Raw genomic sequence first — 144179 nt, 5'->3', positions numbered from 1 at the left:
TGCCTGTCTTTATGTGTTTAGCTAATAAGATTTATGTTGTAGAATTTTTCAAATACTATGTTATTTTCTTTGTAAATATGTTCAGACATTATTTATTGTGTTTTGTTTTAATGCTCATGTGTGAAGTTGATGTTTCAAAAGTTATTCTGATCTTTTATGTATGTACTTACGTCGTCATTTTGTAACACTGATGTATTTGCTCTTTCGATTCTTTTGTAAAGCCTGTACTACTGCAAATGTTCTCTGTATTGTTATGTTCTTTAAAGATGTATTTTGTTCCTTTGTTATTGTATTTTCATGTTATAAAATTGTAATTGACACCAGTTCATCAAATTAAGTAACTTGTAAATTACATTCCACTGCACACGTTTCTGTTGGTCATTGTATATGGACAATATGTGAGAAGTAGGGACTGATAGTGTTTGCACGTGTGTTCATAATTCAGTAAGGGACTGGATAACAGCATTACTGGTTGTAAGGACATTTCAAAAACAATTTTTGTGAGTGCGCAAGTGGTGGTTATGGACTTGCTATATTATCTGCAAGACTCTTCAATGGTGATTGTGCGCCTGCACAGTCAAACAGATGGCTGCTGGCCATCTCTCCAAGGACTACAGTGGGTCTGCACTTTTGATGACCCACCAATACCATTATTTCTACAAGGAATGCAATGGGTCTGCACCTCTGGTGGCCCACCAATACCGTAATCTCTACCAGGACTACAGTGGGTCTGCTCTGTGATGACCTACCTACCGATAGTTTTCAACGTCGACTGACTCTGCTGTGGCCCATTTCCTGTCTGCTTGTCAAGAGTCAGCACTGCCTTTCTGTTGGAAGGACAACACTTCCTCAAGACTGCATGGAAATCCACTACTTCCGTGTGCATTTTCTTTTACTGCTCAGACTTTGAGAAAAACACTGCAATTTTACTTTGATGAATGATCAGCACTGTCTTTATGGACTGTGAGAAAATTTTAGCTTTTGACCAACATTGTATCGATAAGTGTGTGCATTTCATTTCTTTGTTATTGTAATTATGAAAAAAATTTTCAAACCTGTATTGGCCACTGCCCAAAACAATTTGTAAATTTTTTTGTGGGGAGCATGGGGGCTATGTAAGTAGGCTGTTTAGGTTTTTTTATTGGTAACGCCGCCGCCACGTAGCGCTCTGTATGAAAATCACTGGCTGTGCTGTGTGCAGTCTGTGGCTGGTTGGCATTGTTGTAATACTCGCCATTGTAGTGTTGGGCAGCTGGATGTTAACAGCACGTAGCGTTGCGCAGTTGGAGGTGAGCCGCCAGCAGTGGTGGACGTGGGGAGAGAGATGGCGGAGTTTTGTAATTTGTAAGACTGGATGTCATGAACTGCTATATATATTATGACTATTAAGGTAAATACATTGTTTGTTCTCTATCAAAATCTTTCATTTGCTAAATATGCCTGTCAGTAGTTAGGGCCTTCAGTAGTTTGAATCTTTTATTTTGCTGGCGGTAGTGGCGCTCGCTGTATTGCAGTAGTTCGAGTAACCAAGATTTTTGTGAGGTAAGCGATTTGTGAAACGTATAGGTTAATGTTAGTCAGGGCCATTTTTTTGTAGAGATTTTTGAAAGTCAGATTGCGTTGCGCTAAAAATATTGTGTGTCAGTTTAAGCACAGTCGTGTATAATTGTTTTAAGGGGACGTTTTACTTCATATCATAGACAATATTCACTGTATAATGTATCCTTGTCTATATTGTAGACAATATTCACTGAATAATATATCTTGACTCGGAGCGATGGGTCTAGCACTCGGATGGGTGACCATCCGGTCTGCTGAGCGCTGTTGTCAAGCGCGGTGCACTCAGCCCTTGTGAGGAAAACTGAGGAGGTACGATCGAGAAGTAGCGGCTCCGGTCTCGTAAACTGACATACGGCCGGAGAGCGGTGTGCTGACCACATGCCCCTCCATATCAGCATCCAGTGACGCCAGTAGGCCGATGATGACACGGGCACGCCTGGGACTTGGTCTGAAGCCTCCTTCCACTCGTGTAGCATTCTGCGGTGTGGACACGCCTTTTATCGCCCGTTCCCTCAAAGTGCTGTATCCACACTGTGGTAGCGTGTGCCGACGGCACTGGGGCATAACGTGCGAGATTGCAATAGCTAGGAAATACACTGTACACCGTCACGTAAGCTGTTGTCGTTTGTGGAAAACGAATTCGGGGTAGCGATGGAGGTTATCGCTGAAACAACTGGTCTTCGGCTATATCGTTTCTTATCTTTTTGGTTCAAATGGTTCAAATGGCTCTGAGCACTATGGGACTTAACTTCTGAGGTCATCAGTCCCCTAGAACTTAGAACTACTTAAACCTAACTAACCTAAGGACACCACACATATCCATGCCCGAGGCAGGATTCGAACCTGCGACCGCAGGGGTCGCGCAATTCCAGACTGTAGGGCCTAGAACCGCTCGGCCACTCCGGCCGGCTTCTTATCTTATTGCAAAGTCAATGTAACATGAGTGTTAAACCCGCTCAAAGTAGCTCGTTTTCTTTTTATACATTATTTCTTGTGATAAAAGCAGAAACCGACCAAAGAACGAAAAGTTTTGACTCAGTCAGTGTCAAAATGCATACATCAAAATATTAAATTAAATAGGTAAATAAAAGAGAACTTATTCCGTCCACAGTTAGTTGCTTTTTTCGAAATTGCTAAGTGGTTGAATACTAGAAATAATTCACCAGTTTTCTCCCATTGACTTTAATTTTTTGGACTCTAGTAAAGAACAAGTTGAAATCAAGGATCACTAGTGTTATCCCTGAGTATTGACCATTCCTCCTGGAGAACCGTGTGTAAGGTCTGATGGCTGTAATAAGATGTTTTTGAACGTGCCGTTGTGAGCGGCGGCCTTCCCTAATTCATTGATCCAAATTGTTTTTACCTTTCTCCAAAGATTTTAGTTTCCCCTGAAAGCCATTCGTGTGCAACCAGCGCTCGGAATTGTTCATTCCGCACATTCCAGTACTATGGCTGGATACGTCGCTTTTTTGTTTCAGAGATCGTTGGTTGGTTTGGAGAGTAAAGGGACCAGACTACAGGGTCAACGGTCTCGCTTTCATGGATGAGGCCGCGAGTACGGCAGGCACGCAGCCGCCGTGTGTGTCGGTGCAGTCCGCGGCGCCCACTATACACGTTGCGGAGGAATCTTCTCACGAAATTGCAATCACCAACAATCTCCTTCGGATGCGAAAATATTTTGTTGACGCCGGCGTACATAGGGAGAAACGATTACCACCATAAAATGAGGGAAATGAGAGCCCGCACGGAAGGCATAGATGTTCGTTTTTTCCGCGCTCTATACGATATTGGAATAATAGACAATTGTGAAGGTGGTTCGATGAACCCTCTGCCAGGCACTTAAATGAGATTATCCGAGTTTCCATGTAGATGTATATTTGGGCACTGCGAATAGTCAATTTTAAAGGGTGAAAACTGAGGTATTTATTGTTTGTTTCCAAAGGCTAAAATCAGATAATGGTATATTATGCAGAATATGAATGAACAGTTAAGTTATAAGTTTTGTCTTATGAAATCGCAAGATTGTTACGGTTCGTAATTTTATAAAACAAATGGGGCGGGAGTGCTTCATTTACTTCGTAAAATACTTCCAGAATAGGGATGGTACCATTCTGTAATACGACTAATTTCCTGCGACAACTTTGAAAGACTATCATACAAACCAGATGCGACAAGTCTCCGATACTGTATATACACCATTGACATCAGACAGGCCACGCCGCTTGGTAACAAAATGGTTCAAATGGCTCTGAGTACTATGGGACTTAACTTCTGAGGTCATCAGTCTCCTAGAACTACTTAAACCCAACTAACCTAAACACGTCACACACATCCATCCCCGCAGCAGGATTCGAACCTGCGACTGTAGCGGTGGCGCAGTCCCAGATTGTAGCGCCTAGAACCGCTCGGCCATCCCGGCCGGCGATTGATAACAAGTACATTACTCTCTCAGCAATGCTGTATTAAGTTTTATTCATGTGTTTTCGCATGTTCCTGTCGGCATTGTTATTAAATTAGCACTGATCCCTTTTCCCATTTTCTAAAATAACGCAGTGTATCGAACGAGGTTTATTTAAGAACCAAAATTTTCTGCAGAGGTCCTATGGATAATTGACATTTCGCTATTTTCCCTTGGTTATTAGGAAAAAATTACACCGAAGCGCCAAAGAAGTACAGCCATAAGTATGCAAATACAGAGATGTGTAGATAGGCACAATTCGGCGCTGGGCTCGGAAACACCTACATAAAGCAACAAGTGTCTGATGCAGTTGTTAGATCGGTTACTGGTGCTACAATGGGAGGTTATCAAGATTTAAGTGAGTTTGGACGTGGTGTTATAGTCGGCACACGAGCGAGGTAGCGTTGAAGTGGAGTACTTCCCCTACCACCAATTGACGAGTGTACCGTTAGTATAAGGAATGCGGTAAAACATCAGATTTCTGACGTGTTGCAACCGGAAAAACTTACTGCAAGAACCTCACCAACGACGACTGCAGGGAATCGTTCAGTGTGACAGAAGTGGAACCCTTCCCCAAATTGCTGCAGATTTCGATTCTGGGCCATCAACGTGTGTCAGCATAGGAACCGTTCATCGAAATTCCATCGATTTGGGCTTTCGGAACGCGAGACCCACTCATGTGCCGTTGATGACTCCACGACACAAAGCTTTATGCGTCGTCTGGGCTCGTCAACGCCGACATTGGACTGTTGATGACTGGAAACATTTCACCTGGTCGGACGAGTCTCGTTTGAAATTGTATCGAGCGGAAGGGCGTGTACGAGTGTGGAGAGGACCTCATGAATCCAAGGATTCTGCATGTCAGCAGGGGACTGTTCAAGCTGGTGGAGGCTCTGTAATGGCGAGAGGCGTGTCCAGTTGCAGTGATATGGGACTCGTGGCACGTCTAGATACGACTCTGACAGACGTCACGTACATAAGTATCCTGTCTGATCACCTCCATCCATTCAGTCCACTATGCATTCCGACGGACTTGAGCAATTCCAGCAGGACAGTGCGAAACCCCACACTTCTAGAATTCCTACGGAGTGGCTCTAGGAATACGCTTCTGAATATAAGCACTTACACTGGCCACGAAACCCTCCAGACACGAACATTATTGATCATAAGTGGTATGCCTTACAACGTTCTGTTCAGAAGAGATCTTGTGGTGTCTGTACTGTAAGGCCTTCGGTACACACACCATCAGATTTTTTGACTTGTCGCTCTAACGAAGTAGGCGAGTGTCAGCAATATGTCTCGTGATCTTATCGTGGAGTGTTTATCTTCTGCCGTTAGGTCAGACGATAGAAATGCCACTTGCACGCTTAGAGTAGCAGATTGACGGTGACCAACTTTAAACAGAACTTGATTAATTTTCACACACATTTATTAAAATAGTAACATGCATAAACCTTACGTAACTTGTTTCTGGATGCTGTTTACAACTGACAATCTGAAGTTCCTTTGGTCTTGGTACGTTAATATTATTCACCATATGTCTGATACTTGGCAAAAGCGTCTATACATTACTCTTCATGGCTATGTACAGGAATATGATAATCTTATTAGGCGCAGACTGAAACTTGACTATAGACTGGTACAGACTAATGTATACTGGTACAGACTGGTGCAGACAAATTCAGATTAATGCAGACTGACTAATCGGAGGTCTGTACACTCGTTATAAAGCTCGCGGGTTCATGTATCACTGCACGAGTGTGATCTGTGAGGAGAAAAGGTTCTACGTTAGCAGCAATCTCATTGGCTGCGTTACATATTAATACGCGGATCGGCGGAAGCAGAATTTGGTCCGTCTCTAAAGCAGCGCCATCTCGTAGTGCGGAGACGGACGGGAGCTGCGCCTGCACTGTTATGCTTAGAGGTGCGCGCTCTAGTGGGTAAGCTGTGTACGCGCTGACTATGCGGAAATATGTACACAACAGATCTCTACCGCCCCCCCCCCCCCCCCCCCGGTACTCTTTCGGATTTATGGACAGCCCTGCATCATTCATGGTGTCAGTTCCCTCCAGCACTACTTGAGACATTAGTCGAGTCCATGCCACGTCGTGTTGCGGCACTTCTGCGTGCTCGTGGGTGCTCTACACGATATTAGGCAGTTTCTTTGCCTCTTCAGTGTAAAAATACATGTTATAACCGAGACCAAACAAATACCGAAAAATCCGTTACTCAGAACTAAAATACCGGTATGCATTTTAACCTGTCGGTTTTCCCTATCCCTACTCCAGTGTAACAGTGCGCCGGTCACCTCTCGACAACGACATCTCGACTGAACGGCTAGTGACTGATGTCTACGTGGCGCCATCACGTTCTACCAGGGTTGCCAAATCGGCCATTTCACTGCCGCAACAGTTAGACGTGTTTTTGGTGCCCTGTGCTGTGTTCGAGTATAATGACTTTTCTGGAGACTAGAAATCTACTCTGTAGGAATCAGCATAGGTTTCGAAAGAGACGGTCGTGTGAAACCTAGCTATTCGTCCACGAGACTCAGAGGGCCGTAGACAAGGGTTCACAGGTAGATGCTGTGTTTCTTGACTTCCGCAAGGCGTTTGATACAGTTCCCCACAGTCGTTTAATGAACAAAGTAAGAGCATATGGAGTATGAGACCAATTGTGTGATTGGATTGAAGAGTTCCTAGATAACAGAACGCAGCATGTCATTCTCAATGGATAGAAGTCTTCCGAAGTAAGAGTGATTTCAGGTGTGCCTCAGGGGAATGTCATAGGACCGTTGCTATTCACAATATACATAAATGACCTTGTGGATAATACCGGAAAATCACAGAGGCTTTTTGCAGCACTATGGGACTTAACATCTGTGGTGAACAGTCCCCTATAACTGAGAACAACCTAACTAACTTAAGGACATCACACACATGCATGCCCGAGGCAGGATTCGAACCTGCCACCGTAGCAGTCGCGCGGTTCCGGAGTGAGCGCCTAGAACCGCTAGACCACCGCGGCTGGCTTTTCGCAGATGATGCTTTGGTATATCGAGAGGTTGCAACAATGGAAAATTGTACTGAAGTGCAGGAGGATCTGCAGCGATTTGACGCATGGTGCAGGGAATGAAAATTGAATCTCAATGTAGACAAGTTTAATGTGCTGCGAATACATAGAAAGAAAGATCCCTTATCATTTAGCTAGAATATAGCAGGTCAGCAACTGGAAGCAGTTAATGCCATAAATTATCTGTGAGTACGCATTAGAAGTTATTTAAAATGGAATGATCATATAAAGTTGATCGTCGGTGAAGCAGATGCCAGACTAAGATTCATTGGAAGAATCCGGAAACAAAGGAAGTAGGTTACAGTACGCTTGTTCGCCCGCTGCTTGAGTACTGCTCGGCAGTGTGGGATCCGTACCAGGTAGGGTTGACAGAAGAGATAGAGAAGATCCAACGGAGAGCAGCGCGCTTCGTTACAGGATCACTTAGCAATCGCGAAACGGTTGCGGAGATGATAGATAAACTCCAGTGGAAGAGTGCAGGAGAGACGCTCAGCAGCTCGGTACGGGCTTTTGTTGAAGTTTCGAGAACATACCCTTACCGAAGAGTCGAGCAGTATATCGCTCCCTCCTACGTATATCTAGCGAAGAGACCATGAGGATAAAATCAGAGATTAGAGCCCACGCAGAGGCATACCGCCAATCCTTCTTTGCACGAAAAATACGAGACTGGAATAGAACGGAGAACCGATAGTGGTACTCAAGGTGCCCTCCCCCACACACCGTGAGGTGGCTTAGGAAGTGTGGATGTAGATAGGACCTAGAAGTAGTGACGCGAAGCTAGTTTCCTGTTAGTAAACGCCAGGACAGCTAAGCACGCGCTGAGGCGGTGGGACACGCGGCAGCAGTAGGGCAGCAGGAGGAACAAGTGCTGGGTGTCCGGCAGAGCGCGCTGTCTCAGTGGGGCGTCGCGGGCAGACCGGCGGTGGTCGGCGCCTCCGCCGCCTTATCTGATGCCGTTTCCGCGGCGACGCGCCCTGCACCCTGCGCCAGTGGAGTCGAGTGGAGTGCCTCAGTCGAGCAGCAGAGGACGTCCTCCGCTATCGCGGGACAGATGGGCGGAGCACGGCGCGATCTCTATCTGTGGATGGGACGGCTGCCGGCGCGTGCAGTTCGCTTCAAGGGCCCTCCAGCACCACCGCAGAGCGAGAGACAGGGGGCTGCACGGCTGGCGAGCTGGCGAGATGGCCCGCAGATCCTGACTGCCTCCCCCTTCCCATCCGAATACACACTACCGACCGGGTTCTGCTTTCACTTTTCTCTCACGTACATAGACCGCCGCGTCGCTTCCAACTGACCTACGAGCATTTTGCACGTATTTCTCTTTTTTATCCTCCGATTTTCTAAAGTGGTTTGGGGGAAAGAGCAAACAATTAGTTGGTTCAAAAAATGCCTCTGAGCACAACATCGGAGGTTATCAGTCCCCTAGAACTTAGAACTACTTAAACCTAACTAACCTAAGGACATCGTTGGTGTTGTGGTCTTCAGTCCTGAGACTGGTTTGATGCAGCTCTCCATGCTACCCTATCCTGTGCAAGCTTCCTCATCTCCCAGTACTTACTGCAACCTACATCCTTCTGAATCTGCTTTGTGTATTAATCTCTTGGTCTCCCTCTACGATTTTTACCCTCCACGCTGCCCTCCAATTCCAAATTTGTATACGCTTGGTGCCTCAGAACATGTCCTACTAACCGGTCCCTTATTTTTGTCAAGTTGTGCCACAAACTCCTCTTCTCCCCAGTTCTATTCAATACCTCCTCATTAGTTATGTGATCCACCCATCTAATCTTCAGCATTCTTCTGTAGCACCACATGTCAAAAGCTTCTATTCTCTTCTTGACCAAACTATGTATCGTCCATGTTTCACTTCCTTACATGGCTACACTCCATACAAATACTTTCAGAAATGACTTCCTGACACTTAAATCTATACTCGATGTTAAGAAATTCCTATTCTTCAGAAACGCTTTCCTTGCCTTTGCCAGTCTACATTTTATATCCTCTCTACTTCGACCATCATCAGTTATCTTGCTTCCCAAATACTAAAACTCCTTTACTACTTTAAGTGTCTCATATCCTAATGTAATTCCCTCAGTATCACCCGACTTAATTCGATTACATTCCATTATCCTCATTTTGCTTTTGTTGATGTTCATCTTATATCCTCCTTTCAAGACTCTGTCCATTCCGTTCAAGTGTTCTTCCAAGTCCTTTTCTTTACAATGTCATCGGCGAACGTCAAAGTTTTTATTTCTTCTCCATGGATTTTAATACGTACTCCGAATTTTTCTTTTGTTTCCTTTACTGATTGCTCAATATACAGACTGAATAACATCGGGGATAGGCTACATCCCTGCCTCACTCTCTTCCCAACCACTGCTTCCCTTTCGTGTCCCTCGGCTCTTGTAACTGCCATCTGGTTTCTGTACAAATTGCAAATAGCCTTTCGCTCCCTGTATTTTACCCCTGCCACCTTCAGAATTCGAAAGAGAGTATTCCAGCCAACATTGTCAAAAGTTTTCCCTAAGTCTACATATGCTAGAAACGTAGGTTTGCCTTTCCTTATTCTTTCTTCTAAGATAAGTCGTAGGGTCAGTATTGCCTCACGGGTTACACACATCCATTCCAGAGACACGATTCCAACCGGCAACCGTAGCAGTCTAGAGGTTCCAGACTGAAGCGCCTAGAACCACTCGGCCACACCGGCCGGCTATTAGTTGGTGTGTAGAACCAATGAGACTGTACACATACCATCAGATCTTCCAGTAATTTTCGTGTTTGCAGCCAGATCTCATTAAGATTCAGCCACGTTTTGTCGGCCCAGAGAAGTCTGGCCATCCTCAGGTGAGTGGACGAGATACTGAAGAGACCTGATGCAGTCATGGTATTTAGTGAATTCCGCGCATGTGAATCGTACTGGCGATTTACGGCGCATGCTTTAGCAGGTGACAAGAGCGAGGCATCCAATTCGTGTATGCTGCCCTCAATCTGACAACCTATCAAGATGGGACTAAATATAGTGTGTATAAAAAATCGGATTTAAAAAAATACTAAATATTACGTTATTTCAGATATATTCAAAATCAAGCTTTTGACAATGTTGACTGGAATACTCTCTTTCAAATTTGAAAGGTGGCAGGGGTAAAATACAGGAAGCGAAAGGCTATTTACAATTTGTACCGAAACCAGATGGCAGTTAAGAGAGGCGAGGGGCACGGAAGGGAAGCAGTGGTTGGGAAGGGAGTGAGACAGGGTTGTAGCCTCTCCCCGATGTTATTCAATCTGTATATTAAGCAAGCAGTAAAGGAAACAAAGGAAACGTTCGGAGTAGGTATTAAAATCCATGAAGAAGAAACAAAAACTTTGACGTTCGCCGATGACATTGTAATTCTGTCAGAGACAGCAAAGGACTTGGAAGAGCACCTGAACGGAATGGGCAATATCTTGAAACGAGGGTATAAGATGAACATCAACAAAAGTAACAGGAGGATAATTGAATGTAGTCAAATTAATTCGGGTGATGCTGAGGGAATTACATTAGAAAATGAGACAAAGTAGTAAAGGATTTTGCTATTTGGGGAGCAAAATAACTGATGATGAAGTAGAGAGGATATAAAATGTAGACTGGCGATGGCAAGGAAAGCGTTTATGAACAAGAGAAATTTATTAACATCGAGTATAGATTTAAGTGTCAGGAGGTAGTTTCTGAAAGTATTTGTATGAAGTGTAGCCATGTATGGAAGTGAAACATGGACGATAAATAGTTTGGACAAGAAGAGAATAGAAGCTTTCGAAATGTGGTGCTACAGAAGAATGCTGAAGATTAGACGTGTAGATCACATAACTAATGAAGAGGTATTGAATAGAGTTGGGGAGCAGTTTGTCGATCAACTTAACAAGAAGAAAGGACCTGTTGGTAGGACATGTTCTGGGGCATCAGGGGATCACAAATTTATCATTGGAGGGCAGCGTGGAGAGTAAAAATCGTATAGGGAGACCAAGAGATGAATACACTAAGCAGATTCAGAAGAATGTTGGTTGCAGTAAGTACTGGGAGTTGAAGAAGCTTGCAAAGGACAGAGTAGCGTGGAGAGCTGCATCAAACCAGTCTCAGGACTGAAGACCACAACAACAACAATGCAAAAACAACGTACTGCTGGAAAGAGCAAACTCTCAAGTTTTTCATGGTTCCCGCTAGGTAGCAGCTGTGTGTTGCCACTTCAGTTCAAGTAAAAATTGCGTCGGTACAACAGAAAGCGTTATGTGTTCTATATTTTGCGCAGTGTGGGTCAGTAATAACTGTTCATCGTGACTTTCGTACTGGGCACGGTGTGGGTCTTCCTAGAGCACAGAGAATTAGACGATCTCATGAGAAGCAGGTTGTTTGTGTAAAGGCAGATCGCCGGGCCGTCCCCGAGTATTTCACACTGACGTCGAACACATCCGCCATAGTTTCACGCGAAGTCTTCAGAAATCCTTCGCCATGCAGCTCTGCAGCTTAGCATGTCCCTGTGTCTGTCTGGCGTCTGCTGCGTCGACCTTTAGACGTGAATCAGTTCAAAATTCATCTGCTGCAAGCTATACGTGAAGGTGACAAATAACAACGTTTGGAGTTCTGTAATTTCGTTCTTGGGAAGATGGAGAATGACAGTTTTGTTCCACGCTTAGGGTGTTTAGTGACGAGGGAACATTACATTTAAATGGAAAGGTGAACTGTCAGAACGTGAGCGTATCGGACACCGAACCACCACATCATGTTGTACATGAGAGAGACTCTCCAAAATTTAATGTATGGAACTTCAAGGAAAAAGGTGTATGGTCCATTTTTCTTTGCCGAGAACACTGTTACAGGACGCACATGTCTCGATATGTTTGAGAATTTTCTTTTCCCACAGTTGGAGACTGATTCGAACGACTTTATTTACCAATAGGGTGGGGCACTGCCACGCTGGCATCTGGAAATGCGGAAATTTTTAAGTCAAAGGATTACTGAACGATGGATCAGTCGCACTGGACCAAACGTTTCAGCCTTACATTACTGGCTTTTGAGGTCACCGGACCGGACTGTATGTGATAATTTCTTGTGGAAAATATGAGACTATGTTTATGTGCCTTCATTACCAACAACAATGAATGAACTGAGATATCGCATAGCAGCAGCTGTGGAAGCTGTAACTCAAGACATGCTCGCTGCAGTGTGGGAGGAACTTGTATACCGCGTTGACATAAGCTGTGCATCTCAAGTGGGTCATGTTGAACACCTATGAAAAAGTATTAAAAAAAACTTTTTGAGTTTCCCGTTTATCAAAACGTTTATTAGTTTCGGGAATATAGACGCGCCAAATCGGATGATTCTTTTTGATACACCCTGTATTTTCTCAGCTTCATTGAGACTGTATTCTGTTGTAGATAACTGCAGCATCTGCGAAAAGTCCGAGGCTACTATTAATACTGTCCACAATATGATTAATATATCCAGAAACCTCAAAAGTTACCCCTAATCTCTCGTCGACCGCGATTGCCTCTTTCATTATCGTATTTTGCTCCTCTACTTCGTCTCGTATCAAGATTAATAAATTTATTGAATATGTCTGTTACGTGGTCCTGATTACAGCCAGTAAATTAACATGTCCGCCCAGCCGCTCCCTTTTTTCAATCACTCTTGTAAGCTGTAGCTAATATAATTTCACCACATGCTTTCTTTTGGTTGTTCGGCGTGTTAACCTTGTAAAACCACCATGTCTGCTGTCAGTTTTTGTCAGTATTATTGATGATGTGAAGTCGCTTCAATACACTAAAGATATGACAAACTAGTATCCACCTGTAAATAATACAAAAATTTATGTATGTTTGTATTAATGTCTTACTACCTTTTGTAATTCAGGAGATATCACGTCGTAAATAATAAGATGCGTGAAAAACTGCTGCATCATACATGACCTTTAAACGTATTACTTCTGTGCTACTGAATGTATCCCCAACAAATTTCGTAGCCAATACTCACATATAGCACTAATTATACCTACATAAATGTATCTTTGTAGGGCACTTAGTTCAAGAGATATAGACGTCATAACATACAGATACGTAAAAAAAAATGCCGCATCATGCATGAATATTTAATAAACACATAAAAAAAAAGTTTTTCATCACCCCCGTTCCCAGAACTCCTGAAGACAGACGTTGACTGTAGATATTGTATCACAGACACAGTCCCTTTGACTGCTCAGAGTCCGCAGCTCGTGGTCGTGCGGTAGCGTTCTCGCTTCCCACGCCCGGGTTCCCGGGTTCGATTCCCGGCGGGGTCAGGGATTTTCTCTGCCTCGTGATGACCGGGTGTCGTTTGCTGGCCTTAGGTTAGTTAGATTTAAGTAGTTCTAAGTTCTAGAGACTGATGGCCATAGATGTTAAGTCCCATAGTGCTCAGAGCCATTGGAACCATTTGACTGTTCAGAGATGTCACTAAAACCGCCCAAAGATGTAAACAACCATGCATGAGCAGCGCCTATTACACAACCGATCAGTTGCAGTCATTCCACCAGGAAGGAGGTACACGGCTCGTGTTGTCTGTAGTTCAAACCATGCCTAGACGGTCAATGCGTCTCGGTGCGAACCAAAGCGATATTGTTCGGACATGGAGGAGATACACGACATGCCTCGCTCAGGCCGCCCAAAGGTATGTACTGCATTGGACGACTGCTATCTACGTATTATGGCTCGGAGGAACCCAGACAGCAACGGCACCACGTTGAATAATGCTTTTCGTGCAGCCACAGGACGTCGTGTTGTAGGATGCATGCATGGTGCGCAACTTCATTCCCGAAGTCCATGGCGAGGTCCATCTATGCAAGCACGTCACCATGCAGCGCGGTACAGATGGGCCCAACACCATGTAGAATGAACCGCTCAGGATTGTCATCACGTTCTCTTCACCAATGAGTGTCGCATATGCCTTCAACCAGACAATCGTCGGAGACGTGTTTGGAGGCAACCCGGTCAGGCTGAACGCCTTAGACACACTGTCCAGCGAGTGGAGCAAGGTGGAGGTTCCCTGATGTTTTGGGGTGGCATTATGTGGGGGCCGACGTACGCTGCTGGTGGTCATGGAAGGAGCCGTAATGGTTGCACGATACGTGAATGCCATCCTCCGACCGATAGTGCAACCATATCGGTAGCATATTGGCAACGCATTCGTCTTCATGGACGACAATTCGCGTCCTCATTGTGCACCTCTTGTGAATGACTTCCTTCAGGATAACCACATCTCTCGACTAGAGTGTCCAGCATGTTCTCCAAACATGAACCCTATCGAACATGCCTGGGATACAATGTAAAGGGCTGTTTATGGACGACGCGGCAGACCAAACACTCTGAGGGATCTACGCCGGATCGCCGTTGAGGAGTGGGGCAATCTGGAGCAACAGTGCCTTTATGAATGTATGCCACGACGAATAGAAGCAAGGATCAATGCAAAAGGACGTGCTACTGGGTATTAGAGGTACCGGTGTGTACAGAAATCTGGACCACCACCTCTGAAGGTCTCGCTGTATCATGGTACAACATGCAATGTGTGGTTTTCATGAGCGACAAAAAGGGCGGAAATGATGTTTATGTTGGTCTCTATTCCAATTTTCTGTGTAGGTTCCGGAACTCTTGCAACCGAGGTGGTGCAAAACTTCTTTTGATGCGTGTATATTTATTCTTTACTACTAAGACATCCCTACAGTCAAGTCAAGGAAGTCCCTGACACCTGGCAGGGCCTTTGACGGCTTTCAACTGCGAAGCGCAAAAGGCCGTAGGTGGAAACGGTAGCCGTCTATATAGCTATGAAGAGGCGTTCCCATACAGACATTTATAAAAGTGCACTGTACGCAGGCGAAGCGCCCAGCGCACAAAAATACTGTTTCTTAATCACATTTGTACATTATGCATATGTCTACTGTATATAAATATCAAAGGTGATTTCACGAATACATGTATATGAATTTTTTTTTCGATACTCAATGCAAATGCAGTTTTCGTCTAGAATCGAAAATTAAGAACATGTACACCCTAGTAATGCCAGGTTTGTCAGGTAGTTGTCAAAATGCACCGGGTTCCAAATTTCCAGTTACAAACTTCTACGGCTTTTGAATAGGAACCTATGCCAGGGAACATACCGTTCCCCTGCTACAGCCGTTTTAGTATGTTTCCTGGGTAGTTATGCAACAGGGTAGTCTAGGTGGGGGTTGGTTACGTCGGATTGGCTGATGTTATTTGACGTCTGTACCAACTCTCTGTCCTGGTTCGAGCCTCATTCACATGTTTGTGAGTGTTAGAGCAAAGTGGTATGGTAAATGGTTTCCGGGTAGTAAGAACGAATATGAATTTTGCGCTGTTTTGTCATATGACGGTTGGTACCCGTGGTTTTTTCATGTTTGTTATCTGCAATCCTTCCCATTTGTAGCCTGAGCATTGTTGTATGATGTGTACTTTCGTCATGGAGCAGAAGACAACTGAGCAACGTACCCAAGTGATAAAAAGTCATTACAAGAACAGCGAAGGTCCCACGACAATCGGTAGTGAACTGCACGCGACACTCGGACGGAATTCTGCTCCAACCGAATCATCAGTTTCGAGGTTGATCTGGAAATCTGGGACCGCAGGTTCTGTTTAAAATTGTCAGAAAGCAGAACGAGCATGTTCTGTTCAAACAGAGGAAAACATTACTGTCGTGCGTGACAATGTGACCGCAAGCCCCCTGAAAATCGGTTCGCCTTCGAGCTCAACAATTGAATTTATCACGAAGTTCACGGCATGAATTCCTTTCAAAAGATCTGAAAACGCTTGCATACAAGATTCAACTTACGCAAGAGTTGAAGCCTGCAGATCATGGAAAGAGACATCAATTTGCTCAGTGGGTCTTGGCTTGACAAGCGGAAAACGAGAACTTTTCAAAGAGAGTAATTTTCTCAGATGAGGCGCACTTCAACCTCAGTGGTGTAAGTAGGCTGTTTAGGTTTTTTTTATTGGTAACGCCGCCGCCACGTAGCGCTCTGTATAAAAATCACTGGCTGTGCCGTGTGCAGTCTGTGGCTGGTTTGCATTGTTGTCTGCCATTGTAGTGTCGGGCAGCGGCAGCTGGATGCTAACAGCGCGTAGCGTTGCTCAGTTGGAGGTGAGCCGCCAGCAGTGGTGGACATGGGGAGAGAGATGGCGGAGTTTTGAAATTTGTAAGAATTGATGTCATGAACTGATATATATATATATATATATATATATATATATATATATATATATATATATATATATATATAATGATTATAAAGGTAAATACATTGATTGTTCTCTATTAAAATCTTTCATTTGCTAACTGTGCCTATCAGTAGTTAGTGCCTTCCGTAGTTTGAATCTTTTATTTAGCTGGCAGTAGTGGTGCTCGCTGTATTGCAGTAGTTCGAGTAACGAAGATTTTTTGTGAGGTAAGTGATTTGTGAAAGGTATAGGTTAATGTTAGTGAGGGCCATTCTTTTGTAGGGATTATTGAAAGTCAGATTGCGTTGCGCTAAAAATATTGTGTGTCAGTTTAAGCACAGTCTTGTATAAATTTAACAAAGGGGACGTTTCAGTGGGTATATCAATAAGCAGAACCGCAGAATTTGGGGTAAGGAAAACCATAAGTGACTGTGGTAGATAAGGTGCATCCACAAAGCACAACTGTGTGGTGTGGCATCTGGGCCGGACGAGTGATCGGCCCGCACTTTTCTGGCGTCACTGTGTACGGTGACCGTTGGGCCGATATTATACTATCATATTTCTTTGTCAAAGTTGATACGTCAAATATTTGTGTCAAAGAAATTTGATGGTGTAATAGGAAAGTTTGTCAAATGTCGCCTGTCCTCAAATAAATACCGAGTGAGGTAGCCCAGTGGTTAGCACACTGGACTCGCATTCTGGAGGACGACGGTTCAGTCCCGCGTCCCGCCATCCTGATTTAGGTTTCCCATGCCGGGATGGTTCCTTTGAAAGGGCACTGCCGATTTCCCCGTCCTTTCCTAGCCCGATGAGACCGATGACCTCGCAGTCTGGTCTCCTCCCCCACAACAACCTCAACCTCTAATAAGTATAATCAAATCCAGGGCCTCGCTGTAGATTTCATCATAAAAGTCGCTTGCCTTCTGTTCACTGCAATGTGAAATGTTACCACTTGGAGCGCTAGCATCGCTGTAGCGTTCTGTCATCAGTTGTGTGGTTGTAAAGATGGCTGCGGAGTTTAATTCCTTAATTCGTGTGTGCCGTCAACTACAAAGGTAATAGAAATGTATGAAGCTGATGAGGCGCTTTACAACGTGAGGTAACCTCAGTATACAAATAGATTAAGATGACTGGAGAGCTACAAAAAAATTACATATTGCCGAGGCTCAAAATAATTCAAATGGCTCTGAGCACTATGAGACTTAACATCTGAGGTCATCAGTCCCTTTTTTCTTCTGTTTTTTTGCATTTTGTTCGTTGTTGATCGCTGTGTTTGGTCGTTGCGGACGTCACATTACATCCGGTCAAGTTCGTTTGTTGATCCTTCCACTCAGTTTTTTATTACAGAGGTCAACCAGCTCCCTGATTCCCTAGAACTTAGAACTACTTAAACCTAACCAACCTAAGGACATCACACACATCCATGCCCGAGGCAGGATTCGAACCTGCGACCGCAGTGGTCGCGGGGCTCCAGACTGTAGCGCCTAGAACCGCTCGGCCACCCCGGCCAGCTTTAGATTGTGATTTTTGTCTCAAGTACGGTGGGAGGCCTTCAGTCGCCTATTAATTTAGCTCTCTAGTCTTCTTAATCTATTTTTGTACTCAGGATGCCTTACAATGTAAAGCGCCTCATCAGCTTGAGAAATTTCTATTAATGTTACTGTTGTGAGACACAAAATGTAATTATTACTTTGATCTACAATAAAACTAGTTCTTAATACACATAAAGTTTATTGAGCATTTATTTACTTTCAGATATTGGTCCTTTAGTACCTTATAAATTGTTTCACACGTTTCAGGTATTATTTTAGTTACTATGCACTTCGAGTACTGTACCGTAAGCTAGAGTAGCTCTTTCCTCTAGCAAGAAATCGGAGTGTTACTGTGAGCCCATCTCCTTCCTATGTAGCAGTTCGTAAGTGAGTATTGTCCTTTGTGGTGTGACGAGAAACTTCACTGAGGAAATACTGAAATGCGTTCTCATCTATTCTTAAGTAATTTATGTACGAATTGACGTCCTCCACTACAAGCTCACGTAAAAAATTTTGTTGAATGCTTTTATGGTCGCGTTGCAGAACCCACTGATTCACTCACCCACGTAAGTGCAATTATAGTACATGCAACTGCTGCGCATAATAACAAGTTGTTGTTGTCAGCCATCTTGAACTTTAGCGAAAAATATGATGACAGTGCAATACCCCTTTTTAGCGCCACACCAAATATCTTTGTCAAACAAATGTGATGAATATTTGGTGATATCTTTGATCTAATATTTGTCAAAGAAATATGATAGTATAATATCGGCCTTAACAAAACATGGTTTCTGATCGGTTTTTCGCTCTTATAGATGAAAATGCCGATTTTTGGTTTCAACAAGATGGTGAGAGATGTCACACATTCCGTGAAACGATTGCTCTGCTGAATGAAAAATTTCCTCCAAAAATTAACTCTTTGCATGGCAACCAGGAATGGTCTACCAGACATGCGATCTTCCCCGTTGTGACTTTTTTTTAGTAGAGATTTGTGAAATCAAAAGTTTCCGTGAACAAACCACAAACAGTACACCAACTGAAGGATGACATTAAAACGGTTATGAATTGGATCCCATGGGGTGTTTGAGAACGCGTCATCCAGAACTTCAATGAACGCACCGCTCGCTGCCTTGCGGCCTTCCGTGGTCATATGGAGGATATAATTTTTAATATATAAATGGAGAGGTTATTTAATGTGTTTGTTCTATGTTGTTGTTGGTGTGGTCTTCAGTCCAGAGACTGGTTTGATGCAGCCCTCTACGTTAGTCTATCCTGCGCAAGCTTCTTCATCTCCATGTAACTACTGCAACCTACATCCTTCTGAATCTGCTTAGTGTATTCATCTCTTGGTCTCCCTCTACGATTTTCACCCTCCACGCTGCCCTCCAGTACTAAATTCGTGATCCCTCGATGCCTCAGAACATGTCCTACCAACCGATCCCTTCTTTCTGGTCAAGTTGTGACACAAACTTCTCTTCTCCCCAATCCTATTCAATACTTCCTCATTAGTTATGTGATCTACCCATCTAATCTTCAGCATTCTTCTGTAGCACCACATTTCGAAAGCTTCTATTCTCTTCTTGGTCAAGCTGTTTACTGTCTATGTTTCATTCCGTACATGGCTGCACTCCCTACAAATACTTTGAGGAAAGACATAATTCTTCAGAAACGCTTTTGATGGCATTGCCGGTCTGCAACAGTCTATAGCACTTTAATATTCGTCCATACTTCCAGACAACCTCTATAAGCTTGCAGAGTACATCATATGATGCTTCTGAGTAACAGGGAGAGCTCCTCGCCAGCTTTATCACGATCGTCTATACAACGTCCGAGTCCATCGCCCTTTTCTCCAGAATTACGCAACGGCATGGAGAAAGGTGCCTTAAGCGTCAGCTCCAAGAGACGCCGAACATCCCAACTGGAAGAGGTCGTATTGCATCACGCTGAAGAGGATCCGTCGAAGAGTAAACGATGAAGCTCTTTGGCTATTAATGAGTGAAACTGTAAAACAAGTGATGTCCTGAATCACTGCTAATCGTCTACTTGTAAAAGTGGTCGCGTAACCAACATGTTCTCAGGTGGCTGTAGCAAGGACACGGTACGTTTCTCGTCATGGATTCCACTTTAAAATATTAACTACGCACTCTCCTCTGCAAGTGCTAGAAGTCTGTAACGCGTATTACGAACACCCCACATTCTGGTCGAGTGCAGGCCCGTTGATTCAGCGGCAACAGGATGGTCTTAAAGCCTCCGGAACACTGACTGTGCAGCAGAACGTTGAGCTTTGAGCTTGCCGAGTTTCTGACGTCATAGCGTGGAATAGCACGTGCGGGAGTCTTTCCGAACGTGCAGAGCAATATCTGGCATGTCAGATATTCTGAGCGTTGACCAATGAGATGGCACAACGCCACTACGTCACACGCACGCCGTCTCCTTTCAGTACAGAGTTGTGAGGCGCCATATTGGCATTCATTTCAAGCCTATACGTATATATGCCGTTTCTGAGCACCAGAAAATTGAGAATCAATGGGAAACCCGTTGTTAACTGTGTAATTCGTTCCAATAAAATAATGAGAAGCATCATATTCGTGGCAAAAGAATTATTGTAAGCCGGCCGCGGTGGTCTCACGGTTCTAGGCGCGCAATCCGGAACCGTGCGACTGCTGCGGTCGCAGGTTCGAATCCTGCCTCGGGCATGGATGTGTTGTGATGTCCTTAGGTTAGTTAGGTGTAAGTAGTTCTAAGTTCTAGGGGACTGATGACCACAGCAGTTGAGTCCCATAGTGCTCAGAGCCATTTTGAATTATTGTAACTTGCGTATTATGAGAGTATGCTATTTGAAGGTAGCGGCACACTAAAAATCCACCCAAAACTCATTGTTCTTGGTAGAATTTGTTATATTTAAATTTCAATTAGCAACACATCTACGATTAAGGTTTTCAGCAAGAGTGTCAATAGTGAGTTGTTGATTTAGCGTGTGCACAGCAGCTCAGCGTTATCGGTCAGAGAGCTGGTTGGCCTCTGTAACAAAAAACCCGAGTGGAAATATCAACAAATGAACTTCAACGGATGTCATGTGACGTCCGCAACGACCAAAACCAACGATCAACAACGAACAAAAATGAGATGGGAAAAAAAAGTGGAGTGAGGTGCGTCAGTGATCCGTATAAGGTAGCATGTTTGGGAAGTGGTTCACGATTCGGCACGTCCAAATTTTTTTTCTTAATATTTGCGTTTTTATTAGGTATTGATACTTCATTATTAGTTCAATGTAAGTATAGACCATAACATTTGATGTTACGTAAATATAAGTTCACCTTTTTTTGGAGGGGTGACTTTGTTCGATTGGCTTAATCTATAAGACAGCGTGCGCTACTTGTATAAAGATATTTTGCTCCTTTTTCTTTTACGCTTCGTAATTCACTTGCTGCAAAGATTCTGCTACTGGATAGGAACAGTGATCAAGTAAGGCTGACCCCGGGGTTTTACTTAAATGTGAGAATGGTGAAATACGGTTTATCTTATGTGGAGAAGTATTGCAGATTTGTATCGCACTGTTTGCAATAGAACTTTTCTTTTCGTGGACGATGGACGCAATAAGGACCTTCAACATCGCAGAACGTCAGAAGTCGTTGGTTAATATATTAAAAAACTAAAAACCCGCCTCCACTGCGGTTATTCTTAGGTTTCATCTCCTATTTAGCTCGTCTCTTGCTCTATCCATTTCATTTTTTGATGCACGTTGATCCACGTTTGGGAATATATGGTCTATTCAAGTAACTTCCCTTGTCCTGCTCACGTGCATAGATAGCGGGTCAGGCTTGTAAGGGGGCGACCGTTTGTAGCTGCAGTTTATGGCGGGTCATGGCCCAGCGAACATAGGCCGGTGTGAGTTGGGGCGTACACCATTAAGTTAAGTAGTGGTTTTGTCTTTGTACATATGTACTGTTTGTGTTTTCCTTTTCTTTTTCGTTTATAAATGTACAGCTATGGTGTTCTTTTCATCATTGACAAAGGTCTCCTTAGGCACTTGTGGGTTTTATTGTTGTTCTGAAGAAGGTGTACTTATCTACGTAGAAACCTGGGTTAACACTTAACACTAGGTGCTTTTTGTCGCAATCTAGGGGGTTTTTAGTTTTTTAATATGGATGGAGGAAATGTCCGTTTTAGTAGAGCTAACGTGGGAATTTTAAGCGCGCCAGTTTCGTAAACAGAAACATCCCGCAACTGCCGCTGGAGTGCGTTCTGATCGCGTATACCACGTTGAGACCCACGTACCGTGAGCACAAGTCGCATCGTTCCTGAGCGTTCAGCAGCACGTTGAACTTGGCACGCTCAACGTTGACGTTCGACAGCACGGTCCGTGTGCCGACGGCTTACGGTAAAAATGATTAACACAGTATTAGTAGCAGCTGAGGAGTCAAAGATCAACAATATTAAAAAAAGTAAATTAGCTTCAGCTGCGTTCGAAGGCGAGGTTTCAGTTGTACGTGAATGTACGTCGTGCGTCTTCTACGTGAGTCGCCAAGACTACTGGCCTGCGCGCACACTTGTGACGTCACATACTGATGGCCGGGTCTGCTTCGCGCCGCTCCTGTTATGGACTCTGCAGCTATACGAACTTGACCAGTGTTAGACCTGAGACCGCATAGGGATTCTCGTGCTTTCCTTTTCCAAATGTCCTTGATGTGAAAGTATGGAAATTTATATCATTGCGTAAAGTAACTGAACAAAACTGCCCCATGTTAATTCAAGATGCAAAATTATTTTGACTATTTGCCTTAAATCCGCGTTTCTAGGCTCGAATACAAACTGTAATTTTTAATTCTGTATTTACCTCAGCAGCTACGCTTTCTTGCAGTAAAAAATCGGCAATATGCAACAATAAGCAGACGTTTCCGGTTTAAAATAAAGCAGCTGGAGACCCTACAGAATTTAAAAGTTTGTTTCCCTGGTTATTTTGGTAAATTTTCCGCTCCACTTCAAAATTTGCTGACCTCACACGAGAGTCAAATCATTCGACGAAATGGAATACCTCCTGGCATAATGTTTAATAAATCAAAAAATCCAAAAAAATATTTTATTTCCCTGTTCCTTCAGAACTTAAGAACCTTAAACATGAAAAGATTGTTTCTCCTATATCCTTGGTTGAAGTCCGTGTCACAGAGTGCTGTTAATTTAATCATAATGCACTCACCTCGAAATTCTGCTTTCTATACTGCTTAAGCTGTCGAAAACACAATTCATTAAAGCAATTTTCTAAGGTAGTGTACTCAAATTGGAGCTATTTCCGAATATCTGTATATGTAAAACTGAACAAAATCATTCTGTAGCTCTTCCAAATAAAAGTACTGGAAGCTCAATAATCTGGTAGGAATGATGTTTTTGTTGTGGTCTTCAGTCCTGGTTTGATGCAGCTCTCCATGCTACTCTACCCTGTGCAAGCTTCTTCATCTCCCAGTACTTACTGCAACCTACATCCTTCTGGATCTGCTTAGTGTATTCATCTCTTGGTTTCCCTCTACGAATTTTACACTCCACGCTGCCCTCCAATGCTAAATTTTTGATCCCTTAATCCCTCAGAACATGTCCTACCAGCCGGTCCCTTATTCTTGTCAAGTTGTGCCACAAACTCATCCCCAATTCTATTCAATACCTCCTCATTGGTTATGTGATCTACCCATCTAATCTTCAGCATCATTCTGTAGCACCACATTTTGAAAGCTTCTATTCTCGTCTTGTCAAAATATTTACCGTCTATGTTTCACTTCCATACATGGCTACACTCCATACAAATACTTTCAGAAACGACTTCCTGACACTTAAATATATACTCGATGTTAACAAATTTCTCTTCTTCAGAAACGCTCCCAAATGATAAGGAATACTAAACATTTTCGAGCAAACACTAATTAATATAAGTATTCTGTGTGACAATAGTTGCAAATATGAGAGACATTTCACAGCCAGCTTCGTATTAACCTCGCAGCAATGGTTCAGAATTAAGAAACAAATGATACTGGTAAATGATACATAACTGCTTTTAAAAACAATTGGCAAATGTGGTGAAATGGACTTCTAAACTTCACACATTAGGGAAATCGAAACATGTGGTATCACCGCCAGACACCACACTTGCTAGGTGGTAGCCTTTAAATCGGCCGCGGTCCGTTAGTATACGTCGGACCCGCGTGTCGCCACTATCAGTGATTGCAGACCGAGCGCCGCCACACGGCAGGTCTAGTCTAGAGAGACTTCCTAGCACTCGCCCCAGTTGTAAAGCCGACTTTGCTAGCGATGGTTCACTGGTCTACATACGCTCTCATTTGCAGAGACGACAGCTTAGCTTAGCCTTCTGCAACGTCATTTGCTACGACCTAGCAAGGCGCCCTATTCAGTTACTATAAGAATTACCTTCAAGAATGTATTCTGAACAGATAATATTGTAAATCATGTGCCGTCAAGAGCGACGTTCATCATTACTGGATTAGAGTTAAGTATGAAACTAATTACGTCCGCTTTCTGAAATCTCATTCCTTGTCATGTTCCAGACCTCACGTCAGTATAGTTCTTCCCTCCTCACGCCAGCCTGCGTGAGCTAAAACTCGTGCATTTCGGCCTCCACTCGTAAAACAGTGTTGGTTCTTCTGCTAAAACAAAAAAACACGTGAACTTTAATGCCTTTTTGGGATTTATAATTTCCCTGGCAAAAGGGAACGCAGCACTTGTATCCCATACGTCGAAGAACTGTAGACGAATACTGTATGAAATACAGAGCGTGTTACAAAAAGGTACGGCTAAACGTTCAGGAAACATTCCCCACACACAAATAAAGAAAAGATGTTTTGTCGACATGTGTGCGGAAACGCTTAATTTCCATGTTAGAACTCATTTTAGTTTCGTCAGTATGTACTGTACTTCCTCGATTCACCGCCAGTCGGCCCAATTGAAGGAAGGTAATGTTGGCTTCGGTGCTTGTGTTGATATGCGACTCATTGCTCTACAGTACTAGCATGAAGCACATCAATCAGTACGTAGCATCAACAGGTTAGTGTTAATCACGAACGCGGTTTCGCAGTCAGTGCATTGTTTACAAATGCGGAGTTGGCTGATGCCCATTTGATGAATGGATTAGCACGGGGTAATACCTGTGGCGCGGTACGTTTGTATCGAGACAGATTTCCAGAACCCAGGTGTCCCGACAGCAAGACGTTCGAAGCAATTGATCGGCGTCTTAGGGAGTAAGGAACATTCCAGCCTATGACTCGCGACTGGGGAAGACCTAGAACGACGAGGAAACCTGCAATGGACGAGGCAATTGTTCGTGCAGTTGACGATAACCCTACTGTCAGCGTCAGAGAAATTGCTGCTGTGTACAAGGTAACGTTGACCACGTCTCTGTATGGAGAGTGGTACGGGAGAACCAGTTGTTTCCGTACAATGTACAGCGTGTGCAGGCGCTGTCAGCAGCTGATTGGCCCCCACGGGTACACATCTGCGAATGGTTCATCCAACAATGTGTCACTTCTCATTTCAGTGCAAATGTTCTCTTTACAGATGAGGCTTCATTCCAACGTGATCAAATTGTAAATTATCACAATCAGCATGTGTGGGCTGACGAGAATCAGCACGCAATTGTTGAATCACGTCATCAACACAGGTTTTCTGTGAACGTTTGGGCAAGCATTGTTGGTGATGTCTTGATTGGGCCCCATGTTCTTCCACCTAAGCTCAGTGAAGCCCGTTATCATGATTTAATAAGGAATACTCTACCTGTGCTGCTAGAACATGTGCCTTTACAAGTACGACACAACATGTGGTTCATGCACTATGGAGCTCCTGCACATTTCAGTGGAGGCGTTCGTACGCTTCTCAACAACAGATTCGGTGACCGATGGATTGGTAGAGGCGGAACAATTCCATGGCCTCCACTCTCTCCTGACCTCAGCCCTCTTGACTTTCATTTATGGGGGCATTTGAAAGCTCTTGTCTACGCAACCCCAGTACCAAATGTAGAGACTCTTCGCGTTCGTATTGTGGACGGCTGTAACACAATACACCATTCTCCAGGGCTGCATCAGCGCATCAGGGATTCCATGAGACGGAGGGTTGATGCAAGTATCCTCGCTAACGGAGGACATTTTGACCATTTCCTGTAACAAAGTGTTCGAAGTCACGCTGATACGTTCTGTTGCGGTGTGTTTCCATTCCATGATTAATGTGATTTGAAGAGAAGTAATAAAATGGGTTCCAACATGGAAAGTAAGCGTTTCCGGACACTTGTCTTCATAACATATTTTCTTTCTTTGTGTGTGAGGAATGTTTCCTGAAAGTTTGGCCGTACCTTTTTGTAACACCCTGTAAATCACTTTCACGTGTCACACACTTTCAACACAACATGCACGCCAACAGGACTGCCGACTGAAGATAAGACGGCCAATAGTTTGTGACGTCACGTGCCAATATGGCCGCTGTGCGTAGGCCTTGTATGTAGAAGGCTTTGCTGCTGGTCGGTCGCAAGCTGCGCCAGCGCCGTGCCGGTCGCGGACAGACCAGTAAATTGGAAGCCAGGGAACACGCGCCGGGCCAGAAAAACCCGTCTGGTGTCCGTGTGTATGTGCGTGTGAGGCCCAGGTGGGGCAGGAAGGGTTGCGCTGCTCGGCGCGAGAACGGGGCGGTTCCAGCGACAGCGGTGCGTCCCGTAGGCAAACGGGGCAGCCAGGTGTGTGTGTGTCTAGGGTTGCAGGCAGAGCGTCCCGGGGCGGCGCGCAGCGACACACCGAGCCGGGACCTCCGCTCGCCAGGTAAGCGGCGCGCAAAGCACTCTCCGCCACTCGCTACCGCCTCGTAGCTGTTATCTTGCTAAGGAGACGCTCCACACGTCGCTGGTATACCACCGAAAAATATCTGAAATTTTGTTGCTGCAGTTGGTGTTCACGCCGTCCGGTGTCAGAAGTACTCTCCGCCACACACTGTGGGGTTGCTTAAGGAGTATGGAGGTCGTACCAAAGTGATGTTGATGAAGTACAGAGGAATAGTTTGACGTAGAACACTTGTGGTCCATCAAGTCAGTCAACATCCACAAACTGTCCTACAAAATCCCCTTAAGGGGGGTAGGACGTCAAACGCTCCGACTTGGAGCAGGAGAGGCATCACAGAAGTGTCTATACTTTTACAAATAAATTCATAAAACTTTGTCAGCATCACCAGGAAGGATTCAGACTTCACACTCGTAGCAGTGGAAGTTCTAAAACATAACGAAGTAATTTTTTTTTATATGTGGAATTTCATCATTGTTCTCACTTACTAATGGCAGCATTTGTTGCTATAGGTACACTTCTCTTCATAAGTAAGAGAGATTCTTCGATGAATTTTGCACAGCATACAAATCATACTTAGAGGTGTATGAAACTCTAGAATTTCCCAAATCTATTAAAAACTGTGGCAAAAATTGAGGTAATTAACTATAAAATATGTGTTTTTTTCTAAACATGAAGTTTAAAATATAACAGTTCATTCGTTTTTTCATAAATTAAATAAAGTCTAGAGTTTCATACACCTGTGAGTATGGTATGTGTGCTGTGCAAAATTTATCGAGGAATCTCTCTAACTTATGAAGAAAAGTGTACCTATAGCAATAAATGCAGCCATTAGTCAGTGAAAAAGTGATGAAATTTCGCACGTAAAAAAAAATATTTTGCTATGTTTTCGAACTTCCACTTCAATGGGTGTGAATTCTGAATCCTTCCTGGTGATGCTGATAAAATTTTATGAATTTATTTGTAAAATTGTAGACACTGGAAATTAAAATGTCCTGAGATGCCGCTCTTGCTTTAAGTCGGCCGTTTGACGTCATACCCCCCTTAAGCTACATTGCCCGCTCGCCACACGAGATTTTCAATAGCCGCAAGTCACCTAACGGTATGTGGCAGAGGGTACTTGTGATACCCCTAACTGATCCGCCTTCTGCGCCCCCCTCCCCCTTCTCCTTGTTCTGATCGCGAATGACACATGGGAGAAATAATAGTCGGTAAGCCTCTAAATCAGCCCAAATTTCTCCGGCTCTGAGCACTATGGGACTTAACAGCTGTGGTCATCAGTCCCCTAGAAGTTAGAACTACTTAAACCTAACTAACCTAAGCACATCACACACATCCATGCCCGAGGCAGGATTCGAACCTGCGACCGCAGCAGTCGCGCGGTTCCGGACTGCGCGCCTAGAACCGCGAGACCACCGCGGCCGGCCCAAATTTCTCAGATTTTCTCCTCTGATCATCATGCGAGATGTATGTGGTACTAGGTAATATGTTGTCCGACTCCTACCGCAAAGTACTCTCTCCAAATTTCAATAGTAAATTTTCCAGTCATGCATAACATCTACCACTAGAGTTCGTTGAGTATCTCTGTAACGCTCTGCCACCGACTACACGAACCCGTGACGAAACACGTCGCTCTTCGTCCGATCTTTCTATTGGTCGTACTTGTTAAGTACCCTCGATGGACAAGAATCGGTAAAGCACTTCCTTCGTGGACGAATTACATTTCCTTAACGTTCTTCCTATGCATCTCAGTCTGGCAATATGATTCCCCTTATGTTGCTGTATGTGCTCATTCCACTTAAGATCGCTGCGGATAGTTGCCCCCAGATATACTATTTCCAGCAGTTTGTCATCAGTAGTGTACTTGTATAGTGCGACATTTTCTTTCCTACGTATCCGCAGTTTGTTACATTTATTTACGTTCATGGTCAGCTGCCAGACACTGCACCATTCATCAGTGCTATGTAGATCATTCTGCAAGTTCATACTTTACGGCTTTGCTACTTTATTACATACATCATCTGTGAACAGTCTTAAAGAGCTTGTGGAAGTTTCCACTAAATAATTTATATACACTGTAAACAGTAATGGTCCTACCCCACTTTCATCTGGTGCTCCAAAAAAAATTTTGTTCTGTTAAGGACGACGTATTGGGTTCTATCCGCAAGAGAGTCTTCAATATAGTCGCAAATATCGTCTGATACTCGATAAGCTCGTACTTTTTTTGACTAAAGGACGGTACGTAACGGTATGAAATGCCTTCCTGAAGTCACGGAACAGGAATCAGCCCGAGCGTCGTTGTCTACGGAGCTGTGGATCTCACGGAGGAACGGAGCTAGTTGAGTTTCGCAGAATCTCTCTTCACAGAATCCATGTCGATTTTCATAGAAGATATTTCCGTTCTCCAAAAAGTCAAAATTCTTGAGCATAAAACATGTTCCATAATTCTACAACAGATCTATGTCAACGATATAGGCCTACAACAAGATGCATCTGTCCTACAACCCTCTTTACCCTACCGCGTTCGTCACATTTTCGGCTGGTCCCGGCGGAGGTTCGAGTCCTCCCTCGGGCATGGGTGTGTGTTTTTGTCTTTAGGATAATTTATGTTAAGTAGTGTGTAAGATTAGGGACTGATGACCTTAGCAGATAAGTCCCGTAAGATTTCACACACATTTGAACATTTACGTTTAACATGATTAATTTCTGTGGGGCTTTGGAAACACTGCAGTTTCACAGTAAGGGCAGATGAACAAAATTATTTAACTGTTAATCGTTTGCTGTTAAACTGAACAGTAATTTAAGGTAAAGCTCACACGAAAGTTAATATTACATTTTGTAAGTGTAAGACCCAAACGGTTTTTTTTTAATGTTCGAATACAATTTTATCCAAATTCAAATGGCTCTAAGCACTATGGGACTTAACATCTGAGGTCATCAGTCCCCTAGAACATAGAGCTACTTAAACCTAACTAACCTAAGGACATCACACACATCCATGCCCGAGGCAGGATTCGAACCTGCGACCGCAGCAGTCGCGCGGTTCCGGACTGAAGCGCCTAGAACCGCTACGCCACCGCTGCCGGCAGTTTTATCCAAAATTTCGCACTGTGTCTCGGATGTCTCTTGTACGCCAGTGTAAGGGAAGGCCTGATACGCCACAAGTGCGCTGCGTCAAATACAGGGTGTACATAAAGTCCTGCAACACTTTCAATTATTTATTGCACAAGAACTAAACACTGTACAGATGTCATACATATTGAATGTTGAAGAGAAACTCTGAAAGTTTTTTTTTCCCTAACCCTTCGATATGCGAACCGCGAGCGACCCGGCAGACGCCGATACGGTAATCGAATTCTTGCCATAAGCGTCCCAGCATGGCATTGTCGACTATGGCAGTCGCTTCCCGTATTCTCTGCAAGAGCTTTGCTGCGTCACGTTGTAGAGGCGGTACATACACCAGATGTTTAATGTGTCCCCACAGAAAAAAGTCACACGGTGTGAGATCTGGTGATTGGGAGGCCATTCCATGAAACAGCACACAGAAAGCTCGCTGCGCACCTGAACTCACCATGTTTGCGACTGGCGCTAACTATCGGCAAATTACCAAACTATGCTGTGGCGGTAAACATGAAAAATAAACTTTCACGGTTTCTCTTCAAAATGACATGTGTATGATATCTTAACAATGTTTGCTTCTTGTGTAATAAATAATTGAAAGTGTTCCCGGACTTAATGTACTTCCTTTCACTTCTCGTACAGCACTGCGGTAGATTGTAAACAACTGTGGTTTACATCTTGTAGCTGGACATGGAAGAACATAACATCGTTTAACTAAATTGCAATTCGGATCGAGCACAAACACTTCCTCTAAGCACGCGGCCGAAGAGTCTCGGAAACCATAATTTGAAAGTGAAAAAACCGCCGTGTTTCAACAGGTGTCCCAGATAAATAATAATTCATCCACAGTGGGTTTCGACTTTCGGTATTTCTTCTAGAATCTTGAAGTTATTACATGATAATATTGAACTTGTGGCGTCAGAAGAGGTAAAAAGCATCCCACGTCAGTGTCGTCAATAGTAAAATACACTCACTACAACAAAAGTGTATCGACACTGTTAGTTTCGTCTACATACTATAATCGTGTTAGACTTTTCCTGAGGTTTTTCTACGCCGACGTCTACATCCACACGATTACTCTGCAATTCACAATTAAGTGTTGCGCTGAAGGTTTATGGAACCAATTACAGTCTAATTCTCGATCATTCCACTCTCGAATCGCAGATGGGGAAAAGGAACACAACCTTTCCGTGGAGTGTCTTACCACTCTTATTTTACTATCATGGTCGTATGTCATTATGTAGATGGGAGCGAACATATTATTTTGGTTTTCGGAGGAGAATGATTGTGACTGAAATTTCGTGAAAAAAAGCTTTTGTTTTAATTTTTACTATCCCAACTCTCATATTATACCCTTTGCACTCTCTCCTCTATTTTGTGATAATACAAAAAATACAAAACGAAGTTCCCTTCTTTGAGCTTTTTGGATGTTCCCCGTCATTCTTGTCTGATAAGGGTACCATGCCGTGGAATAATACTTCCGAACAGGACAGACAAGAGTAGGCAGTCTCTTGTAGATTTGTTCCACCTTCTAACTGTCCTGCGAATAAAACCCACATTTTCTATGTGGCGGTAGCAATTTAAGCTGTTCGTAGTTGAAATTCCTGGATGTTTAGTTAACCCCACAACCTTTAAATCTGCATTATTTATCGTTGTTGTTGTGGTCTTCAGTCCTGAGACTGGTTTGATGCAGCTCTCCATGCTACTCTATCCTGTGCAAGCTTCTTCATCTCCCAGTACTTAATGCAACCTACATCCTTCATAATCTGCTTAGTATATTCATCTCTTGGTCTCCCTCTACGATTTTTACCCTTCACGCTGCTCTCCAATGCTAAGTTTGTGATCAGCTGATGCCTCAGATCATATGCTACCAACTGGTCCCTTCTTCTTGTCAAGTTGTTCCACAAACTCCTCTTCTCCCAACTCTATTCAATACCTCCTCATTAGTTATGTGATCCACAAATCTAACTTGTTTGTAACTTGCTGGTTTGTAACTCGTCTGTTACTTTACTGACAAAAAAAGAAAAGAAAATATTCATATCGACTCCAAAATCGAGCGTCACCATGGTCTACCACCTTAAGACACGCAACCCAAGTAACATCTTCAACACCAGGGACGTACGATGTAAATTGAGTTGCCTGTCATAAAGTGCATCAGGTATCTAACGGGTCAGCTTTAATTTGCCCCCTGTACCTGCCGGGTAATTTGCTGAATCCGGTCAGGGGAAATTAGTGCCCATTCGAACTTTCGAGGCACGAATTTCGCTGGACACAGATTTCTCTGGGCGCAGTTTATACAATGAAGAGCCAAAGACAGGGGTGAGCTCGCTAACACCATGTAGGGCCCTCGTGAACATGCAGAAGTGCCGCAACACGACGTGATATGGAGTAATGACTGAAGTAATGCTGGACAGAATTGACACTATGAATCCCGGCAGGGCTGTCCGTAAATCCGTAATTTTACGAGAGGGTGGAGATCTCTTCTGAAGAGAACATGCAAGACATCCCAGATATGCTCAATATTGTTCATGTTCGTGGTGTTTGGTGTCCAGCGGAAGTGTTTAAACTCAGAAATGTGTTCCTGGACCCACTCTGTAGCAAATTCTGGACATGTGGGATGTCGCGGTGTTGTCCTGCTGGAATTGCCCAAGTCCATCGGAATGCACAATGGATATGAATGGATGCAGATGATCAGACAGGATGCTTATGTACGTGCCACGTGTCAGAGACGTACCAGGGGACCCGTATCACTCCAACAGCACACGCTCCACACCATTATAGGTCCTCCACCAGCTTGAACGGTCCCTGATGACAAGCAGAGTCCATGGATTCATGAGGTTGTCTCCATACCCGACTCAGAAAGCCCATGGCAATGACGTTTCCTTGAATGGTCCGCACGCTGACACTTGTTGATTATCCCCCACTGGAATCTGGAGCAGTTTGGAGAAGGGTTGTTTTCTGTCACGTTGAGCGATTCTTTTCCGTCGTCATTAGTACCGTTCTTGCAGGATCTTTTTTCGGCCATAGCGATGTCGAAGGTTTGATGTTTCACCAGATTCCTGATATTCACAGTATACTCGTGAAATTGTCGTAAGGGAAAATCCCCATTTCATTGCTACTTAAATTTTAATACAAAATTTTGAAAAACACAATTAATTTGTAAGCTAGGTTTCGGTGTCACAAGGGACACCTTCTTCGGACAAGATTAAAACTAAATGTTACAGCATAACGCACCAAAAAATACGAAAGCTGCGGTCATACCTGACAGTGTCAGATAGTCATAATTAAAATAAAATGCAACAGAGGTGCAAGCCACTAGAGGCTGCCATGTGTCCTCTGGTATGTTTTGTGTAGGCTGTAGCAGAGGAAATAGCAACATTACATCCTCGATTCTTTACCCATTCGAATTCCCGTATATACTTTACAAATGTGTTGATGTGTTCAATATTTGACGCCACACGATGAGTATGATAGCTCATGCATCCGAGTAATTGATCGCATTAATGCCACTAACTAGTACAGCCCCTGTTCTTTAAAGAATCACACTTCAGCCATACGGTAGTTCTCCTGAACAAACATTTGTCATTAATACAGTATGGGATCCAAAGCTAATAATGTTCAGGTTGTTAACATTTTTGGGTTTTCACGCTCTAGCTTGGATATCCGTCATTCAATGCGATGTTATGCGCCGCATCTACGGTGATTTGAAAAGTTCTCGGAACGAAATAGAAAAAAAGTACTTACAACACTGAAACTTTTTTATTTTTCAATGTAGTCTTCTTTTAGATTAATGCACTTGTTCCAGTGCCTTGATTCCATGTCCAGGCATGTAAAGTAGTTGTCAACTCAGGCTATCAATTCTTCGTTTGAAGTGAATCTGCGTCGACCAAGAGAAATTTTCGGTTTTGGGAAGAGGTGGAAATCTGACAGAGCCATATCAGGTGGATAAGACGACTGTGGCAACAATTCATACCTTAGTTCGTGTAATTTTGCCTCGGCGACGGCACATGTGTGCGGGCGCTCGTCAAGAGTCGCGGAATCCATCTTGCAGATTATTTGTTTCTTTTCTAATTCTTCAATTAAAAAGTGACATACCCTTTCAGATGACAGCTGGCAGGCATGAGCAGTTTTACGCACTTTCAATCGGCGATCCTCCATGACCATTTTGTGCATATTTGCAATGATTTCTGGAGCAGTGACACATCACCTCTACATCTACATCTACATCCATACTCCGCAAGCCACCTGACGGTGTGTGGCGGAGGGTACCCTGAGTACCTCTATCGGTTCTCCCTTCTATTCCAGACCATTGCGCGGATCATCGCCTAAGCTCTCCCAACCAAATTAAAATTGGTTTGTCCACTTGGCAACAGATGATTCTCAAGGAGCAGGGTGCCCCAGTGTATTCTGGAAATCGGCATGCTTTGATACCTTTTTTTACGAAGCGAATCTTCACAAATTACTGCCGCGGGAACAACAACAGAATCACGTCAACGCCACAGCTCTCTTCCAAGAGCACTGGTGTGGCACGTGTTTACAGGCAATAGTCCAGTGAATATCACGTGATCAGCTCGTAGCTCTGGCGCTGACCTCGCGTGGTGATTCCGAGAACTTTTCAAACCACCCTCGTACCTGCTCTGCTGTGATGTCACTCGATTTTGAAGCGGTGTGATGAATTTATTTACCTGTCGGAAAAAGTAAAAGTCTAATGGCTGGAAAAGAGACGTACATTTCGGTGGCATCACTTTCACGCTGCAGGTTGGTTGAGCATCATCTACGAATGTCTTATCTAGTGTAAGTAGGCTGTTTAGGTTTTTATATTTGTAACACCACGTAGCGCTCTGTATGAAAATCACTGGCTGTGCTGCGTGCAGTCTGTGGCTCGTTGGCATTGTTGGGATATTCGCTGTTGTAGTGTTGGGCAGCTGGATGCTAACAGCGCGTAGCGTTCCGCAGTTGGAGGTGAGCCGCGAGCAGTGGTGGATATGGGGAGAGAGATGGCAGAGTTCTGAGAGAGGATGATCTGGACGTGTGTCCATCAGAGACAGTAAATTTGTAAGACTGGATGTCATGAACTGATATATATTGTAGCCTTGCTCTTGGGGGACGAAAAGAAAAAGAATTGTTATTTTATTTTTTATTTTTTTTTAAATGTCGAAAAAGTGAATATTTTGGTGGGCCACTTGGCAACAGAATTAGGGATTGATTACACTGTTATAATAACATACGTTGAGCATTGAATACGTAAGAGAAACATTATCATTTCTGTGCATTTTTATATTCGCCATGTAGTCATACCCAGAACAACACTAGGGACCAGAAGATTAATAGATTTTAAAAGAAATGCAACACTACACAAAAAAGTTGGTTCAGAAATAATAGGAAAACGATAATGTTCCTTCTGCCTCATGTTGCGTTCGGCTCATCAGCGTGATCGTAATTTCTGGTGATGAACTAAGACAAATTGATTATCAACTGACTGAATGAGATGGAAATAATCAAGGTTAACTTACTAAAATAAGCACACTTATCTGTAACACACTTTTTTAAAGGTACGTAACTTTTCATATTAAATTACAATAGATGACCATTGTGGTTTAATACTTCACACGTAACTGTCAAAATGTCCTTGATGCTGTCTTTTCGTAATCAGTTACAAGAAACTACATGTTTTCTGATTGGAAAAAATAACAGTTAGCATATTCACTCAATATTTCCACATCAAATATAAAATTCAGTTGCGGAACGCTGCAAGTCCGTGTCCGCCTTTCATAGAATACCAACAGTAAAAGGTGAGGCGCCCAATGCCTCATTTGTCTTGAAACGACAGAATTCTTTTTTATACCATTAATCGATACGTGTACATAGAGATTTACAGGCACCGCTCAAGAACGGCAAAGATAAAGAATAATAAACTCTGTCGCTGTTCTGCGATGGTTCATTTCTTTTACTTTACAATTGTTTGCTAACTTTAGGCCATCAGGCATTTACTATTGAGCGTATATTAATGTCTGTGAGGCGAAAATTACTAATATTATAATATATATAATGACTTTTGAACACTATTAAAGTAAATACATTGTCTGTTCTCTATCAAAATCTTTAATTTGCTAACTATGCCTATCAGTAGCTAGTGACTTCAGTAGTTAGAATCTTTTATTTAGCTGGCAGTATTGGCGCTTGCTGTATTGCAGTAGTTTGAGTAACGAAGATTTTTGTGAGGTAAGTGATTCGTGAAAGGTATAGGTTATTGTTAGTCAGGGCCATTCTTTTTGTAGGGATTATTGTAGGTCAGATTGCGTTGCGCTAAAAATATTGTGTGTCAGTTTAGTGATGATATGAATAAGTAAAGAGTACGTTCAGTTTTGCTCAGCTGTTTGAAAATCAAATAACTTCTAAACATTCATGGTGGTGTTTGTTTGTTCTATATCGTGTCTCCCTACCACTTTCGCGCAACGACGCTCTGAGCGTGTTTTTTTAGGGAATTGACTAGTTTGAACCTGGGACCTGTTGCTGGTAAGGAGACCCCAGACCACACATGACATGTAGAGTTCAGAAGAGTTCAGTGAGACTAGCGATGATATAACCAAATACTTAATGATTTCAGCGTCAGCTCCACTGCACTCACTGTAAAAGAATCTTAATACTAACAAAATTTAGTGGAAAGGGTTCAAGGCTTTCCTATTTTTAGTTAGCTGGTAAAATAACGTCGAAAAAGCAGTTATGTTTACCATTGGAAATTTTATTCTACTCACAAAACATCGTTTATAAAGTGCACCATTGGTAAAAGGAAATGTTTTAATACAGGATGGTAAAAACCAACTGCGTTCAACAAAAATGTGAGCGAATATTCCCTGAGTGGGTTTCCAAGTTCTACAATGGATCGAAGGATGACCTATGTCATATCACGTCTATAATCTAGGTTTAAATTAAGTTTCACAAAAGAGAAAACTATCAAAATGGTCTACAGTGACCCTCAAATATCTTTAATTACTTATCTAACTTGTAGTAAATTACAGTGGCTGATGTGGCTTATCAATAACTATATAACAGAAAAATCATCGCGTTTCAGATCTTTACTTCAAGTGGCAAATGTGAACACCATGAGTTTTAATTAACGATCGACACTAGTATCACGCAAAAAGGAGGTGTAACAGATGAGACTTCTGCAGTTCTGAGTGAAGCCTTTTGCGCTCAAAAATGCGGCATCGCGTGCGTTCATTACCTTGTCGGTGTTCGCCAGGGGGGCGGCGGCCAGCGCAGCAGCCATCCAGCTCGCCGTCCCGGAACTAATTAACTCTAATTTCTCCTTACTACAATTTACCGAAGTTGGTTTAAAAAAAACTATCTGGCTGTGTTTTCATCTGACCAATCAGGATCTCAATGTTAACCTTAAGCTCCGCCTACAAATATTCTGTCTGTCCAATGAGAAACGTTATACTTTTCGTGGTGGGACAATGTTTTTAAAGTTTGCAACGTAAGAGAGACGCGAAAAAGCTCACGCTGAAACCTGCAGCTGGTGTGGTCCTTTTAGCGTTATCGTAAGATCTATACTGTTTTTCTGGAGGGCTCTAGCTTTTAAAATGGGCTTGATGTAACACGCGAAAAAGTCTCACGCTAAAACGTGCGGGTGGCGTGGCCTTAGCGGTAGGCTGGCGACGTGGGTGCCCAGTCCGTCCCTTATCGTAGGGCCTTCTAGCTTAACACGGTTCTGCTCTCGGCTTCTGTTCTCGTTTCTTCCCTCGGAACTGCGTCTGCCTCACAGTGGGAAGGTACGACATTCATTTAGGCATTCTTGTGTTAGTCTGTGGTATTCTATTTGCTCACTCGTTACTTGTATTACTTTGGTTAATTTAATGTCACGATTTATTCGTACCTATGTGACATACTACTGGATTTGCTTATCATGTCAGGGTTTTCATGGAAGGTGTTGGATTTGCCTGACACCTTACAAATGAAAGGCGTTTCTCAGCACAATCATTCATAAATTTTTCTAAGGGGAGGTTTCACTAGCCCCTCATGTATTACCATGAAAAGAATTGTCATTTGATTATTTACAGCTCCTGCTGTTTAACTTAGTAAAGAAAGATATTCCAGTTATCAGAATGTTGTTGTTGTCTTCAATCCTGAGACTGGCTTGATACAGCTCTCCATGCTACTCTATCCTGTGCAAGCTTCTTCATCTCCCAGTACCTACTGCAACCTACATCCTTCTGAATCTGCTTAGTGTATTCATCTCTTGGTCTCCCTTTACGATTTTTACCCTCCACACTGCCCTCCAATGCTAAATTTGTGATCCCTTGATGCCTCAGAACATGTCCTACCAACCGGTCCCTTCTTCTTGTTGTTATCAGAATATTATTACCGAATTAACGAAAAAAATATCAATTGAGGAAATAAAGGCACGACCTGGAATCGAACATGGAACAGTAGAAGTGGTCCCGTGGCTTGACCACTGTACTGCCGACGTTGCTCTGTTAGACACACGGAATGACGGGTAGACAAAGTACAGCATGAAAACACAAATACGCTGATACTGGACTATTATTAACGCTGGCCCCCTTCTTAAACTAATGAAAAATGTTAATTTTTAGACGATCTTTCGATGTATATCATTGAAAGCAAGATTTTCCGACAAAAACTTTGGCCTTGATTTTTCAAAAATTAAGAAGTGCCCAGCAAAACAGCAGAAAAACGTGTCTCTTTATTTTCAGTATAGAACGTCTTCGAAAAAATTGACCACAATCGGTGTCAAGCATGTTAGACGATCCGCTTGTGAGCTGCAGAGGTAGAAATGGATCAAATGGCTCTGAGCACTATGGGATTTAACATCTGAGGTCATCAGTCCTTTAGAACTTAGAAATACTTAAACCTAACTAACCTAAGGACATCGCACACATCCATGCCCGAGGCAGGATTCGAACCTGCGCCGTAGCGGTCACGCGGTTCCAGATTGAAGCGCCTAGAACCGCACGGCCACATAGGCCGGCTGCAGACAACTCCGTGTAGAGCACAGGCTGAAAGTCATGGATAGCTCGTGGACAAGGAAGAAAACATGCATTTTAATCAATCTGTCGAAGTATATTTTCGTACACAAATTTTGTAATCCGCGAGTCTGGAAGAGCCAGAACTGACACTGGAGCATGTCTGGAGCGCTTCATCCAGAAGAGCACGTCCAGTGTGAGAACGACTTTTAAGAAGTGCCCGAAATGAAGCGAGCCGATCTGCCCAGCCACCCTGCCTGGACAGCCACCACCCCGCGTCGCTCTTCTCCAGTCGTCCTCCCCGCAGCTGAGGGCCGTCTGCGGTCGCGTTGCCCCCGCAGCCGGTACCATTGACGTGGGTGGATAGGGGCAGGGAGGGGGGAGGGGATAATGGCTGGCAGCGCGCACAAAAGGCCCAAGAACAAAGGGCGCGCCCTGTCACCATGCCACCGCGGCAGGATCCTCACACACAAAGAAAGAAAATAGGTTATGAGGGCATATGTCCGGAATCGCTTACTTTCCATGTTAGAGCTCATTTTATTACTTCTCTTCAAACCACATTAATCATGGAATGGAAGCACACATCAACAGAACGTACCAGCGTGACTTCGAACACCTTGTTACAGGAAATGTTCAAAATGTCCTCCGTTAGCGAGGATACATGCATCCACCCTCCGTCGCATGGAATCCCTGATGCGCTGATACAGCCCTGGAGAATGGCGCATTGTGTCACAGACGTCCACAATACGAGCACGAAGAGTCTCTACATTTGGTACCGGGGTTGCGTAGACAAGAGCTTTCAAATGCCCCCATAAGCGAAAGTCAAGAGGGTTGAGGTCAGGAGAGAGTGGAGGCCATGGAATTGGTCCGCCTCTACCAGTCCATCGGTCACCGAATCTGTTGTTGAGAAGCGTACAAACACTTCGACTGAAATGTGCAGGAGCTCCATCGGGCATGAACCACATGTTGTGTCGTACTTGTAAAGACACATGTTCAAGCAGCACAGGTAGAGTATCCCGTATGAAATCATGATAACGTGCTCCATTGAGCGTAGGTGTGCGAAACTCAAATGAGCTCTAACATGGAAACTAAGCGTTTCCGGACACATGTCCACATAACATCGTATCTTTATCCGTGTGTGAGGAATGTTTCCTGAAAGTTTGGCTATACCTTTTTGTAACATCCTGTAGACTAGACCGGACCATTCCACCGCAAACCGCCGCCCGGACTCTCACTCACGTACACCCGAAGACCTTTTAGGTCGGAATTATGCAGGCGCCATTTTGAAATCAAGACAGAGGCTTTTATTTTTTTCTTTCATCTTCTGACTGGCTCGATGCAGCTTGTCACAAGTTTTGTACCAACCTCTTCGTTTCAGAGTAGCACTAGCATCCTATTGATACGCCCGCTAAATCACGCACGGCCAACATGTAATTAGGATTGTAAAACGGGCCAAGGGAGTTGCAGTCGGATTAATTTCACAACTGTTATTTATTATCATTTAGCTCACAAATACATTTTTGAAAGAATTAAATTTGCTTCCCGGCTGAAGGCCTCCAAACAGATGCTTTAGAATAGTTTTGAAAAGACATGACACACAGTTACATTTACGAATAAGATAAATCATATAAGGCGGCCATAGTGGCCGAGCGGTTCTAGGGGCTACAGTTTGGAACCACGCGACCGCTACGGTGACGCTGAGGGAATTAGATTAGGAAATGAGACACTTAAAGTGGTAAAGGAGTTTTGCTATTTGGGGAGCAAAATAACTGACGATGGTCGGAGTAGAGAGGATATAAAATGTAACTGGCAATGGCAAGGAAAGCGATTCTGAAGAAGAGAAATTTGTTAACAACGAGTATAGATTTAAATGTCAGGAAGTCTTTCCTGAAAGTATTTGTATGGAGTGTAGCCATGTATGGAAGTGAAATGTGGACGATAAATAGCTTAGACAAGAAGAGAATACAAGCTTTTGAAATGTGGTGCTACAGAAGAATGCTGAAGATTAGATGGGTAGACCACATAACTAATGAGGAAGTATTCAATAGAATTCCGGAGAAGAGAAGCTTGTGGTACAAATTAACTAGAAGAAGGGATCGGTTGGTAGGACATGTTCTGAGGCATCAAGGGATCACCTATTTAGTACTGGAGGGCAGCGTGGAGGGTAAAAATCTTAGAGGGAGACCAAGAGATGTATACACTAAGCAGATTCAGAAGGATGTAGTTTGCAGTAGGTACTGGGAGATGATGAAGCTTGCACAAGATAGAGTAGCATGGAGAGCTGCATCAAACCAGTCTCAGGACTGAAGACAACAACAACAACAGTTCACAAATACACTTTTGAAAGAATTAAATTAACTTCGCGGCTTTAGGCCTCCAAACAGATGCTTTAGAATAAGTTCAATTTTGAAAAGAGATGACACACATTTATATTTACGAATAAGATAAATCGTATACAGCATGAGATCAGCATGCGGAGCGGCTGAAGGCCGCCGGATTAAATCTTCAAAATTATAGAGGCAGGAGGCCACAATGTTTTAAGATGCTAACAAGGCTAATGGCCCACAAGGTGCACAGAAAGAGATAAACAAACGCAATAAGATGGCTGAAAGCTGCTAAGTTAAATTCTGCAAATTAAGGAAATATATATTGCAACAATCCGTAAAACAATACATTAAGTTTAAAAATTTCCTTTTCGCAACTCCAACGGCGGAAGGCCCACAGTAACTTGCAAAATCTTTCAGAGGGACTTATAATAATCTTTCAAGAACAGAAGGCGATAAAGATTGGACTTGAAGGAAACCCTGAGAGCATGTTTCCAAGGCTGAAGGCCCACAACATACCTTGCCAAATTAAAAATATTAAATACAGTTAAATTACAACAACATTAACACTGCCAAAACGATAATAAAGAGACCGGCACTCAAGAGTCTCCAGTGGATCGGTCTGCCCTCGTTCACTTAGGTGTGACAGGTGATGAGTCCAACTACACTCGATTCGTCCGAACCCAACCAAGGGACAGACACGGACCGACCGACCAACCGCTTGCTTGCCACGACGGAGTACACGAGAATTCAAGGCCCCAAAAACTTAGAAGTATCCCCAAATAAACGCATATGTGAACTAAGCTGCCAAAACTGCACACCCTGTTGGGCAGCAACAACAGATGAGGGAAACACACTGCTTATAAACTACGTTAGCGGCCAGGGCAGGTAACCAGAACACTAACGGCCACAAGTCAGAAAATTCCGCTGGTGCACTTGACTGTGGCTAAATTAGTTTGATCAATTCCACCTGACGGCGGCTATCTCGAACACTTCACTCGTTGTTGCTCACAAGAAAACCTCCACAGCAGCAACGCCGGAACCAACAACGTAATGCTCAAAACCGCTCAACCTTCACGTCCTGGGTCGGCGAGCGACGATGCTCGTACCGATCGGACAGCTCCAGACAGACTCCGCCTTGCGCAGAGACAGCCAGCGGCCCAGTCGACTAAGCCGCAGGGAGATGTCCTCGGACCGACCGACCGATCAACAATCAACCAAAAGTCAGACGCGGTTTAAGTGATGTGTGGCGGCAAAGGTCGGGCGGGCGATGCCCACGCAGGGCTCACTGCTGATGCAAACCGGCGACTGTCTGGCCCGGGGTGCGTTCCAGACGCGTTTCTACTGACTGCCAGGGCCCAACTCACAAGAACTGACGCCGTGAACTCTCCTCCTCGCACGTTCCGACTGACCCATGACAGATGGCAACCGGGAAGTAATAGCAGCCGAGCAAAGATCCTATCAGAGGGGATATATCGATACGTGGTACTAGCGCCGATGACGTTCAGGCAAAACAGCAACTCAGTAACGCCAGTGATTTAAATCAACGTGGTGAGATGGAAATACTTTAAAACAAGGTGTAAAGTACCAAACGGTCGGACGGTGAGCCATGCACGGTTCACCTATGTTCTCATTTACTTATTGGATGCATTGGCATCTCTGTCCTGGTCGAATGGATATCACATTATACCCAACGATTCTTCCCTATCTGCGCAGCACATATTCAAGGGGGATCGTAGCTTCTTCGAATGTCCGATTCACACACTGGCTCGCTACTGAGTTTCGTTTACGAGTGCTTGCGCGCAGTGATGTGTCATCATATGCTTTGAATTCCGGAGCGCAATTGCCCGTTGTACACTGCCGTCCCCCGTGGTGGAAGACTGGGGCACATCTTCAAACACCGGAATCGAGATGTCATTGTTTCACGACCCCTCCATCCTATTGAAGATCCTGAGGTGTTTTACAATCTCTCTGGCTCCTCTTTATAGCCTTTCATGGTATTCGTTTCTGGCTGCCAGCAGTGAGCCACTGTGTGAATCGGAGACTCGAAGAAGCTACGATCCCCCTTGAAAATTTCCTCTGCAGATGGGGACGAAACGTGTGGTGTGCTTAAAGTAAGACCTTCGGTACACACACTATCAGATTATTTGACTTGTCGCTCTAACGAAGTAGGCGAGTGTCAGCAATATGTCTCGTGGTCTTATCATGGCTTGTTTATCTTCTGCCGTTAGGTCAGACGATAGAAATGACACTTGCACGCCTAGAGTAGCACATTGACGGTGACCAACTTTAAACAGAACTTGATTAATTTTCACACACATTTATTAAAATAATAAAAAAATGTAGACATCACGTAACTTGATTCTGGATGCTATTTACAATTGACAAATGGCTCTGAGCACTATGGGACTTAACATCCATGGTCATCAGTCCCCTAGAACTTAGAACTACTTAAACCTAACTATCCTAAGGCATCACACAACACCCAGTCATCACAAGGCAGAGAAAATCCCTGACCCCGCCGGGAATAGAACCCAGGAACCCGGGCGTGGGAAGCGAGAACGCTACCGCACGACCACGAGCTGCGGACCACAATTGACAGTAATAAGTTCCTTTGGTTTTGGTACATTAATCTTATTCTCACATACCTCTGGTACTCGACAAAGTGTCTGTACATTTATCTTCATGGCTATGTACGGGAATATGATAATCTTCTTAGGTGCAGACTGAAACATGACTATAGACTGGTACAGACTAATGCAGACTGTTACAGATTGGTGCAGACAAATGCAGACTGACTGTACACTCGTTATAATACCTCGCGCGTTCAAGTATCACTGCGTGAGTGTGATCCGCGAGGAGAAAAGGTTCTACGTTAGCAGCAATCTCATTGGCTGCGTTACATATTAATACGCGGATCGGCAGAAGCAGAATTTGGTCCGTCTCTAAGGCAGCGCCATCTCGTAGTGCGGAGATGGACGAGCGCTGCGCCTGCGCTGTTGTGCTTAGCGGGACGCGCTCTAGTGGGAAAGTTGTGTAGGCGCTGACTACGCGGAAATATGTTCACAACAAAACGTTAGGTCTAAATCTGAAATCCACTCGGCCACGGCATAATAGCCCAGAACATTTTATTAACTGCCACATTTGCGGCTGTGAAACTTTACATTTCACTTTTATATCCATGTGTTTCCCTACAGTTTCTACCGTCTAAAACTTCCTCTACTGCCACGGAAGTTATTCACCGATGTCTCAACACAGATCATATTGTACTATACGGTACTTCTTGTCAGTGTTTTCCATACGCGTACGGCAGTTTTAGCCCGGAGCACACTTCCGGTGACTGTCCACTTAATACGAGCCTTTTTATCTACTTCGGTGACTTGTGCGACCATCATGACGAAATGATGATGAGAGCTACACGTACCCAGTCCGAGTGGAGAAAATCCCCAGCCCTGCCAGGAATCGAACCTGGGGCCCCGTGATAGACAGTTAGCAACGATAACCACACGATCACAAACTGCTGAAAGTGTTTCCATACAGTACACTCTTCACCGATTCTACGGAGAACGTCCTCATTCTCTATGTTATCAGTCAACTTAAATTGCAACAACTTTCTATAGCGCCACATTTAAAACGCTTCGATTCTCTTCACTTCTTGATTGCCTAGAATTCGTGTTCCATAACCACAGAATCATGGGCTCAAAATATACATTCTCAGAAATTCGTTCCTCAAATTAAGACGAATGTTTCATACCAGCCGAGGTCTGTCGGACAGGCATGCCATGTTTCCCTGAGCTAGTCTGGTTCTTATGTCATTCTTTCTTCGTCCGTATGTTACTTTGCTTCCAGTTAACAGCATTCCTTAACTTCACCTACTGCTTGAGCACCAATTTTTGTGTTAAGTTTCTCGCTGCTGTCATTTCTGCTGCCTGTCATTAGTTTGGTTTTTGTTTTCGCTTTACTCTCAATCCGTATTTGGTCCTTCTGTAGTCATTAGACATTTCGTTCCATTCAACAGATCCTGTTATTCTTCTCCACTTTCACTCAGTACAGCAATGTTATCAGCAAATCTTATCATTAGTATCCTTTTACCCTGATTTTAAATTTTATTTGCGTCACTGCTTACTCGATGTATTCATTCCATTGAGACAGGATGCTGCAGCAACCAGATTCTTATTATTTCAGAATAAGAACTGTCTTGGTTGCGAAATTATTTAATTTAATATTTAAATGTTAAATAATTTTCCAACTAAGACTGCTTTTATTCTGAAATTAAAAAGTGTGAAACTTCCTGGCAGATTGAAACTGTGTGCCGGACCGGGCCTCGAAACCAGGACCTATGCTTTTCGTGGGCAAGTGCAGTTGCACTGGAGAGTGAAAGTTCAGCAGGTTTTGGCTAAGCCAATATCCTTTCCTCGCGGGAGAACTTCTGTGAAGTACGGAAGGAAATGATTGAGGCAAAGTTGTGAGGACGTGTCGTGAGCAGTTCTCGAGTAGCTCAGTTGCTAGACCACTTTCCCGTCGAAGACAAACGTCCTGGTTTCGAGTCCCCATCCGGCATACAGTTTTCATGTGCCAAGAAGTTTCATATCACCCAGCACACTCCTCTGCAGACTAAAAATTCATTCTGGAATGCGAATGTCAATTGCACTGCTTTGTGATGAATGGAAACTAAATAATCACATAGTCTTTCGCATCCACTAAGTACCTTAAAGGAGGAATAGTAGATTGTTGAACTAATGACTGTTGCCTATATTCTGAAAGCAAAAGCACAATCACAGCAGCTGGTAATATCTCACTAATGCAGTAATGGTAATTGAGCAATGTCCAGTTCAGCCAATCTGACCTGGCGCGAGAAGAAATCAATATCGGTTTGGAGCGTACACAAGACGGAGACTGACGTTTCACAAATTATTTTACAAACCCTTTCTTTTGCTCGGCACAGCACCTATACAGTGGAGTTGTTGCTATGTTGACACCACCAATAATGCCTCCTCAGTCCAGATACTGTGTAGCCGTGCGGTCTGAGGCATCTTGCCACGGATCGTGCGGCTCTCCCCGTCGGAGGTTCGAGTCCTGAATCGGCCATGGGTGTGTGTGTGTGTTGTCCTTAGCGTATGTTAGTTTAAGTTAGATTAAGTAGTGCGTAAGCCTTGGGACCGATGACCTGAGCAGTTTGGTCCCATAAGAACTTACCACAAATGTGGCGTGCGTGCTGTAAGACCTTCGGAACACACACACACAGATTATTTGACTTGTCGCTCTAACGAAGTAGGCGAGTGTCAGCAATATGTTCCGTGGTCTTATCGTGGCGTGTTTATCTTCTGCCGTTAGGTCAGACGAGAGAAATGCCACTTGCACGCTTAGAGTAGCAGATTGACGGTGACCAACTTTAAACAGAACTTGATTAATTTTCACACACATTTATTAAAATAATAACAAGCATAAAAATAACTTAACTTGGTTCTGGATGCTATTTACAATTGACGAAACTGAATTTCCTTTGGTCTTGGTACGTTAATCTTATTCTCACATATCTCTCATACTTGACAAAAGTGTCTATTCATTTATCTTCATGGCTACATAGAGGAGTATCGTAATCTTATCAGGCGCAGACTGAAACTTGACTATAGACTAACGCAGACTAATACATACTAATGTAGACTGACTAATCGGAGGTGTGTACACTCGTTATAATACCTCTCGCGTTCAGGTATCACTGCATGAGTGTGATCCGCGAGGAGAAAAGTTTCTACGTTAGCAGCAATCTCATTGGCTGCGTTACATATTAATACGCGGATCGGCGGAAGCAGAATTTGGTCCGTCTCTAAGACAGCGCCATCTCGTAGTGCAGAGATGGGCGAGCGCTGCGCCTGCGCTGTTGTGCTTAGCGGGGCGCGCTCTATTGGGGAAGTTGTGTTCGCGCTGACTACGCGGAACTATGTACACAACAACAAATTTCCAATTTTTTTGTCCAGATACCCCATCCACTGGCGGGATGAAGTACTGAGTGGTGGCCTGTTATTCAACGTTAAACGATTTTTCAAAACAAGTAGTGGTATGCAAATCAAACACTTTTAGCTTAAATTCCATCACTCAGCAAATATTTTTTGTGACTTTGCCACATTTTCAAAAAATGAGTGTGTGAATTCCTAAGGACCAAACTGCTGATGTCATCGGCTCCTAGACTTACAAACTACTTAAACTAACTTATACTAAGGACAACACACACACCTATTCCCGAGGGAGGACTCGAACATCCAGCGGGAGGGCTGCGCAGTCCGTGACATGGCGTTTTAAATCGCGCAGCCACTACGCGCGGCACGGCATTTTACTCTAACAGGTATAGAAAAGAGCACATATATAGGTTATGATTGAGCCTTTATAGAGTGTAAGTTCGTTTACATTTGCCGGCGGCGATGGTTTCGCGGTTCTAGGCGCGCAGTCCGGAACCGTGCGACTGCTACGGTCGCAGGTTCGAATCCTGCCTCGGGGATGAATGTGTGTGATGTCCTTAGGTTAGTTAGGTTTAAGTAGTTCTAAGTTCTAGGGGACTGATGACCAAAGCAGTTGAGTCCCATAGTGCTCAGAGCCATTTGAACCATTTTTTCTTTTACATTTAAGGAGTGTAAGTACATCTACAGCTACATGACTAGTCTGCAGTTCACATTTAAGTGACTCTCCCACATTTCCCGTTCATATGAAGCTCGCTACCCTTCTTTGAACGTTTTCAGTGTCCTGCGACAGTTCTTTCTGGTGTGGATCCCATACCGCACAGCAATACTCTGAGGACGGAAAAGCATAGGTAGTCACTTTAGTGGATTTGTTGTATATTATGAAGTGTTCTGACTGTGGTATCACTGCCAGACACCACACTTGATAGGTGGTAGCCTTTAAATCGGCCGCGGTCCGTTAGTATACGTCGGACCTGCGTGTCGCCACTGTCAGTGATTGCAGACCGAGCGCCGCCGCACGGCAGGTCTAGTCTAGAGAGACTCGCTAGCACTCGCGCCAGTTGTACAGCCGACTTTGCTAGCCATGGTTCGCTGTCTACATACGCTCTCAATTGCAGAGACGACGGTTTAGCATAGCCTTCAGCTACGTCATTTGTTACGACCTAGCAAGACGCCATATTCAGTTACTATATATCCTGAACATACGTATAACATTGTGATTCATGTACCGTCAAGAGCGACGTTCATCATTAATGGATTAAAGTTAAGTATCAACTAACTACGTCTGAATTCTAATTCCTTGTCATGTTCCAGACCTCACATCAGTATAGTCCTTCCCTCCTCACGACAGACTGTGTGAGCTAAAACGCGTGCATTTCGGCCCCCACTAGTAACACGGTGGTGGCTCCTCTGCCAACCCAACACTGACAATAAAAATCAGTCCTTAGTTCACCTTCCGCACACATTATGTAAGTTATTGTTCCAAATTTAAGTTTTTCTATTGTTATACCTAGGTATTTAGTCGAATTGACAGGCTATAGATTTGTGTGATTTATTGTGTAACGGTCCCTTTTAGTACTACTCTGAGACAGAGACTGGCACACGAGAGAAGGTTACGTTGCACTAGGGATGGCGGTTATTGCTGAAATAACCGCATTTCAGTTATATCGTTTTTTCCACGCCATTTTAACCTGACTGATAAAACCGCTTAAAATTCGGTTTCTGGCACAACCGATTTTCGGTTTTTTATTCCTGTTATTTCCCGTAATAAACGTAGAAACCGAACAAAGACTGAACAATTTTTACTCTGTTTCAAGATACGTAGAATCAGAATATTAAATTAAATAGGCGAATAAAAGAAAATGTAGACAATGCAGCGTTCACTGGTTTCCTAGAAAAATGATAAGTGGTTGACTATTAAAAAAAAATATTTTGAAAATCTGCTCGAAAATCATGCTGTAATTAGAGTTCATACCACTATTTGCACATTACGAATAGTCAGTGCTGAAAGGTGAAGACTGAAGCTGAAGAACTCTGTTTTTCGAGTTAATTAGTGCGTTTTCAAGGACTTCAGGCAGATAAAGGCGTATTACGTAGATACAGGCAGCAAATTATCTACTTTCTATTTTCGTCGTAAGCGTATACTATGATCGAATTGCTGTTAAGTTTTTAATTTATTACTGTTGCCTTAGTTTCTTTCCCCTTTTGTTATTTCATAGAAATGGCAGACAAATGTTTAATATTTTAAGCAAATGCCGGCCGGTGTGTCCGAGCGGTTACAGGCGCTTCAGTCTGGAACCGCGTGGCAGCTACGGTCGCAGGTTCGAATCCTGCCTCGGGCATGGATGTGTGTGGTGTCCTTAGGTTAGTTAGGTTTAAGTAGTTTTAAGTTCTAGGGGACTGATGACCACAGATGTTAAGTCCCATAGAGCTCAGAGCCATTTGGACCATTTTTGAAGCAGATGAAGGATTGAACTTCATTGCTACTTTACTGCATAAAAATATTTCCAAACTAGGGTCGGTTCCATACAACCGGTATCTGGTGATGGCAGCGAGAAAACGCCTAATAGACCGGGTAGGGGCGAGTCTCGCTCACTGAACTTACAGTGCGTACCTTAAGTCACGGCACACGGCAACAGGGACACTACTGTCTCAGCAATGCTGTCCCAATTCTTACGCAATGGGTTTGTTGCTCCTTTCTGGCGGCGTTGTTTAAAAATAACACTGATCGCTTTTTCCATTTCCTATAATAACGCAATATATCAAACCAATGTAAATTTACTATAGTTCAATTGTTTTATCTTGGCGGTTCGCGCATGCCAGCCCAGACGGGGGAGATTGCTGCGTTGCCAGTTGCACGCGCCAAGAGAAGCAGCGCCATGGTATAGTATAGTTCGCAAACTTACGTTGGGCGGTGGGGGGGAGGGGGGTGCGCGCAGTTTATGAAGTAAAGCCACCACGGCCGCATTAACCCTTTCGCTGCTTCAGAGACGTGCTCCACGCATTCCGGGCTGTGCGCGATTCTGGCATCAGTTCACAGCTCGCGTGTGGAGACACATGGTGTTCCGACTGTTTTGACACACTTATCATTCGATTTCACAAAAACTATTTGGCCCAAAAATTTGATTTTTACACATTTTCTTGACTGATACCTCCCCCCCCCCCCCCCCCATAAATGACTCAATTTTGTTTCGATGTTCAACGCAGTTATTGTGCGGCATTAAATGTAGTAAATCATAGCACGAAACTTTGAAGAGTTTGCAGAAGTAAATGTCCACAGAGTATACTTTCCGTATAGTCGATTTTAGTTGCCACTTGAAATTTCAAAAAATTACATTCAAAAGAATAAAATTCATGAAGTAAGACACTTCGATATTGATTTTAAATAAAGAAAATTTTAAGCATCGGACAAGATTTGAACTTTTTTTTTCGTTATTGATCGTTGTGTTTGGTCGTTGGGGACGTCGCAAGACATCCTGTTCAAATTCGGTGGTTCATCCTTCCATTCAGTTTCTTATTACAGAGACCAACCGGCTCTCTGACCGAACACGTTGAGCTACCGTGCCGGCTGAACTGGGAGCCTCTTGCCAAACACCTTACCCATTACGCTAACGCAGCTCGACGTTTAGTAGAAATCCTGGAGTAAAGAATCACCCTAAATACCGACAAACACTGTTGGTATGACTATGAATTACTCACGTTTCGTCGAATTACAACAGGAAATAAAGAATTCCCGCTGTTCTTTATTGCGAAAAAGCGGTTAGTGAGAGTGAATTTCCTTGCTATCGCTTGAAATAGGAGGCCTTTTGCTTGTTTGGTTTAATTAAATAATGGAATATGAAGCAGTTGGTATAAATAATGCTTTTCCCAAACTTTCTTTTATAGAAAGTCTGCTATCCAGACATTGGTTTTGTTCAATTACTTTATTTATGATTGAACGTTCCTAAAACTGAAGACACTCGCCCGTGCTCTGCACTGCAGTCGAGCTGTGGCAACGTCGTTCTCTGTCATTGGCTGACTGTGTTTTGTGACGTCAGATGCGCAGAACGAACCTAAACTCGGCCGCCGTCGTAAATGACGCGCACTTTAACAGGAATTACTCATTTTTTTAATAAAGGTTCATTTACTAACAAAATTAGTGCTGCTGCTGTGGCTAACTGATATTTCGGTTTCTTTATTCGGTTATTAGTAAAAATAAAAAGAACTCTTGTATAATGGGGGCCAAGCAAATAGCGAAGAATAACGGTATCGGTTTTAACAGGAGGGTTTTTCCCAACTGTAGGTTGCACTAGTCACGTTAGTAAGCACTCACGTGTATGTTCGCTCCCGGTAAGGGTTCCCTCGAGTATAATGAGATCAGTTGGGAATCCTCGGAATTGAAGTGCAGCGACCCCTGACACCAGAGGCTAACTGGAGCAGGGTGGGGCTCAGAAGTACCTGCCAGGCTGGACCAGTTGTTCAGAGACTGGCGCGCGTGGTCCAGATAATGAGCTATACCGGGGCGAGGCCTTCGGGTGGAGTACTGACTCCAAATACACAGTGGACGAGTTATTCAGAATGCAGTAATAAGGGGGACCTCGTGACCGAGCAGACACGCGAACGGAGAAGCGGCTGGACGCAGTGGCACAATGAAGGCGCGGACCAGTTATTCAGATCGAGGTCACAGGGCAGGCTAGCGGCTGGTCCAGATACGCAGTTGGAGCGGTCAGATGGGCCCGCACCACGCTCGAACGGGAGCCACGGCTCTGTAAATGGAGTACGGCGAAGTGCTGGACGGATGCAGTCGCACCTGACGAGATGGACCAGTTATTTGGGTCCGGGTCAGAGGGCGGTCCAGATCGGCTAATGTAGCGGCGAGGCGGCGCGTGCGGAGGGCAAAAGGTCAACCGGTTGGTCCAGCTTGTTCAGAGCTCCACTGGCTGGTTCTGGGTCTCCACAGACCGGAAGCGCCGTCTACCGAGACAAGTTTCATGTGATCCATTGTGGAAACGCGACAGCAGCCAGTCAAATATTTACCGAGGAAAATCGCCGAACAGCCGTATGTTTTGAGAAGTTTGAGCCGTGGTAAAAATTGCTGTTTTGAACAGCGCGCCGCAGAGCGTAGTGTGAAGCAGTCGCCCTCCGTTTCTGGCGGTGGCGCCGCTGTGGCAATCGCAGCTATGGTGTCTGCCTCTGGTGGGTAAGGTAGACTGTTCACGTGCATTTAAGGGGCGCTATGAACTCGCCAGTCAGTCTGGGGTCGGTCTCTCGTCCCCAGCTTGCTAGTCTGTCTCTCGTCCGCATTTGTTAGGCAGTTAATGTCCGTCTGTAGGATGTCTGTCGTTCGGATCAACCTTTAAAGCTGCCAAATTGGGAGTGTTTCCACTCCGCCAGTAAGAGAAAGCGCGTGGTCACCCGGTCGGGGCTTAGTTCCGCTCAGGGACGCCTTTCGGAAGTTAGAAAACACGGTATCAACCTACGCACCAGCGTCTGCTGCCTTCTGTGCCTCTTAGAGTAACAGAAGAAGCTGGATATCCCGTCGTTGTTTACGGATCAGTGTTGATTAATGACACGCATGCATAAAACGTGTTCCAGAATTCTGCAACATACTGACGTCAGCGATAGACACTGGTGTCCAAAATTAAAGCAACGAGCTGCTATTTCGTCGCCCTGTGTCTAATTCACGACGTAATCATATAAACTGTCAACAGATGTCGATACGATCGTGTTCTGTACGGAAGACGCCATTCCGATCAACCGACAACCACGGAAACAACGACGTCAGAGCACATATTAAGCGGGGTAGTATCTGCAGGGTAGTCCCAGATCCACAATCGCTGTTACGCGGTCACAGACGAGGCAGTATGACACAGGGAAGACGCCTAGAGGCTCTCTGCTCTGGACGGCCGTAGGAAGAATGGAAGCATGAGAGTCGCACTCTGATGTGGACCGATGGCGTAATGTGAACCGTTCTGTTGTTTCTCTGATGAGGCTACAGTTTATAGAGTCTGAAACTGTATCCCGGAGACCACGCTAGGGCCGACAACGTGTGACTGTTATTTGGCTGTAAGGGCACGAGGGTACCGCCTTGGTACCGCACTGCAACTGGCATCTGACCTGGCAGCATCCACTGGACGTGTTGTATCGAGGCTGCTACGGTCGCAGGTTCGAATCCTGCCTCGCGCATGGATGAGGGTGATGTCCTTAGGTTTAAGTAGTTCTAAGTCTAGGGGACCGATGACCTTAGATGTTGAGTGCTCAGAGCCATTTGAGTTGTGTCGAGGCAAACGGTGCACAGAAGGCTTCAGCAGAGTGCGCTTTACTGTCGGAGACGTGCTGTCTACCTCTGGCGTGTCTTCACAGAAGGGAACGTCTAAAGTGGAGTCATCAACATGCCACCTGGGCGTCCGAACAGTGGGCCATTGGTCTTTTCATATATGAGTCCGTATTTGATCTGGAGGGTATTTCTCGACGGATTCGCATGTGGAGCGCACGTGGAACACAATTTCTGGGCCCAAATATCGTCGAAAGGGTGAATTTTATCCATAGTGGATGCTGTTGAACTCCGTGACTGTTCCTTTATAGGGTGTAGAAAAATTTCCGCTACCAGTCACAAAAAGAGGCCAATATCGAGGAGGATCCCTAATGGTGTGGACAGGGTTTATATTGACCACACGAACATCTGTTCTTGAAATTGTACAGGTGAATTGGAAAGATTCAGCTGCTGTCAGGTATCGTGAGGATGTGTTGGGACCTTATGTGCGGTTGTTGCGAAGTGCTGTGGGCCCAGATTTCGTATTCACTGACGATAACGTTCGATCTCATGGAGCAAGGATGATTGATGCTTTTTTGGAAACGGAAGATATTGCTCGCATGGCGTCGCCTGCTCGTTCTCCCTATTTGAATCCTATAGAGCTTATCTGGGATGGACTAGGGGGACGCATTGACTCACGTCAGCATCCATCAACCACTCTGCAAGACTCTTGAGCAGCTCTGCAGGAAGAATCGGCGTTATTGCCTCGACATGAGCATGCACAGTCATTGTCAGGCACGAGGCACGCATTGGTGCCACGGGTGGCCACAACCCATACTGAGCGCATTAACCAGTTGTCAGAATGTCTGTGGAAATCTGTTAAGTTAAAAAAAAAGAGTATTTTTATGTACCGTTAAGTATGTTGCAGTTAATTACGTCCTGTATTCTTTATATCGTTTCTACTTTACTATCACCTGTTTATACTCATTTGAGGCAAAATAAACGCAACCTTGCAAAATTTCCGATTGTTGCTTTAATTTTGAACAGCAGTGTAGCTTTGCACTTGTGTTCCACGACCCTTCGTGAAAACTGGAGTGAAATGCTCACTTTCGCACTACCGGCGACCTACGGTACACCGCTCTAGAAGAGGAACAAGTAATTAACCACGATTTTTGTTTATCCCGCAGTGAGTTTTTCCGATCATTCGGAAGATCGTCCTCCTCTTAAGCTGTTTTTCTACTCGCTGCTACAGTGACGTCGGGGCGAGTAGACAGGCGGTGCAGTTTGCAGTGCCACCCTCGGCTTCCGTTTCCACAAGTTGCCTTCTAAATTTCAATGCGGCTGTTTTCAGTGCGGCTTTAACACAGATCATATGCAGGAGCAAGAATGTCATCGTAAAAGTAATCACAGTGAAGCTGCGCTACATACTAAGGGAGTAAGAAAGCACATACGTTGTGTCGGGAAGAGAAGGCGCGAAAATACAGGGTGATTCCGTAACGATGTTACAAACTTTCAAGGATGCTGGAGAACGGTAAACGCATCAATTTGAGGCGAGGGACCCTGCTTCGGAAGCGACCGACTCGAAAGTTATGATCGAAAATCATTCTAGCCGTCCCGAGTTCGAGTCTCGGTCCGGCACCCAGTTTTAATCTGGCAGGAAGTGTGATATCAGCGCACACTCCGCTGCAAAGGGAAAATCTCAATCTCGAAAATCATTCTGATGCCTCTAATAGTGGGATAGATGTACCAGTTCTGTTGTTATTAAGATTTTCGGGTAGACAGCCTTCAGAGATGTTAGTATGGACCAAAACAAGAAAAAAGTGCAACAATCGTGGTCTCTAAAGAGAACTCGTTCAGAAGAAGAGAGATGTTTCAGAGTAGCGAAGCTGAACAAGTGCTTGTAGCTTTTAAAGTACGCAGTTTAGAGCCCACGTTTACTGGACTTTTTTGCTTCGAATGATCTTTCCTGTCGTATTCCAGATTATTGACCATTCCTCCTCGGACACCCTGCATTTCGTTTTGTTTCGTAAAAATAATAGCCCTTGGTAAACCCACTTTCACAATTCAGGTGCCATACAGCACCACACACAACTCTGAGATCACATGCAGTTTCGATGCTGACGTGTAAACCAAAACGCCTACTCATGTCACGCGGGATCTAGTATAGGACTAAAATGCTGCATTACACCAACTTGTCACAAGTAATCACTTGAGACACGAAAGTGGTCATTGAAATCTGCTTTCGCAGGACAGAGCGGATCACGTTATGGTTGTGGAAAGGGGCCAAAATCAGTTACTGTCAGTTGCACAAAACACGCAAACTTTATTTTCCTAACAACACTTAATCACCCATGCCCTTAAAAGGATTCAAAACAATGCGGCTGAAAGCCCGAACACAAGTTATTACAATTCCTTTAAGGAATACGCACGTCTGAAGGCTTTACTTAAAAATATTTGACATCAAAACTTGGCTGAAGGCCACATACTAAACGTAGAACAACTCACGGCATAAGGCCTAGATACCAAAGATTTGGGATAAAGCAAAATTACCGTTTTTTTCTTAAAAAATAGTTCAAATAAGAATCTTCAAAGTTTTAACTTAAGACGTCTGTAGCGCTTATTTTAAAATTAAAACAAACTAAATTAATAGGCGACTGAAGATCTTGCACCGTACTTGAGACAAAAATCACAACTAAAAACAACGGAACAATGGTGCTCAGAAGTGTTTCAAGGGTCGGCCTGAGGAGGTAACTCTAACGTAAGGTTAGCTGAGACAGGCAGCGAAGAATAAGATTAAGTAATCAGATGGCAAGCCGACAGAGGGACGGCTGAAGGACCAACCAACAACCTAATCAATTCCCTTCCGCCCCACAAATGGCACGACAACGGAAAATATCAGCCGAAAACGAAGATACCAGCAGCACTACGTCTTCAAAATATGAACAACACCAAAGGCTGACAAACTACACGCCGTGCTGGACTCTGTCCCAACCGACCAAATGACAACTCCAGTGTGCAGGCAGCATTAACATAGGTGCTCAGTCGAAATCACACCAGCTAGACACAGTTCCCAGAAAACACTTCCACAAGAACTCGGACAGTTGTAAAAGCAATCACTAGTGAACAACGAGGACGAATGAAAGGCGACACACACAGAGAACCAGAAGCGGTCAGCGACCAAATATACGTCGTCCGACGAGACGACCGACCGAACGACCAACTAAGGTCGTCGCCACTCAAGTCATGTGTGTCAGCAACAGTCGGCGAGTCTTGGCTGTCCGGACCTCACTGCAGCTCCATCCCGACTCCTTGATGTTCGTTCGGAACTCGGAGACACGGCGACCCTAGCACACTGGCTCGGACCGAACCATGCAGAGGGAACACTTGCCCATTGGCCACCCGACATCTCTGCAGAAGAAAGGTGCCGACCCACATACGGCAAGATGACCAACTGACGAGGCCCAGAAACGGTCAAAAGACCAAATACACACCGCCCGTTGAGACGAACGACCAATCAACAGTCGTTCCAGCTCCAGTCTCCTTCCGTCGGACAGTGCACGTCTGTCGCCAGCGGTCGGCGAGTACTGGTTGTCCGGACTTCACTGGCGCTCCGTCCCAACTGAACAGCCGACAGACCATGCCCCGGAAATACTAGCGGTCGCTCCAGAGAAAGTACGACAGTGCACTTATCGATAAGCGCTGCTGCTGCCACTCACAAGCAAGCAAACCAGCAACTTAGTGACGCCAGTAAATCGAAAAAAAAGGAAGACGATGGCACTGCAAAGATAAGCTGTCAAGCAGTAAACGGCACGAACGCGAGCCGCTCCCGACTCAGTCATGTAACAGAGACGGAGTGAAGAGACTGGGTGTAACGTCCCGTCGACGTCGAGGTCATTAGAGACGGAGCACATGCTCGGATTGTGTCAAGGGTGGGGAAGGAAATCGGCCGTGACGTTTCAAAGGAACCATCCCACTATGTGCCTGGAGCGATGTAGGGAAATCACGGAAAAGCAAAACCTGGATGGCTGGACACGGGTTTGGACCGTCGACCTCCCCAGTGAGAGTCCAGTGTCGTAAACACTGCGCAACCCCGCTCTCTGTATAAAAAGATGGACGTCCATAAGTGGCTCGGAGCCCCCACGGTACAGCAGACGCCGCTGGCTGGAGTTGGCAGCGAGCCGTCCCTGGCGATGCCTTCCGCAGACGAGATTGCACGCGCCGGACACAAAAGGGCGGACCGAAAAGGTCTGGAAGGAAGGTCGGGCGACAGCCAGCGCCGTGCCACCTTTATTCTGCGTCCCCGCGGCACAGCAGCTAATCTCAGACTCGCACACGCACTCACGCTCAGCCTCAGGACACACGGACCTGCGTCTCTGGTTCTGGGGTGTACAGGCGTGTACCAACTAGCAAGTATCCTCTGAAAATAACTTCTGCAAGCACTTGCTTAAAAGGGCCTGCACACATTCAATATTTATTGATAATACTAGTTTGTCAAACCTCCGCTATACTGAGGCTACCTCATACCCCCGACAAAGATGACATCACCGTTTATCAAGGTTATGAAGTCGAACACACAACAGAAAGCGTGTGATGCAGTTATACAGGGTGTTACAAAAAGGTAATGCCAAACTTTCAGGAAACATTCCTCACACACAAAGAAAGAAAATATGTTATGTGGACATGTGTCCGGAAACGCTTACTTTCCATGTTAGAGCTCATTTTATTACTTTTCTTCAAATCACATTAATCATGGAATGGAAACACACAGCAACAGAACGTACCAGCGTGACTTCAAACACTTTGTTACAGGAAATGTTCAAAATGTCCTCCGTTAGCGAGGATACAGGCATCCACCCTCCGTCGCATGGAATCCCTGATGCGCTGATGCAGCCCTGGAGAATGGCGTATTGTATCAGAGCCGTCCATAATACGAGCACGAAGAGTCTCTACATTTGGTACCGGGGTTGCGTAGACAAGAGCTTTCAAATGCCCCCATAAATGAAAGCCAAGAGGGTTGAGGTCAGGAGAGCGTGGAGGCCATGGAATTGGTCCGCCTCTACCAAGCCATCGGTCACCGAATCTGTTGGTGAGAAGCGTACGAACACTTCGACTGAAATGTGCAGGAGCTCCATCGTGCATGAACCACATGTTGTGTCGTACTTGTAAAGGCACATATTCCAGCTGCACAGGTAGAGTATCCCATATGAAATCATGGCGGTGAATTGAGGCAGTACAGTACATACTAACGAAACTAAAATGATCTCCAACATGAAATTAAGCGTTTCCGGACACATGTCCACCTAACATATTTTCTTTATTTGTGTGTGAAGAGTGTTTCCTGAAAGTTTGGCCGTACCTTTTTGTAACACCCTGTATTACCTACAGCTTGCAAGCAGCAGAAAGCAGCAAGAAAGAGGACATGGGTCTGAGATTGGTTTAACAAAAAAAGAAATAAAAAAGTAACGGTTGGTCACATGTTAATTTACTGGGAAATCAGAACTACGTACCCCAAATATGTCACAAATTATTTTCCAATGACTCCTGCAACGTACGTTTAGTTATTAATGATGATAAAAGATAAAACAGATGAGCAAAAGACTTCATTGAAAGAGGTAGTCGCAGTCACGGAGATATTAGCAGTAACATTGAGCATTCTGGCGACAGACGTCCATTCGAACGCTCGAAGTTTAGTTTTGTAACATCAGAAAACACAATTAGAAATACTCCATGCAAACATGTGAAGCAGTTATATCTGTCTGGGAACGATATGTTACGTCAATTAACGTAAAACATCATTATTTACGTTTTGTAATTTTTAGCGCCGGCAGGCTGAACTTTGAATCGTCAATTTTACCGGAGGACCAGAAATTTAAAGGACTATATAATAGTCCAGATCCATTCGGATTACAGCACTTATTATTGACAACAATCACGCACAAGGAAAATATACATATTCGCCTTTTTGCATACGAGGCTCCGTAATACGGTCTATTGCCTATAAAACGCGTGTCGTATGACACGGCAAACAAACTATCGACACTTCGTTTCCAACAGCTATATCTAAAGGGTGACAAAATTCATACGAGAAAATGGTATTTGAACCAATCCATGGCAATACCAGTGTTGACATAAGTCGATTTTCTTTTTACAACAAGAACTGAGCCTAATGACATGTTGTTGTGTCTTGTGCTTTATTTACCCCTTTGTAAATGCAGCAAAGTGGTAAGAACTTGGCCTCACCACTACATCAGGCAATAAATGTTATTGATCCTCCTCTTCAAACAGAAGTAGTAAATGGACTTGTTCGTTTCTTTTAGCCGCCCCAACCTACCCATTCTTATTGTTTAACTGTAGATCAGTCTTCACTACGTTGTACATGCTACCTGGTTTATCGAAAAACCCGTTTTCTGTCAGTTTTTGTCAACAGATCAGAGTAAGAATTCGCCTCGTCTCTGTTCATTCCAATCGCTCTGGCAACAGAAAGCACTTGAGCTTTTTAAATGCTCAAGTCTGCACTGCGTTCTAAAAACGAGAGTATCCAATCTTTCACTGAACGTTTCTTTTCTTGATTGAATTTCCTTTTCAGTCCCATCTGATCAGCTAAATTGAAATCTACTTGCTGGAGGTCTGACGCTTGTGGAGCAAAGACACGTGCTTGTAATTTCTTTACATGGACACCTAATTTCCTTTCTGCATCTTCACCTAACAAGGGAACCTCCCCATCGCACCCCCCTCAGATTTAGTTATAAGTTGGCACAGTGGACAGGCCTTGAATAACTGAACACAGATCAATCGAGACAACAGGAAGTTGTGTGGAAGTATGAAAAAAATTAGCAAAATATACAAACCGAGTAGTCCATGCGCAACATGGGCAACATGAAGGACAATTTGAGCTGCGGAGTGCCTTGGTCCCGTGGTTAGCGTGAGAGCTACGGAACTAGAGGTCCTTGGTTCAAGTCTTCCCTCGAGTGAAAAGTTTACTTTCTTTATTTTCGCAAAGTTATGATTTGTCCGTTCGTTCATTGACATCTCTGTTCACTGTAACAAGTTTAGTGTCTGTGCTTTGCGACCGCACCGCAAAACCGTGCGATTAGTAGACGAAAGGCCGTGCCTCTCGAATGAGAACCGAAAACATTTGATCGCAAGGTCATAGGTCAACCGATTCCTTCACAGGAAAACACGTCTCATATATTCTATACGACACTGGTGACGGCATGTGCGTCACATGACAGGAATATGTTGTCGACCCACCTAACTTGTACACTTGGCGAATGGGTAAAAAGATGCTTCTACCTTGCCCAATTTAGGTTTTCTTGTGGATGTGATAATCACTCCCAAAAAAGTGATGAAAACATGAGTTTGTCACATAAACTTGCAACAAATGAATGCAACAGTTTCACAGTCGCACAGTTTTCCCTGTGCTCTGTCAAAACATATGTTTTTAACGTTTTCAAATTTTTCCGTTTAGGTGTAGCGTCCCCATACTGCGGCGCAGATACCTCGCATCGGACGGATGGACAGATAATAATTGTCTGAAAATAAAAAATTTAAACTTTTCACTATAGGGAAGACTTGAATCAATGACCTCTCGTTCCGCAGCTGCTCACGCTGACCACGAGATCACGGCGTTCCTGAGTTCACACTACCCTTAATGTTGCCTATCTTGCGCATGGACTACTCAGTATATACATTTTGCTTATTTTTTTCATAGTTCCACACAACTTCTTCCTGTTTTCTCGATTGATCTGTGTTCAGTTTTTCAAGGCCTATCCACTGTGCCAACTTATAACTGAGAGGGGTGCGATGGGGAGGTTCCCTTGTAAGTATGATGATGGTCACACTCTGTTTTCAGGAAATTGCGCGTAGCAAGTCTGCAAGTCTTCTCCTTAATGTTCGTTCTGGTATATTTGTCATTCGAGCTGGTTTCGTTTTAGCACTACCTTCCTCTTCGACTAGTTTCACGGCCTCTGTTAGGTCTTCACCAATCCATTTTCCCGTGTCGGTTGTCCTAATGCGTTTTCTCGCCCCATTTCTGTAAACAAAATCGTACGGACTCCTGCTAGCGGCATCTGACCGACAATAAGGGTGCGTCATCCGTCTATTTCGATGGAGCAGTCGCCGCATCCCCATTGTCGCCTACGATGTTAGCGAAAGAAGCCATCGCTCTACTCGTGTAACTACAGTGTTTCTATTCTATCTATATGCGAATCCCGCTCCAGCTACTGCCGGGTATGGGTGCTAATGAGTCCTCTCCATTTTGCTCGGTCCTCCCACCACTTTTCTTCCTCCACTTGCTGCCAGGTCACACCTCTCCTTTCTACAGATATTCTCACTCCCATTTTCCACCGTGTTTTTGGGCGCCCTCTAGGTCTTTTCCCATCCATCTTTAGTTCTCCCATAATTTTGGGGAGTCTCTGCCCATGCATCCTCTTAACATGCCCATACCATCTTAATCTCTTTCTTTCAATTTCCTCTCTCATACTTTCTTGTTTGTGGTCCTTTCTAATCTCTACATTCCTTACTCTGTCCATTCTTGTTTTTCCCTTAACTGCTCTGAGAAATTTCATTTTCCCTGCTTGCAGCGTGCTCCAGTCCCTTTCATTGTCCATGTTTCTCCACCATAGGTGACAATAGGGATGTAATAATTCTAATACGTAATGAGTTTTGCTCTTTCTGAAGCTTCATTATTCCAAATCAGGTGTTTTATTATGTGGTAGAAACTGCCTCCCTTCTGTAACCTCCTATTAATTTCGTTAGTTATTCTTCCATCCCTAGATATTTCACTCCCTAAATAAGTAAAACTTTCTACCACTTCGAGGGGTTCCCCATTCAAGGTAATATTTCCGTTGATTCCTTTCTCTTTTCGAAATGCCATTACTTCACTCTTATCTTTATTTATTTCTAATCCATATCTTTTCATTATTTCCTTCCACGCATGAAGCTGTAACTGTACATCTACCTCTTTATCACCCCATATTACCATATCATCTGCAAAAATCATATTTTTGTCTTTTTCTTTTACTATATCTTTAACTGCCCTATTCATTCCCTCCATCACAACATTAAGAAGTCCTTGTCTTAGTTCGAAGTATTCAGAGTTCCCCAATGGTGTTCTAATTCTACAATTGTGCCCTCTGTACATTGTCTTTATAACATTAATGTATCCATCTTCTATATCTATCTTCTTCATTTCTTCCCAGAGTCTTTCCCTGTCAACTGTCAGATGCCTTTTTTATGTCTATAAAAACCATTATCACCCTTTTGTTATACTCCCAACTTTTTTCCATCAGTTGACGGATGGAAAATATCAGGTCGATCGTGCTACTTCCTTTCCTAAACCCATGCTGTCCTTCACTCAGCTCCTTTTCTTTCTTTTCTTTCTATTGCACACACTAAATACGAATTATAAGCTACCAGTCCAATATCTTACTAGTACCTACTATCAAAAATGAATGGTGAAAAATTGACTTACTTTAGTCTCGACATTCTAATTTCTTACATTTCTCCTCTATTTTCCACTGCTGTGGTATTAAAAATTGCGAGTAAACTGATCTGGCCTGCGGTTACAACCGCAACGAGTGTTGCGCACACAACAACGTCTAATAAGGAATTTCTTGGAAGGTCGGCGTCAGTCCCCCAACCTCGTTTTTTCCCAAACAAGAGCTCCAGTCCGAAACCCGGTGAGGAAAACCATTCCTCTCTCCTCCGTGCGGCGTGTAATCCTCTTTTCCTCTTCGCGCGCCGTCTACTGGGACCCAGAATACATCGCGTCGCGGTGCAGCAGTACGGTCCTCGATAACGCTCGTCAGATACCGGTAGAAGCCGACGCTAACCTTCGTTTCTGCATGTCAATAAATGCCGTTTTCGACTCAACAGAGGACCAAAGGAGCGTTTCCTAATTTGTAAATATTGTGTGTGAATGCACACACACACACACACACACACACACACACACACACACACACACACACCACGTTTCGAAACACGTCTCCAGAGACCAGTCGGATGATGGCTACGTCTACATCTACACATCTTCGTGATTACTCTGCTATTCACAATAAAGTGCCTGGCAGAGGGTTCCATGAATCACCTTCACACTGTCTCTCTACCGTTCCCATTATGTATGGCTAGCGGGGAAAAAACGTTCAAATGTGTGTGAAACCTTATGGGACTAAACTGCTAAGGTCATCAGTCTCTAAGCTTACACACTGTTGTGGTTGGCAGGAGAGCCAACACCGTGTTACTAGAGGAGGGAGAAAGGTACGCGATTTAGCTCACGCAGGCTAGCGTGAGGTGTGGAACAGGACAAGGAAATTAGAATTTAGATACAACGGACGTAGCTGGTGGAATACTTAACTTTAATCCATTAATGATGAACGTCGCTCTTGACGGTACATAGTTCACAATATCAGTAGTAACTGATAATGGCGCCTTGCCAGGTCGTAGCAAATGACGTAGCTGAAGGCTATGCTAAACTATCTTCTCGGCAAATGAGAACATAAGTAGGCAGTGAACCATCGCTAGCAAAGTCGGCTGTACAACTGGGGCGAGTGCTAGGAAGTCTCTCTAGACCTGCCGTGTGGCGGCGCTCGGTCTGCAATCACTGATAGTGGCGACATGCGGGTCCGCCGTATACTACCGGACCGCGGCCGATTTAAAGGCTACCACGTAGCAAGTGTGGTGTCTGGCGGTGACGCCACACACACTACTTAACCTAAATTATCCTAAGGACAAACACACACACCCATGCCCGAGGGAGGACTCGAACCTCTGCCGCGATCAGCCGCACAGCCCATTACTGCAGCGCCTAAGACCTAGCGGGAAAAACGGGCACTTATATTTTTCTGTTGGAGCCTTGATTTAATTTTTTTCATGTAGATCGTTTCTCCCCATGTAGGTGGCTGCCAACAGAAAAACTGGTGATTAGAATTTCATGAGAAAATCCCGTCGCAGCGAAAAACGCCTTTCTTTTAATAATTGCCACTCCATTTCACGTATCATGTCTGTGGCACTATCTCCCCTATTTTCCGAGCTACCCTTCTTTGAACTTTTTCTATGTCATCCGTCAGTCCCAACTGATGCGGATCCCACACCGCACAGCAGTATTACAGAACAGGGCAGACAAGCGTGGTGTAAGCAGTCTCTTTAGCAGACCTGCTTCACCTTCTAAGTGTACTACCAGTGAGTCGCCGTCTTTGGTTTGCTCTACCCACAACATTATCTATGTGATCGTTCCAATTTAGGTTATTCGTAATTATAATCTGTAGGTATTTAGTTGAATTTACAGCCTTCAGATTTGTGTGACTTATCGCGTAATCGAAATTTAGCGGATTTCACACTTTTCTTTATACAGGGAGTTGGAACATTAGTGGGGAGCAGCACTTCTTTGGAGCCTGGAGATTTTGCTGAGATAAGTGGCTTTTCGCAGGTAGTGGCAATATTTTTCCGCCGGCAACTTACACATGGAGAAATGAGCATCGTAATAAAATAAGAAAAATCGGAGCTCGCGCAGAAAGATTTAAGTAATAATTTTTGCCATGTGCTGCTAGAGGAACGATAGAGAAATAATCTGTACGTGGTTCGAAGAACCCTCTGTTAGGCACTTACGTGTGAACTGCAGAGCAGCGACGTAGATGCAGATGTAGATGTTTGCACACAGGAATACTATAGGCTTAATTTTGTTTCCTCTCAAGCAGTATAGCACAGAAGGGTATATTCTAAAACAGGTGTTATTAGGAATTATTTTTCATGTATGTTGAAAGGCTGAAAAAACTGTGAACGGTCACTTTTTTATGATAACTTATTTGGCATTACCTGCTTGCCCAGCCTCACACTAGGTCTAGGTTAGGCTGGAATGTGACAGAGTGGTTCTGAGTTAGTGAGGACAAAGAATGTAAAAGAAAAAAAAAATGGGAGTGGTGACAAGCTGATCTGTATCTTAGCCCGAGGTCTAGGTTACGTTGGAATGTGGCAATTTGCTTGTGAGCTGGCTAAGCCAACAAATCTGAAACGAAAATCTACCTAAAGCGTCTTGGACTCGGCAGAAATGTCAACACCTCCCATCTCCGCACAACCGTCGCAAATTCGTACTCACTGTTGGGGAGGTTAGCGGCGTCTCTCACTACAACACACGCCAACTGCAAGGGACGATCAAACATTTTCCCTTCGAAGGCGATACAGTCCTGAATTGCTATGCCAGACAGGCAAACTCACCCTGAGCCTTGAGCCAAGCACCCCATCACTGCACCAGGTTCGTTCGCCTGGTGCAAGTCTTTCGATTTGATGCCACTTCGGCGACTTGCGCGTCGAAGGGGATGAAATGATGATGATTAGGACAACACAACATCCAGTCCCTGAGCAAAGAAAATCTCCGACCCTGCCGGTAATCTAACTCGGGCCCTTAGGATTTACATTCTGTCGCGCTGACCACTCAACTACCGGGGACGGACACTGCACCGGGTTGAAGATACCTGTTTGGTAAAACGACGTGTCCTGCTGAGAGAAGAATACCGTGACAGCCTACTGCGCATCATCGACCGACAGAAATCGTCAACCCTTCAAGGCCTTTTTTAAGGGTAGGCGTGGTAATCACAAGGGACAATCAGTGCTCGAGTAAATTGACCTAATTTCTGAACACCCCACCCCCCCTATCCCCCCAGATCGACCGCCGTCCTGTGTAGTATAGCAACCGGCACGGATCTTGGCGCACCGTTCCACATCGGTGTTCTTCGGCAGACATGCTGCCCCACACACATTCTTCATTATTCTCCGATGGATGGCTACCGCAGTTTGTCATTTGGCAGCGAAGAACTGAAGAATAGCACATCGGTCCTGTTTCGACACATTTGGTAATGACGCCACCATAGTTCACGTTTTCGCATTTGCCGCACGCACGTCGGAAAGGGACGAATGTCACACTAACCATTTTCCCTAAGTCGATGCTTATATACCAGCATCGGATTTCCAGCCGCGTCAAGTGATTAAAATGACACGAGCTTTCGGCCAAGCACTCCTTGGCTGCCAGTGGTCTGCTGGTATTCCCCTTACATACACTAGCTGTCGGCTGTGACGTCACTACTGCCCGCGGCATCGCCATATATCAGCATATGTTGACTCGGCGACGAAACATGAATTACCTCGAAGAAAGCGGTCTATTGACACACAGTCAACATGGGTTTAGAAAACATCATTCGTGTGAAACACAACTAGCTCTTTATTCACATGAAGTGCTGAGTGCTATTAACAAGCGATTTCAAATCGATTCCGTATTTCTAGATTTCCGGAAGGTTTTTGACACTGTACCACACAAGCGGCTCGTAGTGAAATTGCGTGCTTATGGAATATCGTCTTAGTTATGTGACTGGATTTGTGGTTTCCTGTCAGAGAGGTCACAGTTCGTTGTAATTGACGGAAAGTCATCTAGGAAAACGTAAGTGATATCCGGCGTTCCCCAACGTAGTGTTATAGGCCCTTTGCTGTTCCTTGTCTATATTAACGATTTTGGAGACAATCTGACAGCCGTATTCGGTTATTTGCAGATGACGCTGTCGTTTATCGACTAGTGACCTCATCAGAAGATCAAAAACAAATTGCAAAACGATTTAGGAGAGATATCCGAGTAGTGCGAAAATTGGCAGTTAACCCTAAATAACGAAAAGTGTGAGGTCATCCTAATGAGTGCTAAAAGAAACTCGCTAAACTTCGGTTACACGATAAATCAGTCAGATCTAAAAGTCGTAAATTCAACTAAATACCTAGGTATTACAATTACGAACAACTTAAATTGGGAAGAACACATAGAAAATGTTGTAGGGAACGCTAACCAAAGACTGCTTTTTATTGGCAAAACACTTAGAAAATGTAACAGACCTACAAAGGAGACTGCCTACACTACGCTTGTCCGTCCTCTTTTAGAATACTGCTGCGCGGTGTGGGAGCCTTACCAGGTAGGACTGACGGAGTACATGGAAGTGTCACAGAAATTATACCGGATTTGAGCGGGACATCATTAAAAGAAAGGCGTTTTTCGTTGCGACAGAATCTTCTCACGAAATTCCAATCACCAACTTTCTCCTCCGAATGCGAAAATATTTTGTTGACACCGACCTACAAAGGGAGGAACGATCACCAAGATAAGATAAGGGAAATCAGAGTTCGTGCGGAAAGATATAGGTGTTCATTCTTTCCGCGCGCTATACGAGATTGGAATAATGGGGAGCCGTGAAGGTTGTTCGATGAACCATCAGCCAGGCACTTAAATGTGATTTGCAGAGTATCCATGTAAATGTAGATGTCCTGGTCCGCACTAAATGCTTCTGGTACGTGCCATTAAGCAAGCGATTGCAATAAAAATCACCGATAACACCCTGAATAGAAACTGTGGCCTGCAGCTCAGCATGGTGTGGGATCCAGCAATAGTGCAGCTAAGGCGGCCACATCAAACGCCGAATCGACGTATGCGATTCCACGGGTACCAGTGACGTCACAGCCGGCGGCTAGTGTACATAAGGGGCAGAATGGCGGACATTTGCCACGCCGGACATTTGCCACACTTGCCCCTTCGCCAGGTAGCGATCCCTCAGGTAAGGGACGCCCTTTTTCGTACTTCTCCTGTCCGCTTTCAGACCGCCGACTCCACGTCTTACTCGATACAACCAGTACGTAAGGGACCTTCTTCTTCGACATCTTGGCCAAATACATTCTTTTCCGAAATCGAAATATTTATAACTTTTGGGAAACGAAAGCAGTACCGACGATTATGTCAGTATGTAATTAGTTCTGCCAAATATAAATATAGATTCCTCTGTCCGTACGGTACGTTCGTTTCACGCTTACTGATTGCGATAGAAACAGTCCGTCGTCATGGGAGCAAAAAGAAAGGAACGATGTAAACAGAATGCGAATTTATGCTAATTATTTCTTTTTGATCACTGCATTTGTACCTACTTTAATTACTGCATGCCCAAAAGACAATAAAGAAAGAAGAAATGGGTATGTGAATGTTTGAAAAGAAGAACTACATATTCCATATTAGTTTACTCTCTAAAATGCGATATCCCTTGCGGTGAAACATTAGTTAATACTGTGTAGGGGAACAATGTTCAAAACATGACTGAAAATACGTTAACTAAATAGAGATAAGAACATCTATGATTGATATGTCATGTAAAGTCGACGTACATTTTTAAAATGTTAGAAATAAGGATATGAAGTAATACAGAACGCTATGCTTGTAACATACGTTGTTGTTCTACATTGCTGAGCCGGCCGCGGTGGTCTCGCGGTTCTAGGCGCGCAGTCCGGAATCGTCAAACTGTTGCGGTCGCAGGTTCGAATCCTGCCTCGGGCATGGATTTGTGTGATGTCCTTAGGTTAGTTAGGTTTAAGTAGTTCTAAGTTCTAGGGGACTGATGACAGCAGCAGCTGAGTCCCATAGTGCTCAGAGCCATTTTTACATTGCTGATCTCTGGTATTTACAGGGTCACAGAGAAAGCATCCTAGGTTTGGAGGGAAAAGCCGTAATTGTAATTATCTGCACTACAACGAAAACAAGAAGCACAATTTAAGGAACAATAATGTAATGTGTGTTTCAGCTCGCAAACGAAATTGAAGCAGATAGTTCATGTGACTTAGTATGGGCAGAGGTTACATTCGACAACCGGAATAAATTAATAACTGGCTCCTTTGACCGACCCCCGGTCTGAGATGAAACGGTTGCTGAAGAGTGCAAAGAAAACTTGAGTCTCATCACAAATATGTAGCCTACTTATACAATTATAGTGACTTCAATCTACCTTCCGTATGTTGACAATAATGCATTTTCAGATCCTATTGTAGATAGAAAACAACTTCCGTAATTGTTCTAAATACTTTTTTTAAAGATTATTTTGAACAGTTAGTTCACGAGGCCATTCAAATTGTAAATGATTACGAAAACACACTTAACCTCTTAGCCACAAATAATACTGAACATCACCACAGATACAGGAATTGGTGAACACACAGTCGTAGCGAGGCTCAATTCCGTAACAAAGAAATTCACCAAAACTAAACGCGAAACATATCTATTTATAAAAGCAACCAAAAATTCTCTTTCTAAGAGACAGTCTCCAATCGTCCTAAACTATGTAAGAGAAGACCATATGTGGCTTAAGTTCAAAGAAACAGTATTAACAGCACACGACAGACTCATACCAAATAAATTAATAAGAAACGGAACTGATCCCGCATGGTGCACAAAACACGACAGAAAGCTGCTGCAGAAGCACCGAAAAGGGCAAGTATAATTTAGACGAACGCAAAATCTCCCAGATTGGCGAAGTTTTACTGAGGCTCGAAATTTCGTGCCGATTTCAATGCGAGATGCATTTAATAGTTTCCACAACGAAACTCTCTCTAGAAATGTGGCGGAAAATCCAAAGAGATTCGGGTTCTATGTTAAGTAAAGCAGCGGAAAGGCTCAGTAAGCGATGAGGAGGATGGAGGAGGGGGTGGAGCGGGGGAGACGAACCAACACTTCGGAGCAGGTAAAATCGTGGCATATGTCCGGCGTGGCAAATGTCCACACACCTAAGGGGCTGGCAGTTATACCACTTGACAATGGCCAACAAGTGCACGGCCGAAAACTAGTGTAATTTTTATCATTTGACGCGGCTGGAAACTCGAAAACTTTTTATTCAGTGTTACCGCCGCAAGACTTTCCATTCTCGTATTCCTTATGTGAGTGGCATGGCAGGAAGCGGCATTACTGCAGCGATGCCACCGACAACGTGCAACTGCGGCGCCACGGGCTGTGGCTGTGGTTGTGGCGTCTCTGGTGGCGCGTGTGAACGCAGCACCACGATACAGCGGCGGTCGCAGGCGGCTTTTTCAGGGGTCACTGACTGCTCGCTACCTGGGGCGGGTCGCCCGCCTCAAGGGAAAGCCGACACCGCTGCAGGTATACACAGTTACACAGTGTGCAGAATACACGAGGCGCCGTTATACAGGATAGCCGCCTGAGCCGCCGTGGGAAACGCTTGAGGCCCGCCACGCTGCCAGAAAGGAGAACGCAGGGTGTATAATCCCCGCACCTGCCCGGGGAAGGATTTGCGGAGCGGCCCACTGCTGTAACCCTTCACTGGCGAACCTACCGTCTCTATATCCGTCAGCTCCTTCGTGAATCCCTGCCGGAAATCTCGCGCCGCTCTCTCGCCCTGACGTTGGCGAGCGTCTGCACTCGTAGAGACAGACGGGACGGCTTGTACAGCTCAACCACACTTGCTGAGGAACAACTGGCACTTGCCACGAAACAATCGACAGTTGCAACAGAACAATGACAGTGAAAAGAAATGTAGAGGACGGGACGTGTCCACTGCAGCGAAGCCTGTGAACGAACGGTCTGTATATATTGGACAATTCGTGCAGCACGGTGTGTGACGAATGTTGTTGTGGTTTCTTTGCGTAAGGCAAAATGTCTATAAGACATTATACGAATGCTTGAGATTGTGGAAGAGCAGCTCGACTGTTCGAAGCGGTCAAAGTGTTACCGCTGTGGCCGGCTACAGTGGCCGAGCGGTTCTAGGCGCTACAGTCTGGAGCCGCGCGACCGCTGCGGTCGCAGGTTCGAATCCTGACTCGCGCATAGATGGGTGTGATGTCCTTTGTTAGGTGTAAGTAGTTGTAAGTTCTACGGGAATGTTGGCCTCACAAATTAAGTCCCATAGTGCTCAGAGCCACTTTGTTACTGCTGTGGCCATGATTATGGATCCGAAATTGTCATCTCGCGATTAAAGGAAGGGCACAGAACTTAGAAATGCTACGCTATGTGATCAATCGACTGGCGAAGCAGTGCCATGAACAATCTGCAGGCACTGAAAAATTCTTTGGAATCAATGATGAAAAAGGCAAACTTATCACCAAACGAAAGAAAGTAGCAGAGCGGCGAGGAAATACTTTGAGGAAGTTTGCAATAAGGAGTTTCCACAAGCTCCAAAAAAATGGTTAAATGGCTCTGAGCACTGTGGGGCTTAACATCTATGGTCATTAGTCCCCTAGAACTTAGAACTACTTAAACCTAACTAACCTAAGGACAGCACACAACACCCAGCCATCACGAGGCAGAGAAAATCCCCACATGCTCCAGTTCCAGTGTTAACTCCAGTAGAGAGACCCACTGCACCATCACCAAGGATGAGGTTGTCGAAGCATTACAGAAAATGAAAAATGGAAAGGCAACGGAGCCAGTGATCTTCCTGCACACTTGTGGAAATCACCATTCAACTGAATGGTTGACAGTTTACTTTTTATAAGATCACTTAGGAGGGAAAGATTCCAGTTGACTGGACATGTAGCACAACAGTTCCAGTTTGGAAGCAGAAGGGAAGTCCAGCTGAATGTAACAACTACCACCCAATACGCCTTCTGTCACCCACCGTGAAAGTATGTGAGCGCATCATCGATAGACCTCGAAAAAGGCCTTTCACCGAGAGAGTGCCACGAATAATTTGGCTTGCCTGTGAGAACATGGAGTACCTAAAGGGCTCCTTAGGTGGGTCTCACTGCTCTACCAGAACCCGAAGAGCCGGATACAATCCTCTGCCGTACTACCTGACGACTTACCTATTTCCGAGGGAGTTCATTAGGGACCGCTCCTATTTATGTCATGGATACCGTCACAAGAAACCTGCAGAAAACCTCACCCTGGACGTTACTGTGTGTTGATGATGTGCAAATGGCCAGTGAAGGTAAGAATGATCTATAACTTCAAGTCCAAACCTGGGATGACCGTCTTGCAGATGTAGGACTACGGCTCAGTGTGTTGAAAACATATCACCTTTCCACAGATTTAAATGAATCAATGGTGTTGACCTCCCAACAGCAAGGACTTTCAAGTACCTGGGCTCAACAGTTGCTGCGGATGGAAATCTCAGTGCAGAAATCTCCAACCGCCTTAGCAGCGCGTGGCTCAAATGGTGTTCCGTTACTGGAGTACTATAAGAAAATTCCAAACGGGCTCAAATCAAAAGTGTACGGATCAGTAATCCCTCCAGTTGCACTGCACGGAGCCGAATGCTGGCCTTCAAAAAGGAAGTAGAGCAAAGTCTTGCTGTTATGGAGACGAAAATGCTTAGGTGGACATCGAGATTAACACTGCATGACCAAGTCACAAATAATGAAGGTCGCAGGCTGTACGGTGTTGCACTAATAGTAGACAAAATGAACGCCGCCCACGTTGGTACGGTCATGCCCTTAAAGCAGACGAGACGGCAGTGGCAAAGAGTAGTTTAAACCTAAATGTAAACGGGAAATGGCCAGTAGGACGGCCAAGGCAGCGATGGCTTGACACCCTGCATGAAGACCTCAAGGTCTTAGGCCTTCACCCTGATCAGGCACAAGCTCGCAATGAGCCAAAACAGGGGACGCCGCCAGCACGCGGGACAAACGCTAAGGAAGAAGAAAATTAAGTTGTAACTTATGTCAATGGATCAGGGAGATTCGGTTGTTTTCGCATCTATTTCATGATCATTCATTTCTGTTGATAATGTCTGTAGCTCGTGGTCTTGCGGTAGAGTTCTCACTTCCCGCCCACGGGGTCCCGGGTTCGATTCCCGGCGCGGTCAGGGTTTTACTCTGCCTCGTGATGATTGGGTGTTGCGTGTTTTTCATAATCATTTCATCATCACTGACTCGCGAGACGCCGAAGTGGCGTCAACTAAAAAGGACCTGCAATACGGCGGCAGAACTTCCACGCATGGGGCCTCCCGACCAACAATGCCATACGATCATTTAGTTTTTTTTTCTCTTAATAATATACTAATGCTTGGAATGAAAAAATTTAGTAACTGTTTCGCTAATTAACTAGAAAAATGATCAAAAATTAACTTTAATTTTACAGCTGCTTTCTCGCCGCTTGGGGCGCTAGTGTTGCACCAAAGACGGTAACAATTTTCACAGCAGTGAGAGTCGCGACCGTTTATGTTATACTGTGGTTCTGAGTACAAGCAATGTCATCTTTGGTTGCCACTCGTTTGTTGTTGATAGCGTAACATTAGTGGATTATTAAGTGACAGACTCTGGTATCAGTTACGCTGCTATTTGGTTTGAGAACATAACTAGCAGAACACAGAGATGCAAACGCAGATAATGTCAGTTTTTGGTAATACGGTTTTGTAAAGATATGAGGAGGGTGAAGATATTCAGGGAACGTTGCCGCTTCATTGCTTGCTCACACGTAATTTATAATGAGTTTGTGAAGGGCAAATTTGCAGTAAGACTTTCCTATTGTCGGAACGATATTAAACAAAATTATGATCAGACTGGAAATCACAAGATATCATAGTGCGCAGCGATCGTTGAATACGGATAGTGGAGAAAATAATAGCAGACGATCGCGAAATCAGTCGCTTTATTACAGCAAATGGTGATATCAACAATTGCATAGTCATATTCAGTGCCACGTATCACTTCGGACTATCATCTGTTGTTATGTTCCTTATTATGTAATAGCTGTAATATAGATTAGTTGTAATAAAACGACGGATTTCAAGACAGAATGCTGTAAATTCTTCCGTTGTCTTTAAACAAAATTATCTGCTCACATGGCTTGGGTTCAGAGTCGTAGATTCACTACTCCTTCACCATTTCATAACGAGTTATATTTCCCTATAAGAAGTGAATTTCGTAAAATTTGTTGTAATAGTTAAAAGTCAGTTTCACGATACAGTTTTTCTTTTAATTTTAGTCTCTTCGACATCCCTGAAGAGGTTCAGTTGCTTTGAACGTCCCCTAAAGATGTATTTCCTAATCGAGTGTCACCGCATGGCACTTAGCGGAATACAGTTACTGAAAGCCTAAAGTATGAAGTGCTTAACGTAGCTGCTTTTCCTTGCGTTGCAGTTGGGCTAAGTTTTCTGTAGGCTGCACATTGTTTGCTACTGCGCTGCATTTTAACATTCACCACTTTCTAACACTACTAAGTTTTTGTTACTACAAGGTAACTTGCGCCAATTCGACATCACCGTTAGGACACAGGATGATTATTTACAGTCAGACACTGCATTAAAAATCATCATCAGGGTCAGTTCAGTTAAAATTTAATTCACATATCATTTCTTTTGTCAGGTCTTACTCTTACGGTGGTGTATTACATGTTTGCATGTGTTTCATTCCCTGTTCGGGATTTTTTCTTAGTCATCTTGGGTACGTGAACGAGAAGGTCATTTTAACAGGAGCATTTTGGCATTTATTCTTTCAGTGTTCAGTTTGTAATTTAACGCAGGATTTTTTCTCTACTCATTTTGTGTGTTGGAATTGCAAGATAACTACTTTGGCATCAAGCATTGTAGCACTGCTCCTGCACTATATGATACAGCATTTTACGTTATTGCTTTTTTGGTATACAATTTTCAGTTTTTTATTTTAATTGGACTACAGCTAGACATGTCAGATGGATTTGACTCCTCCTTTCATCAGACAGCGTTTACATAAGCATACCATTTGCATTGTTCACTTGAAAGAACTTTCATATTAAGTTTCATCGCCCAGATCGCAGTCGATACATACCCTGATCACCAATTTCAGCAAAGTTACATCGCCATCTTCAGAACATCGAATATGTGATACGTGGATTTATAAGTCACGTATCCAATGATCTGAAGATGGAAATATAACTCTCCTCGAACTAGTAATCAGAATATTTATTTAGTGAAAAATTATAGACTTGTTACGAGATGTTTTACAACAGATCGTACATCTTACAGTTTTTCATTTTTTTGGGAGTTTTTTGTTTTGTTTTTATATACAAAATTTTACAAAAAATAGTACTCTTTTGAAATAAAAGTAATTTAATGAGGAAACATAAATAAAATTTTGTTGTTTTTAGTAAAATATAAAAAGATGATAGGATAGAGAAGTTATTTGTTAGTGCCGTCACCGTTTGTGACTGGAGGACGGAACGGTTCCCTCGAACTGTTGACCGCCAGTCACAAATAAAAAAAAAAAATGTTTTGTTACTAGTAGATAAATGAGAAATAGTATTGCTAATCACATGCGTTAACATTAGGTGCTCATGCTTATACAACATTTGCCGCCTTCTTGTCTAGGTCATAAGCATCTTACGCTTATAAACTATTACATATCGTCTTCCTTCTCCATTTCCTCTTCAGTGTCACTGTTTTCGTTGTCACTGCGGATGACGACAGTTCAAATGCTTCAAATGGCTCTGAGCACTATGGGACGTAACATCTGAGGTCATCAGTCCCTAGACTTAAAACTACTTAAACCTAACTAACCTAAGGACTTCACACACATCCATGCCCGAGGCAGGATTCGAACCTGCGACCGTAGCAGCCGCGCGGTTCCGGACTGAAGCGCCTGGAACCTCTCGGCCACATCGGCCATTGACGACAGTTGTCACATTACATATAGGCATGTCTGTTATGTCGTGTCCGCAGATACTCTTCATGTGACGTTTTTGAATTACTGTTTGTCAGTGCATTTAGCTGTGTCCATTGTTCTTCGTCTGTATCGTGAGAGGCACCCACATGCCTTGCTCATACTGTGGCATCAAGCAGTCAGGCCTGCAAGATGAGTGGTCTGCCGAGCGATGGATTCATTCTTATTTATCAAGTAACATGAGATCTAGTACTCACAATTAAGTTACAAATTATTCTCCTGTTTGAATATTACGCAACATTTAACGCACATCTGGCTATTAGTAATTTACACAACTCTGACTGTTCACTACGCACTGGCAATACCACATTTTCTTTCTTACCCAACATCTTTGATCAACACGTGGACATCGCACTGAATATGAATGGCGCGCACATTATAAATTCTGGATATCATGACAACATACTATTCGAAGGAAAAGGCCACCAATCTTTTTCTTTTCGCTGTCTTTTTTATTCCGATAAATTCTATACCCTAAACACACCATTACATTTTCTACAACAATTACGCATGAGAAACTCCGCCCAGAGGGCATGGCTTTACATTGGTGATTCTCTGTCTTATGGTCTCGCAATTATCTAACACTACAGTGCACTTTCTGAATAGGATGGGGCATCTTTTGCTACATCTCACACTTCAACTCTCACACCCATCATCACGAAAATTTCCTCCAGACCGAGCGGTACAAAAGGAAATGCATAACCCACTGCCTCTGTACCTATCGTGCTACTCTCCCATGCAAACCACACATACTTAAATTACATGAAATACACCACACTGTCAACATGGAATACAACACAAGGAATAGTGACAACGTTATAATCACATCACTTTCAGCTTTCCCACTTCAATTAGTATTCATTCCAGTTCCACACGACACTGCCCTACTGCGTAACGTTTCTTTCCTACTATGAACTCTGGAGTATATGTGCACGTCTTCCTGTGCAATGCAAGCCGAGTGGCGTTGCTGGATGGACGGCTGACTCACCTTGCTTCTCTCTCCGAGTATTATAGTTTGAATCAAGCGTCATACGGAAACATAACACGCAAAGTAATATTAAGATCATATTCGTCACACACGCGAGTCCTCAGCAGATACCATGGACGAGTACTTCTGTTTATCCTTTGTCTCACAGACAGATTGAGACTCACACAGTACTCACCACGTGGAAGTACTCGTCTCTAATTTCAAATCTTGCACACGCCACTTCTTAAATATTTGCGAATTATAGTACACACGCCCGTAATTCAGCTTAACTTTAGCACTCGGAAGTGTTTCAACTTATTGCTACACGTGGTTTCATTGTGACCGTTGGTCAATTCCGAAGATTACTACGATCCCCTTAATATTACCTGCCTGACATTTAATTCTCCCCGGGAAATTTTTTGAAATAGAGAAATTATTATTCCAAACTACTCTTAAGTATTCCACATGCATACCATTCTATCCACTCTTTTGTCTTTACGGAGCACACCTAAGACAGGTCTTACCAACCCAAGATCCAGCGCCACAGTGCTGAAACATGGCCGTTCTTCCGGTCAGCTCGCACCTCCGTCGAGGTGGGGGCGCACCATGTTACCGTATTGGTTAGCCATATTTCAGGCGTTCAAAGCTCAGGTAAATTTCATTTCTTTGGTTCCACCAAAGGTGACCAAGGGACCGTCTCAAAGATGATCATATATTGCACTTTCACTCTCTGCGGTTAGCAGACGACCATACATTCATTCATTTCGCAGATCTCACCAAATTGGATGTAGGGATTTATTTTGTGGGAGTGCACTTGTGATGAATTAAATAAACAAATTGTCATTCTTTCCTACACTGGTATCCGGCTTCGGTGTATTAAGTGAAATTGAGCTATTATTACAAAAAAACGTTGTTCTGACAAGAATAAAGAAGAATGTTGTACCTATTTTCAATGTCGGGCGGTACTGTACCCTTTCAATCGCTCAGTGTATAGGTATGTCATTTTCTGTGTAGTCTAAGTGTAATGTATGTCTACAGTTTGCGTATTGTCCGCAGAAGAATACGTGTATGCAGATGTAGCATAATGTCCGTGTTAGGTTAAGAAACGTACCATACCGCTCACTTTTGTCAGGAAGGATGTCGTCGAGTCTACGTCCACTATCAGTCATCTGGCCATGTATCCAAACGCCAACTTTTAGGGTGACGTGTCCTCCTCAGTTATTGTGTGTACCTTATCTAGTCAGTATAAACATGTGGTCTGGCAATAAAACTATTTTGAAAGCTTTTTAGGTAGTTACGTGTACTTTCAATTCTTTCCATTTACGCCAATAATTAACGAATTTATGCACGCTTTATACTAAACACTATTACTGCGCGCGGGGGCAGAGAGTAAATTCCTCTGTCTAAAATGAGAAGCCAGTGGTTTAAATCTTCCGAACAAGGAGTAAAGCCCGAGGCGGATCCAGACAGTAGTGAGGGAGGGTGGACAGCCCGGCCCGGGAGAAATGCACGGAGATCCGCCGGTCTGGTTTGGTCTGTCCCCTGCAACTGTCGTATGTTAACGAGGTTCCGCCGTCCCTGCCCAATCAGCTCGGGCGGGGGCGAGGCGCCTCCCTGCCTCCACCCCCTGATGGGGGCGGACAGCCTGAGCCGCCGCCGCCGCCGCCGCAGCCAGTTAGTCCTGCCCCGTCCCGCCCCCGCGCGGGTCAGCTAAATTAGGCATTATACCGGGGATGAGCGCGCCGGCCGGACCTTCTTCTGCGGCCTCGGAGAGACGCCGGCCCGCATTACGTAAATTGGCAAGGGGTTCCTGCTGGCCGTGGGGGTGGAGTGGAGGGCGCAGGGTGTGGTCTGAGCACGGCTAGTCTATCTCCAGGGCAGGGCAGCGCAGGTCGTAACTCGGTCGGCGCCTGGACGCACGAGATATCGCCTCGTCCGGCCCCCAAAATATCGCCAGCATTGGCGGGTACCGAGCGCTTCTCTGCCAGCACGCCCTTCTAACCTCTACGGATAAGATATTAACTCACCCTCTTAGAAAAGCACGCTGCTCGGTTTGGAAAGCGTAGATGGTGTAGGATTGGTAGAGGCCGCACGAAATAACTTGGCCTGTGTACGTTGGTAGTCGTACCCGTAGTGGAGAGGACAACGGTGACAAACTTTATCACTCAAGAGCCAATACGGACATTGTGGCACGGCAGCTCGGGCCACATGATCTTATAGTCTAGTCTTATAGTCTAGTCTATAACAGACTAACTAAAGTAAGGGTGCATTAAGGTGATCTCCTTCCCCTCCCCCCCCCCCTCCCCCGCCATTAAAATGGTTTAAATGGCTCTGAGCAGTATGGGACTCAACTGCTGTGGTCATCAGTCCCCCTAGAACTTAGAACTACTTAAACCTAACTAACCTAAGGACATCACACACATCCATGCCCGAGGCAGGATTCGAACCTGCGACCGTAGCAGTCCCACGGTTCCGCACTGCGCGCCTAGACCACCACGGCCCCCCCGCCATTATTTTGTTGGAGTGGCTGAAGAACCAACACCGTGTTACTAGAGGAGGCCGAAATGCACGCGTTTTTAGCTCACGCTGGCTGGCGTGAGGACGGAAGAGCTATACTGACGTGAGGTCTGGAACATGACAGGGAATTAGAATTCAGAAAGCTGACGTAATTACTTTGATACTTAACTTTAATCCATTAATGATGAACGTCGCTCTTGACGGTACATGAGTCACAATATTATCTGTTCAGAAGACATAGCAATTGAATATGGCGCCTTCCTAGGTCGTAGCAAATGACGTAGCTGAAGGCTATGCTAAACTGTCGTCTCTGCAAAAGAGAGCGTATGGAGTCAGTGAACCATCGCTAGCAAAGTCGGCTGTACAACTGGGGCGAGTGCTAGGGAGTCTCTCTAGACTAGACCTGCCGTGTGGCGGCGCTCGGTCTGCAATCACTGATAGTGGCGACACGCGTGTCCGACGTATACCGCGGCCGATTTAAAGGCTACCACCTAGCACGTGTGGTGTCTGGTGGTGACACCACGTATTGTTTATTAAAATTCAGTGTCAGTCTGAACAGTTCGTGTCGATTCTTCTCTTTTTCATATTGCTACCACTCTCACAGCCTCCAAAGTTGTGAAACTGCCATTGCGCCACGAACTGTTGTTTTGTTGTCTTTGCGAGTGGATGAATGATTAATAACGTAATTACATTTATATTTAAATGCATTATGATTACCGAGGTAACTTTGTATCTCTTTCTTCCACATTTTGAATGTACTGAGCATAAAGTAGGAATTACACATCACAACAGACATTATCACATTTTATATCTACTGTTACCGAGTGCTAGGGAAAATGAAAATGTAAATTTATTGTTCCCTGTTGTTGTTGTTGTGGTCTTCAGTCCTGAAACTGGTTTGATGCAGCTCTCCATGCTACTCTATCCTGTGCAAGCTTCTTCATCTCCCAGTACCTACTGCAACCTACATCCTTCTGAATCTGCTTAGTGTAGTCATCTCTTGGCCTCCCTCTACGATTTTTACCCTCCACGCTGCCCTCCAATACTAAATTGGTGATCCCTTGATGCCTCAGGACATGTCCTACCAACCGATCCCTTCTTCTGGTCAAGTTGTGCCACAGTTGTTCCCTATTAGAGCAAAATTTCATTTTTATACCGGTCCAAAGGTTTCTTTTTGTGTAACTAATGCTCTGAACAACTTTAGACATGTCAAAAGGAAATCAGCTGTTAATAAGAAGCCAAAACAAAATGTTGTTTCAGTATTGCAGGTTTACTTGAAACAAGGTGTTCGTATTGATCAAGCATTGTTCAATTTCAATCACTATCTTCAGAAGTTCTCTCCACACACAACGCACTTCTAATCCCAAGTGTAAGAGTTTTTAGGGAGGTCGAAAGACATGTGGTTCTTAAAATTATATCTTACATGTGACTAAACGTGATACATTGGTTAATGCTTTTAAATTATGCAGATAGATGTACAATTTGCTCCATTACTTGGCGTACATATACTTTCAAGCTGACAGGGGATACAAGCTATTGTTGGTGTGATGGTACACTTGTAACTGAGCTCAGTCCCTAGATTGAGGAGTATGCCAGAAGTTGTCGTAATGATGTTTGATTTAAACCTCCTATTGCCCCAATGATAATTCTTAAAATGATAATGGTTCAAATAAACGTTCTTAGTTCAACACAGTACATTTTGGGGATGTCATGGTAATGCAACTAAATATTTATGGTAAATATTAAGGTGTGTGTGCGTGAAATCCTGAAACAGCATTTCGAGGAATTACACAACTGTGAACCACCACCAGGTTTCAACTCCAACTACGCATGAGGAGATACGAAACATTGTATCACATCGTAAAAACAACAAAGCACCAGGGGAAGACGGTGTAATTGCCGAAATGCTCAAGACTGGAGATGAACTCTTGACTGGCAGACTGAAAACTATCATTGCAAATATATGGGAAAGTGGAGTCATGCCAGCTGTAAAACTGCTTTGATTCACCCTCTACACAAAAAGGTCCACAAGACCGATCCCAACAACTATCGAGAGATTTCACTCCTACCAGGCGCTTACAAAATGCTCTCACGTGCTCTTCTCACCAGATTATAACAACAGACAGAACGTATGGTCGGTGAATAACATGCAGGCTTCCGCCCACATCGATCCTGCACAGAACAGATCTGGAACCTGAAGATGATACTGCAACACCGTCAGTCGAACCGCTCAGTAGTCAGCTTCGTAGATTTCAAGGAAGTATATGACTCGATTCATCGCACCAGTCTGTTCAATACACTTACTGAATATGGTGTAAATAAAAAACCTACTTCATTAATTAAGCAGACTTTAACAGACAGAACCTCTAAAGTAAACGTCATGGAAGAAGTTTTTGAAGCTTTTTAAATTAGGACAGGAGTAAGACAGGTTGTTGGATTGTCCCCATTCCTCTTTAACCTGGTACTGGACAAAATTATCAAAACGTGGGAGAAAAGAAAAACCTGGAATAAATATGGGAACAAAGGACAAACGAATCAACATAAAATGCCTTTCTTTTGCTGATGACCTAGCAGTAATTACGCGGACTCCCGAGAGAGCCAAACATGTCATCCAGAAACTTCATGAGGTAGCTCACAAAACACGAGCAGGAAAATTACGTAAAGCTTACGCAATGACCTGAAACTCATAAAATAAGAAATCGGTATCCACGCAACCAGACTTCACCGCGGTCATACAGTCACTCTTCCAGAAGCGCTACACGCATCTGGACCATCAGCATTAACCATCAACATCAAGGACACTAAAAAAATGGAAAGGCAAATACTCGAGAAAATATTTGGAGCCAAGATTCAAGATGGTACCTGAATGCGTAAAATCTCTGAAGAACTGTACTCAAGGACTGAACGTTTCAGTCAGTTGCACGGAAAAGACGATTGAAATTCCACGGAAATTTTGCAAGAATGGACGCCTATAGAATGACCAAGAAAATATTTCTTATCATCAAAGTAACTCGCCAAACCAGGGCTCGTTGACCAACAGAAACCCAAGATGACCCACTAGAAACCACACGAAGTGCATACAGGCAGAAAATGAACTCTCATAAGTTCACAACCAAAACCTCGACGGTAAAGATTCGGAAATGGAAAAACGCATGGACAGAAGAAAGAAGACAGGCCCCTAGTGAAAGGATGAGGAAGTTTTGAGAAGAAAAGAAGAACAAGGAAGCTAAGAAGACCAGTGCTAATTAATGGTTCCGCGTGCTTCTTAGAGGATGAAACATATAATTAATTGAGGTGTGTGTGAGTGGTGTGCGTGTGTGTGTGTGCGTGTGTGTGTGTGTGTGTGTGTGTGTGTGTGTGTGTGTGTGTGTGTGTGTGTGTGTGTGTGCGTGCTTTACACATTTGATAACGTTGGCAGTTGCTGAAAACAGAGATGATAATACTGTTAATATTGGCATTTAAGATGGATTCAGTTTGTTTTGTTTGGTGTTTGTTTATTTGGAGTGTTACAAGGATGTCTAGTTTTTTGCCTACAGGTTGGAAGTGTAGGACGCTGATATTTGTGTTGTTAACTCGGTGTTTTGTGTTTTGCAGGTGGATAGCTATTGCTGATGTGTAGTACGTTTTGTTTTTTGGTGTTGTCGTGTGTTCTTTGAATCTAATCACAAACGACCTATCTGTTTGGCCCATGTAAAAGTAGGCACAGTTCGAACATTCAATTTTGTGCACACTTGTGTGATGAAGTGGGTCGTGTGTTGCTGTTGTGAGGTAACTGTCCAATCTTGTTGTCTGTGCGAAATGATTAGTTTATGAGCTTTCGTTAGAAGTGTGATATGAAATATTACCTAAAAATGGGATTGTATGGAAGATGTTGTTCTCTTTTTGTTTTATGTGACGTGATTGCTTTGCTACTACTGAGAGATTTAGGATATCTACTATCGAGCTGTTATTATGTGGCAATAACTGTTTGCTTTATTATTCCAATTTCATGTTCACATTTACCTTCAGAGAGTGGTAGTTGAACATATCTATTGATTATGTACCGGTATGCTGTCATTTTGTGCGACGCGCACTGATGGGAGGAACTGTGGATTGTAGTATGTGTAGTGGTATGCTTGTAATAAATTTCAAACTGATGTCTGTTATTATGTATTCTAATGGTTGTTGTTGTTGTTGTCTTCAGTACTGAGACTGGTTTGATGCAGCTCTCCAGCTACTCTATCCTGTGCAAGCCTCTTCATCTCCCAGTACCTTCTGCAACCTACATCCTTCTGTATCTGCTTAGTGTATTCATCTCTTGATCTCCCTCTACGATTTTTACCCGCCACGCTGCCCTCCAATACTAAATTGGTGATCCCTTGATGCCTCAAAACATGTCCTACTAACCGATCCCTTCTTCTGGTCAAGTTGTGCCACGAACTTCTCTTCTCCCCAATTCTATTCAATACCTCCTCATTAGTTACGTGATCTATCCACCTTATCTTCAGTATTCTTCTGTAGCACCACATTTCGAAAGCTTCTATTCTCTTTTTGTCCAAACTAGTTATCGTCCATGTTTCACTTCCGTACATGGCTACACTCCAAACAAATACTTTCAGAAACGACTTCCTGATACATAAATCTATATTCGATGTTAACAAATTTCTCTTTTTCAGAAACGCTTTCCTTGCCATTGTCAGTCTACATTTTATATCCTCTCTACTTCCACCATCATCAGTTATTTTACTTCCTAAATAGCAAAACTCCTTTACTAGTTTAGTGTCTCATTTCCTAGTCTAATTCCCTCAGCATCACTCGATTTAATTTGACTACATTCCATTATCCGCGTTTTGCTTTTGTTGATGTTCATCTTATATCCTCCTTTCAAGACACTGTCCATTCCGTTCAACTGCTCTTCCAAGTCCTTTGCCGTCTCTGACAGAATTACAATGTCATCGGCGAACCTCAAAGTTTTTACTTCTTCTCCACGAATTTTAATACCTACTCCAAATTTTTCTTTTGTTTCCTTCACTGCTTGCTCAATATACAGATTGAATAACATCGGGGAGAGGCTACAACCCTGCCTCACTCCTTTCCCAACCACTGCTTCCCTTTCCTGCCCCTCGACTCTAATAACTGCCATCTGGTTTCTGTACAAATTGTAAATAGCCTTTCGCTTCCTGTATTTTACCGCTGCCACCTTCAGAAATTGAAAGAGAGTATTCCAGTCAACATTGTCAAAAGCTTTCTCTAAGTCTACAAATGCTAGAAACGTAGGTTTGCCTTTCCTTAATCTTTCTTCTAAGATAAGTCGTAAGGTCAGTATTGCCTCACGTGTTCCAACATTTCCACGGAATCCAAACTGATCCTCCCCGAGGTCCGCATCTACCAGTTTTTCCATTCGTCTGTAAAGAATTCGCGTTAGTATTTTGCAGCCGTGACTTATTAAACTGATAGTTCGGTTCTAATGGTAAGGACTGAAAAATTTATACTGCCACCTGATTGGTTTTCAGTTGTGAATTTCATGTTTTCACAGGAGTTGTTGAATAATTGGTTCAACTATTGATGTCATCTTTTGTGCCATTGATTAAAATGATGGTATCATTTACATATCAGTAGCAGTAGACGATATTTTGGAAGAGGTGGTGATTGGAATTCAGGATTTCGTCTTCTAAGTTACTTATAAATATTTCAGCTAACAATTCGGGAAGGTTTGTGTCCGCTTACAGGACATCTGTTTGTTTGTAGACTTTATTGTTAAATTTCTAATAGTTGTGTGAAACTGTAAATTCGAGCAGATCCATTGGTTCAGTAATATGATTTTAAGATATTTCTTGTGCTTTTTATAGGTTGGCATTAATTATCTGTAGTGTGGGATCTATTGGCACAGAGGAGTAGAGGTTTTGTACATAAAGTGAGACAAGTGTGGTTCATTCAGTAACTTTTATGTTTTTGACATTTGTAAATTCTGGTGTCCTTTTAAGCGTTCTCTTGTTACTGCATGTGTATGCTGCTTTGAGAATTTTTAAGAACATTTTGTTGAGTTTGAATCTTGGACTGTTACGATTTACTTTATGCCTGATGGGGGTCACATTTTTGTGTATTTTGGTTGTGATCTAAGGTGCTTGAGGGCTAATTGTTACAATGTTTCTTGCTCTTTGTATGGTGAGCAGGAAGTTTATTTAATTTAAAATGTGTTTAATCTATTTTTTGTTCTGGCTGTTGGATCTTTAGGTATTTCCGTTATGTTGTTTGCTTGGAAGAGGTCTAAAATTTTGCTACGTATGTTCCTCTGTTCATTACAATAGTTGCATACCCTTTCAACTTTTACAAGAATTGCATTATTCATGTTTGTTTTAATGGTAAGTGTAAAGGCTTCGTCTCTTGTATGCTGGGAATGGTTTTGCGGTTTCCTTCTCAATAGCTTAGTTAATTATGTGCCAGTCTTCTACTCTCTTATTTTGCTTCTTAAAGGCGATGGCTGAAATCTGCGTGACACAAGTGATGATCTTCTTCTTGTTGTGTTGGTCCAGTGGAGCTTGAACGTTGTGCTTTAATCCTCTGCAGAGCAGTGCCTCTTCTTCCGCAGTGAATGTTACACTGATGTTGTTGACGAAAGTTGTGTTGAATGCGTGTTTCCTTCGGTTTTATTGGTTCAGTTTGGGAGGTAGCTGTTGTTTTATAAAATTAGCTAGTTTTTTTCTGTTGTGTGGCTTTTGTGTTCTGTACGATGACTTCTGTGTACTTTCTGACTTTTTCGGTTATGAAATCATATTCTAATGTATGGAGCAGCTTTCCCAGCTGTAATTATGCGTTATAATACTGTGTTTTGAACATTTGCTGTTTAATAGAAAGTTCTTTACGTTCGTTTCTCCCCCAGGGTTTTCATGCTTTTTCCAATATTTTCTTTTCAGTTGTTGCGTTTGTTTGACGTCAGTCTTAACGGAATTTGGAATGACGTTACTTTTCAGAGAACTTCTTTTGAAGTGAATATGCTGTGTCGTCACTGCCCGTTTTTCAGAGGTGTTCTTGCACTCGGAAATAGCCTTATTGCTGACTGTGAGACTAACTTTAAATGCGAACATTTTAGGTTAGGCTTTACCGTGACTGTTATAGACATTAAATGGAACAAAACGTTTACTGCTACCAGTCACTGTTTATTTATCTCCACGGCGTTTTCAAAGGTTTAAACCTCCATCATCCATTGGATTTACATACTACAATCCATAGCTCCTCTCGCAACCGCACAGTCCACAAAACGGCAGCATTCCGGCACATGATCAATCGAGCTATCCAGTTACCACGCTTCGAAGGTAAACGTGAATATGAAATTCGATTAATAAAACAAACAGCTATAGCGAACGATAATAACAGCCACATAGTAGACCCCCTAAACACTCAATAGCGGCAAAGCAATCACATCACAAAAAAGAAAAAACTTTTTCCATGCAATCCCATTCCCAGGTAATATTTCATACCAGACTGCCAGTGTCTTCTCACGAATAGGCATAAACAAATCATTTACCACAGACAACAGTATTGGACAGTAGTTACGTTACAACAGCAACACACGAAGCCCACTTCTTCACGCAGGTGTGTACAAACTTGAATGTTTGGACTGTGACTGCTCCTTCATAGGCGAGACAGCTAGATTATTTGAGATTAGATTCAGCATGAAACAAAACATCGTGTTAACACAAGTATCACAGCACCCTACGCGTTCTAACCTGACAGCAAAAAGTCAACATTCTTGAAACACTCCAATTATACAAATACCAAACAAAAAACCTGCATTTACCTTAAATGAACAAAATGACAATATTTACAATAGTATCATCACTTTTTTTAGCAGCTGCCAACGTTACTAAATTTGTAGTGCACAGAAAACACACACACACACACACACACACACCTCAATATTTACCATAAATATTTAACTGTATTACCATGACATCCCCCAAGTGTACAAGGGATTGACCACATTTACAAATATACCACCACACAAAAATGGTTCAAATGCCTCTGAGCACTGTGGGACTTAACATCTTAGGTCATCAGTCCCCTAGAACTTAGAACTACTTAAACGTAAGTAACCTAAGGAAGTCATCCACATCCATGCCCGAGGCAGGATTCGAATCTGCGACCGTAGCGGTCACTGCGGTTCCAGACTGAAGTGCCTAGAACCGCACGACCACCACGGCCGGCATACCATCACACATACAGCAGCTTGTACCTCCAGTCAGCTTGAAACTATACGTACACCAACTAATGACACGAATAGTAGATTTATCTGCATAATTTAAAAGCAATGTATTGCACCACCCAAAACCAATGTATCAACTCAACCTTTAGTCAGTTAATACATCTAACAGATATAATTTTAAAAACCCACTCCTTTGGAAAGTTTGCTCTCATCCAATCACTCCTTCTGCATCCTCTTCCCCCCTCCCCCCTCTCTCTCTCCTTCTCTTCCTCTTCCTCTTCCTCTGCTCAGCCTCCAGCCTTTCACTCATATCTGTGAATCCGAATCAATATTGGTATTTACGTACAATGTTACCACTGTATCCAACATAATTACTGTACTGAAAGTTTGCAATATGTCACATGATTATATAAACGAGTATGAAGATTATGTTATATAAGCCTAGCTAAATCGGATTTATACAGCGGGCGAAATATTTATTGGAACGCATTTATTCAACACCTCAAATCAAAGATCTCCAAAATCCTATAAAACTTGTTCCGTAATAATGTTGATATGATGTATATTCATTGTACATGGTCATAATGTTTCTCTTATGCTATATGATTCTTGCACTGAATAGTTTCCACAGGCCATATTTGTTTACAAAATATGACAATATGCATGTGATGTGTTAAGACAGTGAAAGGAGTCTGTGGCCGCTGGAGGTATTCTGTTGTCCTTACTTTATTTTCACCGTTAGTTATACGACCATCATCAGTTATTTTGATGGTCGAGGTAGAGAGGATATAAAATGTAGGCTGGCAATGGCAAGGAAAGCGTTTCTGAAGAAGAGAAATTTGTTAACATCGAGTCTAGATTTAAGTGTCAGGAAGTCATTTCTGAAAGTATTTGTATGGATTGTAGCCATGTATTGGAGGTGAAACATGGACGATAAATAGTTTGGACAAGAAGAGAATAGAAGCTTTCGAAATGTGGTACTACAGAAGAGTGCTGAAGATTAGATGGATGGATCACATAACTAATGAGGAGGTATTGAATAGAATTGGGGAGAAGAGAAGTTTGTTGCACAACTTGACAAAAAGAAGGGACCGGTTGGTCTTAAGTCTTAAAGTCTTAAGTCTTTAAACTCATATATTTGTTTTGAAATACGCTGCACATAGAGTATGCAAGAGAACTCATATGTCTTCTAGGAGCAGTGTACCTTAAGTCGGCCGGAGCGAACCGTTTCCCAATGATTGGTTCAAATGGCTCTGAGCACTATGGGATTTAACTGCTGAGGTCATCAGACCCCTATGAAATAGAACTGCTTAAACCTACCTAGCCTAAGGATATCACACACATCCATGCCTGAGGCAGGATTCGAACCTGCGACCGTCGTGGTCGCGCAGTTGCAGACTGTAGCGGCTAGAACCGCTCGGCCACTCCGGCCGGCTCCCAATGATTGGAAAAGAGCGCAGGCCATTCCCGTTTTCAACATGGATCGTCGAACAGACACACTAAGCTATAGGCCCGAATCTCTGACCTTCTGTTGTAGAATTTTGAAACATACTTCATGCTTGCACATTACATTTCCACGGTCCGAGAATCGCCTCTCCAGAAATCAACATGGGTTCCAAAAACTACGATCGTGTGAAATCCAGCCCACCCTTCCGTCCGTGAGACCCAGAAAGCAGTAGATACCGGTAGTTAGGTTGACGCCGTGTTCCTTGATTCCAGGAATGAGTCCGATACAGTTCCGCATTGTCGCTTAGTGAACAAAATAGCAGCATACGGAGCTGTGCGATTGGATTTAAGAGTCTCTAGGAAACAGAACAAAGCATGCCATTCTCAACGGAGGATAACACTCAGGCGTCAAATTAACTTCGGGCTTAATCTAAGGAAAAAAATACACTTGAATCCTACCATCAGCTCTTACCAACTGAAATCACGACTCATCTGACCAGGCCACGGTTTTCGAGTCGTCTAAGAGTCCAACCGGTATGGCCACGACCCGAGCCGAGGCTCTGCAGGCTATGTCGCTCTGACATCAAAGGCACTCGCACGAGCGCAAAATTTGTCCGCACTTTTCTAACGGATACATCCGACGTACGTCCCATACTGATTTCTGCGGTTATTTCATGCAGTATTGCTTGTCTATCAGCAACGGAAACCCTACGCTCTCGGTCATAAGTGAAGGCTTTCGATCACTACGTTTGTAACGTATTACTATGTTTACTACGTTTCTCACCGAGCCATATACATTATCTCGCATTCCTAGCTGCTTCTCTCACACAAATAATGGTAAAAATTCAGAAATTCAGGGTCGCCACCAGCCCAAGCCCTTCCTAACCGTTTAGAAAAAACGGAACTGGAAAATTGTTGGTTTAATTACTTCAATAATTTAATTACAAGTGCGCAAATTTCTTTAAGCAGCCAGATAAATACCACTCCCTGTCGTGCATGAAGCAACTCGAATAATTCAGGAATGGAAATCAGAGTGAGGGTGTAAGATCGACACCAAAGAATTTATCTTTCACGTAAATTATTTATTGTAACTAAAGATTTGGTTGCACACCCTAGCTACACATAACTGGTGCCTGACTCGAAAAATTTAAGTAAGAATTACGTGAGAATGAAACAGAGCACAATTTAACTACAGCAAGAAGCAACACAGAAGACGGGGGTGGGAGACAATTATACTATCATCTCCTTTGCATTAATACCATAAAAATATCTGAGTGAGATTTGCTTTACGATTCTACGCATGCACTATTCTGGACAGAGGTTTAACAAATACACAAGGCTCTGCGATAATTATTGGAGGTCCGCAGCTCGTGGTCGTGCGGTAGCGTTCTCGTTTCCCACGCCCGGGCTCCCGGGTTCGATTCCCAGTGGGGTCAGGGATTTTCTCTGCCTCGTGATGACTGGGTGTTGTGTGATGTCCTTAGGTTAGTTAGGTTTAAGTAGTTCTAAGTTCTAGAGGACTGATGGCCATAGATGTTAAGTCCCATAGTGCTCAGAGCCATTTGAACCAATTATTGAACATACTAACTCCGTCTGCTGCTTGCATACGGCCGAACTAGAGCACGTGGTGCATTCTGACTCAAACTGTTGTGCTGCTTTGTAGAAAGCGCACGAAAGAACAGATATTCTTGCAGAAATTTTAGTTCATTAAACAAGCAAACTGTTAAAATGAAGCCTATTGCGGTGCAGTGGTGGACCTGAAGGGTCACTGATTACCAAACACCTGGCACAAAATTGACACACAAAGACAACAGCAATTTCCACAAAATGTAAGATTAAAAATCATTAAAAAAATAACTCGCTTCACACGCTTCAGTTGAAGTTCTTAAGTATTTCACCAGTTCAACATAACTAAGTCCTAACTCAACCTCATTCCTATCACCTGAAACCCCCCTTAAGAGCTACGATCCGTACTCATCAGGCGTTCAGCGAAGAGTGCCCTTCTCTTTAGAGATTACCTTGCTCCCCGTGCAGCGGAAGCTACCAGAGGGGTAGCCCTCCGTCGCCAACCTCACACACAAAAACAGCCTTCGACTAAGATGGGTAAACCTCTCTCTTCAGGTACTGGAAATCTATGTTGGTCATCCTGTGCTCTCCTTTGAACGAGAAGCAACATCGTCTGCTCCCAGCAGACGATGTCCAATTCAGCGATTCCCACAAAACAAAACCGAAGCCCACATTACAACACACATATAATAATCAATAGGCCTTATTTGAGTGCTCAGTCTTTCTGGAAGAGTTCATGAATTGAGCTAAAATCAGGTAGTAAAATGAATAGGTTGTACCGAATTCGACAAGCGTCTTATGAAACCACTTCACAGAGACGTTTCACGTTGTTCGTGGTGAGAGTTAAAGCCTGAAATTTTGGAATCCTCGGAACTTGCTTGACACTTTCGATCTCGCAATAATGAAGTCCTTAACGATTTCCGAAATGGAATGCCCTATGCGTATAGCTCCATCTACCATTCCGAGTTCAAAGTCTGTTAATTCTCGTTGTGCGGCCATACTCACGTCGGAGATCTTTTCGCATGAATCAACTGAGCATAAATGACAGTTCCGCCAATATACTGCGCTCGCTATCAGACGACTTTTGTCACCTCAGTGTGTTTCTTTACTCGCCGATTTTGCGGAGAACCTCGTCTCTTATCTCAGCACTTCATTTAATTTTCAACATTTTTCTGTAGGACCAGATCTCAAACGATTTGATTATCTTCTTTTCCTGTTTCCCTCACAGTCCATCTTCCGCAATTAGTATACACATCGTTGTGCTCCAGATGAAGTCTCAGAAATATTTCCCTCAAATTAAGACCAATGTTTGATATCAGTACACTTGTTTTGCTCAGAAATGCTCTTTTTGCCAGTAATTGGAAATCAAAGTCGGTACAAACTCTGGAGCTTTCAACGAACCAGCTCCTCGAAAATGTGCTATAAAACAGACTTGAAAGTGTGAAGTACAAACGGACGTGCAGCTCCCTAACAGATGGCTTGTCGCTGTAGGGCTACGCACAAATTGGTAATAAATATCAGGAATATCGGTTTGATGTTCCGGAAGTGTAGGGGGAGGGAGGGAGGTAAAAAGAGGAGGCTTCAATAACAGCAGAAATTGGCAGTACTGCAGCCCCGCCGTGTGGAAGAAAGGGTGCACTAGAAAGGCGGGCGAGATGAATGTGTGTGCGTCGGCCGCTCAGGTACGGAGCGGACATCCCTTTGTGCTGCCGCCGCTACCACGACCGGGGTGATACATATTTCTCACCCTTCCACCGCTTTGTCACTTCCCACAACACGACACCCGGGCAGATACCGGACCAGTTCGCTTTCCCAACCCGCTGCAACCCTTTTGTGCGCAGACACCGGATTTTTAACCTTCCGCACTTTGAGCGTGCTCGCAAAAAGGCAATAAAAAGTCCGCAGCGAGCGGTTCGCAGTCTCCGTTCGTTCGAAATAAAGGAAAGTTGAAGGGTATCGGTGGGAAAAAGAGTTTAATGTTTTTAATTTTTTGGCGGCGTTTCGAGGGGAGGGTAGGGTTGATCCTGCCGATCTGCGTCACTGAAAGGGTGCATTGGACGGGAAGGGTCGCAGGTAGGCGAAGGGTTCGGCAAACCGTTAGGTAGTGCAGGAGTGCCCTTCATCTTCCTGAGCGGCTCCTGTCGAGGGCGAGAAGTGCTGTAAAGCGCCTGTGAAATATATTACGTGGCGTGTATCGTAATTAACAGCGAAAATCGATCAACGTCCCAGTAAAAATGGCCCCTTAAACGAGCGGGATAATTGCGAACGTGCGATTAAATTTATGAGAAAAATGTCTCATTGCCCCGAAGTAAACACATCTACATCCATACTCCGCAAGCCACCTGACGGTCTGTGGCGGAGGGTACCCTGAGTATCTCTATCGGTTCTGCCTTCTATTACAGTCTCGTATTGTACGTGGAAAGAAGGATTGTCGGTATGATTCTGTGTGGGCTCTAATTTCTCTGATTTTATCCTCATGGTCTCTTCGCGAGATATACGTAGGAGGGAGCAATATACTGCTTGACTCTTCGGTGAAGGTATGTTCTCGGAACTTTAAGAAAAGCCCGTACCGAGCTACTGAGCGTCTCTCCTGCAGAGTCTTCCACTGGAGTTTATCTATCATCTCCGTAACGCTTTCGCGATTACTAAATGATTCTGTAACGAAGCGCGCTGCTCTCCGTTGGATCTTCTCTATCTCTTCTGTCAACCCTACCTGGTACGGATCCCACACTGCCGAACAGTACTCAAGCAGCGGGCGAACAAGCGTACTGTAATCTACTTCCTTTGTTTCCGGATTGCATTTCCTTAGGATTCTTCCAATGAGTCTCAGTCTGGCATCTGCTTTACCGACGATCAACTTTATATGATCATTCCATTTTAAATCATTCCCAATGCGTACTCCCAGATAATTTATGGAATTAACTGCTTCCAGTTACTGACCTGCTATTTTGTAGCTAAATGATGCATTCGCATCACATTACACTTGTCTACATTGAGATTCAATTGCCATTCCGTGCACCATGCGTCAATTCGCTGCAGATCCTCCTGCATTTCAATACAATTTTCCATTGTTGTAACCTTTCGATACACCACAGCATCATCTGCAAAAAGCCTCAGTGAACTTCCGATGTCATCCACCAGGTCATTTATGTATATTGTGAATAGCAACGGTCCTATGACACTCCCCTGCGGCACACCTGAAATCACTCCTACTTCGGAAGACTTCTCTCCATTGAGAATGACATGCTGCGTTGTAGGACAAGGTGATAGCTAACGCCCAGTTTTATTTAATTGTATTCTAGAAAAGAAACAGTGAGAATGCGGTATGAAAAACTGAATGAATGTAAGATTTCACCTGTAAAGTTTGGGAAACGAAACAAAAATATTGGAATAAACTGTCCCGCAATTGCAGACAACTTTGCATTGCTGTAACACAAATTAACGTTATAGAAGTAAACAGTAAAGCCCCGAGTTTTCGTTTAATCTTTTTTATTTTTATTGTGGCCTTCGAACATTATCCACTCAGCCAGCATATATTATATGATAAGTTGCAGTTTAAAAGGTACATCCAATCATATTCATCACACATGTATGCCAGAACAGTTAAACCATGATGCTTTCCGCTTTCAGAAAGTAATATACGCTGAAGAGCCAGAGAAACTGGTACACATGCGTAATATCGTGTAGGGCCCCCACGAGCACGCAGAAGTGTCACAACACGACTTGGCATGGACTCGACTTGTCTGAAGTAGTGCTGGAGGGAATTGACACCATACATTCCTACAGGGCTGTCCATAAATCCGTAAGAATACGAGGGTGTGTAGATTTCTTCTGAACAGCAAGGCATCCCAGATATGCTCAATAATGTTCATGTTGGTTTGGTGGCCAATGGAAGTATTTAAGCTCAGAAGAGTGTTCCTGGAGACAAATTGTAACAATTCTGGACGTGTGGAGTGTCCTATTGTCCTCCTGAAGTCGGAATGCACAATGAACATGAATGGATACAGATGATCAGACAGGATGCTTATGTATCTGTCACCTGTCATAGTCGTATCTAGACGTATCAGAGGCCCCATATCACTCCAACTGCACATGCCCCACTCCATTACATAGCCTTCACCAGCTTGAAAAGGCTCTGCTGACATGCAGGGTCCACGGATTCATGAGTTTGTCTCCATACCCGTACACGCCCATTCGCTCCATACAATTTGAAAAGAGACTCGTCCGACCAGGCAACATGTTTCCAGTCATCAACAGTCCAGGTGCATAATGGGCCCAGGCGAGTCGTAAAGCTTTGTGTCATGCAGTCATCGTCGGCTCCCGGTAGCTGAGTGGTCAGCACGACAGAATGTCAATCCTAAGGGCCCGCGTTCGATTGCCGGCTGGTTCGTAGATTTTCTCCGCTCACGGTCTGGGTGTTGTGTTGTCCTAATCATTCTTTCATCCCCATCGACGCGCAAGTCGCCCAAGTGGCGTCAAATGGAAAGAGTCGCACCCGGCGAACGGTCTACCCGACGGGAGGCCCTAGTCAAACGACCTTTTTTTCGGTCATCAATGACACACGAGTGGGCCTTCAGCTTTGAAAGCCCATATCGATGACGTATCGTTGAATCTGCACAAATTTGCGGAAGGGTTGCACTTCTGTCAAGTTGAGCGATTTTCTTCAGTCGTCGTTTGACCCATTCTTGCAGCATTTGTTTCTGGCCGCAGAGATGTCGGAGATTTGATGTTGCGCCGGATTCTTGATATTCACGGTATACTCGTGAAATGGTCGTACGGGAAAACCCCCGCTTCATCGCTGCCTCGGAGATGCTGTGTCCCATCACTCGTGCGTGGACTATAACAGTACGTTCACTCTCAAATTCTGAAAACCTGCCATTATAGTAGCAGTAACCGATCACTTGTTCTGTTATATAGGCGTTGCCGACCACAGCGCCGTATTCTGCTTGTTTACATACTGTATTTGAATATGCAAGGCTATAGCAGTTTCTTTGGCGCTTCAGTGTATACGTCAGTACAATGATACATCATGAGTTGCTAGTAGTGACTTCACAATGGTGGGAAGCTGTAGTCCACTACGCAGCAAGTACTGCAACAATTCGGTTATCGCGTGGTATCGCAGGGGCAGCCGACGCTGATGCGCTCATGTCCTCCGCGCGGCAATCACACAGGGGTGAATGAGTCACTTGTAGCCGATAGAGATGCAGCCGGAGTCGTCCGTGGTTAAAGCAGAGGCAGGACATGATAGCTGGAAACTTTCTGCGGTATACATCACGGCAGTACCACGGTCGTGCCGGGATATACGACATATATCGACATAACGCCTTCCTGCAGAGTTTGACAGAGCACTGAAAGACCTGAGTCGAATCAAGGCCCCAGGAGTAGACAACATTCCATTAGAACTACTGACGGCCTTGCGAGAGCCAGTCAAAACTCTACCATCTGGTGAGCAAGATGTATGGGACAGGCGAAACACGCCAAGAAAAATATAATAATCCCAATCCCAAAGAAAGCAGGTGTTGACAGATGTGGAAATTATCGAACTATCAGTTTAATAAGCCACGGCTGCAAAATATTAACGCGAATTCTTTACAGCGAATGGAAAAACTAATAGAAGCCGACCTCGGGGAAGACCAGTTTGGATCCTGTAGAAATGTTGGAACACGTGAGGCAATACTGACCCTAAGACTTATCTTAGAAGAAAGAGTAAGGAAAGGCAAACCTACGTTTGTAGCATTAGTAGACTTAGAGAAAGCTTTTGACAATGTTTATTGGAATACTCTCTTTCAAATTCTGAAGGTGACAGGCAGGGGTAAAATACAGGGAGCGAAAGGCTATTTACAATTTGTACAGAAAGCAGATGGCAGTTATAAGAGTCGAGGGACATGAAAGGAAAGCAGTGGTTGGGGGGTGAGTGAGACAGGGTTGTAGCCTCTCCCCGATGTTATTCAAACTGTATATTGAGCAAGCAGTAAAGGAAAGGAAACAAAAGAAAAATTCGGAGTAGGTTTGCCAATGACACTGTAATTCTGTCGGATACAGCAAAGGACCTGGAAGAGCAGCTGAACGGAATGGACAGTGTCTTGAAAGGAGGATATAAGATGAACATCAACAAAAGCAAAACGCGGATAATGAAATGTAGTCAAATTAAATCGGGTGATGCTGAGGGAATTAGATTAGGAAATAAGAGACTTAAAGTAGTAACGGAGTTTTGCTATTTGGGGACCAAAGTAACTGATGATGGTCGAAGTAGAGAAATGTAGACTGGCAATGGCAAGGAAAGTGTTTCTGAAGAAGAGAAATTTTTTAACATCGAGTATAGATTTCAGAGTCAGGAATTTGCTTCTGAAAGTATTTGTATGGAGCGTAGCCATGCATGGAAGTGAAACATGGACGATAACTAGTTTGGACAAGAAGAGAATAGAAGCTTTCGAAATGTGGCGCTACAGAAGAATGCAGAATATTAAATGGGTAGATCACATTACTAATGAGCAGGTATTGAATAGAATCGGTGAAAGAGAAATTTGTGGCACAACTCGACTAGAAGGAGGGATCGGTTGGTAGGACATGTCCTGAGGCATCAAGGGATCACCAATTTAGTGTTGGAGGGCAGTGCGGAGTGTAAACCTCGTAAAGGGAGACCAAGAGATGAATACACTAAACAGATTCAGAAGGATGTAGGTTGCAGTAGGTACGGGGCGATGAAGAAGCTTGCACAGGATAGAGTAGCAAGGAGAGCTGCATCAAACCATTCTCAGGACTGAAGACCACAACAACAACAGCAACGCCTTGCTCTTCGTTGGTACGATAGGTGCCCCTTATTCTTCCGTAAGCTTCTGATTTGCTGCCGTACATCTCGGAGTAGGACTGTGTAAGGAACATGTTTATGTAGGAAACAAGTTCTTACGCCCTCATACCGTGGTGGCGCTCTTAGCGAGAGCTTCTTTGCCCCTGATACCATGGTATTTCTTTACCCGCAGCCTGTTAATTTTCTTGTTACGACGCTGTAGTACATGAATACAGTCCATAAACTAGTACACCACGTTATTATTTGTATTACTGACTAAATGATTCCTTTATGAGTAGAAATGCTGACGCGAGTCCGACAGATTAGTATGTTCATGTCAGGCTCTACTTTTCCCACTCCTCTCAAATCCTAACACCCTGCCGCGCTTCTACCAAAACATTCGCCCAGCACTACACCTTCACAATTTCCATACCATCTCCTGACGCGCCTTCAATAACTTTTCCTTACTCCAGCGTGAAACCGGACCAGATGTAACCCCGCCCTGCCGTCTGGCAGAACCGACAACTCTCTCCTTATCGGGGCTCCTATCCTCGCCACTCGCTCCAACCACATCCTCAAGTATGGTTCAGAACCTCTCGTTTATCACCCTCCAAATCCTCTCAGCCCAACATCCAACCACAAAAAACCCGTAATACACACCACCTGAAGACCTAAAATCCAAAACTAATCTTACCGCTAGCAGTCTACATAGACCCATTTCATGGGCCCGTGGTCTTGTGATAAGCATTGCTGGCTGTCGATCACGGGGCCCCAGATTTGATTCCCGGCTAGTGCATGGATTTTCTCCGCTCGGAACTGCGTTTGTGTGTGTGAGTGCGCGAGCGCCAATTTTGTTTTCGTCGTTTCATTAACTTCGAAGCACAAGTGTTCAAAGTGGCGTAAAATAAGAGGACATGCTATAGGCGACTCAACTTATCAGAGGGGGACTCTTGTTCATAAATGTCGAACATTTTCCACTTTTACATAAACTTATCACTTCATTCTTCATTGTGTAAATATCCAGCTGTACGTCACATTACAACACATAGAAAAGGAGCCTTTTACCTTTCGACCAATGCAACTTACCATCCGTGCTTTATTTTGTGAAACTATTAATTACAATTTTAACTGTATTTTCAATTTCTTAAATGGTTTGGCTGAAGAGAGGCGAACAGTAACCGTTGACAGCCCATCCGCCATCCGTGTGGGCTGTGAGGACGGGGCGTGAGTCGTGCTTGGGCAGCTCAGATGGCAGAGCACTTGTCCGAGAAAGACAAAGGTCCCGAGTTCGAGTCTCGGTCCAGCGCACAGTTTTAATCTGCCAGGAAGTTTCATATCAGCGCACACTCCGCTGCAGAGTGAAAATCTCATTCTGGTAACATTGTAATTATGAAATACGTAGTTGGAGACACCGTACCGTGAAACTAAACGAAAAAATCTTTCGTCCTGCGCGACGTACCGAGCGACTGCAAAAAATCGCTGGTGACTTCCGTATATAAGAAGGGTGAAACAACAGACCCGCAAGATTATAGACCAATATCCCTTATCCTTGAACATATTCTCAGTTCGAATATAACAAACTTGCTTGTGCGCGAGAAGCTTATGTCCACGAACCAGCATTGTTTCAGAAAGCATCACTCGTACCTAACTCAGCTTACCCTTTTATCACGTGATATACTGCGAACTATGGATGAAGGGCAACAGGCGGATCCCATATTTCTAGATTTTTGGAAAGCATCTGACTCGGCACGAAACTGCAGGCTGTTAACGAAGGTGCGACCATATGGAATCTGTGAGAGGCTGGAAGACTTTTAAGTTTTAGTCTCGAGTATGTTGTTCTCGACGGCGAGTGTTGATCAAAGACAAGTGTATCGTCAGACGTGCCCAAGCGAAGTATGATAGGACCGCTGTTGTTCTGTATATGCGTAAATGATTTGGCGGACAGGGTGGGCAGCAATCTCAGGTTGTTTGCTGATTAATCTATAATGTTCGGATACTGCGTATATAGCATTATCCTTTTTTTGACACAGTCACGTTGTTTAAATGTATGGGCTTAACGTCGGAAAGCGATGTGAAATGGAACGTGCGTGTAAGGATTGCGGTAGGGAAGGGGAGTGGTCGACTTCTGTTTTCTGGGAGAATTTTAGGAAAGAGCGGTTCACCAGTGAAGGAGACCGCATATAGGACGCTGGTGCGACCAATTCTTGAATACTGATCGAGTGTTTGGGATCCATACCAAGTCTGATTGAAAGACGACATTTGTAAGTAGGCTGTTTAAGTATTTTTATTGGTAACGCCAACACCACGTAGCGCTCTGTATGAAAAATCACTGGCTGTGCCGTGTGCAGTCTGTGGCTGGTTTGCATTGTTGTCTGCCATTGTAGTGTTGGGCAGCGGCAGCTGGATGTGAACAGCGCGTAGCGTTGCGCAGTTGGAGGTGAGCCGCCAGCAGTGGTGGACGTGGGGAGAGAGATGGCGGAGTTTTGAAATTTGTAAGAATTGGTGTCATGAACTGCTATATATATTATGACTAGTGAGGCAAATACATTGTTTGTTCTCTATTAAAATCTTTCATTTGCTAACTATGCCTATCAGTACTTAGTGCCTTCAGTAGTTTGAATCTTTTATTTAGCTGGCAGTAGTGGCGCTAGCTGTATTGCAGTAGCTTGAGCAACGAAGATTTTTGTGAGGTAAGTGATTTGTGAAATGTATAGGTTAATGATAGTCAGGGCCATTCTTTCGTAGGGATTTTTGGAAGTCAGATTGCGTTGCGCTAAAGATATTGTGTGTCAGTTTAAGCACATTCGTGTATAATTGTTCAAAGAGGACGTTTCACATAGACCAGTCGTGTACAATTTTTCTAAGGGGACGTTTCACATTGAAACAGTTCACAGGCAGGCTGCTAGATTTGTTACCGGTAGGTTCTAACGACACGTGAGTGTTACGGAGATTCTTCGGGAATTCACATGGGAATACCTGGAGGGGAAGTGACGTTTTGGGGAATATTATTGAGACAATTCGGCATTTGAAACTGACTGCACGACGATTCTTCTACCACCAACATATATTGCGCGTAAAGGCCACGAAGGTAAGATACGGGAAATCAAGGCTCATACGGAGGCATAAAGACAGTCGTTTGTCCCTCACTCTGTTTGCGAGTGGAGTAGAAAAGCATGTAGAAGACATGACGAACTCGTCGCCACACTTTTAATTATTTATTATTATTATTCGCTTTAGTGTAATTTTATTATATGTATTTACTATACCAAAATTCGTTTTTTGCAGGTGCTCTTCGCATCTCGCTGTCAGTGGAACCAGTTCGACAGCATTTGTGAGGTGACACTTTCATCGGAGGTGAGTGCATTCTGAGACTAATTTACGTATTTAATTTACTCTTGTTCGGTACATATTCATACATACACGTGATATTTTTGAAATCTTACTGATTAACTGCCTTAGTATTATTGTTGAAGATGACATCTAGCACTTTTTATTCGAGAGCATAAAATTTTTAAAAAGAGGAAATAAACAACGGCGAAAACACTACACGCTAAAACATTATTGTTGATTACATATCACTCCCATTAATTCACCGATTATCAGACATGTAAATGTATTTATTAGTTTATTAGACTTTGTAAAATGAGTCTTTAATGATGATTGTAGCCTGATTAGTTGTTTAATTTGATTCGTTTATGGAAATTATTAACTTTGAATAATAAAAGAGTAGTGTGCTGACCACATGCTTCTTCACACATGCATCCGATGACTCCTACGGATTGAGGATGACACGGCGGTCGGTCGGTCCCGTTGGGCCTTCTAAGTCTGTTCAGACAGAGCTAAGCTATTTCAATAAATCTAATTATGAGCATTTGTCGTGTAATCTAACAAGACACACGTAGTGGGAAGACTAGACAGTCTAAGTCCGTTATCAGCGCATTACGTAACCAAGGTCATTCGTGCTGTATAAAAGCTGGCAGTGCACGCCAGCGGAATCATTCCTCTGTGAGCTCTATCTGCAACAGCACTGAAGCACTATGCCTCGTCGACGTGTGTATCGTCATCGTCGCCACTGCATGCCAGTCTAAAAACACATAATAAGCCTCGAGAATAAACTTGGGACTAATGGCTTCAAATGGTTCAAATGGCTCTGAGCACTATGGGACTCAACTGCTGTGGTCATTAGTCCCCTAGAACTTAGAACTACTTAAACCTAACTAACCTAAGGATATCACACACGTCCATGCCCGAGGCAGGATTCGAACCTGCGACCGTAGCAGTCTCACGGTTCCGGACTGCGCGCCTAGAAGGACTAATGGCACTTCACAATCAGTCATTCTTAATGGTCCTATATTTTTTCGTGTGTGTCGAGTTAATTTTTCACTCTAAGTTGCTAGTGGAGCTGCTGGCAGTGGTCGGTTTACACTCGCAATTGTCCGTTGTGAGAACGGATCGCTACCTGGACTGGAATCTTTTGCCGACCGAGATGTCATAACCTACAAGACATGGCACTGTGGAATCCATCCGAAGAACCAATCTAGACCTAGTTTTGTGTATAGTAATATGCCTTTTACTCTGTATACCCGTTCACTTAGAAAAGTTTTCAATGATAAAAAAATACATGCTTTTCGAAATACTTCGAAATTTCTGTATAAAATTCTTACGGTTTTCACAATAATCGTATCGTTTGTTGCACTTGTCTATCGATCTTAGTTTTCGAAATATTTCACTTTGAAATTAGGAACTCCTTTATTAGACACCCTATACGAGTCACCTGTTCAATGTAATGGATTGTTTCATAAAATCGTAGCTTTTTCCTGTAAGTTAACTGAACATAACAGATACAAATAACAGAGAATTTAGTCATCAGTAATACAGGGTGATTAAAAAAGAATACCACAACTTTAAAAATGTGTATTTAATGAAAGAAACATAATATAACCTTCTGTTATACATCATTACAAAGAGTATTTAAAAAGGTTTTTTTTCACTCAAAAACAAGTTCAGAGATGTTCAATATGGCCCCCTCCAGACACTCGAGCAATATCAACCCGATACTCCAACTCGTTCCACACTCTCTGTAGCATATCAGGCGTAACAGTTTGGATAGCTGCTGTTATTTCTCGTTTCAAATCATCAATGGTGGCTGGGAGAGGTGGTCGAAACACCATATCCTTAACATACCCCCATAAGAAAAAATCGCAGGGGGTAAGATCAGGGCTTCTTGGAGGCCAGTGATGAAGTGTTCTGTCACGGGCTGCCTGGCGGCCGATCCATCGTCTCGGGTAGTTGACGTTCAGGTAGTTACGGACAGATAAGTGCCAATGTGGTGGCGCTCCATCCTGGTGAAATATGAATTGTTGTGCTTCTTCTCCGAGCTGAGGGAACAGCCAATTCTCAAACATCTCTAGATACTGTAGTCCAGTTACAGTAGCACCTTCGAAGAAAAAGGGACCAAATACTTTATTGGCTGAAATGGCACAGAAAACGTTCACCTTAGGCGAGTCATGTTCATACTCAGTTGTTTCTCGCGGATTCTCAGTGCCCCATATACAGACATTGTGACGGTTGACTTTCCCGTTAGTGTGGAAAGTTGCTTCATCACTAAACACAATCTTTGAAACGAAAGATTCGTCTGTTTCCATTTGAGCAAGGATAAAATCACAGAAATCGATTCTTTTAATCTTATCAGCTGCAGACAGTGCTTGAACCAATTTCAGACGATAAGGGTTCATAACTAACCTTTTTCGTGGGACTCTCCATACAGTTGATTGTGGAATTTGCAGCTCTCTGCTAGCTCTGCGAGTCGATTTTCCTGGGCTGCGAACAAATGCTTGCTGTATGTGTGCTACATTTTCATCACTCGTTCCCTTTGCACAAACACCCATTCTCTGTAAACTGTTTATACCAACGTTTAATACACCACCTATCAGGAGGTTTAACACCATACTTCGTTCGAAATGCACGCTGAACAACTGTCGTCGATTCACTTCTGCCGTACTCAATAACACAAAAAGCTTTCTGTTGAGCGGTCGCCATCTTAGCATCAACTGACGCTGACGCCTAGTCAACAGCGCCTCAAGCGAACAAATGTAGAACTAAATGAAACTTTATAGCTCCCTTAATTCGCCGACAGATAGTGCTTAGCTCTGCCTTTTGTCGTTGCAGAGTTTTAAATTCCTAAAGTTGTGGTATTCTATTTGAATCACCCTGTATATTCTCCTTAATTATTTATAGCACTTTGCCAACGCTGTGGTAACTTCCTTGAAGGTTTTTCGACAGAGAGCGGAAAAGGTGAATAATGTGGGAGCAGAATGACTTACCAGCTTAATTCCAGTATAGTGTTTTTTGTCAGTCTAGCAGGATGCTGGTGGCCGTTATCGTGTGGAGTAGCACCACTTCACGCTTTCCTCCTGGTCGCTGTTCTTGGATTGCGTCTACATGACGTCTCAGTTGTTAACAGTAAATGTCAACAGCGATGGTTAAACCTCGGGGAAGCAATTCGTAGCACAACACACCGGCGCTGTTAAACCAGATGCATAACTTTATCTTTTGTGGACGCACTCAGGTCTTTATACGAGGAGTTCCCGCTTTGTTGGGATTCAACCTCTCCTTTCTTCTTTCATGTTAGCATAAAGACGCCATTTCTCGTCACCAGCATTGATACAGTATAGGACTGATCGGTCTTGCTCACGAGCCAACTGACGACGAGCAAGGAGAGAGCCGGCCAGAGTGGCCGAGCGGTTCTAGGCGCTACAGTCTGGAACCGCGCGACAGCTACGGTAGCAGGTTCGAATTCTGCCTCGGGCATGGACGTGTGTAAATGATGACTAACTGACAACCTCAGCTGCCGACAGGTGTTGTTGATATACCTCGATGTGGACAGCTGAAAATGTGTGCCCGACCGGGACTCGAACCCGGGATCTCCTGCTTACACGGCAGACGCTCTATCCATCTGAGCCACCGAGAACAGAGATGAATAGCGCGACTGCAGGGACTTATCCCTTGCACGCCTCCCGTGAGACTCAACAACACCTCGGGCATGGATGTGTGTAAATGATGACTGACTAACCTCAGCTGCCGACAGGTGTTGTTGATATATCTCGATGTGGACAGCTGAAAATGTGTGCCCGACCGGGACTCGAACCTGGGATCTCCTGCTTACACGGCAGACGCTCTGTCCATTTGAGCCACCAAGAACAGAGATGAATAGCGCGACTGCAGGGACTTATCCCTTGCACGCCTCCCGTGAGACTCAACAACACCTGTCGGCAGCTGAGGTTGTCAGTTAGTCATCATTTATTCCAGGAAAAAGCTGCACGGTCATCAACAGTAACTGTTCTTTCGAGAACAAGTTACTGTCTTCGTACATATGGATGCGTGTGTTGTCGTTAGGTTAGTTAGGTTTAAGTAGTTCTAGTGGACTGATGACCTCAGCAGTTCAGCCCATAGTGCTCAGAACCATTTGAACGAAGCAGATATGCGCTTGTGGCCAGTAGCTCATTTTTGTATTTTGACATGGAACATGCGGAACACATACACCCGATGTCTGAACCTTCCTCATTGCTTGCAAATGTCGAACGGTGGAATGATCACAGTTGTCGAGTATACTGACGTGGATCATTGTGGGTTAATGCGTTTAAACGATCTTCATCAAACCCCTAAGGGTTCCTGAACGTGGAATCACTAATGTCAAAACGATCCTCCCCAAACGAGAAAACCATTTCCTTGCCTTGCTCTGTCCAATGACATTATCCCCAAACACGGTGCAAATGTTTCTAGCTGCCTACGCTGCTAACACTCCCCCCCCCCCCTTTCTGTACTGAAGCAGGAGAAAACGTCGGAAATGTTGCGATTCCTCTACTTTCTACGCCATTTTCTAGCGTACACAGCTCCACTCACAATCTATAATTGATAAAATGACAACAAGTAAACTCAGATAGCTAGAGTGCGCTGTAAATAAAAAATGACAATCGATAAATAAACCCTTTGCGACCGGAATACCAACATCCAAAACAAAAAAGCTATGACCTTATGGACGAAGCTAAACAAGAGGACACACGCGCAGGGCATCTTGTAAACACGAACCTTGCGAACTATCAAGGCATCTTTGACGGAACCCAAAAGTGCTGCCCTCTACGGTGGAGGACGAAAAATCACTTTGTGCGTCGTGAGAATCCGACCTGTTTTTGACGACTGGCTTCCCGCATGTGGCAGGAAAGCCATTTACGAAGACGATCGGCAGAATGGTCACAGACTTGTCTGCCACGTGACAGACTGATCACGATGTTGAGGGATACCGAGTGGCTGGTGACACGTGAACAAAGTGGACTGACACTTTGCGATATCGGAAACATGGCGACAGGCGTGGCGCTTGCAAGTCGCTGACGTGACGCCTAGCCTGGTCGGCGTCACCCCGTCCCCTGGCGGATGGCGGGTCGTATCGATTAACGGGAACCCACCCCTCAGGGCCCGCCAGGGGGTGTGTTGTTGACGACCCACCCCCGTGGCGCGCTGACCAATGGCGTGGTGTCGGAGCGACCGCGCACATGATGTGTGTGTGTGTGTGTGTGTGTGTGTGTGTGTGTGTGTTTTATAGAAAGAGACGGCCCGAGCATAGGGGTGACTGGACGCTGCTCGTAGCGTCCACCCTGTATAACATGGCGTCACGATGTCTGCTGCGGGTAAATCACCTTTCCTTTAAGGGTAGCTTGTAGGGGCTGTAAGAACTGCACACTGCAGAAAATATGTCCCGACAATGCTCTCCACTAACATTGCGGCCATACGAACTCCAGCTACGTATACCGTGTCGCTACAGTTAAAGTACAACTTTGTACAATTTTGGTAAACATTTTTGAAATACAGTGATCAATAGATTATTATATTTAAACTAAAGTTCAGTCTTCATCACAACACTTGCGTCTCAATAACAAAGGTGACCGGTTTTGGTTATATTTATATAACCATCTTCAGACCTGTGGATTAATTTTAGAAAATACTAGAAACCAATCATAAAATAAAATGAAAAGTGCCTAATGACGACAAAATTTCAACAAGATAAAATAAAATTAATTATACCCATGGTTTCCTTAGGATGGTAAGCGGAGCTCTCCTCAGCTGCTACGAAGTCAACTGATGGTTATGAGTGCTGAGCATGAGCTGAAATATGCAGAGGCTCCGCCTGCTTCCTGTCACATTACTTCACAACTGCCAATCAGCGTTCATAATATGACGCTATCGTCAAAGTATAAAAATGCGAAATACACTAATAACATAAAATTGATTCATTTAAAATGTCTGATTAACAGATATTTAGTATGTGTACAGCTTATTTATATTTTAGACAAAAATGGAAAACTACGATGTGTAATAGCTGTGCCCTCTATGGGCAACCTTAATACTGTTACAGAGTCAGTTAAATGAAAAATGTAAAAGTCCTCGGAGTTGTCGTATATATCGATTTTACCGAGTCGCCTACATCACAATTGCATCTTTGATGGACGTTGCAGAATCGTCTTACTTTAACTGTAGTTTTCATAGTAACATTCTTCATAACAGTAGGGTAGCAGTCAAGATCACGTTGCGCATTATGTATGTCTGAAAAACTGATGAGACCGCTGATTAAATATTTAAAACTCATCGATCTAATAGGTTTTATAATAATCAATTTCAATTTAATAAAAATTTCGTATGTTGTACAGCATATTTTTCATACATAGCCTTTGCCATGGGAATAACTAATCTTATATTTTAAAACAAAAGAATAGGTGCATCTTCATTATAAAATTTCGTCAAAAAGGTCGTATATTTTTCACGAAAATCTAATTGTTCATTGAGCAGCATTGGTGATTTGGTTTTCAAATGAGCATATATCTCTATTTCTTCTAAGATATTCATAAGTAAGCCTTTATTTGCAGAATGAAGAACTTGTAGATTTTGCTCTACTGTCCCCTCAGTATGATTATTAAATGTTATGTGGTGGCCGAATACAGATTTTGTTCGTGAGGTACCCGACGTATGTTCTTTGTACCTTACTGCAAAATTTCGGCCTGTTTGGCCGATATATATTTTCTCACAGTCTCTAAATTGGATCTGATACACTCCTGATCTGGTAAATTTTCCATTATCTTTATTTATGTTATGTCTCTATTTTTGTTGTAAGGTATTGTCAGTTTTGAAGACTATTGTTGTTCCAGAATTTTTGAATAAATCAGTAGTTCTATCTGATATGTTTCCGATATATGTCATCTTCATGTTTTGGATTACCTATTAGTGGACTACTTTGTGACTGTTGCACTTTATTAAAAATCTACCTGTCGTGTATCGAAAGAGTTGTTTTTTTTTCAATTTGTTTTAAGATGGTCATTTCCATTTTGATTTCATTAGCTTCCAGCAGTAATTTTAGTATTCGGTGCATCATAGGCTTAAAAAATGCTTTTTTATATTTGTCAGGATGACATGATGTGGCATTAATAATATCAGTGGTTGTATGTTTTCTGTATATGGTGAAGCAATGTTTCCCGTTGTTATTAGCTATAGTGACATCTAGATAGTTAATAGATTTTTGATTTTCATGCTCAACCGTAAATTGTAACTTCGGATGCATAGACTTTAATTTTACAGCCAGCTTCTCAATTTTATCTTTTGAACCATTATAAAACTCTAATGTAGCATCTACATATCGCTTGTAATATATGATTTTGTTTGCGATATCAGCGTTATTTTTCAGGAATTGCATCTCAATGTGGTGCATGAAATTGTCTGCAACTGTCCCAGCCAAAAATTTGCCCATTGCTAAGCCTTCTTTCTGACAACACATTTTAGTATCAAAAGAGAAATAATTGTAATCTAAAGAGCATTCAAGCAGTTCTATAAATTCGATTATTTCATCATTAGTCATACTTTTGTATTGAACTAAGTTATCCCTAATTTTACATCTTTGATTTAACTGACACTGTAATAGTATTAAGGTTGCCCATAGAGGGCACAGCTATTACACATCGTAGTTTACCGTTTTTATCTAAAATTTAAATAAGTTTTACACATACTAACACTCTGTTAATCAGACATTTTAAATGAATCAATTTTATGTTGTTAGTGTATTTCGTATTTTTATACTTTGACGATAGCGCCGCCTATGTTATTGAGACATAAGTGTTGTGATCAAGACTGAACTTTAGTTTGAATGTAAAGTACAACTACTCACCGAAGTCCGGTGTGGGCTGTAATTATCGTATGGCAGCGAAATTTGTACATGTGCTAATGCGTTAATAAGGAACCGAATTGCACTGCAAATAATTAGTTCCAATTTTGGCCGCCAGGTGCAAATCTGGAGCCGTACATTTTTTGAGAAGCGAAACGGGAGTGGACTGTACGGCTATCGAGTAGAGAGACAGTGCGCTGTTGGCGAAATTGTTGTATGTGAACGGTAGAAACTACTGTGATAGTGCTGCCGACTGAAAGCTCTGAGGAGAAGCCTGATGTCGTTAAATGGTTTCAAGAAGATGATAATGAAATATGAAAACACGAGCGAGATTCCAGGCTGAAACATGTCTGAAGATGCCCCGGTGAGCGATGGGACAACACCCCCACCTGTCGCCCGTCACACACATCGACAACCACAAGTGACTGTCTGGGATGCAACTTCTTTTCATAGCAGGACCCATTGGGCTGTCATCCGAGGCATCCTTACAGCACAGCGGTACGAAGACAATATCATACGCCCCGTATTTTTGCCCTTCATGGCAAGCAATCCTGGGCTTACATTTCACCAAGATAATGCCCGCCCGCAGAAGGCGAGAGTTTCTACTGCTTGTCTTCATGCCTGTAAAATCCTGCTTTGCCCACCAAGATTACCGAGTAAGAACACCTTTCTTCTATATGACAGAAATTTCACAGGTTTTCCGTATCCTCACAATTTGTCCATAAAGCTTTTGATGCTATTGATGTTCAGACACGGGGTTGAAACTGCCATGTGATGAATACTGCTTCGAATATGTTGCTCAAAATGTCGTCTGTTTACATCAATGAAGAATTTGATACGTTCATCCATGTGTTTCGGGAAGAAACCCAGCAGCTCCACCCAAAGGGCAACCAGCACCTACAGAGCGATTTTCGGTGTCTTGTAATGAAAACTTAACGTTCCTGGCAGTAAGCATAATTTTGGTGCAAATCAGATTCCAGTTTCAGTGTGTTGCAAACGAAGTAGTCAAACAACTGTGAACGTTGGCCTAAGGGAAGTCCACCGTCAGACCATTCGTGGACCGCTTAGCTGGGAAACGGTGCAACTGTGACATTGTGTCGCATAAAGAAGTACATATTTGAGTGACGTCTGTTCTGTAGAACATGTCCGACAGAACAGACGCCACTGAAATGTATACATTTCTCTGCGAGCATGACGATTGCTTGACATTTGTTTCAGTGCAGATACACAAGCATCGTCCGATCTCCTACTTGAATAAATAATTTGCGAGCAGGATGTTAATGGGCATTGCAGCGCGCGGTAAACTGAGAATTTTGATCGCACGGAAAGCGCGTCAGGATGGCAGAGGCTGTTAAGGCAACCGTTCTAGAGAAGCGGAGCGTCTGGGTTCGAGTCCCGATCCGGCACAACTGTTCAACTTTCGCCGTTGCATTACCACTGTGTGGCTGTAAGTCACAAATTCCACAACTATCCTTTTGCTCCCCTTCCCCATTCTCCATCGCACTTAAACGTAAAAAGTGTTGCTTTGTATCCCCTCCAACAACTCCAAAATTTGCATACGTAGTTCTTTTACACTGTGTGTATCGTTATCTGTTTTAGACGGGCAGCAATTGTTTTATTTACCAATTCGTTTCTTCTTCTTTTCGTATTGGCCGTCTCTGGACCGCGCTGTTTCAGCTGCACTCTCTATTTTGCTTCGACGTGGGCCTTAACTTTAGCCAACTATCCTCGCATTCGTTTCCTACGCTCTTTCTTCCTCGTATTAGTCTACATTTTACCACGTTTGCAGTTTTACTTTTTCTGATAATCTAACGTGCTGTTGGAGGTCATTCTTGTGCGGAATGCGTTTGGAAATATCCTACAGTGCTACACTCACTTCTTGCAAATCTTTTTCTATCTCGGAAAATGATGCCTCCTTGGTGAGAATGAACTAAATACTCCATTAATCAACGTAGTAGGACTCACATGGGCAGTATGGTCATAGAAGACAATCTTCCTGCTACGAATGGTATCTGAGATGTTTTCTACATGTGTGTAGAGTTCGTGGTTGTGCCATCTTCTGAATTCACCATTTTCTTTGACTCGTTCTCGGATATTCGCCTGACTTCTCTATCAGATCTTTTCTATTCATAGCGAGGCATTCTAGCGTATATAGCTCCTCCGGCAATCACGCGGTAATGACGTATTTTGCCATTAAGTATGCCGATCGCTTCTTGTAGACTCTTTTGTTAAGCTCATTTGCTTCTTCAATTTTTCTGATCCATGACATAAATGCTTGTCTCTCAGATTTGTTCGCTCTGTGGACTTTCATAGATATTTAAACTCTTCGCCCGTTTGCTCCTTCCCCTGTGTTCAAATGGTTCAAATGGCTCTGAGCACTATGGGACTTAACATCTGAGGTCATCAGTCCCCTAGAACTTAGAACTACTTAATCCTAACTAACCTAAGGACACCACACACATCCATGCCCGAGGCAGGATTCGAACCTGCGACCGTTTGTAGGGCATTCAGTTTTCTCGAAGGGAGCTAAAGTCCTGTCGTTGCTGACTGTGGCTTTAGTTCTGATTTGTCGTGCAGTTGCGAGATGAGGCTGTCAACTGTAACATTTATCTTTCTACAATCAAGCCGGGCTCCGTTTTCAGCAGCTTTGTCACTCATTCCTTTTCGCTACTTGCGGATTGGGACTCGCCATAGAGATAGGATGAAACTCAGGCCTTCAAATATCATATGAGAAGACTCATTCGATGGAAAATGCCAGATGCCACAACAAATGAAATACGGGACAATTTCACAGTGCCTTCTGTTGTGTTCTACCTACTTGTCAAATATGGGGTACCTAGGAAACTTGCTTTCACGGATTGCTAGACAACAATTAAAGCAAATCGTATTAATGAATTTTTATCACATTTAGATAAGTTCAAAACTGGCTCTGAGTACTATGGGACTTAGCTGCTGTGGTCATCAGTCCCTTAGAACTTAGAACTACTTAAGCCTAACTAACCTAATGACATCACACACACCCATGCCCATGGCAGGATTCGAACCTGCGACCGTAGCGGTCGCGCGGTTCCAGACTGTAGCGCCTAGAACCGCTCGGCCACCCCGGCCGGCCGGCCGCCTGGAAGGCTCGAGTGATATCTTGCAATGGGAAATTTCGGCATGACATGTCTTACTTGAAGCACTATATACATCAGAATCTACATCTTTAGAAGATCATTCAAAAATGACGATACTGCAAAAGAAGAGCAAAAAATTCGAAGAAGGTATATGGTCCCAGTAATATAAGTGGCATAAGGGTTAAAAGAAAAACTGCATACCTACATACGGCAATAGACAAGTTTACTGGCGCAGTACATAAGAGAAGATTCAAGTTCTATGGTAACATCTGTAGAATGGAAAACACTAGCGTAACAAAAAATACTTCTTAGCGTAATAAATTTAAAGGAGGTAAAATTTATTTGATTGGAAGAAGGTAAACAAAACATGAGACCAGAATGAGATTTTCGCTCTGCAGCGGAGTGTGCGCTGATATGAAACTTTCTGGCAAGACGGGGCGTGAGTCGTGCTTGGGTAGCTCAGTTGGTAGAGCACTTGCCCGCGAAAGGCAAAGGTCCCGAGTTCGAGTCTCGGTCCGGCACACGGTTTTAATCTGCCAGAAAGTCAAAACTTATGAGGAATGAATCCCACATAAGATACTGTCAGGGGAGCAAGAGTCTTTGGAATCCTAGTCGCAAGCGAACATTCTCACTGAGAAAGCTATAAGCTATAAGAACTGGAAACTAGTGGACAGAGCGTAGCAACAAGTAATGCAGCGAGCTCATGAACAGATTTGGGGAAGAGAAGAAGAAAATGAAGCTGCCATACCAAGATAACAAGTTCAAACGCGCTCTGTAATTGGTCATAACTAAGAATTAATAATAATGAATAGAATGACGAATGTCGGTTTCAGATGCAGTGCGTACTTCTCCGTCTGTAGCGACGCAGGGGGCTGGAGTGGTGCCGCATCGGCAGGCTGCGCGCCACGCTGAAGAATTTCCCACGTCCAACGTCCGGGGCTGGTAATGCCCCAGGTGTGCGAGCAGCGAGAGGAGAGGGAAGTTTGCGGCCTGAGTAATGGCACGCCTGCTCTGGCGAGACGTAATGAAGAGCCTGTCCTCACCTGCTCCCCACGTGAGCGCCGCACGCAGACACACATCTCCCCCGGCCTCCGGCACGCTTTCTCTGCTATTATTTACACAACCTCTCGAGAGGCAATCATTTCATACCGTGCAGCCGCTACATCTGCAGCCGCATCTGCACTACGAGGCCTCAACCACAAAGATAAAGACTTGAGGCCGCTGTAAATGAAACTTGTTTGTCAAATTTATTTTTTGCTTTCGTCAAACAAGCGCGAGGACGTAAGGACTAAATTCATCAAATTTAATTTCAGTTTTGGAGCAGGTTCTTGCGTTTATCGCGTTTCCTATCAACAATGGGCATTTATTTTTCAGCCATGTTATATTGAATATGCAAAAAAATAAAATTGTGACAAAAATGTTAAATTTTCATAAGCTAATTATTACACTTGACAACTGTAATTTACGTGATGTCAAAGCCTGTTTTACTTCTATTACCATGTGCTGAAATTCTTTATGTTTTACTGACAATGTGTATCACACTGAAAAATACCTGTAAGTTTTTGACAAATAAAATTGAAGGAAGGGAATAATGAGGAAAAGGTGTCTATCTACATCAAAAGAGGCACTACCAAGCGTAACCATGCAAGCACTTTGCGTAGGCCGTCCTACCATTTCTGCGCCGAACAAATCAGTTTACTATGAAAAATTTTACATAACCTGCATCCAATTCTTACTAATTTCAAGAATTTTCTCCTCAATTTTTGCCTTTTTGGGTTAATTGCTCCCTGTCGTGATTCATACAAACAGAAAATTAGTTTTGATTATTCATAATAATGAATTTATTTTTTGCTTTCCACAGGCTTGTCAAACAAGCGCGAGGATGTAAGGACTAAATTCATCAAATTTAATTTCAGTTATGGGGCAGGTTCTTGCGTTTATCGCGTTGGAAACCGTCTGTTAGAAACGTCTTTCATATTATATATCATTACCTAAGCAGTTACCTACTAAGTTTAATTAATGTATCACGAAACCTAGGCGTGTAATTAAGCTAGAAAGAGAAGAAAAGGAGTTATTAGCATCCCACTTAGAAAATGAATTGACATTATTTAGCTCCATTATGATGGACGTAGAGGAATTGTGCGCAATTACTTAAACCTAACTAACCTAAGGACATCACACATCCATGCCCGAGGCACGATTACAACCTGTAGCGCCTAGAACCGCACGGCCACATAGGCCGCCGGTGTAGCGAGAAACGTTTCGTAAATTTTGAAATTACATGTAATGTGTGTTGCAATACACTGAGTGCTTCATTGTCAAATACTGGACAAATATAGCTTGGATGATTTGTGTGCCGTGAACTACGCTCCTTTATCACCCCCACCCTTTTGAGAGGTATTTACTCCCACAGTGGTTGTTTACAGACAGTGAGTGATATGTGTACCAAGTTCGGCTGAAATCGATCCAGTGGTTTAGGAGGAAATGTGGAACATGCTTAGATACATACATGCACACGTACGGTTTTGTAATGTTTATGGATTACATTAATAACAGTCACATCGCGTTGAAGTTCATTTATGGATCAGATATTTCTACAACTGGGGAAATATTTTCATAGCACTAGTAGGTGATGGAATTCTCTCTTTCAAATTCTGAAGGTGGCAGGGGTAAAATACAGGGAACGAAAGGCTATTTACAATTTGTACAGAAACCAGATGGCAGTTATCAGAGTCGAGGGGCACGAAAGAGAAGCAGTGGTTGGGAAGGGAGTGAGACAGGGTTGTATCCTCTCCCCGATGCTATTCAATCTCTATATTGACCAAGCAGTGAAGGAAACAAAACAAAAATTCGGAGCAGGCATTAAAATCCATGGAGAAGAAATTAAAAACTTTGAGGTTCGCCCATGACATTGTAATTCTATCAGAGACAGCAAAGAACTTGAAAGAGCAGTTGAACGGAATGGACAGTGTCTTGAAGGCAGGATATAGGATGAACATCAACAGAAGCAAAACGAGGATAATGGAATGTAGTCGAATTAAGTCGGGTGATGCTGAGGAAATTAGATTAGGAAATGAGGCACTTAAAATAGTAAAGGAGTTTTGCTATTCGGGGAGCAAAATAACTGATGATGGTTGAAGTAGAGGAGATATAAAATGTAGACTGGCAATGGCGAGGAAAGCGTTTCTGAAGAAGAGAAATTTGTTAACATAGAGTATAGATTTAAGTGTCAGGAAGTCGTTTCTGAAAGTATTTGTATGGAGTGTAGCCATATATCGAAGTGAAACATGGACGATAAATAGTTTGGACAGGAAGAGAATAGGAGCTTTTGGAATGTGATGCTACAGAAGAATGCTGAAGATTAGATGGGTAGACAACATAACAAATGATGAAGTATTGAATAGAATTTGGGAGAAGAGGAGTATGTGGCACAATTTGACAAATGGAAGGGACCGGTTGGTAGGACATGCTCTGAGGCAGCAAGGGATCATCAATTTAGCATTGGAGGGCACCGTGGAGGGTAAAAATCGTGGAGGGAGACCAAGAGGTGAATACACTAAGCAGATTCAGGAGGATGTAGGTTGCAGTAAGTACCGGGAGGTGAAGGAGCTGGCACAGAATAGGGTAGCATGGAGAGCTGCATCAAACCGGTCTCATGACTGAAGACCACCACCACAACAACAACAGTAGGTGATACCAGCAGTGTATTCAGGTTAAAGTGAGACACGTAGTAAGCGGCCTCAGCACTAAATACAAATGGCTGCCAGCTCAGGCGACGCATCGCTTACATTTTCAGCCATTTATGACAGTGTATTTCCCCCATCTGCGGCTCATCTCTTGCCTTCCAACGCCACCTGACGACATTCTGTTTCGCGCCGGGCAGTGCTTATAGCGATTCGGTTCACCAGTGTGTTGTGTGGCCACGTGCTTCCCGTGGACCCCGATCTGAATAACTGGTCCATACCACCACGCGCCACTGCTGACCTTGCTCTACATGCATACGTAACAGACACTGTGTTAGGGTTCCACCTGAGTCAACCCCAATAACTGGTCCACTTAGTGAGGTGCGAGCGCATCTGCCTGCGACGCCAGTCGGGTTGTGTAGCCCGCTGACTTTGCTCCGACCTCTGACTCCAATCTGAATAACTGGTCCATCGAAACAGGTGCCTCTCTGACAGCCTGGCCCTGCTCGCGCACAGAATCGGGGATCCGCAAGAGAGCTCAACGCCAGTAACTGGTCCAGCGAGCCAGGTGCCGAGTTGTGTGCCCAGACTAGCGCGCACCGACCTCTGACCCCGATCTGAATAACAGGTCCTCTCTCTCTCTCTCTCTCTCTCTCTCTCTCTCTCTCTCTCTCTCTCTCTGACCGCACTGTTCTGCTCGTCTGGGTTTGGGTTCCTCCGACGGAAGCATTTTATTTTGCTTATGACAGAAAACACTGCAGGGCTGCGGAAAGACGCTCCTGTCTGAGCACGAGAAGCGAATATATTTCACCCTTTTTGCACTGCGGAATGAGCATTTCTTATCTGGTTCTTTTCTTGCCCCTGGCGCAGGGTGCCGTGTATCACACATGAAATGAACTGTAGGGAGATGCTTATATAAAACGAATTTTATAGGTTAATAAAGTTTTGACGATTTATTTCCATACTCCGACAAATTTGTAAACATCTTAAGATGTGATTAAAGTTTCAGAAAAATTGAATGATCTATTCAAGAGAAAGAGCTGCACAAATTGAGCGGATCTATGGCGCACTGTTCGACTTCTGGCCGTTAAACAAGCACCGTAAGAGGTATGGAGTAGCACTTTACAGGATCGTTTAGATACGTTTTCGTTCTAACCTGCCGACATATCTTAAGCAGTCGTGTTCCTTTTTAAGAACAGTAAATTCACAGTAAACACTTGAAGACATGATGAATTGCAGGAAGACACAATAACGAGAACTTTTATTCACTACAATTCGAAACAAAGTAATTTCTGAATGCGAAAAACGGTAAAACCGCGTGGAATACAGTACATACATTATTTAACGTACCAAATAAGTAACATAATTGTGCCGGCCGGAGTGGCCGAGCGGTTCTAGGCACTACAGTCTGGAACCACGTGACCTCTACGGTCGCAGGTTTGAATCCTGCCTCGGGCATGGATATGTGTCATGTCCTTAGGTTAGTTACGTTTTAATAGTTCTCAGTTCTAGGGGGCTGATGAACCCAGCAGTTAAGTCCAAGAGTGCTCAGAGCCATTTGAACCATTTGAACATAATTGTATCTTAAGAGAAACCTACGACACGGGAGTGCTAAAGGAAACGATAAAAACAATAAAGCTGTTTCCCGACGAAGAAAAACAAATTCCGCAGTTATTACAGCATCAGAGGGACAGATGTCAAAAGTTTTCAAAACAGTTATCTTGCGAAGAAAAAGTAACCATAGTAAACAAATATTCGTGAATTAGAAAGACTATTGAAGTGCAAGAATGGGCAATTCTTTGGTTTCGTCCAAAATTTTTACTTATGAAAGTAACTGCCAGTCATAAAAACAGTCAGCAAAAAAAATGTGTGCTTCTTCTGATGAAACGCTGTGTTTACATTTTTTGCTGTCAGTGAGATTATTTGCAGTAATATGCAATTTACGCAGCAGAGGACATTCCGGCTTATTTCACATCGTTGAGATTTTTTTGCATTTATTTTACGATTACTTGTCTTTTGCCATCGTACTAACGCTTGGGGCAGAAAAATATAGCAACTGTTTCGTAAATTGAGTAGAAAAGGAATTAAAATCGCGCATTAAACTTACTGCACGCGTATCATCTGATCAAAAGTATCCGGACACTCTGATGTAACGCGGAATTGACCACAAGACGTCAGAGAACTGGACCAGCCAGTATAAAAAGAAGCCGGGAGTTTTGTTTGGTTTAAAAGAGGGGGCAAGGGACCAAACTGCTAGGTCATCGGTCCCTAGGCCGGGAGTATTAAGTTGTCAGTAGAAGGGCAGTGACAGCAGAATGGTTCGGTGAGGACAGCCAAGTGACTGGTCATTGAATGTCACCTGAGTAAGAACACTACCAGCGAGATTTCAACCCTTCTAAAGCTGCCCAAGTGGACTGTTGGTGATGAAATTGTGGACACGGAAAGGAACACTGTACATTAATGATATTTCTTCAGTGATTCACTCCTGCAACTACCATCTTTATGCCGACGACATCCAACTGTACATAAGTGCAAGCCCCAAAAACATTGCTGGCGCAGTAGCGAGTATGAACGCAGATCTTTGTTCTGTTTCTCGATGGGCACAGAACCTAGGTCTGAAACTAAACCCCAAGAAATCCCAGGTCATACTTATATCTCATCCAAAGTTAATCAGCCGGTACTTTCGCGAAACAGTCCCTAAAATACTCCTCAATGGTACCCAACTACCATACCAAAAAACAGTAAAAGACCTTGGAATAATCTTGGATGAACACCTAAACTGGGAAGAACAAACAGTTACAGCTTGCCGGAAATCGCTCTCCTCCCTACATGCAATTCAAAAGTTTAGAAAAATATTTCCAACCCATGTTAAACAAAAATTAGTCCAAACAGTAGTCTTGCCTAATCTTTACTACTGCGATGTAGTTCAACACGGCACAAATAGTGAAAATTCTAGATGCCTCGAGCTAGTGGTGAATGCTTGCGTTAGATACGTGTGCAATATTCGGTTGTATGATCATATCAGTCCTTCATACTCCCAGCTAGGTTGGATACGCCCACATACGGCACGCGATCTCCACACGATGTGCTTACTTCATCGATTTCTTAGCCACTGGTGCCCCCAATACTTATCTTCTCACATTAAACACCTATCATCATTCCACAATCGCAACACCAGATCGGATACGTCTATCATCTTGGCTGTACCTTTACATAACACAAAATCTTTCTCCGTGTCATTCTCCATCTCAGCCATACGACTATGGAACGCGCTCCCCTGTGATCTGCGTCTTATCCAGAACTACTCAACATTCAAGAGGGAACTCAAAGCTTACATATTAGGGACGGTATAACCACCATTCTTGTGCCCCTCCCATCTCTTTCTTTCTCCTCTCCATCACAGCTTCGAATTTTACCGTTCTATTTCTCTTCCTCTAACTTATCTACCTCTTATATATCTCTTTCACCCCATTCTATCGTCTTATGTCTCTGCTCGATGAGAATAACTCACAAGCTGCAAGAACATAACGAGAAAATTCCCAACTAACAATGGGACTGACATTCAGAAAAGAAAAGTATGTTTACTTTCATATACATAGTCATTATTATTATTATTATTATTATTATTATTATTATTATTATTATTATTATTATTAATACTATTATTATTATTATTATTATTATTATTGATTGTTATAATTATTTTTCATTGTTATAATTATCATTGTACTACTGTTATAATATCTATTTTTTCTTTAACATCAATACTGCATAATAGGCTATATGTCCTTAATGTTACGTAGAAACCGTAACTCGTTCAACCTGAGTATGCCTGGTTAGGTGTAAGAGAGGGCCTGAAGGCCCTAATCTTGCCAGGTAAAATAAATGCATAAATAAATAAATAAATAAACAACCAAGCTAAACCGAGAACAGGCACACCTCACGTACGGTCGGGTGGAGACCATCGAGGATGATTGTAAAAAATATCATAAAATCAGGGGAAGGAATAACTTGTGATTTGCAAACTGGTACCAATAGTACAGCTGGCGCAATGTGCGTAGGGAGTTATTAAGATTTTAGTTTTCACGGTAAGTGATGACAGCCAAAACAGTTGCAGGATAAAGATTTATTAAAATTCTTGACCAAGGTTTCGGTGTATATAAATATACCTTCATAATCAAGTTGTGTAAATGGAGATGTTGTCTTAACTGCTGATGACTACTTGGGAACAATTGTTTTATTAATCTCCATTGCAAGATGTAATTTTAGATATTTCACTTCTGGCGAAGGTGTATTTATATATACTGAAAGCTTGGTGAAGAATTTTAATGAATCTTTATCCTGCGGCTGTTTTGGCTGTCATCATTTACCGTGAAGCATTTCAACAGTTGCTGCTTCAGCCATGTTTAAAATCTTGATTTATGAAGCTTTCGCAGCAATGGTCGATCACCTCGTCGTAAGCCGTACACTTCTGTTGTCAGTGCTAAAGAACGCTTGTGATGACGCTTTCTGGCAGATTAAAACTGTGTGCCGGACCGCCATTCGAACTCGAAACTTTTGCCTTTCGCGGGCAAGTGCTCTACCAACTGAGCTTTACTTTCCCCAGTAACTCGTCTCCTGTCTTCCAGACTTCACAGAAACTCTCCTGCGAAACTTGCAGAACTAGCATTCCAGGAGCGGTCGCCCACGAAAGGCAAGGCCCCGAGTTCGAGTCTTGGCCCGACACAAAGTTTTAATCTGCCAGGAAGTTTCATCTCAGTACACACTCCGCTGCAGGGTGAACGCTTGAGATGTTCTAAAGAGTCACGCGACTAGACAGTGGTTTACTGGAAGCAAGTGGTCTGGAGCAGTGAACCACGCTCTTTCCTGCGGCAATACGATGGAAGGGTTTGAGTTTGGCGAATTCTTGGAGAATGTCATTATAAGTAGTACCAATAGTGAAGAACGGAAAGTGCGTTTTTCGTGGTTGCGATGTGGTTCCCTTATTACGTTTAATGGAACGTAAAATGCTGTTATTATAAAGAACAAACCGGCTTCAGTCACAAGTTGCGATTATTTACTGCGCTATGCATTTCGAGCCCTGGAGGCTCATCTTCAGGTGCTTTTTAGTGATTTACATCAGGTTTTTGGTTGTTTGCCTGTTGATATTACATTTTTGTGTTACAACATATACCGAGCGAGGTGGCGCAGTGGTAGCACACTGGACTCGCATTCGGGAGGACGACGGTTCAATCCCGCGTCCGGCCATCCTGATTTAGGTTTTCCGTGATTTCCCTAAATCGCTCCAGACAAATGCTGGGATGGTTCCTTTGAAAGGGCACGGCCGACTTCCTTCCCTAATCCTATGAGACCGATGATGATGTTACAACATAGTATAATGTAGATATAAGTTTAACATCGTTAATAATATAAAACTAACTTACAGTTTAACATTGTATGATGTGTGCTTCTGTTGTGCAGTTGGTATACACAATACATATCTTTAATTTTGCAGTACATACTGGGGTATATACACAGTCACACACTTTTTCGTACATTGTAATAGCTGAACGTAAACATGCCAAAGATTCTCGTTCGTACAGATGTTCTATTTCTAAATATACTCGATTTTCTTGTTTCACAGAAAATAATATGTTATAGTATTACTAGCACGTATTATTAAAATAATTATTTGGCACCATGTTGTAGGTTTTCAGCTGTTTGTACTATTATAGATATGATTCCTCAGGAAAAAATAAACTTTTAAAGGTGCAGAAAAAATTGTAGCTGTTAAACTCTGTTTGTTCATTCAACAAGTTTTCAGAATATTTTTCTTTGTGTAGCATTATTTCTAAGTGTTCTAATAGATTAATTTTTTTTACTGTTGGGTTCTGTGTGAAGTACAGTTAGGCTGTTGTGGATGTCATCAAGTCTGTGTTTATCAATATACATGTGGTTAGCTGTTGTAGATTTTTCATAATGGTTTAGTCGAAAGGCGTGTGTGTGTTCTTTATACCGTGTGTGGAAGGTTCTTCCAGTTTTTCCTATGTAAAATGCAAGGCAACTGTTACATTGTAATTTATATATTCCACTGTGTTGTGTTATTGGCTTGTTTGTGTTCACTGTGTGAGGTAAGTGAGATCCAAGTTTGCTGTTTGTGGAGAAAGATTTTAATATATTTTTTTTTAATAAATTAGCTATTTTTTGTGACACTGTGCCTAAGTATGGAATACTTGTAAAGATTTGTTTTGTGTCGGTAGTTTTCTTTTCAGTGTTTTTGTGAGTATTATTGGTCTGAATTTTTCTAGATAGTTTATCAATTGGTTTTACAGAGTAACCATTATTTACTGCAATTGTTTTGATAGTATCTATTTCTTATGTCAGTGCTTTGGGTTTTAAAGGTAATGTATGTGCCCTGTTCAACAATGATCTAAATGCAGCATATTTATGTGTGTTCGGGTGGTATGAATATTCGTGTATTGTGATGTCAGGGTAGGTTGGTTTTCGGTAAATGTATAAGTTATGGTCTTGTTGTTCATTGTGAGGTCTAAGAAATTTTGGACTGATTTGTTTCATGTTCTATTGTGAACTTTATTTTATTGTGGAATGAGTTGAATGATGTGAGGAGTTCCTCAAGTTCATCTTCATTTTACTAAAGTAAAACAGTCGCGGACGAAACACTGAAAAACAATGGATGAAATTAAGCTGTTATTATATTTTACAGCACTTCCTACAGCGTGTAATGGAGAAACAGTTTGGAGACGACAACTGTAACGACACGACATCGAAACTGTCATAAACTAGCATTTGTCCGGCAGTTGTTTGTAGACACTAACGTTCGTGAAATGGACTGGCCTGCCCAGGGTTCCGAGCTGAACACAATGGAACACTTTTGGAATGAGACAGAATGTCGAATTCGGTCCAGATAACAGTGTCGAACATTCCTACCTTCTCGGTTGTTGAGAACGAATACGCTACGTCTCCTCTGCAGCTATTGACATTATCGCAGGTGTCCCAACAGAGTTCAAGCCATCATAAAGGGGAAGGGTGGACACCCCTCATGGTGTGAATATCCACTAATAGGTGTAACATCAAGAGTGCAGTGGGAATTCCACGTCTGGACGAAGAAACGGAGCCGATAGGGAATCCTCTATTAAAACTGCAACGTAGAAGATCTTTGGAAGGCTTAAAATCAAATAAGGTGGAAGGCATAGCATTTCATCGGAACGTCTAAAATCATTGGGAGGAGTGGCAACAAAACGACTTTTCACGGCGTGTGTACAATTTACAAGTCTGGCGATGTTCCATCCGACTTTTGGAAAAAATTCTCCACATAATTCCCAAGATTGCAAGAGCAGAAAATTGCGTGAATTATCGAACAATCACCTTAACAGCTCATGCATCGAAATCGCTGACAAGAAAAATATGCAGAGGAATAGAAAAGAAAATTGAGGACTTGTTAGATGACGATCTGTTCGTCTTTAGGAAAGGGAGTTCTGTCCTTACAGTTGAGAATGGAAGCAGGACTAAAGAAAAATCAAGACACGTGCTTAGGATTTGTCGATCTAAAAAAGCGTTCGAGAATGTCAAATGGTTCAAGGTGTTCTAAATTCTGAGGGAAATAGGTGTAAGCTATAGAGAAAAAACGGGTAACACAAAATAAGTACAAAAACCGAGAGAGAATGGGAAGACCGGAAGATCAAGAACTAAGTGCTGGAATCAGAAAACGGATGTAATCTTTCGCCCCTACTGTTCAATCTATACATCGAAGAAGGAATGACGAAAATAAAAGAAAGGTTCAAGAGTGGCATTAAAATTGAAGTTGAGAGGATATCTGAGACAAGAGTCGGTGATTATGTTGCTGTCGATAGTGGACGTAAGAGGAATTACGGGATATACTAAAATGAATGAACTTTCCTAATGAGTACAGAAAATGGATTGAAAGGAAATTGAAGAAAGACGAAAGTAATGACAAGTAGCAGGAATGAGAACAGCGAAAGGATTAACATCAGAATTGGTGACGAAGAGGTAGACGAAATCAAAAGATCCTGCTGCCTAGGCTGGAAATTAGCCTATGATGGTCGGAGCAAAGACGACGCCAGAAGCAGATTACTACTGGCAAACAGGGCATTTCCGGCCAATAGAAGTCTACTAGTATCAAACATAGGCTTTACGTTGAGGAGGAAAATTCTGAGAATGTACGTTTGGAGTGGTGGTAAAACATAGCCTGTGGGAAAACCGGATCAGAAGAGAATCGAAGCATTGGAGATGTGGTGTTACTGGCGAATGTTGAAAATTAGGTGGACTGATAAGGTAAGGAATGAAGAGGTTCTGTGCAGAACTGGAGAGGACGGAATATGTGGAAAACACTGACAAGAAAGAGGGTCAGGATGGTAGGACATCAGTTAAAACATCACGTGATAACCTCCATGGTACCAGAGGGAGATGAAGAGGGTAGAAACTGTAGAGGAAGAAGGAGACTGGAATACATCCAGCAAATAATTGAGGACGTAGGTTGCAATTTCTACGCCCTTGGCACAGGAGAGGAATTCATGGCGGGCCGCATCAAACCAGTCGGAAGACTGACAGACTCGAAAACCAATATATGCCCGGAAACTTCTGATCAGATATTGAGCCTGCAAGCAAACGAAATACGAATTTCGTAACTTAAATTTTTCGAGGTGCAGAGTTACAAATATCCATCGTAATCGATCAGAAGCAGTGTGGAGATGCATCGAAGGCTTTCCGAAAGGATACCGCTTATAAAACACTAATACGACCTATTCTTGAGTAGTGCTCGAGCGTTTGGGATCCCTATCAGGTCGGATTGAGGGAGGACATAGAAGCAATTCAGAGGCGGGCTGCTAGATTTGTTACTGGTAGGTTTGATCATCACGCGAGTGTTACGAAAATGCTTCAGGAACTCGGGTGGCAGTCTCTGGAGGAAAGGAAGCGTTCTTTTCGTGAATCGCTACTGAGGAAATTTAGAGAACCAGCGTTTGAGGCTGACTGCAGTACAATTTTACTGCCGCCAACTTACATTTTGCGGAAAGACCGCAGAGATAAGATAAGAGTGATTAGGGCTCGTACAGAGGCATATAGGCAGTCATTTTTCGCTCGTTCTGTTTGGGAGTGGAACAGGGAGGGAAGATGCTATTTGTGGTACGAGGTACCCTCCGCCACGCACCGTATGGTGGATTGCGGAGTATGTATGTAGATGTAGATGTAGCTAGGCAAAAGCCACGCTATCAATTCAGACACTGCTCTCTACAGCCTTTTTTTTTTTTGTTTATTTGGCCTTTGAGTGTCTACTCAATTTAGCCATCGGCAGCACATAGTGACAATATACACATAATTGAATAAACAAATACAGAAATGCATATTTACAAGAATAAAAAGCTTAAATGTTACAGTTTTGTACATAATGTTTTAAAAATTGAACTGAATCGAATTGGAAAATAAGTAAAAGTGTCTTGGCTTACAATTCACAACTATTTTGAAATATCTTCATCAGCAAGACATATTTATAATTTACGTACACCATTAAAACCTACAGAATGTGACCAGTACTCTTGATGAAGTTAACTATCACTTTATATAGACGAACGTCTTTAGTACACAAAAGAGAAGCAGCTGATTGAGGAAGATGGTAGCCCATACTCAGCAATGTCTTCAGAAAGACCAACCGTTCACGGTGGAATTTGGGGCACATAAGTAAGATGTGGTTGACATCAGCTTCCGACTCAGGATCACACTCACATGCTGGTGAACTGTAAACGTTGATCCGATGTAGATGTTGTGGGAAAGAGGCATGATTGAAGCGGAATCTTATGATGGTAGAAATCGTGGATCGGTCCAGATGTGTCCTCATGAACCACGGCTGTGAAGGAATCCGAGGTTGTAGCACTGCGTAACAACCGCCTTTTGTCTGTTGAGGAACGTTCCACATTTCCTGCCGTAGTTGTCTTGCGTGATCCTTGACTTCAAGTAAGTAGTCTGTATAACGAAGGTGCACATCCAAGACGGTGCCTAAGGCTGCCGCTTGTTTGGCGTCTACAGCCTTCCGCGTCTGCAGGGACGTCGGCGCCAATGGAGCAGCCCCACTTGCTAGAATTCTAATTTCTGTTGACGTTTCGAGGACGTGTACTCCCTGCTACAGTGAACCAGCGGCTGCAGTCGGGGCAGCGACCGCGTCTGGCGAAAGCGAAGGCCTCCCGCGGCGCCTAAGCCTTTATCGACGGATTACCACCCATCGGGCGCTGCAGCCGGAGGCAGGGCGGAAAAAAAAATGAGACAGTGTTCGCAGAAATAATGGCCGCGACCTGCGTGACAAAAAAGAACTGCTCTGTGCTGTGTGGTGTGCGCCGGGTGCCGCGTGAGCAATTGGAGCGCGGCAGGGGGCGGGCAGTTTATACAGAGCGCTCTGCCGGAAGGGTGGAGCGCGCTTTTCAGGCCAAAACGTGTTACACCAACAGCGGCCGTAATCCCCGCCGATACACGGATTACGCGGCCGCGGCGGCCGGCAGCCAACCTCTCCACAGCGTCAACGCTGTGCGCCCGTCCGTAGCCGAGTTCAGCCGTTCCGTCCACTTGTGTCTAGGAACAGCAAATCTCTGTGTGTGTGTGAAATCTTATGGGACTTAACTGCTAAGCTCATCAGTCCTTAAGCTTACACACTACTTAACCTAAATTATCCTAAGGACAAACACACACACCCATAATGAGATTCACTCTGGATCGAAGTGTGCGCTGATATGAAACTTCCTGGCAGATTAAAACTGTGTGCCGGACCGAGACTCGAACTCGAGACCTTTGCATTTCGCGGGCAAGTCCTCTAATATCTGAGCTACCGAAGCACGACTCACGCCCCGTCCTCACAGCCTTACTTCTGCCAGTATCTCGTCCCCTACCTTCCAAACTTTACAGAAGCTCTCCTGCGAACCTTGCAGAACTAGCACTCGTGAAAGAAAGGATACTGCGGAGACATGGCTTAGCCACAGCCTGCGTGAGGTTTCCAGAATGAGATTTTCACTATGCAGCGGAGAGCTTCTGTAAAGTTTGGAAGGTAGGAGACGAGATACTGGCAGAAGTAAAGCTGTGAGGACCGGGCGTGAGTCGTGTTTCGGTATCTCAGATGGTAGAGCACTTGCCCGCGAAAGGCAAAGGTCCCGAGTTCGAGTCTCGGTCGGGCAGGCAGTTTTAATCTGCCAGGAAGCTTCACACACACCCATGCCCTTGGGAGGACTCGAACCTCCTCCAGAGAACAGCAAATTTGTGCCGGTCGAGTGCGCCGACTAGTTTCGATCGACTGGCTTCAAGTTTGAAGATCGTAGCCATTTTTGGTGTCAGACATCGAAAGCTTTCTCTTTACAGTGGTCTTCTGTGTACAGTTTGCGTGTTTTGTTTATTGTGCTTTTATTTATACTGAGTGATTTTTTTCCACTCTAGGGATTGTTCAATGGGACAGAACGAAAAATGTCTAATCAACTTACGTCCGGAAATGCATGGTTCCCATGCTACATCTACATCTACATCTACATGACTACTCTGCAATTCACATTTAAGTGCTTGGCAGAGGGTTCATCGAACCACAATCATACTATCTCTCTACTATTCCACTCCCGAACAGCGAGCGGGAAAAACGAACACCTAAACCTTTCTGTTCGAGCTCTGATTTCTCTTATTTTATTTTGATGATCATTCCTACCTATGTAGGTTGGGCTCAACAAAATATTTTCGCATTCGGAAGAGAAAGTTGGTGACTGAAATTTCGTAAAAAGGTCTCGCCGCGACCAAAAACGTCTATGCTGTAATGACTTCCATCCCAACTCGTGTATCATATCTGCCACACTCTCTCCCCTATAACGCGATAATACAAAACGAGCTGCCCTTTTTTGCACCCTTTCGATGTCCTCCGTCAATCCCACCTGGTAAGGCTCCCACACCGCGCAGCAATATTCTAACAGAGGACGAACGAGTGTAGTGTAAGCTGTCTCTTTAGTGGACTTGTTGCATCTGCTAAGTGTCCTGCCAATGAAACGCAACCTTTGGCTCGCCTTCCCGACAATGTTATCTATGTGGTCCTTCCAACTGAAGTTGTTCGTAATTTTAACACGCAGGTACTTAGCCGAATTGACAGCCTTGAGAATTGTACTATTTATCGAGTAATCGAATTCCAACGGATTTCTTTTGGAACTCATGTGGATCATCTCACACTTTTCGTTATTTAGCGTCAACTGCCACCTGACACACCATACAGCAATCTTTTCTAAATCGCTTTGCAGCTGATACTGGTCTTCGGATGACCTTACTAGACGGTAAATTACAGCATCATCTGCGAACAGTCTAAGAGAACTGCTCAGATTGTCACCCAGGTCATTTATATAGATCAGGAACAGTAGAGGTCCCAGGACGCTTCCCTGGGGAACACCTGATATCACACAATTTATTCAATCATACATTGTCATAGACACGAAACCCATGCCTACTATAGTAGTACAAGTTTATATGCCAATTAGCTCTGCGGATGACGAAGAAATTGAAGAAATGTATGAGGAGATAAAAGAAATTATTCAGATATTGAAGCGAGACGAAAACTTAATAGTCATGAGTGAGTGGAGCTCGATAGTAGGAAAAGGAAGAGAAGGAAACGTACCAGGTGAATTTGGATTGGGGGGCAGGAATGAAAGAGGAAGCCGCCTGGTAGAATTTTGCACAGAGCATAACTTAATCATAGCTAACACTTGGTTCAAGGATCATAAAAGAATGTTGTTGGTTGGTTGGTTCGGAGGAGGAGACCAGACAGCGAGGTCATCGGTCTGATCGGATTAAGGACGGGGAAGGAAGTCGGCCGTGCCCTTCGAAAGGAACAACAACGGCATTTGGCTGGAGAGATTTAGGGAAATCACGGAAAACCTAAATCAGATGGCCGGACGCGGGATTTAACCGTCGTCCTCCCGAATGCGAGTCCAGTGTCGAACCACTGCACCACCTCGCTCGGTAAAAGAAGATTTTATACATGGAAGAAGCCTGGAGATACTGACAGGTTTCAGATAGATTATATAATGGTAAGACAGGGATTTAGGAAGCAGGTTTTAAATTGTAAGACATCTCCAGGGGCAGATGTGGACACTGACCACAATCTATTAGTTATGAACTGTAGATTAAAACTGAAGAAACTGCAAAAAGGTGGGAATTTAAGGAGATGGGACCTGGATAAACTGACTAAACCAGAGGTTGTATAGAGTTTCAGGGAGAGTATAAGGGAAAAATTGACAGAAATGGGGGAAAAAATGCAGTAGAAGAAGAATGGGTAGCTCTGAGGGATGAAGTAGTGAAGGCAGCAGAGGATCAAGTATGTAACAAGACGAGGGCCAGTAAAAAGCCTTGTGTAACAGAAGAAATATGGAATTTAATTGATGAAAGAAGAAAATATAAAAATGCAGTAAATGAAGCAGGCAAAAAGGAATACAAACGTCAAAAAAATGAGATCAACAGGAAGTGCAAAATGACTAAGCAGGGATGGCTAGAGGACAAATGTAAGGCTGTTGAGGCTTATCTCACTAGGGGTAAGATAGATACTGCTTACATGAAAATAAAAGAGACCTTTGGAGAAAAGAGAACCACTTATATGAATATCAAGAGCTCAGATGGAAATCCAGTTCTAAGCAAAGAAGGGAAAGCAGAAAGGCGGAAGGAGTATATAGTGGGGCTGTACAAGGGCGATGTACTTGACGGCAATATTATGGAAATGGAAGAGGATGTAGATAAAGATGAAATTGGAGTTACGATACTGCGTGAAGAGTTTGACAGAGCACTGAAAGACCTGAGTCGAAACAAGGCCCCTGGAGTAGACCACATTACATTAGAATTACTGACAGCCTTGAGAGAGCGAGTCCTCACAAAACTCTACCATCTGGTGAGCAAGATGTATGAGACAGGCGAAATACCCTCAGACTTCAAGAAGAATGTAATCATTCCTATCCCAAAGAAAGCAGGTGCTGACAGATGTGAAAATTACCAAACGATCAGTTTAATAAGCCACGGCTGCAAAATACTAACACGAATTCTTTACAGACGAATGGAAAAACTAGTAGAAGCCGACCTCGGAGAAGATCAGTTTGGATTCCGTAGAAATGTTGGAACACGTGAGGCAATACTGACCTTACGACTTATCTTAGAACAAAAATTAAGGAAAGGTAAACTTACGTTTCTAGCATTCGTAGACTTAGAGAAAGCTTTTGACAATGTTGACTGGAATACTCTCTTTCAAATTCTGAAGGTGGCAGGGTTTAAATACAGGGAGCGAAAGGCTATTTACAATTTGTACTGAAACCAGATGGCAGTTATAAGAGTCGAGGGACATGAAAGGGAAGCAGTTGTTGGGGAGGGAGTGAGACAGGGTTGTAGCCTCTCCCCTATGTTATTCAATCTGTATATTAAGCAAGCAGTAAAGGAAACAAAAGAAAAATTCGGAGTAGGTATTAAAATCCATGGAGAAGAAATAAAAACGATGAGGTTCGCCTATGACATTGTAATTCTGTCAGGGACAGCAAAGGACTTAGAAGAGCACTTGAATGGAATGGATAGTGTCTTGAAAGGAGGATATAAGATGAACATCAATAAAAGCAAAACGAGGATAATGGAATGTAGTCGAATTAAGACTAGTGATGCTGAGGGAATTAGATTAGGAAGTGAGTCAATTAAAGTAGTAAAGGAGCTTTGCTATTTGGGGAGCAAAATAACTGATGGTCGAAGTAGAGAGGATATAAAATGTAGACTGGCAATGGCAAGGACATCGTTTCTGAAGAAGACGAATTTGTTAACATCGATTATAGATTTAAGTGTCAGGAAGTCGTTTCTGAAACGTGGACGATAAGTAGTTTGGGCAATAAGAGAATAGAAGGTTTCGAAATTTGATGCTACAGAAGAATGCTGAAGATTTGATGGGTAGATCACATAACTAATGAGGAAGTATTGAATAGGATTGGGGAGAAGAGAAGTTTGTGGCACAACTTGAGTAGAAGGAGGGATCGGTTGGTACGACATGTTCTGAGGCATCAAGGGATCACCACATTAGTACTGGAGGGCAGCGTGGAGGGTAAAAATCGTAGAGGGAGACCAAGAGATGAATACACTAAGCAGATTCAGAAGGATGTAGGTTGCAGTAGGTACTGGGAGATGAAGAAGCTTGCAGAGGATAGAGTAGCATGGAGAGCTCCATCAAATCAGTCTCAGGACTGAAGAACACAACAACAGCAACTACAACAACTTATTGTCACAGAGATTGCGGTGTAACACGCGCTGTATCATGCAGCCACCGTTACAGAATGCATGGTTTCCTCCTAGAGGGTGGTACTGTTCCTCAAAGATCATGCTGTAGTAATTGGCAATTTTGTGTCCGGTTCACTTCTCTTGCTCAGTCACCTTGTAGTGGATATTATACAGCATTGTACACAATGGTTCAGTATTCGAATGGAGATTTTGCCGACATGGTGTTTACCTACAGAAAGGCAAATGGCAACGAACGGTTGACAGCAATGCATCAGGACAACAACCATGAAACTGAATGTTTGGAACAGTGTTTCGCCGTTTGTGTGAGACAGGGTCCTTTCAGGAAGCAGGAATCGTGAAGGACGTACCCGAAATGTTCGAACACCAGATTTGGAGGACAATGTGATTAACGCCCCCGCCGTCATGCTGCCTAGATAGTAGAACCGGGAGCAATTTTGTCACTGGTTTCTTCACCAGGTAACCAATATTCCCGGATTTGTGTAATCCATCTTATTTACAGAAGTGGCCACCTTTACGTTGAGTGGTACGTTCATCTTTCGTTACAGTCATATGTGAGATAATATGCAACACCCCTATAGTATGGTGACAGCGAATCATCAGCACCGCTGCAGCTGGAATGTGCGGGCTGTACTACAGATTACATTTGAAGATCATTCTCCCTGACTTCTAATCTTGAATGTCTCAAACCTTGCTGTCCCAGAAAATTATGGAAAGAACGATGTTGCCTCAACGTTACTCTCGTGTATTAGGCTGCCCGTGTGCGTAATTTATACCAAATTTCATCAAAATCGGAACTGATGAATATAAACGTACATACTCTTTCAGTTGTGGGATACATTTTCGAGACATTTTTTGTAAAGTCCTTCAGTACTGTAAACCGTAAGTCCTAAAAACTGCATAAGCGTCCAACGCAGTTCGACACATTGTGTAGACGGTGTCAACATACACGAGTTGAGCAGTTCGGTTGCATGACTTCTCATAGATATTTGAAATGCGTAACTTGTGGCACATTCCTGTACCGGGTTATAACTGGGTGCCTCGCAGGCATCTTCCAGGTATTGCATTTGCTCATAGGAGACCTAGGACGCAGTTTACTGTGAAATTTCTGGATACATAAAATCGTGTCCGGAAAATTCCGTCACAGTATGTCTGCAGGCACGTCAAAGGTCGGTAAAACATAAAAACCTACGAATCGCTAAAGTTGTGGCTTAGGCTACTGTCGCTCTGAAAGGTTAACTTGCTCCTAGCTGCTTAATGTCTTTGCATGCATCCGTACTATTATGGCCACTTAGCGCAATAGGAAGAGTGCGAGGACGAGGACCCTTACTATTATAACCGTAGCCCGGGATGCGCGGCGTGAGTGGAGTAGGCAGACACTCCCCCCCCCCCCCCCCCTCTCCCGCCCCCTCGCCCACCGTATTAAGGATTCTCCATCTCCAGACGGTGCTGGGGTCGGCTCACCAGGAAACACATCAAACAGAGAATCTGTTTTCGCCAGTCTGAATACAAATATCTGAATTTTATATCCCACGCCCCCTTAAAGTCGCTCTCCCCGCACGAACTCTCGGCTACCCCCAGCGTCGGCCATCAGTCTGATCTCCACCCCCCCACCCACGCCCGTTCTGCTTCCCTGGTCTGTCTCGCGAGATATGAGTCAGATGCCACAGAAAGGCACTTCCCTCTGCACGGAGCTTCTCTCTCGTCATTTTCGTCCACGCGTCTCCGTGGTGTACGCCACTGTTTTGAAGCCATTCACAACCTTTACAGAGACAGGAAACATGAAGTGGAAATTACAATGAAAAATCTGAATACCAAAACAAGTCGCGTGTGTGTTTTCTAGATTGCTGCGAAACGCAGTATACATAAATTTGTAACTCGCCCTTGCTTATTCTCGTATGGAGTACCCTTATAGTATGAACACCCATGGATTGAGCATTCCAATGCACAGGACGAGGACTCTGCCCGCAATATCTCCCGCAGATCGTCACTTGATTCGGCGACGGCGTGTTTCAGCCCGTACGGCAGTCAGCGTATTCTTCGTGTTATTACTGTGGTGTCGCCGCCAGACACCACACTTGCTAGGTGGTAGCCTTTAAATCGGCCGCGGTCCGTTAGTATACACGGCAGGTCTAGTCTAGAGAGACTCCCTAGCACTCGCCCCAGTTGTACAGCCGACTTTGCTAGCGATGGTTCACTCTCTACATACGCTCTCAATTGCAGAGACGATAGTTTAGCATAGCCTTCAGCTACGTCATTTGCTACGACCTAGCAAGTCGCCATATTCAGTTACTATGTCTTCTGAACAGATAATATTGTGACTCATGTACCGTCAAGAGCGACGTTCATCATTAATGAATTAAATGTCCGCTTTCTGAATTCTCATTCCTTGTCATGTTCCAGGCCTCACGTCAGTATAGTTCTTCTCTCTTCACGCCAGCCTGCGTGAGCTAAAACGCGTGCATTTCGGCCTCCACTCGTAACAGGGTGTTGGCTCTTCTGCTAACACAAAAATTACTTCCCTGGTACAGGTAGTTCGTAAGTAATGTGTACATGTTTTACTGACATCTTAATAGTTTGATACCTAGAACTGAAGTTCGCTTAAAGATGTGAGGAGCAAGAGCATTGTGCTTTTTCGTCATAGCTGAGATTCCTCTTTATATTTAAGCTTTCGAATATCTTGTAGGGGCGAAATCCTTCTCTTTATTTTGTGAAGCCATATTTTGAATCTTTATTCAGCTGCCGGGAAAGCAGGATACAAAAATCATATAATGTTGAAAAATGTTTCATGCAGAAGTACTTATATACACACGACGGTTTGAGAACGTGCATAAATTGGAGGAAATTAATCAGACTGTCTCATATAAATTTTATATCGTAAGAACATAGCACGAATACGTATACACTGACTGGCAGTTTACTCTGACAGATTTGAAAATTTATCTTGCTCTTGTCTCGTAAGAACATGACCAAAAAATCGCTGAAATGTTCTCTATAGCACAAGACTTTACAAAAATGTGTCTCGACGTATTTCCAACCTATAATGTGCTTCATATCAATATGATATTTAAACATTACGGATTTCTTGTGCATATCTCTCAAGAGTAACTGGTCTTCTTTTCACACACTGCATCCCTAGCAACAACAATACTGCACCACATCTAATACTCAAACACCCGAAAAGTATATAAAACAAGGCAAAGACGTGTCATATTCAAGTTTCGCCTTAGCCGCAAAATGTAGACAAGCAGCGTCGCCTCCAAAATCAAGTCACTAGCCCGGTTAATGTTGAGAATATGTTCAGTGAGCTATGCTCACTCCATAGATATATGTGCTCTATGGGAGTAAATTTGTTTTGTCCCTCCGTTACCTGTAATAATACTAATTTGGTGAGGCTCGATAGCCTGGCGCAAGTCTTTCAGTTGCACACGACTGCCTCAGTCATCCAGCTGGGAAAAGGGAAGCTCCAGTTTAATGTCAAGTCCGAAGCACGGGTCGTTTCTGGTGAATCTCACATTGTAGAGAGGTGAAGACTCGATTAAAACGCAGACTGAAAATACCGTGGTCGGCCCGAATTTAATGCCACAACCTCTCGGTTTACGCGAGCCTTACCTCTGGACCGCCAAACCCGACACTGATGTTTGTTGTGATTCTCCATACAGGTTTCTCTGTGGCTAATTTACTGATCCACTTACCATAATATGTATGTCATTTGTAAAAGGTTATCAATGCTACCCGAAAGGATGAAATTAAGAGACAGTGAAGAGCCAAAGAAACTGGTGCCCCTGCCTAAGATCGTGTAGGGTCCCCGAGAGAATGCAGAAGTGCTGCAACACGACGTGTCATAGACTCGACTAATGCTGGAAGGAATTGACACCGTGAATTCTGCTCAAATGGCTCTGAGCACTATGAGACTTCTGAGGTCATCACTCCCCTAGAACTACTTAAACCTAACTAACCTAAGGACATCACACATATCCATGCCCGAGGCAGGATTCGAACCTTCTACCGTAGCGGTCGCGCGGTTCCAGACTGAAGCGCCTAGAACCACTCGGCCACATCGGTCGGCCGACGAGCTGTCATTAAGGGTACACGAGTGGGCCTTCGGCTCCGAAAGCCTCTATCGATGATGTTTCATTGAATGGTTCGCACGCTGACACTACCTGATGGCCCAGCACTGGAATTTGCTGCAATTTGCGGAAAGGTTGCACTTCTGTCACGTTAACTGATTATCTTCAGTCGTCGTTGCTTCCCTTCTGTGGAGGCACAGCAGTCCATTCTGCCTCAAAAGATGAAAGCAGAGAAGGTACCGATGTTGGAAGCTGGAGGCTGGAGTGAACTCGAGGTTGTAACGGATGCCAAAGGCATTCCACTGGATACAGGTCGGCTGCTCTGGGCAGTCCGGTCCATTCCGTGTGACTGTCCACAAACGACTTTCCTAGCCGATACCGCTTTGTGACAGGGTGCACTGCCATATTGACACTAACAGTCATCGTCTACCAACTGATACATTACTGCACCCCGCACACAATGCTGTCACATATGTACATATCCTTCTGCAATTAGCGTTTTCTTTAGTGCCACAAGGGGCACGTGAAAAGGTAAATGTCCAGAGTTCGATCCTCGGTCAGGCACGCAGTTTTAATTAGCAAGTAAGTTGAAATTAGAAACCTTCTCAAGACATGAAATTTCATTTCGCATGTTTCTTCCCTTCTGGGAGCTTTGCCGGGCAGTGTAGCTACATTATGTTACTTTTAAACATTGTTCGTGTTTGCTTATTATGATATTGTTACACACGTTCATGGTTTCGATTCTTTTCATTATTTTCTCTTCATTAAATGATAAATTGTGCAGTGAAATTTTATACAATTAAAACAAATATTAAAGCCTCTGTTACGAACTTTTTGTTCGGAAATCGATGTAAAATGCTATTTTTGGCGACACGTTACCACAGAAGTTCCTCTGGAATAGCATGCAACACAGTATCGGCCAAGGGATGTGCAGATCCTAAATACGGCCATGGCGGTGCTGTTCAGATAGTGGATTCACGTGCGTGTAGAATACTATACTTGAATTCACAAAGTCGAGACGACCGATTGCAGGTGTTTTGACTTTCGTGTTTGCTCATGACTTCCTGTGACTGACGAACAGGGGAAGCACACGTGAACTGTTATAACACCATTTAAGATCGGAGAACGTATTCTGTCCAATACAAGACTGAAAATAGCCATGATGTTGAAACTGACCAACAGCAGAAAATAAAATACAAGGTTTGCATTTTCAACTTTTCGCGGCGGAATGAATAGTCCATTAAGTTTCTGGCGTGCAACTGCACAAATAAAATGTCTTCCAGTGGTATTTCGGCTGCGTATCGTTCGGCCATCCTCAGCGTGAGTGTTGCGATTTGTCATTAGGATGGCCGGACAATACGCGGCCGAAATATCAATGGAAGAAATTTTATTTGCGCGGTTGCATGTCCGAAATTTAATGGTCAAAATTACAAGGTTATTTATAGGTACCTCTGTGGTTTCAGAAGACGACTGTGCAAAAACTACAAGACATACAGCGAATACGCACACGTCAGTCGACAAAGCACTTCTTCCACGTTCGTTCTAGGTACTCAGTGTGAGAAATGTTTGTGACGTGGCACATGTCAACAAAACTGAAGTCGATTAAACGAATTGCTCGGGAAAGCGCGACATCAACCCGCTTTGGCGCTTGTTTATTGGGTTGCCTGTCCACAGGCGCGAGTTAATTCGAAGCGACGGTATGGAGTGGACGATATGTCCGTACCTTCTGACACGTAAGACCCGTAGTGAGTGCAACAGCGCCACGGCGCGTATCACGAATAGAAACTCTGAGACATACTCCATCCAGTGATACGTGTCATTTTTCTGAAACCCCAGAGGTACATACGAATAACTCTGTACACTACAGAAATATAGCCTCTGCGAAACAATGACTTCCTTTAAAGATGTTAGGGTCGAATCGATCATTTTTGGGACTGCAAGACTCACTGACAAAGAAGGAAAAACGCGAGTGGAAGAACGAAGATCTCAGATTAAAAAGAGTGGAAGGCAGGTAAACTGTTTGTTCCCCCTACTGTTCAGTCCTTACGTCGAAGAAGTAATCGCGGATATGAAAGATAAGTTAAGAAATAGCTTTAAAATTCGGATGAAAAAATGTCAACAATAAGACTATAGCACAGCATTGTTATCCTCCGCGAAAGAGAGGAAGAATTACAGGAGTTGTTGAATGGAATAACTAGTCTGCTGAGCGTGGAATATGCATAGAGAATAGACCAAACAATAGACGAAAGTAATGACGAGTGGTAGAAAAAGACTAGCGATAAACCTAACATTAAAACTGGCCGCTACCTCGCAAAAGGGGTGACGCGATTCAGAATATCGACTGAGAGTAAATCGAATAAAGACGAAAGTGATCAGAAGTAGGAGAAATGAGAATGGCGAGAAACTTAGCTTCATAACTGGCGATCACGAAATAGATGAAGTTAAGGAATTCTACTATCTAGGCAGCATAACAACAAATGTCAAAAGAAGCGAGGAGGACATAGAAAGCAGACAAGAGCAGGCACACAGGGCATCGCAAGCTACAAGATTTCTGCTAGTGTTAAAAATTGGCCGTAATTTGAAGCAGAATATATGTTCGGAGCACAGCATTGTATGGTAGTGAACCATTGATCTAGGAAAACCGGAAAAGATGAGAACTGAAACATCTGAAATGCACTGCTACAGAAGAAAGTTGATAATTAGGTGGACTGGTAAGGAATGAGGAGAATCTTTGTAGGATCAGCGAGGAAAGGAACATCTCAAAAACAGAGACTAGAAGAAAGGACGGGTTAATAAGACAAGTGGTGAGACATCAGGATAGAGGGAGCTGTAGTGGGTACAAAAACTGTAAGGGAACACAGAGTTTGGAATACATCCAACATATAACTGAGGACGTCCGTCCCCGGTAGCTGAGTGGTCGGCGCGACATAATGTCAATCCTAAGGGCCCGGGTTCGATTCCAGACCGGGTCGGAGATTTTCTCCGCTGAGGGACTGGGTGTTGTGTTGTCCTAATCATCATATACCATCCCTATCGACGCGCAAGTCACCGAAGTGGCGTCAAATCGAAAGACTTGCACCAGGCGAACGGTCTACCCAACCGGAGGCCCAAGTCACACGACTCTGAGACTTAGGGGTTAGCACAAGTCTCATAGAACAATTCAGATGTCTGATGAAAACTGGTTGGAATCTCCAACACGAATGCCGTAATCCTGGAACCCTTGGAGTTCTCTCAGCCAAGCCTTGTACATAAATGACGTAACTAGTAGGTAAAATGCTCGTAAGCTGTTCAGATAAGGCACCCTTAGGACTGAGTTGTAGATATTACGAGGTGATACGAAAAAACAGTGCAAAACGAAGGATATTAGTGCGAAATGGGTTGTTTCCGTGGGGTCCCTAGGCTGGCTCATGTCTTCACGACTATTCATTCACCCATGACGGTGGTGGAAGTGGAAATTTGGTACACATATATCTTCTCAGTACATTTAAGCGATGTCATGTGTTCCAGACGGTAATCATATAACCAGATGCTCTTGGATTCCTTCTGCTTATTATTAGCTAATTAATTAGTTTTGATGTAATGATGTAAAACGCGTCATTTTACTTTCATTCAGACTTTTACATACAAATATATTTACATATCACAATTTACAACGTTTCATTTTATTATCTTATATGGAAGTATATTAGTAATTCCTACTCACTATCTTTTACATATTCATAAATAGCACTTCTTCTACAGAATACAAGGAAAAACTTTCTCAGTTTCTTTTCTAATCCAACTTTTCTGTCTATCAGACATTTAATATCATCAGTTAAGTGATCAAAACCTTTGTCAGCAGCAATGTGCTAAAGACAAGATTTATTGTGAAATTACGAATGTCATTTTTTTTTCTTCTGACAGTGTAGTACTATACGGTATACTTTCTCTAGAACTGTATCGGCTACCAGCTTCATAGGAGAATAAATGAAGGGCTTATTTCAATAATGGTACAAGACCATTTTTGTTCATCTTGAGATACAGAGTCCTAAAGTTAAATGAGCACTGAAGAATCTGCAGTTGATATACCAGAAATATTCAAGCATATGGCTTGTTGCAAGAGATGAACCTTTCTTTCTGTTTGTTTGGATCATTGATTTCAGATGCATTATAGGCAGAAAAGTGGAGGTAATGGACTTGTACCACTGTTGAAATGAGCCCTCCAAATGTAAAGCAGTAGACAGAATACCTATTTCTTGAATCAGATGTTTACAAGTTTATCGCGAGTCAGCACCGCATTTTATTGTTAAAAGAAATTCCTGAGCCAAGAAACTTACATTTTTTATAGAAGATTTACCATACCTCGAAACGACATGACTGCATAAAAATATGTCAAATTACAGATCTGCCGCTCACCAAGATTTGCAAATGATTCGAAGTGCAAATCTGGCTGAACTAAGTTGTTTTAAGAGTTCAGAAACCTGTTTCTCCGAGATAAATTGTCATCAATATGGCGAATTTTTTTTTAATTTCCACCGTACCATGTGTTACATTTACCATAGGTGAAGTAACTCAAGATGTGCTGAACTGAATATGTTGTGTTTTTTTAAAACTGACCTTGATACTATTTGAAGAAAAATACTCGGCAGTACTTTTAACGACATTATTTACCATTTCTTCTGTTGCAGTATGTTTGCACTGATTGAATACCAGTTGTTGTTGGTGTGGTCTTCCATCCTGAGACTGGTTTCATGCAGCTCTCCATGCTACTCTATCCTGTGCAAGCTTCTTCATCTCCCAGCACTTAATGCAACCTACATCCTTCCGAATCAGTATATTCATCTCTTGGTGTCCCTCTACGATTTTTACTCTCCACGCTGCCCTCCAATACTAAATTTCTGATTCCTTGACGCCTCAGAAAATGTCCTACCAACCGGTCCCTTCTTCTTGTCAAGTTGTGCTACAAACGCCTCTTCTCCCCAATTCTATTCAATTCCTCCTCTTAGTTATGTGACCTACCCATCTATTCTTCAGCATTCTTCTGTAGCACCACATTTCGAAAGCTTCTATTCTCTTCTTGTCCAAACTATTTATCGTCCATGTTTCACTTCCATACATGGCTACACTCCATACAAATACTTCCTCACACTGTGATCTATACTTGATGTTTACAAATTTTTCTTCTTCAGAAACGATTTCCATGCCATTGCCATTCTCCATTTTATATCTTCTCTACTTCCACCATCATCAGTTATTTTGATCCCCAAAGTGTCACGTACAAAAAGACGAAAAATAGTTTACATACACTGACGGAAAAATATCGCAGTACCAAGTTGGAATTGTGCGACATGAAGGAAACTTCGTAGGCGTGTTTCTACATTTCAGAGATGACATTTGTTCAAATTTCGCGCCTCTCGTGTGGCGCTAATAGCGCCACTATGAGGATGCAAATCAGTTTTGCTTCCGATAGCCGGCCGGGGTGGCCGAGCGGTTCTAGGCGCCTCAGTCTGGAACCGCGTGACCGCTACGGTTGCAGGTTCGAATCGTGCCTCGGGCATGGATGTGTGTGATGTTCTTAGGTTAGTTAGGTTTAAGTAGTTGTAAGTTCTAGGAGACTGATAACATCAAAAGTTAAGTCCCATAGTGCTCAGAGCCGTTGGAACCATTTTTTGCTTTAGATACGCACTGATGTGGGCGGTAGTTTACTTTGGCATTGGACGCGATGAACTGATGTTAGTGATAAATGTCATTAAGGCGACAGAGATGCCATTATCAGCATTTCACTGAGTTCTAACTAGCGCGTGTAATAGGGGTACGAGAAGCTGCATGTTCCTTCTACGATATTGCAGAAAGACTTATATTGGTAACGCCACCGCCACGTAGCGCTCTGTATGAAAATCACTGTGCTGTGTGCAGTCTGTGGCTGGGTGGCATTGTTGAAAAATTCTCTATTGTAGTGATGGGCAGTTGGCTGTTAACAGCGCGTAACGTTGCGCAGTTGGAGGTGAGCCGCCAGCAGTGGTGGTTGTGGGGAGAGAGATGGCGGAATTTTGAGAGCGGGCGATCTGGACGTGTGCCCATCAGAAAGAGTAAATTTGTAATATTGGATATCATGGACTAATATATATATTATGACTTTGAACACTATTAAGGTAAACACATTGTTTGTTCTCTATCAACATATTTCTTTTGCTAACTATGCCTATCAGTAGTTCTAATCTTTTATTTTTCTGGCAGTAGTGGCGCTCGCTGTATTGCAGTAGTTCGAGTAACGAAGATTTTTGTGAGGTAAGTGATTTGTGAAACGTATAGCTAGTTTCGTCAGGGCCATTTTCTTGTAGGGATTATTGAAAGTCAGATTGCGTTCCGATAAAAATGTTGTGTGTCACTTTAAGCACAGTCATGTATAATTTTTCTAAGGGGACGTTTCACACTGTATGTTATTGCTGGTAGCGGTGATGATATGAAGGCACGATCACAAGAATATAGGGTTGCGGGCGTGGCGCTACAGAGAGGGAAGGCCATCGTGTTCGCGTACGGTTCTGGGGCACCGTACTGCATCTGCAGCAGCAATTTGAGCAGCAGCTGGCACCACAGTGGCACAGAGAAGTGTTACAAAAGGGTTACCTCAAGGACAGCTCCAAACCAGGCGCCCTGTAGCGTGTGCTCCACTGACTCCAAACTACCACCATCTGTGCCTTCAGTCGCATCAAGCGAGATCTCACTCGAGGCCAGGCTGGAGATTAGTTGCGTTTTCTGATGAAAACTGGTCCTGCCTCAGTACCAGTGATGACCGCGTGTACCACCTGAAGACCTGCAACCAGCCTGTGCGCGCGCAGTGGGAGCTGCACCTGGAGTTTTGGTGTGTGTTGCGTTTTTCGTGTGACAGCAGGAGCAGTAGTCTCGCAGTTATTCTACACACCCTGACTGCAATGTTCACTGAGACTTTTTGTCGATGGTGCTGTGGTATATCGAGAGATTGTAACAATGGAAAGTTGTACTGAAATGCAGTAGGATCTTCAGCGAATTGACGCATGGTGCAGGGAATGGCAATTGAATCTCAATGTAGACAAGTGCAAAGTGCTGCGAATACATAGAAAGAAAGATCCCTTATCATTTAGCTACAATATAGCAGGTCAGCAACTGGAAGCAGTTAATTCCATAAATTACCTGGGAGTAGGCATTAGGAGTGATTTAAAATGGAATGATCATGTAAAGGTGATCGTCGGTAAAGCAGATGCCAGACTGACATTCATTGGAAAAATCCTAAGGAAATGCAGTCCGAAAACAAAGGAAGTAGGTTACAGTACGCTTGTTCGCCCACTGCTTGAATACTGCTCCGCAGTGTGGGATCCGTACCAGATAGGGTTGATAGAAGAGAGAGAGAAGATCCAACGGAGAGCTACGTTACAGGGTCATTTAGTAATCGCGAAAGCGTTACGGAGATTATAGAAAAACTCCAGTGGAAGACTCTGCAGGAGAGACGCTCAGTAGCTCGGTACGGGCTTTTGTTGAAGTTTCGAGAACATACCTTCACCGAGGAGTCAACCAGTATATTGTTCCCTCCTACGTATATCTCGCGAAGAGACCATGAGGATAAAATCAGAGAGATTAGAGCTCACACAGAGGCATACCGACACGAACAATACGAGACTAGAATAGTAGGGAAAACCGATAGAGGTACTCAGGGTACCCTCCGCCACACACCGTCAGGTGGCTTGCGCAGTATGGATGTAGATGTAGATGTATACGACAATCTGCTGATTCGACCTGTTGTGACGTCAATCAGGAAGAACGTTCCAGCGGCTGTTTTCCAACCGGTTTTAATCCAACATGCTGTACATCTTGGCTTGGCCTGCTCGATTACCGGATATGTCTCCAGTCGAACACATATGGGACATAATCGGTCGACAACACCAGTGTCATACACAAACAACATTAATCGTCCCTGTATTGAGTGGTCAAGCGCAACAGGCATGGATCTCCATCCCACAAACTGACATCCGTTACCTATACAACACAATGAATGCACGTCTACTTGTTTGCGTGCAACATTCTGGCGGTACACCGGTAATTAATGTACCGACATTTCACATTTTCAGTGGCGTATCCCTCACTTACATTAATTTGTGATGTAGTAATGTTAATCACGTAAATATGCTACATAGAGAAATGTAGAGGGACCTAAGACAGCCTTGTGAACCGCTCAAGTGATTTCTCCCCAGTCAGAAGAATCTCATCTTGGTTACATTGCGGGCATTGTGTGTGTGTGTGTGTGTGTGTGTGTGTGTGTGTGTGTGTGATCAGTCTTCTGACCGGTTTGCTGAGGGCCGCCACCAATTCCTCTTCTGTGCCAACCTTTTCAACTCAGAGTAACAGTTGCAACTTACGTCCTCTATTATTTGCTGCTGCCCTCTACAGCTTCCTCTAGGGCCATGGAAGTTTTTCCCACATGTGTTAACAGAGGTCCTATCATCTAGCCCCTTCTTCTTGTCAGTGTTTCCCATATATTCCTTTCCTCATCGATTCTCCGGCGTATCACCTCATTTTTTACCTTATAAGTCTACCTAATTTTCAACATTCTTCTTCAGCACCACGTCTCATATGTTTCGAGTCTCTTCTTTTACGGTTTTCCCACAGTCCCTATCTCACTGCCATACAATACTGCTCTTCAAACGTACATTCTTAGCAATTTCTTCCTCAAATTAAGGTCTATGTTTGAGACCAGCAGAATTCTCTTGGCCAGGAATGCTCTTTTCTCCTGTACTAGTCTGTTTTTTATATCCCCCTTGCTCCGTACATCATGGGTTATTTTGCTACCTAGGTAGCAGAATTCACCTACTTCATTATCACCAGTTATAACGTTACGTTTCTCTTTGTTCTCATTTTTGCCACTTCTCATAAATTTCGTCTTTCTTTGATTTACTCGTGATCCATATTCTGTACTCATATTAAAATGTTCATTCCATTCAACAGGTCCTGTAATTCTTTTTCACAATCACTGAGAATAGTAATGGCACCGGCGAATCTTACGATCGATATCCTTTCAGAATCTTTCCTTCAGTTCCATCACTGCTTCTTTGACGTATCGATTGAATACTACATCCCTGCCTTATACCCTTTTTAATCCGTGCCCTTCTACATCTACATCTACATTTATACTCCGCAAGCCACCCAACGGTGTGTGGCGGAGGGCACTTTACGTGCCAGTGTCATTACCTCCCTTTTCTGTTCCAGTCGCGCATGGTTCGCGGGAAGAATGACTGGCGGAAAGCCTCCGTGCGCGCTCGAATCTCTCTAATTTTACATTCGTGATCTCCTCGGGAGCTATAAGTAGGGGGAAGCAATATATTCGATACCTCATCCAGAAACGTACCCTCTCGAAACCTGGCGAGCAAGCTACACCGCGATGCAGAGCGCCTCTCTTGCAGAGTCTGCCACTTGAGTTTGCTAAACTTCTCCGTAACGCCATCACGATTACCAAATAACCCTGTGACGAAACGCGCCCCTATTCTTTGGATCTTCTCTATCTCCTCCGTCAACCCGACCTGGTACGGATCCCTCACTGATGAGCAATACTCAAGTATAGGTCGAACGAGTGTTTTGTAAGCCACCTCCTTTGTTGATGGACTACATTTTCTAAGGACTCTCCCAACGAATCTCAACCTGGTACCCG

This window comes from Schistocerca gregaria, chromosome 9, assembly GCF_023897955.1.
Source record: "Schistocerca gregaria isolate iqSchGreg1 chromosome 9, iqSchGreg1.2, whole genome shotgun sequence".
NCBI classification, from domain to species: Eukaryota; Metazoa; Arthropoda; class Insecta; order Orthoptera; family Acrididae; genus Schistocerca; species Schistocerca gregaria.
The sequence above is the reverse complement of the archived record's forward strand: the minus strand, read 5'-3'. Positions refer to the sequence as shown.